Here is a 144,179-nt window from a genome sequence, read left to right on the forward strand (position 1 = left end):
ACAACCCTAGAGCGGGAAGAGAGCTAGCCTTGCCTACTCCTACCTCTAGAACACAGCTCAAGGAGCACCATTGTATCACTTGTGCCTTAGTGATCATGCGGAGACCCCGCAGAGCAGGACTAGGGGTGTTATCTCCTAGGAGAGCCCCGAACCTGGGTAAAGTACGCCGGCGTTCGTGTCTATGCCTCATCACGCTTCCAGGCACCGGCGACGTTCTACTCGCTCCCACCATGATAAGCCATCCCTGGGCATATGTCGCACCCAACCCCCGACATTTTGCGCCCACCGTGGGGCGAGGTGCACCGTCTCCCGGAGATCTGCTCTGGATGAGAACTTTGTTCCCTCCTGGCGAGCGAGTCAGGCGAGCACGACCGATGGCGTCAGCCTCGACACGCTACACGGCGCAGAGATCGCCTGCGCGGGGAGCTGCCTCACCGACCTTGATGGCGAGATTCACCTCTCCGACGAGCCGGCCTCCGACGCAGGCACCGGCTGCCCCGAGAGCCATCTCGTCAGCCTCCTCGACCAGCTCCACGTCACCAGCGAGCCTGCTATGGACCTGGAGTTTGTCGGCTCCACTGACCCGATGATCGTCGACTCCGACATGGCGTCGCTTGACGCATTCACCACCAACGTGGTGGTCTATGACGAGCCGCCTCCTCGCAAGCATAGTGGCAGGAGCACCGTCATGGAGGTGCTCGTCATCAACAGTGGCAAGCGCTCGGGCGGAGGCGCTCGATACTCACTCGATGCGGCGCTGCGAGACCTGACAGCGCCCATCCCAGAAGGCACAGACGCTGAGACGCTGGAAGCACGCCGCGTCCAGCTCCTCGAGAGCGCTGGCCGACTGGCCAGCGTGCGACGCCTCTCAGACACCTATCGGCGCGAGATGGAATGGGCCATTGGCGGCACGCCGGCTCCTGAGGGGCATAACTGCATTGGCTCGATCCGGCAGCGTGGCGCGACCATCGCCAGCATGTTCGGGGAAGAACGCCCCGTCTACGCCACGCCTGCAGAGAACATCCGGGCCACCCAGGCGGTGATGGACGAGCTGGACAAGTACGAGGGCGACGAGCGTCGCCACATGACGGAGCGAGTCCAGCAGCTCCTAGACGCGGCCGCCGCGCAGCACGAAGCCGGCTGCCGCACTGAAGTGCCTGCCCCGCGGAACGATGAACCGCCACTTCGCCAAGATCACGGCACGACATCTCGGACGCCAACTGGCAGCGCCCGCGGAAGATGAGGCAACGAGTCGGCTGCCAGCCACAGCCGGACTCACCTTTCCATCGAGTGTGTCGAAGACGGCCACCCTTGAGCGGTGGAGCGGTGAGACGACCCTCCTCCTTCTCCCACTCCGCCACATGTCACGCACCAGATACTTGGCGACCGCCTTGGCCGCCGAGAGGGAGTCGGAGAGAACGACGCCCGCCATCGGATCGACCACCTCAACCGATCCCTGGCGCTAGAAGAAGAAGATGCACTGGGCCCGCCCTATTTCGGCCCACGAATCCGAGATGAGCCCTTTCCCAAAGGGTTTACCCTCCCACGAGATATGCCCAAGTACACTGGCTCCGTGAAACCAGAGGACTAGCTGGTCGACTACTCCACAGCCGTCAGCATAGCGAACGGCAACAAGCGCGTTGCCGTGAAGTACATCCCGCTCATGCTTCAAGGCACAACCCTGACGTGGCTTAACAGACTGAAGCCCCGCAGCATCAACAGTTGGGTTGATTTCACCGAGGCCTTCATCCACAACTTCACCAGCACATACAAGTGGCCTCCCAAGCCCCGACAGATCTCCTTGTGCGTCCAAGGGCCCAATGAATCGACTCACGCGTTGGGCCGAGCTGCGCAGCTCCTGCGAGGGCGCGCACGAGGTGCAGGCAATCGAGTACTTCACCACCGGGTGCCTAGAGGGCACCCTCCTCAAGCACTGGCTTCTTTACGACGAGCCGGTGACTCTCGACGAACTGTTGATCATTGCCGACAAGCACGCCACGGCCGACTCCTCCATGAAGGCGGAGATCCTAGTTGATGCGTCCGGCAAGGTGGCACCTCAGGCTCCTCAGACTCTAGCTGGTGACACCAGTTGACGACAGCATCCAAGCGACAACAAGTGGAAGGCCACCCAGCTGGCTTCCACCAACCGGCCGGTGGCGACAATCGAGGACCAGCAGCCGGAGGGGCAGCCGACGCCCAAGCGTCAGAAGGGCGGCATGCCCAATTGGTTGCCCGCCTTCTCCTACAAGCAGACCCTGGATGCACCTTGCAAGTTTCATAGCGGCGCGAAGTAGTCCAACCACGCCACTCGGTAGTGTCATTGGCTCATCAGAATCGCCAAAAGAGATGGACTCCTGCCTCCTCCGTCTGCCGGACCGCCGCCTCCTCAGCCAGCCGGCGGCCCAGCCAGTCGGCACCATACAAGACGAGTATCCAGAGGAGCACAGAGCTTATGTTGTGTTCACCAGCATGGCCGATGACAAACGCAGCAGACGGCAGCAACACCAAGAAGTACAAGCAGTGGCCTCAAATGCTCCAGAATTCATGCATTGGTTTGAGAAGTCCATCAGTTGGAGCAGGGCCGACCACCCGGAAGTGATGCCTTTCCCTGGTTCATATGCCCTGGTCCTAGATGCTACTTTTGCAATGGAGAGGCGGGCAACGCGTTTCTCCAAAGTCTTGATAGATGGCCGCAGCAGCATCAATATCCTGTACTGTGACACAATGGAGCAGTTGGGAATCAAGCAGAAGCAGCTCTTTCCCAATCGAACTGTATTCCATGGCATAGTCCCTGGCCTTTCCTGCTCGCCAATCGGCAAGACCGAAATTGATGTTCTCTTCGGAGACAAGAATCATTTCCATCGTGAGCTAGTTTGGTTTGAAGTGGTGGACCTTGAAAGCCCCTACGATCCACTGCTTGGCCGACCTGCTCTGGCCAGGTTCATGGCAGTCCCCCACTATGCTTACCTCAAGATGAAGATGCCGAGTACCAAGGGGATCCTAACTGTAGTCAAAGACTACAAGACATCGACCGCCTGCTCCGCGGATAGCAGCCAGCTGGCCGAGTCCCTCGTGATTGCAGCTGAGAAGCGGCTCCTTGACCGGGTGGTGGCGATGGCAGGCAAGAAGCCGGAAATTTCAACCATCCCCAAGGAGTCGGAGGTTGAGGGCTCGTTCAAGCCGGAAAAGGAAACAAAGAAGATACCCCTGGACTGGGAGCCCCCGGAGACGCATGCTGTCATAGGTGCCAACCTTGACAGCAAATAGCAAAGCGAGCTCATCGACTTCCTCCATGAGAATCGGGACATCTTCGCATGGTCTCCCAAAGACATGCCGGGTGTTCCTGTCGGATTTCGAGTTCCGGCAAACCCTCAAGGTTCGAACTCTGGGGTGCGCACGGATCACACCTACTGCCTACCCATGTCTCGCCGCCTCGCAAGAATCTAAACTACACGAAGAACAACACAAGGGACACAAGATTTATTCTGGTTCAGGCCACCATTGTGGTGTAATACCCTACTCCAGTGTGTGGTGTGGTGGATTTCTTCTAGGGCTGATGATGAATAGTACAAGGGAAGAACAGCCTCGTGAGGGTCTGTTCTTGGTTGGTGCGATGAACTGCTAGGGGGAGTTCAGTCGCCTCTCTCTCTCTCTGTATTAGATGCAGATGTCGATCCCTCTACCCTGTGGGTGGCTAGTCCTATTTATAGGCGGAGGCCCTGTGCCTCTCCCCAAATATTGAGGGGAAGGGCGCCAACAATTGGCCATTTTGAAGGGGAACATCTAGTACACTTATCCTGACTAAAGTTGGTCCCCGCCTGCCAAAGACCCTAATGATGACGCCGGCTTGAGCTCCATGATGACCTCCGTTCTGTCTTCCTGCTGGTCTTGGTCTTGTTGCACCGAAATGGTTGCCTTTGCTTCATACTCTCGCCTGCGCTTGCCCCCTTTGCACCAAAGAGGAAACAAGGAATCTGCACAGGCCGGCGCCCGCCTTGCCTCGGTCGTCATGGCTTGCATCGTGGGCACCTTACGAGGTGCCCCGCCTTGATCTCTCCGCTTCCTCGCGAGCCAACCTGACGAGGATTTGTCCGAGGAAGCCTCCTATCATCCGCCCCGCAAGGCTTGGCCCCTCGTGAGGGTCTTGAGCATGTGTTGATGAAGATGGGCCGCACTGGGCCACTCCTTGAGCCACACCGCAGGCCGCAGGGAGGCAAGTCTAGATACCCCCGTTCCCAGAACACCGACAGTAGCCCCCGGGACCAAGGCACGCCTGGACTTGGCTTAGCAAAGAAACGAAGGGGCAAGTGCGTAGCGCCACGGGCCCCAATAGCCTGCGGCCTTGGGCGCCGCGTGGCGGTTGATTGGACGTGGGCATCCTGGCTCCCCCACGATGCCTCGGTAACTACACGGTTTGACAAGTCCCTGTATGCAAAAAGGGTCATGATTACCTGTGATCGTAGTGGCCGGCGGTTGGCCTCCCTCAGCTATATGTACGGAACGGTGCGAGCCCTTCCAGTTCACCCCTTCTTGCTACTCCCCTTCTCCTTCCTGGCTGCTCGCCATCCCCATGGCCCCGCCGAAGAGGTTCTCAGCCACGGAGAAGGGAAAGGCCCGCCAGGAAGGGCCTGGCTCTCCTCCGGCCAAGCGTGGCCGGGGCCGCCCTTGCAAGCACCCTACAGCCCCCGCCGCGGCCTCCCGTGGCCACGGGAACAACCCTCTGCGCGGCAGTGGCCGTTCGGCCGCCAACGAGAGGTACACTGAGGCTGCGCGACACCCAAGGCCGCGCTTTTGCTCGGCGGAGGTGCTGCCGGAGTTCGTCGTGTGGTCGGCGGACCCGACTGGCACCTGGCTCCAGCTCCCCTGCTTCTTCATAGGTGAACTTCCGGCTGGTGCCCAGGGCGGCCTTTGGCTTCAGGCAGATGGTTGTTGCAGCAGGGCCTCTTCGGCTACTCTGGAGGCCTCCACCGCCAGGGAGGCGACCTTGACCCGCGGCTGGCAGACATTTGCCCGCGCGCGTGGCCTGAGCCGTCGATGCACTCTTCACTTCAAGTTCGACGATGATGCCACCCTCTACGTGAGGGTGTTCGGGGAAGACGGCCGCCGTGCCGGATGCTGCCCCGAAGATGACGACCGCGGCCGTGCGCCCAGCCCCGGCATTGGTCGGGGTGTAGGTGGCGGAGGGCGTGCGGGAAGCGGTGCCCGAGGCCCGCCAAGTCCTGGTGACTCCCCCTCGGATGGCAGCTCATACAGTGGCGGTCGTGACCAGCCCCCTTGTCGTCGCGCTCTCCTGGGAGAGGGCAGTGGGTCGACCTGACGCCATGCTCCGATGAAGCGGGAGGCGGAATCCAGCTGAGCTCCGGAGGCAGTACGAGCCTTCGCTGAGAGTTGGCGCCGGGCAAGTCGTGCCCCCTTTTGCTTTCCTTTCTCTCCTGCGCGAAAAAATGTAATCCGGTGCCCCACGGGGCGTGCTGTACTATCGTTGTTTAATTGGTGCACTGTTTCTACTGTTTATGTGCTATGTTTTTGTTCTACGTGTCTATGCATGGAAATCACTTATCTTGGGGGGAGCTCGTCGCGGTCCTCGCCTCCCGAGGTTAGGGCCTCATCCTGCGCCTTGTGTCCTGCAGAGTTTAGTCAGCAGGGGTAGTCTCTAGCCTCGGTAGCAAGGGCAACCAACTCAAGCCTCGTGACCGTGTCGCGATGCCCGTGGGGTACGAAATGGGAGGGGTGCTCCCGCAGCGGACTCGGACAGGGAAGGTCCAAACCACTGTGCAGAAAAACACTCGCGAGGGCACCCATGCCCCTCCCTTGTGAGACTTCGCGCGAGAGAAAACGAAACAAATAAGTAAAATGGACGAAGGGTCGCGAGCTTGAAATGGCAACAACCTCATAAAAACTTCAAATAGAAACAAACAAGCCAACTGCGGAAAGCAAATGAAAGAAGTCGCGTCCGGCACCTAGTCTAGTCTTCGAAGTCTTCTCACCAGCACGGAGCTAAGTGCTGCCACTGGGCGTGGGCGGGAGCCCCCGAGGCCCGAGGGTGGCTCTCCGGAGACTCCGGGGCGTGTACAACCCCACTCATTATTTCGTGAGAGTGTCACGGGCGGCGAGCTTCATAGGCGTTTGCCTTCTTCACAGGCACCGGGCCTTTTCCAAAACTCGGCTACTTCACAGGCATTCGCCTTCTTCACAGGCACTGGGCCTTTTCGAAAACGCGGCTACTTCACAGGCATTCGCCTTCTTCACAGGCACCAGGCCTTTTTCATGGGTAAAATCTTCGGAGATGTTGGATGTTCCATGCGTTCTGGATGGGCACCCCCTCCTGGGTCTCCAAGCGTGCGGAGCCAGGCCTGGAAACATGAACAACCTTAAATGGGCCCTCCCACATGGGAGAGAGCTTGTGCAGTCCCTCCCTGGAGAGAACCCGTCTGAGCACGAGATCCCCTACCTCAAGAGTCCTGGGGCGGATGTTGCGGCAGTGGTATCGCCGTAGTGCTTGTTGGTACCTTGCTGCCCGCAGTGCGGCTTCTCGGCGATGTTCCTCCCCCAGCACGAGATCCATCCCCCGCATGGCATTCCTGCTGCACTTCGTCGAACGCCAGGACCCGCGCGGAACAACGTCTAACCTCGTGAGGCAGAACGGCTTCAGCTCCATAAACCAGAAAGAACGGGGTCTCGCCAGTCGGCTTGGTTGCGGTCGTGCGGATTGACCATAGTGCAGACTGGAGCTCATCTTGCCAGCCCCTGCCGCAGGCTTCCAGCTTCTTTTTGATGGTCCTGGTTTTGAGGCCCCTCAGGACTTCCGCGTTGGATCGCTCGACCTGACCGTTGCTTCGCGGGTGCGCCACCGAAGCGTAGCATATCTGCATTCCAAGGTTAGCACAGTATGTTTTGAAGAGGTTACTGGTGAACTGCGAACCGTTGTCGGTGATGATGCGGTTCGGCACCCCGAATCGGCTCATGAGGCCATTGATGAATTTGACCACGGAGCCTACGGGGATGGTGCGGACAACTTCCACCTCAGCCCACTTGGTAGTGGTAGCCTCCTGGTGTTGGGTTTCGTAGTAATTTCAAAAAATTTCCTACGCGCACACAGGATCATGTGATGCATAGCAACGAGAGGAGAGTGTTGTCTACATACCCAACGCAGACCGACTGCGGAAGCGATGACACGACGTAGAGGAAGTAGTCGTACGTCTTCACGATCCAACCGATCAAGCACCGAAACTACGGCACCTCCGAGTTCGAGCACACGTTCAGCTCGATGACGATCCCCGGACTCCGATCCAGCAAAGTGTCGGGGAAGAGTTTCGTCAGCACGACGGCGTGGTGACGATCTTGATGAACTACAGCAGCAGGGCTTCGCCTAAACTCCGCTACAGTATTATCGAGGAGTATGGTGGCAGGGGGCACCGCACACGGCTAAGGAATCGATCACGAGGATCAACTTGTGTCAACTTGTGTGTTTAGAGGTGCCCCTGCCTCCGTATATAAAGGAGCCAAGGGGGGGAGGAGGCGCCGGCCAGGAGGAGGTGGCGCAGGAGGAGTCCTACTCCTACCGGGAGTAGGACTCCCCTCCAATCCTATTCCAACTAGGATTCCCAAGGGGGAAAGAGGGAGAGGGGTGGCCGGCCACCTCTCCTAGTCCTAATAGGACTAGGGGAAGGGGGGAGGCGCGCAGCCCCCTTGGGCTGCCCCTTTCTCCTTTCCACTAAGGCCCATGATGGCCCATATGGCTCCCGGGGGGTTCCGGTAACCTTTCGGTAACCCGGTAAAATCCCGGTTTCACCCGGAACACTTCCGATGTCCAAACATAGGCTTCCAATATATCAATCTTTACGTCTCGACCATTTCGAGACTCCTCGTCATGTCCGTGATCACATCCGGGACTCCGAACAACCTTCGGTACATCAAAATGCATAAACTCATAATATAACTGTCATCGTAACCTTAAGCGTGCGGACCCTACGGGTTCGAGAACAATGTAGACATGACCGAGACATGTCTCTGGTCAATAACCAATAGCGGGACCTGGATGCCCATATTGGCTCCTACATATTCTACGAAGATCTTTATCGATCAGACTGCATAACAACATACGTTGTTCACTTTGTCATCGGTATATTACTTGCCCGAGATTCGATCGTCGGTATCCAATACCTAGTTCAATCTCGTTACCGGCAAGTCTCTTTACTCGTTCCGTAATACATCATCTCACAACTAACATATTAGTTGTAATGCTTGCAAGGCTTATGTGATGTGTATTACCGAGAGGGCCCAGAGATACCTCTCCGACAATCGGAGTGACAAATCCTAATCTCGAAATACGCCAACCCAACATCGGCCATTGGAGACACCTGTAGTACTCCTTTATAATCACCCAGTTACGTTGTGACGTTTGGTAGTACCCAAAGTGTTCCTCCGGTAAACGGGAGTTGCATAATCTCATAGTCATAGGAACATGTATAAGTCATGAAGAAAGCAATGGCAACATACTAAACGATCGGGTGCTAAGCTAATGGAATGGGTCATGTCAATCAGATCATTCTACTAATGATGTGACCTCGTTAATCAAATAACAACTCATTGTTCATGGTTAGGAAACATAACCATCTTTGATTAACGAGCTAGTCAAGTAGAGGCATACTAGTGACACTCTGTTTGTCTATGTATTCACACATGTATTATGTTTCCGGTAAATACAATTCTAGCATGAAGAATAAACATTTATCATGATTATAAGGAAATAAATAATAACTTTATTATTGCCTCTAGGGCATATTTCCTTCAGTCTCCCACTTGCACTAGAGTCAATAATCTAGATTACACTGTAATGAATCTAACACCCATGGAGCTTTGGTGCTGATCATGTTTTGCTCGTGGAAGAGGCTTAGTCAACGGGTCTGCAACATTCAGATCCGTATGTATCTTGCAAATCTCTATGTCTCCCACCTGGACTAGATCCCGGATGGAGTTGAAGCGTCTCTTGATGTGTTTGGTCCTTTTGTGAAATCTGGATTCCTTTGCCAAGGCAATTGCACCAGTATTGTCACAAAAGATTTTCATTGGACCCGATGCACTAGGTATGACACCTAGATCGGATATGAACTCCTTCATCCAGACTCCTTCATTTGCTGCTTCCGAAGCAGCTATGTATTCCGCTTCACATGTAGATCCCGCTACGACGCTTTGTTTAGAACTGCACCAACTGACAGCTCCACCGTTTAATGTAAACACGTATCCGGTTTGCGATTTAGAATCGTCCGGATCAGTGTCAAAGCTTGCATCAACGTAACCTTTTACGATGAGCTCTTTGTCACTTCCATATACGAGAAACATATCCTTAGTCCTTTTCAGGTATTTCAGGATGTTCTTGACCGCTGTCCAGTGATCCATTCCTGGATTACTTTGGTACCTCCCTGCTAAACTTATAGCAAGGCACACATCAGGTCTGGTACACAGCATTGCGTACATGATAGAGCCTATGGCTGATGCATAGGGAACATCTTTCATATTCTCTCTATCTTCTGCAGTGGTCGGGCATTGAGTCTTACTCAATTTCACACCTTGTAACACAGGCAAGAACCCTTTCTTCGCTTGATCCATTTTGAACTTCTTCAAAATTTTGTCAAGGTATGTGCTTTATGAAAGTCCAATTAAGCGTCTTGATCTATCTCTATAGATCCTAATGCCTAATATGTAAGCAGCTTCACCGAGGTCTTTCATTGAAAAACTTTTATTCAAGTATCCCTTTATGCTATCCAGAAATTCTATATCATTTCCAATCAGTAATATGTCATCCACATATAATATCAGAAATGCTACAGAGCTCCCACTCACTTTCTTGTAAATACAGGCTTCTCCGAAAGTCTGTATAAAACCAAATGCTTTGATCACACTATCAAAACGTTTATTCCAACTCCGAGAGGCTTGCACCAGTCCATAAATGGATCGCTGGAGCTTGCACACGTTGTTAGCTCCCTTTGGATCGACAAAACCTTCTGGTTGCATCATATACAACTCTTCTTCCAGAAATCCATTCAGGAATGCAGTTTTGACATCCATTTGCCAAATTTCATAATCATAAAATGCGGCAATTGCTAACATGATTCGGACGGACTTAAGCATCGCTACGGGTGAGAAGGTCTCATCGTAGTCAATTCCTTGAACTTTGCGAAAACCTTTTGCGACAAGTCAAGCTTTGTAGACAGTAACATTACCATCAGCGTCAGTCTTCTTAAAAATCCATTTATTCTCAATTGCTTGCCGATCATCGGGCAAGTCAACCAAAGTCCATACTTTGTTCTCATACATGGATCCCATCTCAGATTTCATGGCTTCAAGCCACTTTACGGAATCTGGGCTCACCATCGCTTCTTCATAGTTCGTAGGTTCGTCATGATCTAGTAGCATGACCTCCAGAACAGGATTACCGTACCACTCTGGTGCGGATCTTACTCTGGTTGATCTACGCGGTTCAGTAGTATCTTGATCTGAAGTTTCATGATCATTATCATTGGCTTCCTCACTAACTGGTGTAGGTGTCACTGAAACAGTTTTCTGTGATGAACTACTTTCCAGTAAGGGAGCAGGTACAGTTACCTCATCAAGTTCTACTTTCCTCCCACTCACTTCTTTCGAGAGAAAATCCTTCTCTAGAAATGATCCATTCTTAGCAACGAATGTTTTGCCTTCGGATCTGTGATAGAAGGTGTACCCAACAGTTTCCTTTGGGTATCCTATGAAGACACATTTCTCCGATTTGGGTTCGAGCTTATCAGGTTGAAGCTTTTTCACATAAGCATCGCAGCCCCAAACTTTAAGAAACGACAACTTTGGTTTCTTGCCAAACCACAGTTCATAAGGCGTCGTCTCAACGGATTTTGATGGTGCCCTATTTAACGTGAATGCGGCCGTCTCTAAAGCATATCCCCAAAATGATAGCGGTAAATCAGTAAGAGACATCATAGATCGCACCATATCTAGTAAAGTACGATTACGACGTTCGGACACACCATTACGCTGTGGTGTTCCGGGTGGCGTGAGTTGCGAAACTATTCCACAGTTTTTCAAATGTACACCAAACTCGTAACTCAAATATTCTCCTCCACGATCAGATCGTAGAAACTTTATTTTCTTGTTACGATGATTTTCAACTTCACTCTGAAATTCTTTGAACTTTTCAAATGTTTCAGACTTATGTTTCATTAAGTAAATATACCCATATCTGCTTAAATCATCTGTGAAGGTGAGAAAATAACGATATCCGCCACGAGCCTCAATATTTATCGGGCCACATACATCGGTATGTATGATTTCCAACAAATCTGTTGCTCTCTTCATAGTACCGGAGAACGGTGTTTTAGTCATCTTGCCCATGAGGCACGGTTCGCAAGTACCAAGTGATTCATAATCAAGTGGTTCCAAAATTCCATCGGTATGGAGTTTCTTCATGCGCTTTATACTGATATGACCTAAACGACAGTGCCACAAATAAGTTGCACTTTCATTATCAACTCTGCATCTTTTGGCTTCAACATTATGAATATGTGTATTACTACTATCGAGATTCAATAAAAATAGACCACTCTTCAAGGGTGCATGACCATAAAAGATATTACTCATATAAATAGAACAACCATTATTCTCTGATTTAAATGAATAACCGTCTCGCATTAAACAAGATCCAGATATAATGTTCATGCTCAACGCGGGCACCAAATAACAATTACTTAGGTCTAATATTAATCCCGAAGGTAGATGTAGAGGTAGCATGCCGACTGCGATCACATCGACTTTGGAACCGTTTCCCACGCGCATCGTCACCTCGTCCTTTGCCAGTGCCCTCTTATTCTGTAGTCCCTGTTTCGAGTTGCAAATATTAGCAACAGAACCAGTATCAAATACCCAGGTGCTACTGTGAGCTCTAGTAAGGTACACATCAATAACATGTATATCACATATACCTTTGTTCACCTTGCCATCCTTCTTATCCGCCAAATACTTGGGGCAGTTCCGCTTCCAGTGACCAGTCTGCTTGCAGTAGAAGCACTCAGTTTTAGGCTTAGGTCCAGACTTGGGTTTCTTCTCTTGAGTAGCAACTTTCTTGCCGTTCTTTTTGAAGTTCCCCTTTTTCTTCCCTTTGCCCTTTTTCTTGAAACTAGTGGTCTTGTTAACCATCAACACTTGATGCTCCTTTTTGATTTATACTTCCGCAGCTTTCAGCATTGCGAAGAGCTCGGGAATAGTCTTGTTCATCCCTTGCATATTATAGTTCAGTACGAAGCTCTTGTAGCTTGGTGGCAGTGATTGGAGAATTCTGTCGATGACGCAATCATCCGGAAGATTAACTCCCAATTGAATCAAGTGATTATTATACCCAGACATTTTGAGTATATGCTCACTGACAGAACTGTTCTCCTCCATCTTGCAGCTATAGAACTTATTGGAGACATCATATCTCTCAATCCGGGCATTTGCTTGAAATATTAACTTCAACTCCTGGAACATCTCATATGCTCCATGACGTTCAAAACGTCGTTGAAGTCCCGATTCTAAGCCGTAAAGCATGGCACACTGAACTATCGAGTAGTCATCAGCTTTGCTCTGCCAGACGTTCATAACATCTGGCGTTGCTCCAGCAGCAGGCCTGGCACCCAGCGGTGCTTCCAGGACGTAATTCTTCTGTGCAGCAATGAGGATAATCCTCAAGTTACGGACCCAGTCCGTGTAATTGCTACCATCATCTTTCAACTTTGCTTTCTCAAGGAACGCATTAAAATTCAACGGAACAACAGCACGAGCCATCTATCTACAATCAACATAAACAAGCAAGATACTATCAGGTACTAAGTTCATGATAATATTTAAGTTCAATTAATCATATTATTTAAGAACTCCCACTTAGATAGACATCCCTCTAATCCTCTAAGTGATTACGTGATCCAAATCAACTAAACCATAACCGATCATCACGTGAGATGGAGTAGTTTTCAATGGTGAACATCGTTATGTTGATCATATCTACTATATGATTCACGCTCGACCTTTTGGTCTCCGTGTTCCGGGGCCATATCTGCATATGCTAGGCTCGTCAAGTTTAACCTGAGTATTCTGCGTGTGCAAAAACTGGCTTGCACCCGTTGTAGATGGACGTAGAGCTTATCACACCCGATCATCACGTGGTGTCTGGGCACGACGAACTTTGGCAACGGTGCATACTCAGGGAGAACACTTCTTGATAATTTAATGAGAGATCATCTTATAATGCTACCGTCAATCAAAGCAAGATAAGATGCATAAAAAGATAAACATCACATGCAATCAATATAAGTGATATGATATGGCCATCATCATCTCGTGCTTGTGATCTCCATCTCCGAAGCACCGTCATGATCACCATCGTCACCGGCGCGACACCTTGATCTCCATCGTAGCATCGTTGTCGTCTCGCCAATCTTATGCTTTCACGACTATCACTACCGTTTAGTAATAAAGTTAAGCATTACATCGCGATTGCATTGCATACAATAAAGCGACAACCATATGGCTCCTGCCAGTTGCCGATAACTTGGTTACAAAACATGATCATCTCATACAATAAAATTCCGCATCATGCCTTGACCATATCACATCACAACATGCCCTGCAAAAACAAGTTAGACGTCCTCTACTTTGTTGTTGCATGTTTTACGTGGCTGCTACGGGCTTAAGTAAGAACCAATCTCACCTACGCATCAAAACCACAACGATACTTTGTCAAATAGACTCCGTTTTAACCTTCGCAAGGACCGGGCGTAGGCATACTTGGTTCAACTAAAGTTGGAGAGACAGTCGCCCGCAAGCCATCTCTGTGCAAAGCACGTCGAGGGAACCGGTCTCGCGTAAGCGTACGCGTAAGGTTGGTCTGGGTCGTCTCGTCCAACAATACCGCCGAACCAAAATATGACATGCTGGTAGGCAGTATGACTTGTATCGTCCACAACTCACTTGTGTTCTACTCGTGCATATAACATCAACATCAATAAACTAGGCTCGGATGCCACTGTTGGGTTTCGTAGTAATTTCAAAAATTTTCCTACGCGCACACAGGATCATGTGATGCATAGCAACGAGAGGAGAGTGTTGTCTACGTACCCAACGCAGACCGACTGCGGAAGCGATGACACGACATAGAGGAAGTAGTCGTACGTCTTCACGATCCAACCGATCAAGCACCGAAACTACGGCACCTCCGAGTTCGAGCACACGTTCAGCTCGATGATGATCCCCGGACTCCGATCCAGCAAAGTGTCGGGGAAGAGTTTCGTCAGCACGACGACGTGGTGACGATCTTGATGAACTACAGCAGCAGGGCTTCGCCTAAACTCCGCTACAGTATTATCGAGGAATATGTTGGCAGGGGGCACCGCACACGGCTAAGGAATCGATCACGAGGATCAACTTGTGTCAACTTGTGTGTTTAGAGGTGCCCCTGCCTCCGTATATAAAGGAGCCAAGGGGGGAGGAGGCGCCGGCCAGGAGGAGGTGGCGCAGGAGGAGTCCTACTCCTACCGGGAGTAGGACTCCCCTCCAATCCTATTCCAACTAGGATTCCCAAGGGGGAAAGAGGGAGAGGGGTGGCCGGCCACCTCTCCTAGTCCTAATAGGACTAGGGGAAGGGGGGAGGCGTGCAGCCCCATTGGGCTGCCCCTTTCTCCTTTCCACTAAGGCCCATGATGGCCCATATGGCTCCCGGGGGGTTCCGGTAACCTCCCGGTAACCCGGTAAAATCCCGGTTTCACCCGGAACACTTCCGATGTCCAAACATAGGCTTCCAATATATCAATCTTTACGTCTCGACCATTTCGAGACTCCTCGTCATGTCCGTGATCACATCCGGGACTCCGAACAACCTTCGGTACATCAAAATGCATAAACTCATAATATAACTATCATCGTAACCTTAAGCGTGCGGACCCTACGGGTTCGAGAACAATGTAGACATGACCGAGACATGTCTCTGGTCAATAGCCAATAGCGGGACCTGGATGCCCATATTGGCTCCTACATATTCTACGAAGATCTTTATCGGTCAGACCGCATAACAACATACGTTGTTCCCTTTGTCATCGGTATGTTACTTGCCCGAGATTCGATCGTCGGTATCCAATACCTAGTTCAATCTCGTTACCGGCAAGTCTCTTTACTCGTTCCGTAATACATCATCTCACAACTAACATATTAGTTGTAATGCTTGCAAGGCTTATGTGATGTGTATTACCGAGAGGGCCCAGAGATACCTCTCCGACAATCGGAGTGACAAATCCTAATCTCGAAATACGCCAACCCAACATCGACCATTGGAGACACCTGTAGTACTCCTTTATAATCACCCAGTTACGTTGTGACGTTTGGTAGTACCCAAAGTGTTCCTCCGGTAAACGGGAGTTGCATAATCTCATAGTCATAGGAACATGTATAAGTCATGAAGAAAGCAACATACTAAACGATCGGGTGCTAAGCTAATGGAATGGGTCATGTCAATCAGATCATTCTACTAATGATGTGACCTCGTTAATCAAATAACAACTCTTTGTTCATGGTTAGGAAACATAACCATCTTTGATTAACGAGCTAGTCAAGTAGAGGCATACTAGTGACACTATGTTTGTCTATGTATTCACACATGTATTATGTTTCCGGTAAATACAATTCTAGCATGAATAATAAACATTTATCATGATTATAAGGAAATAAATAATAACTTTATTATTGCCTCTAGGGCATATTTCCTTCAGTCTCCCACTTGCACTAGAGTCAATAATCTAGATTATACTGTAATGATTCTAACACCCATGGAGCCTTGGTGCTGATCATGTTTTGCTCGTGGAAGAGGCTTAGTCAACGGGTCTGCAACATTCAGATCCGTATGTATCTTGCAAATCTCTATGTCTCCCACCTGGACTAGATCCCGGATGGAGTTGAAGCGTCTCTTGATGTGTTTGGTCCTTTTGTGAAATCTGGATTCCTTTGCCAAGGCAATTGCACCAGTATTGTCACAAAAGATTTTCATTGGACCCGATGCACTAGGTATGACACCTAGATCGGATATGAACTCCTTCATCCAGACTCCTTCATTTGCTGCTTCCGAAGCAGCTATGTATTCCGCTTCACATGTAGATCCCGCTACGATGCTTTGTTTAGAACTGCACCAACTGACAGCTCCACCGTTTAATGTAAACACGTATCCGGTTTGCGATTTAGAATCATCCGGATCAGTGTCAAAGCTTGCATCAACGTAACCTTTTACGATGAGCTCTTTGTCACTTCCATATACGAGAAACATATCCTTAGTCCTTTTCAGGTATTTCAGGATGTTTTTGACCGCTGTCCAGTGATCCATTCCTGGATTACTTTGGTACCTCCCTGCTAAACTTATAGCAAGGCACACATCAGGTCTGGTACACAGCATTGCATACATGATAGAGCCTATGGCTGATGCATAGGGAACATCTTTCATATTCTCTCTTTCTTCTGCAGTGGTCGGGCATTGAGTCTTACTCAATTTCACACCTTGTAACACAGGCAAGAACCCTTTCTTTGCTTGATCCATTTTGAACTTCTTCAAAATTTTGTCAAGGTATGTGCTTTGTGAAAGTCCAATTAAGCGTCTTGATCTATCTCTATAGATCTTAATGCCTAATATGTAAGCAGCTTCACCGAGGTCTTTCATTGAAAAACTTTTATTCAAGTATCCCTTTATGCTATCCAGAAATTCTATATCATTTCCAGAGATACCTCTCCGACAATCGGAGTGACAAATCCTAATCTCGAAATACGCCAACCCAACATCGACCATTGGAGACACCTGTAGTACTCCTTTATAATCACCCAGTTACGTTGTGACGTTTGGTAGTACCCAAAGTGTTCCTCCGGTAAACGGGAGTTGCATAATCTCATAGTCATAGGAACATGTATAAGTCATGAAGAAAGCAATAGCAACATACTAAACGATCGGGTGCTAAGCTAATGGAATGGGTCATGTCAATCAGATCATTCTACTAATGATGTGACCTCGTTAATCAAATAACAACTCATTGTTCATGGTTAGGAAACATAACCATCTTTGATTAACGAGCTAGTCAAGTAGAGGCATACTAGTGACACTCTGTTTGTCTATGTATTCACACATGTATTATGTTTCCGGTAAATACAATTCTAGCATGAATAATAAACATTTATCATGATTATAAGGAAATAAATAATAACTTTATTATTGCCTCTAAGGCATATTTCCTTCGCCTGGCGCCCGAGGGAACGGACCCAGGATATCCAGCCCCCAGACTGCGAATGGCCACGAGAGGGGTATAGTCTGCAGACCCCCCGCCGGCTGATGGATCTGCTTGGCATGGAACTGACAGGCCTCGCAAGCTTTCACCAGTTCCACAGCGTCATTGCGTGTTGTGGGCCAATAGAACCCGTTGCGGAACGCCTTGCCAACGGGAGTTTGTGACGACGAGTGATGCCCACCGTCCCCACCGTGTATATCTGTCAGTAGCTCCTTCCCTTGCTCCCTGGAAATGCAACGTAGGGACACACCATTCGGTCATCTTCGGTAGAGCTCTCCATCCTTAAGGCAGTATGTCGTGGCCTGCCATGCCACACGTTCCGCTTCCTCCTCCTTTTCCGGCAATGTGCCTCGTGTCAAGTAACTCCTGAGCTCTGTCATCTAGCACCCCTCCTGATGCTCCAGCGCCAGGAGCAGGCGCGCTCCTGAGGTCGGGCCGCAGACCGGGGCTACCGAGGCAGGGGGCTAGGGGAGCTCCCCCCGAGGTTGCGCCGTGCATGACAGTGATGGCATTGCCGAGGGCTTGAAGAGCCGCTCCTCGAAGACGCCGGGCTCCTGAGGCAGCCGCCTGGATGCTCTTTTGGCGATGTCATTAGCCTCTTGATTGGTGCCGCGAGGCACATGCTGCAACTCTAGCCCCCAGAACTGGTTCTCCATCCTGCGGACTTCCGCGAGGTAGGCTTCCATGTGCTCATCCTTCGGCTCGTACACTTTGTTGGAGAAGTTGACGAGGAGCTGCGAATCGCCCTTGATGGTGAGGTGCTTCACCCCGAGGGCGACTGCGGCTTTCAGGCCTGCTATCAGGCCTTCGTATTCTGTTATGTTGTTGGAGACCTTTTCTCCGTGCTAGAAACAGAGTTGCACGGCGTAGTAGAGTTTGTCTTGAGTGGGAGATACGAGCACCGCACCAGCCCCCGCGTCGTGTCGGGAGAACGCCCCATCGAAGTACATGACCCATCCGTCCGGTGCCTCGCTTCCTAGGGAGAGTGATCTATCCCCACCAGCCTCGGGGCCTGGCGCTTCCGCCCATTCCATCACGAAGTCCGCAAGCGCGCCACCCTTGATGACTGGTTGTGCTGAACTCTATCTGAAACGCTTGTAGCTTGATGTTCCACTCAGCGACTCTTCCGGCTGAGTTGGGGCTTCTGAGCACCCTTTCCAAGGGATATGCCGAGACAACCTTGATGGAATGGCCTTGGAAATAGTGTCGTAGCTTGCGCGAGGCTACGAACAGCGCAAGGAGGAGTTTCTAAGGCATGGGGTACCGCGCCCTCGCATCCCGCAACACCGTTCTGACGAACTATACAGGGTGCTCGACAAGGTGGGGAGTGCTGGCGGCCTCCGGAGGTTGGGCGCCTCCCGAGACAATGGAGCCCACGGCGGCAGGTCGCTTAGATGAGGGGCCTCTTTTTTCCTGGGTGTGCTTCCCTGCTGTGGCTGGTCCTTCTCGGCTGCAGCCGCGGTCTCTGTGAGGCCCTCTTGGTCCTGCTTTGCTTTAACCCGGACGGTTGCTTTGGTCTTGGTCCTACGCTCCTCCCTAATAGCCACCAGGGCTGCGCTAGCAGAGTAGGGGGTGGCCGCAAGGTAGAGCACCAGGGGCTCTTAAGGATGCGGAGCCACCATCACCGGAGGGCTGGTTAAGTACCTTTTGAGATCCTGGAACACCTTGTCGGGCTCTTCAGTCCATGCAAAGGGGCCCTTCTTCTTCATCAGCTTGAAGAAGGGCATCGCTCGTTCCCCCAGCTTGGAGATAAAACGCCCTAGTGCAGTCACGCGCCCGGTGAGCTTCTGCATCTCCCTGAGGGTCTTCGGCGGGCTCATGTCATCGACTGCTTTTACCTTTTCTGGGTTGGCCTCAATGCCCCGGTGGGATACGAGGAAACCCTGGAGCTTGCCCGAGGGGACTCCAAACACACACTTCTCCAGGTTGAGCCGCAGCTCCACTTCGTTAAGGCTCGCGAAGGTTTCCTCCAAGTCCTGTATCAGGGTTTTTGCCTCCCGAGACTTCACCACACTGTCATCAACATAAGCCTCAGCATTCCTCCCGAGCTGCCGACCCAAGGCGATGTGCATCAGACATTGAAAGGTCGCACCGGCATTGCGCAACCCGAACAACATGCACGTATAGCAGTACACTCCGCACGGGGTCAGGAAAGCCGTCTTTTCTACATCTTCTACTGCCATCTTGATCTGGTGGTAGCCGGAGAAGGCATCCAGGAAGCACAACAGGTCGCACTCAGCGGTGGAGTTGACGATCTGGTCGACGCGAGGGAGCGAGAATGAATCCTGCGGGCAGGCCTTGTTGAGGTTGGTGAAGTCGAAACACATGTGTTCCTTTCCCCCCTTCTTCGCCACGACAACTGGGTGAGCCATCCAATCTGGGTAGCGGACCTCGCGAATGACCCCTGCCGCCTCTAACTTGCGGCTCTCTTGGACGATGAAAGCTTGCTTCTCAGTGGACTGCCGCATCGCCTTCTGCTTCACGGGGCCCACGTTGGGGCACACGTTGAGGTGATGCTCGATTACGCCCCTCGGGACCCCCGCTAGCTGATCAGGTTCCCACGCGAATACCTTCTTGTTCGCACATAGGAACTTCACCAAGGCTTCCTCCTATTCGAGCTCGAGGTTGGCGCCTATGGTGAAGGTGGCGCTGGTAGATCCGTCCTCGTCGACCAGTACCTGCTTGGTTTCCCCCTTGTCCTGAGTGAATAGCTGCTTCTTCTTGGCCGGTGCTGAAGGAAATATGCCCTAGAGGCAATAATAAAGTTATTATTTATTTCCTTATAATCATGATAAATGTTTATTATTCATGCTAGAATTGTATTTACCGGAAACATAATACATGTGTGAATACATAGACAAACAGAGTGTCACTAGTATGCCTCTACTTGACTAGCTCGTTAATCAAAGATGGTTATGTTTCCTAACCATGAACAATGAGTTGTTATTTGATTAGCGAGGTCACATCATTAGTAGAATGATCTGATTGACATGACCCATTCCATTAGCTTAGCACCCGATCGTTTAGTATGTTGCTATTGCTTTCTTCATGACTTATACATGTTCCTATGACTATGAGATTATGCAACTCCTGTTTACCGGAGGAACACTTTGGGTACTACCAAACGTCACAACGTAACTGGGTGATTATAAAGGAGTACTACAGGTGTCTCCAATGGTCGATGTTGGGTTGGCGTATTTCGAGATTATGATTTGTCACTCCGATTGTCGGAGAGGTATCTCTGGGCCCTCTCGGTAATACACATCACATAAGCCTTGCAAGCATTACAACTAATATGTTAGTTGTGAGATGATGTATTACGGAACGAGTAAGGAGACTTGCCGGTAACGAGATTGAACTAGGTATTGGATACCGACGATCGAATCTCGGGCAAGTAACATACCGATGACAAAGGGAACAACGTATGTTGTTATGCGGTCTGACCGATAAAGATCTTCGTAGAATATGTAGGAGCCAATATGGGCATCCAGGTCCCGCTATTGGTTATTGACCAGAGACATGTCTCGATCATGTCTACATTGTTCTCGAACCCGTAGGGTCCGCACGCTTAAGGTTACGATGACAGTTATATTATGAGTTTATGCATTTTGATGTACCGAAGGTTGTTCGGAGTCCCGGATGTGATCACGGACATGACGAGGAGTCTCGAAATGGTCGAGACGTAAAGATTGATATATTGGAAGCCTATGTTTGGACATCGGAAGTGTTCCGGGTGAAATCGGGATTTTACCGGGTTACCGGGAGGTTACCGGAACCCCCCGGGAGCCATATGGGCGATCATGGGCCTTACTGGAAAGGAGAAAGGGGTAGCCCAAGGGGGCTGCGCGCCTCCCCCCTTCCCCTAGTCCTATTAGGACTAGGAGAGGTGGCCGGCCACCCCTCTCCCTCTTTCCCCCTTGGGAATCCTAGTTGGAATAGGATTGGAGGGGAGTCCTACTCCCGGTAGGAGTAGGACTCCTCCTGCGCCACCTCCTCCTGGCCGGCGCCTCCTCCCCCCTTGGCTCCTTTATATACGGAGGCAGGGGCACCTCTAAACACACAAGTTGACACAAGTTGATCCTCGTGATCGATTCCTTAGCCGTGTGCGGTGCCCCCTGCCACCATATTCCTCGATAATACTGTAGCGGAGTTTAGGCGAAGCCCTGCTGCTGTAGTTCATCAAGATCGTCACCACGCCGTCGTGCTGACGAAACTCTTCCCCGACACTTTGCTGGATCGGAGTCCGGCGATCGTCATCGAGCTGAACGTGTGCTCGAACTCGGAGGTGCCGTAGTTTCGGTGCTTGATCGGTTGGATCGTGAAGACGTACGACTACTTCCTCTACGTCGTGTCATCGCTTCCGCAGTCGGTCTGCGTTGGGTACGTAGACAACACTCTCCTCTCGTTGCTATGCATCACATGATCCTGTGTGCGCGTAGGAAATTTTTTGAAATTACTACGAATCCCAACAGTGGCATCCGAGCCAGGTTATTGATGTTGATGTTATATGCACGAGTAGAACACAAGTGAGTTGTGGACGATACAAGTCATACTGCCTACCAGCATGTCATATTTTGGTTCGGCGGTATTGTTGGACGAGACGACCCAGACCAACCTTACGCGTACGCTTACGCGAGACCCGTTCCCTCGACGTGCTTTGCACAGAGATGGCTTGCGGGCGACTGTCTCTCCAACTTTAGTTGAACCAAGTATGGCTACGCCCGGTCCTTGCGAAGGTTAAAATGGAGTCTATTTGACAAACTATCGTTGTGGTTTTGATGCGTAGGTGAGATTGGTTCTTACTTAAGCCCGTAGCAGCCACGTAAAACATGCAACAACAAAGTAGAGGACGTCTAACTTGTTTTTGCAGGGCATGTTGTGATGTGATATGGTCAAGGCATGATGATGAATTTTATTGTATGAGATGATCATGTTTTGTAACCAAGTTATCGGCAACTGGCAGGAGCCATATGGTTGTCGCTTTATTGTATGCAATGCAATCGCGATGTAATGCTTAACTTTATTACTAAACGGTAGTGATAGTCGTGAAAGCATAAGATTGGCGAGACGACAACGATGCTACGATGGAGATCGAGGTGTCGCGCCGGTGACGATGGTGATCATGACGGTGCTTCGGAGATGGAGATCACAAGCACGAGATGATGATGGCCATATCATATCACTTATATTGATTGCATGTGATGTTTATCTTTTTATGCATCTTATCTTGCTTTGATTGACGATAGCATTATAAGAAGATCTCTCATTAAATTATCAAGAAGTGTTCTCCCTGAGTATGCACCGTTGCCAAAGTTCGTCATGCCCAGACACCACGTGATGATCGGGTGTGATAAGCTCTACGTCCATCTACAACGGGTGCAAGCCAGTTTTTGCACACGCAGAATACTCAGGTTAAACTTGACGAGCCTAGCATATGCAGATATGGCCTCGGAACACGGAGACCGAAAGGTCGAGCGTGAATCATATAGTAGATATGATCAACATAACGATGTTCACCATTGAAAACTACTCCATCTCACGTGATGATCGGTTATGGTTTAGTTGATTTGGATCACGTAATCACTTAGAGGATTAGAGGGATGTCTATCTAAGTGGGAGTTCTTAAATAATATGATTAATTGAACTTAAAAATTATCATGAACTTAGTACCTGATAGTATCTTGCTTGTTTATGTTGATTGTAGATAGATGGCTCGTGCTGTTGTTCCGTTGAATTTTAATGCGTTCCTTGAGAAAGCAAAGTTGAAAGATGATGGTAGCAATTACACGGACTGGGTCCGTAACTTGAGGATTATCCTCATTGCTGCACAGAAGAATTACGTCCTGGAAGCACCGCTGGGTGCCAGGCCTGCTGCTGGAGCAACGCCAGATGTTATGAACGTCTGGCAGAGCAAAGCTGATGACTACTCGATAGTTCAGTGTGCCATGCTTTACGGCTTAGAATCGGGACTTCAACGACATTTTGAACGTCATGGAGCATATGAGATGTTCCAGGAGTTGAAGTTAATATTTCAAGCAAATACCCGGATTGAGAGATATGAAGTCTCCAATAAGTTCTATAGCTGCAAGATGGAGGAGAACAGTTCTGTCAGTGAGCATATACTCAAAATGTCTGGGTATAATAATCACTTGATTCAATTGGGAGTTAATCTTCCGGATGATTGCGTCATCGACAGAATTCTCCAATCACTGCCACCAAGCTACAAGAGCTTCGTAATGAACTATAATATGCAAGGGATGAACAAGACTATTCCCGAGCTCTTCGCAATGCTGAAAGCTGTGGAGGTAGAAATCAAAAAGGAGCATCAAGTGTTGATGGTTAACAAGACCACTAGTTTCAAGAAAAAGGGCAAAGGGAAGAAAAAGGGGAACTTCAAGAAGAACGGCAAGCAAGTTGCTGCTCAAGAGAAGAAACCCAAGTCTGGACCTAAGCCTGAAACTGAGTGCTTCTACTGCAAGCAGACTGGTCACTGGAAGCGGAACTGCCCCAAGTATTTGGCGGATAAGAAGGATGGCAAGGTGAACAAAGGTATATGTGATATACATGTTATTGATGTGTACCTTACTAGAGCTCGCTGTAGCACCTGGGTATTTGATACTGGTTCTGTTGCTAATATTTGCAACTCGAAACAGGGACTACAGAATAAGCGGGCACTAGCAAAGGACGAGGTGACGATGCGCGTGGGAAACGGTTCCAAAGTCGATGTGATTGCAGTCGGCACGGTACCTCTACATCTACCTTCGGGATTAATATTAGACCTAAGTAATTGTTATTTGGTGCCAGCGTTGAGCATGAACATTATATCTGGATCTTGTTTAATGCAAGACGGTTATTCATTTAAATCAGAGAATAATGGTTGTTCTATTTATATGAGTAATATCTTTTATGGTCATGCACCCTTGAAGAGTGGTCTATTTTTATTGGATCTCGATAGTAGTAATACACATATTCATAATGTTGAAGCCAAAAGATGCAGAGTTGATAATGAAAGTGCAACTTATTTGTGGCACTGTCGTTTAGGTCATATCGGTATAAAGCGCATGAAGAAACTCCATACCGATGGACTTTTGGAACCACTTGATTATGAATCACTTGGTACTTGCGAACCGTGCCTCATGGGCAAAATGACTAAAACACCGTTCTCCGGTACTATGGAGAGAGCAACAGATTTGTTGGAAATCATACATACCGATGTATGTGGCCCGATGAATATTGAGGCTCGTGGCGGATATCGTTATTTTCTCACCTTCACAGATGATTTAAGCAGATATGGGTATATTTACTTAATGAAACATAAGTCTGAAACATTTGAAAAGTTCAAAGAATTTCAGAGTGAAGTTGAAAATCATCGTAACAAGAAAATAAAGTTTCTACGATCTGATCGTGGAGGAGAATATTTGAGTTACGAGTTTGGTGTACATTTGAAAAACTGTGGAATAGTTTCGCAACTCACGCCACCCGGAACACCACAGCGTAATGGTGTGTCCGAATGTCGTAATCGTACTTTACTAGATATGGTGCGATCTATGATGTCTCTTACTGATTTACCGCTATCATTTTGGGGATATGCTTTAGAGACGGCCGCATTCACGTTAAATAGGGCACCATCAAAATCCCTTGAGACGACGCCTTATGAACTGTGGTTTGGCAAGAAACCAAAGTTGTCGTTTCTTAAAGTTTGGGGCTGCGATGCTTATGTGAAAAAGCTTCAACCTGATAAGCTCGAACCCAAATCGGAAAAATGTGTCTTCATAGGATACCCAAAGGAAACTGTTGGGTACACCTTCTATCACAGATCCGAAGGCAAAACATTCGTTGCTAAGAATGGATCATTTCTAGAGAAGGATTTTCTCTCGAAAGAAGTGAGTGGGAGGAAAGTAGAACTTGACGAGGTAACTGTACCTGCTCCCTTACTGGAAAGTAGTTCATCACAGAAAACTGTTTCAGTGACACCTACACCAGTTAGTGAGGAAGCCAATGATAATGATCATGAAACTTCAGATCAAGATACTACTGAACCTCGTAGATCAACCAGAGTAAGATCCGCACCAGAGTGGTACGGTAATCCTGTTCTGGAGGTCATGCTACTAGATCATGATGAACCTACGAACTATGAAGAAGCGATGGTGATCCCAGATTCCGTAAAGTGGCTAGAAGCCATGAAATCTGAGATGGGATCCATGTATGAGAACAAAGTATGGACTTTGGTTGACTTGCCCGATGATCGGCAAGCGATTGAGAATAAATGGATCTTTAAGAAGAAGACTGACGCTGATGGTAATGTTACTGTCTACAAAGCTCGACTTGTCGCAAAAGGTTTTCGGCAAGTTCAAGGAATTGACTACGATGAGACCTTCTCACCCGTAGCGATGCTTAAGTCCGTCCGAATCATGTTAGCAATTGCCGCATTTTATGATTATGAAATTTGGCAAATGGATGTCAAAACTGCATTCCTGAATGGATTTCTGGAAGAAGAGTTGTATATGATGCAACCAGAAGGTTTTGTCGATCCAAAGGGAGCTAACAAAGTGTGCAAGCTCCAGCGATCCATTTATGGACTGGTGCAAGCCTCTCGGAGTTGGAATAAACGTTTTGATAGTGTGATCAAAGCATTTGGTTTTTTACAAACTTTCGGAGAAGCCTGTATTTACAAGAAAGTGAGTGGGAGCTCTGTAGCATTTCTGATATTATATGTGGATGACATATTACTGATTGGAAATGATATAGAATTTCTGGATAGCATAAAGGGATACTTGAATAAAAGTTTTTCAATGAAAGACCTCGGTGAAGCTGCTTACATATTAGGCATTAAGATCTATAGAGATAGATCAAGACGCTTAATTGGACTTTCACAAAGCACATACCTTGACAAAATTTTGAAGAAGTTCAAAATGGATCAAGCGAAGAAAGGGTTCTTGCCTGTGTTACACGGTGTGAAATTGAGTAAGACTCAATGCCCGACCACTGCAGAAGATAGAGAGAATATGAAAGATGTTCCCTATGCATCAGCCATAGGCTCTATCATGTATGCAATGCTGTGTACCAGACCTGATGTGTGCCTTGCTATAAGTTTAGCAGGGAGGTACCAAAGTAATCCAGGAATGGATCACTGGACAGCGGTCAAGAACATCCTGAAATACCTGAAAAGGACTAAGGATATGTTTCTCGTATATGGAAGTGACAAAGAGCTCATCGTAAAAGGTTACGTTGATGCAAGCTTTGACACTGATCTGGACGATTCTAAATCGCAAACCGGATACGTGTTTACATTAAACGGTGGAGCTGTCAGTTGGTGCAGTTCTAAACAAAGCGTCGTAGCGGGATCTACATGTGAAGCGGAATACATAGCTGCTTCGGAAGCAGCAAATTAAGGAGTCTGGATGAAGGAGTTCATATCCGATCTAGGTGTCATACCTAGTGCATCGGGTCCAATGAAAATCTTTTGTGACAATACTGGTGCAATTGCCTTGGCAAAGGAATCCAGATTTCACAAAAGGACCAAACACATCAAGAGACACTTCAACTCCATCCGGGATCTAGTCCAGGTGGGAGACATAGAGATTTGCAAGATACATACGGATCTGAATGTTGCAGACCCGTTGACTAAGCCTCTTCCACGAGCAAAACATGATCAGCACCAAAGCTCCATGGGTGTTAGATTCATTACAGTGTAATCTAGATTATTGACTCTAGTGCAAGTGGGAGACTGAAGGAAATATGCCCTAGAGGCAATAATAAAGTTATTATTTATTTCCTTATAATCATGATAAATGTTTATTATTCATGCTAGAATTGTATTTACCGGAAACATAATACATGTGTGAATACATAGACAAACAGAGTGTCACTAGTATGCCTCTACTTGACTAGCTCGTTAATCAAAGATGGTTATGTTTCCTAACCATGAACAATGAGTTGTTATTTGATTAACGAGGTCACATCATTAGTAGAATGATCTGATTGACATGACCCATTCCATTAGCTTAGCACCCGATCGTTTAGTATGTTGCTATTGCTTTCTTCATGACTTATACATGTTCCTATGACTATGAGATTATGCAACTCCCGTTTATCGGAGGAACACTTTGGGTACTACCAAACGTCACAACGTAACTGGGTGATTATAAAGGAGTACTACAGGTGTCTCCAATGGTCAATGTTGGGTTGGCGTATTTCGAGATTAGGATTTGTCACTCCGATTGTCGGAGAGGTATCTCTGGGCCCTCTCGGTAATACACATCACATAAGCCTTGCAAGCATTACAACTAATATGTTAGTTGTGAGATGATGTATTACGGAACGAGTAAAGAGACTTGCCGGTAACGAGATTGAACTAGGTATTGGATACCGACGATCGAATCTCGGGCAAGTAACATACCGATGACAAAGGGAACAACGTATGTTGTTATGCGGTCTGACCGATAAAGATCTTCGTAGAATATGTAGGAGCCAATATGGGCATCCAGGTCCCGCTATTGGTTATTGACCAGAGACATGTCTCGGTCATGTCTACATTGTTCTCGAACCCGTAGGGTCCGCACGCTTAAGGTTACGATGACAGTTATATTATGAGTTTATGCATTTTGATGTACCGAAGGTTGTTCGGAGTCCCGGATGTGATCACGGACATGACAAGGAGTCTCGAAATGGTCGAGACGTAAAGATTGATATATTGGAAGCCTATGTTTGGACATCGGAAGTGTTCCGGGTGAAATCGGGATTTTACCGGGTTACCGGGAGGTTACCAGAATCCCCCGGGAGCCATATGGGCCATCATGGGCCTTAGTGGAAAGGAGAAAGGGGCAGCCCAAGGGGGCTGCGCGCCTCCCCCCTTCCCCTAGTCCTATTAGGACTAGGAGAGGTGGCCGGCCACCCCTCTCCCTCTTTCCCCCTTGGGAATCCTAGTTGGAATAGGATTGGAGGGGAGTCCTACTCCCGGTAGGAGTAGGACTCCTCCTGCGCCACCTCCTCCTGGCCGGCGCCTCCTCCCCCCCTTGGCTCCTTTATATACGGAGGCAGGGGCACCTCTAAACACACAAGTTGACACAAGTTGATCCTCGTGATCGATTCCTTAGCCGTGTGCGGTGCCCCCTGCCACCATATTCCTCGATAATACTGTAGCGGAGTTTAGGCGAAGCCCTGCTGCTGTAGTTCATCAAGATCGTCACCACGCCGTCGTGCTGACGAAACTCTTCCCCGACACTTTGCTGGATCGGAGTCCGGGGATCGTCATCGAGCTGAACGTGTGCTCGAACTCGGAGGTGCCGTAGTTTCGGTGCTTGATCGGTTGGATCGTGAAGACGTACGACTACTTCCTCTACGTCGTGTCATCGCTTCCGCAGTCGGTCTGCGTTGGGTACGTAGACAACACTCTCCTCTCGTTGCTATGCATCACATGATCCTGTGTGCGCGTAGGAAATTTTTTGAAATTACTACGAATCCCAACAGGTGCAGCCCCCTTCGGCTTTGGGACGTCTGAGCCGGCGGGCTGCGCCACCGCCACAGCCTTGAAGGTAAGCTTGAGCGCTTGCAACGCATCCCCTGTGTCTCCAGACACGGCGAGGACGCCGCTACTCCCAGACATCTTCATGAGGTTGTACGCTGGGTCAGTTGCGGCCATGAACCGGGCTAGTGCCGGGTAGCCAAGGATGGCGTTGTATGGGAGGCCGATGGGGGCAATGTCGAAGTCGATTAGCTCCGTGCGGAAGTTGTCTTAGGTGCCGAAGGTCATTGGAAGGCGGATCTGCCCCAGGGAGCCGGTGGAGCCGCCTCCGACGCCCGAGAAGGGCTCGCTAGGCTGCAGCCGCTCCGGCGGCACGTGGAGGAGGCTAAAGGCCTCCACTGAGAGCACGCTGAGGCCAGCACCGCCGTCAATGAGTGTCCTGGTGACGGCTACCTGACAGATGATGGGGGTACATAGCATTGGGAGCGCGCCCGAGAAGGCCGAGTTGGAGGGGTGATCCTCCGAGCTGAAGGCCAGATCGGCTTTAGGTACCGCCCATCCCAGAGGCGCCCACGCGGTGCGGAAGCGGCGCCGATCTGGCGGACGAATGACTTGATGTGGCGGCCTGAAGGTGGCGCCTGCGAGCCGCCTAGGAGAGCTGCGACGATCGGGTGCGCCGGTGCAGCGTACTGGGTGAGGAAGAGGCCGCGCAGCTCCCCCAGGAGGCCACGGAAGCCGTCGGCAGGTGGAGGATCCACATGCGCGGGACGCGAGTGAGGGCCATGGGAAACCAGTTAGCCATGACCCTGTCGTCGCCCCCGGCCTCGAGGACGGCCTCCTCGTATGCCAGCAGAAAGGCCAGCGGATCGGCCGTGCCGTCGTAGCGCGGTGGCATCTCCGGCTTGAACTTGCTCGGCCATCGCACCCGTCGCAGGGCGGGGGCCAAGGCTCGGAGCACCCCGGCCCCCATGCTGGCGCTGGCGACCGGAGCGGGTGGCGCATTGCCCATCATGAGGGCGAACCGCGGTGTTGGCGGAGAGCGGGTCGGTGGAAGGGAAAGCTCTGGCGCACCCCTACCTGGCGCACCAAATGTCAGATTTTGGGTTCCGGTGGACCCTCAAGGTTCGAACTCTAGGGTGCGCACAGAAATCACACCTACTGCCTAACCGTCTCACGTCGCCTGGCCAGAATCTAAACTACACGAAGAACAACACAAGGGACACGAGATTTATACTGGTTCAGGCCACCATTGTGGTGTAATACCCTACTCAAGTGTGTGGTGTGGTGGATTTCTTCTGGGGCTAATGATGAATAGTACAAGGGAAGAACCGCCTCGCAAGGGTCTGTTCTTGGTTGGTGCGATGAACTGCTAGGGGCAGTTCAGTCGCCTTTCTCTCTCTCTGTATCAGATGCAGATGTCGATCCCTCTACCCTGTGGGTGGCTAGTCCTATTTATAGGCAGAGGCCCTGGGCCTCTCCCCAAATATTGAGCGGGAAGGGCGCCAACAATTGGCCATTTTGAAGGGGAACATCTAGTACACTTATCCTGACTAAAGTTGGTCCTCGCCTAGCAAAGACCCTGACAATGACGCCGGCTTGGGCTCCAAGATGACCTCCGTTCTGCCGTCCTGCTGGTCTTGGTCTTGTTGCACCGAAATGGTTGCCTTTGCTTGATACTCTCGCATGCGCTTGCCCCCTTTTCACCAAAGAGGAAACAAGGACTCTGCGCAGGCCGGCGCCCGTCTGGGTCATGGGCACCTTGCGAGGTACCCCGCCTTGATCTCTTCGCCTCCTAGCGAGCCAACTTGACGAGGCTATGTCTGAGGAAGCCTCCTATCGTCCGCCCCGTGAGGCTTGGCCCCTCGCGAGGGTCTTGAGCATGTGTTGATGAAGATGGGCCGCACTGGGCCACTCCTTCAGCCACGCCGCAGGCCGCAGGCAGGCAAGTGTGGGTACCCCCGTTCCCAGAATGCCGACAATTCCGACAGATTTCGCCGAGCTCAAGTTACACATCCGACCTAATGGCACGCCGGTCAGGCAGCCCTTGCGCCGCCTGTCAAAAGAGAAGAGAAGAGTTGTCGGAGAAGTGATAGCCTCGCTTCTAGTAGCCGGATTCATCATGGAAGTGTTCTTCCTAGAGTGGCTGGCCAACCCAGTCCTTGTGTTGAAGAAGAATAAGCAGTGGCGCATGTGTATTGACTATACCAGCCTCAACAAAGCCAGCCCCAAAGATCCCTTTGCCCTGCCGAGAATAGACCAAGTGATAGACTCCACAGCCGGATGCGAGCTTTTGAGTTTCTTGGATGCATACTAAGGGTACCATTAGATAAAGTTAAACCCGGCCGACAGGCTGAAGACCACCTTCATCACGCCATTTGGAGCCTTCTGCTACCTGACCATGACGTTCGTCTTGCGAAACACCAGCGCCACGTTTCAGCGTTGCATGCAGAAGTGTCTCCTCGAGCAACATGGCAGAAATGCCCATGTCTATGTGGATGATGTGGTGGTGAAGACGGAGAAGCGTGGCACGCTTCTAGAAGACCTCAAGGAATCCTTTGAGAACCTGCGCCGATTCCAGATCAAGCTCAACCCGGAGAAATGCGTCTTTGGAGTACCAGCCGGTAGCTTCTCGGCTTTCTGGTCTCAGAGCGCGGCATAGAGTGCAACCCTACAAAGATCAAGGCCATTGAGAAGATGGAGGTGCCCACCCGACAGTTGGACGTGCAGAAATTCACCGGCTGCCTGGCATCAATCAGCCGTTTCATCAGTCGGATGGGCGAAAAGGCTCTTCCCCTGTACCAACTTATGAAGAAGACCACTTTTTTCGAGTGGAACGATAAGGCGGACGCAGCTTTTCTCCAACTCAAGAAGATGTTGACAACCCCGCCTATCTTGGCGGCTCCGACTGAAAAAAGAGCCCATGCTCCTCTACATCGCTGCCACCAGTCGGGTTGTCAGCACAGTCATAGTGGTAGAACACAAAGAGGAGGGGAAAGCATTGCCGGTCCAGAGACCGGTATATTACTTTAGTGAAGTATTGTCCGCCTCCAAGCAAAACTACCCACATTATCAGAAGATGTGCTATGGTGTGCACTCTCGACGAACTGTTGATCATCGCCGACAAGCAAGCCACGGCCGACTCCTCCATGAAGGCAAAGATCCTAGTTGATGCGTCCGGCAAGGTGGCACCTCAGGCTCCTCGGACTCCGGCTAGTGACACCAGTCGGCGATAGCATCCAAGCGACAACAAATGGAAGCACACCCAGCCGGCTTCCACCAACCGGCAGGTGGCGACATTCGAGGACCAGCAGCCGGAGGGGCAGCCGGCATCCAAGCGTAAGAAGGGCGGAAAGCCCAATTGGTTGCCCGCCTTCTCCTACGAGCAGACCCTAGATGCACCCTACAAGTTTTATAGCGGCGCGAAGCCGTCCAATCACACCACTCGGAAGTGTCATTGGCTCGCCAGAGTTGCCAAAGGAGATGGACTCCTGCCTCCTCCGCCTACCGGACCGCCGCCTCCTCAGCCCCAGTAGCCGGCGGCCCAGCCAGTCGGCGCCATACAAGACGAGTATCCAGAGGAGCACAGATCTTATGTTGTGTTCACCAGCGTGGCCTATGACAGACGCAGCAGATGGCAGCAACAGCAAGAAGTACAAGCAGTGGCCTCAAATGCTCCAGAATTCATGCATTGGTCTGAGAAGCCCATCAGTTAGAGTAGGGCCGACCACCCGGAAGTGATGCCTTCCCCTGGTTCATATGCCCTGGTCCTAGATGCTACCTTTGCAACAGAGAGGCGGGCAACATGTTTCTCCAGAGTCTTGATAGATGGCGGCAGCAACGTCAATATCCTATACTGTGACACAATGGAGAAGTTGGGAATCAAGCAGAAGCAGCTGCTTCCCAGTCGGACTATATTCCATGGCATAGTCCCTGGCCTTTCCTGCTCGCCAACCGGGAAGACCCAAATTGATGTTCTCTTCGGAGACAAGAATCATTTCCGCCGTGAGCTAGTTTGGTTTGAAGTGGTGGACCTTGAAAGCCCCTACCATGCACTACTTGGCTGACTTGCTCTGGCCAGGTTCATGGCGGTCCCCCACTATGCTTACCGCAAGATGAAGATGCCGAGTACCAAGGGGATCCTGACTGTAGCCAGAGACTACAAGAAGTCGACCGCCTGCACCGCGGATAGCAGCCGGCTGGCCGAGTCCCTCGTGATTGCAGCTCAGAAGCGGCTCCTTGAACGGGTGGTGGCGATGGCAGGCAAGAAGCCGGAAATGTCACCCATCGCCAAGGAGTCAGAGGTTGAGGGCTCGTTCAAGCCGGCAAAGGAAACAAAGAAGATACCCGTGGACCCGGAGCACCCGGAGAGGAACGCTGTCATAGGTGCCAACCTTGACAGCAAATAGGAAAGCGAGCTTGTCGACTTCCTCCGTGAGAATCGGGACATCTTCGCATGGTCTCCCAAAGACATGCCGGGTGTTCTGACGGATTTCGCCAAGCACAAGTTACACGTCTGACCTGACGCCAAGCCGGTCAGGCAGCCCTTGCACCGCCTGTCAGAAGAGAAGAGAAGAGTTGTTGGAGAAGAGATAGCGTGGCTCCTAGCATCCGGATTCATCATGGAAGTGTTTCTCCAGAGTGGCTAGCCAACCCAGTCCTTGTGTTGAAGAAGAATCAGCAGTGGCGCATGTGTATTGACTATACCAGACTCAACAGAGCCTGCCCCAAAGATCCCTTTGCCCTGTCGAGAATAGACCAAGTGATAGACTCCACACCCGGATGCCAACTGTTGAGTTTCTTGGATGCATACTCAGGGCACCATCAGATAAAGTTGAACCCGGCCGACAGGCTAAAGACCGCCTTCATCACGCCATTTGGAGCCTTCTGCTACCTGACCATGACGTTCGGCTTGCGAAACATTTCAACGTTGCATGCAGAAGTGTCCCCTCAAGCAACTCGGTAGAAATGCCCATGTCTATGTGGATGATGTGGTGGTGAAGACGGAGAAGCATGGCACGCTGCTAGAAGACCTCAAGGAAACCTTTGAGAACCTGCGCCGATTCCAGATCAAGCTCAACCCGGAGAAATGCTTCTTTGGCGTACCAGCCGGCCAGCTTCTCGGCTTTTTGGTCTCAGAGCGCGACATAGAGTGCAACCCTGTGAAGATCAAGGCCATTGAGAAGATGGAGGTGCCCACCCGACTGCTGGACGTGCAGAAATTCACCGACTGTCTGGCATCAATCAGCCGTTTCAGCAGTCAGCTGGGCGAAAAGGCTCTTCCCCTATACCAACTTATGAAGAAGACCACTTTTTTCGAGTGGAACAATAAGGCGGACGAAGCTTTTCTCCAACTCAAGAAGATGTTGACAACCCCGCCTATCTTGGCGCCTCCGATCTCCATGCTCCTCTACATCGCTGCCACCAGTCGGGTTGTCAGCACAGTCATAGTGGTAGAACGCAAAGAGGAGGGCAGAGCATTGCTGGTCCAGAGACCGGTATATTACTTGAGTGAAGTATTGTCCGCCTCCAAGCAAAACTACCCACATTATCAGAAGATGTGCTTGTGTGTGCACTTTGCTACCAAGAAGCTGAAGCCTTACTTTCAAGAGCACCCAATAACTGTTGTCTGCACGGCACCCACATTATCGCTGCACTTTGTCGCTTGCTGAGATCATTGGAAGCTGAGATGCTTTTGGCCGAGTGGCCAAGTGGGCTATTGATCTAGCCCCTCATACCATATACTACCAGCATCGCACCGCCATCAATTCACAAGTGTTGGCTGACTTCCTCGTCGACTGGGCCGAGACCCAGTACTTACCGCCTGCGCCAGACTCCACCCATTGGCGAATGCATTTTGATGGTTCCAAAATGTGCACCAGTCTGGGAGCCGGCATCGTCCTCACCTCTCCCAAAGGAGACAAGCTCGGATAAGTGTTGCAAGTCCATTTTGCCGCCTACAACAATGTCGCAGAGTAAGAGGCACTCATACATGGACTCCGGCTTGCCAAGGAACTCGGCATTCGCCGGATCCTATGCTATGGTGACTTCGACTTGGTGGTCCAGTAGTCCTCAGGCGACTAGGACGCCAAGGACGCGAATATGGCAAACTACCACTTCCTTGTGCAGCAACTCAGTGGATACTTTGACGGGTGCGAGTTCCTCCATGGGCCAAGAAATGATAATGAGCCGATGTCGCCTTGCAGCGCCTCCTCAAGCCGTCTGTCAAGCCATCACCAGAGTCCGACTCCATCTTCATGCGGGCCCCTCCTGAAGCAGTTGGATCCGACTTAAGGATACCAGAAGCTGGTGCGGGGACTTTGGCAGGCGGCCCGGGGACTGCAACCGTCGCACCCGGCCCGAGGACTTCGGAGCCCGGCCCAGGGACTGCAGCAGTCGGCCCGGGGACTTCTTCAAGACAGTAGGCGGCAGTCGACTCCAACCCACCGCCTCCCAGCCCAACCGCCCTTGTACAAGTTGCTATCGTGGCACTCGGAGAGATAGCAGCACCCTCATAGGCTCAACCCACGAGTCACCATGTACACCGAGGCGGACGCCAAGGAGGCACGAGAAGACGGCGTCGACCTGCTGGAGGAGAGCCGGCTGTTGGCACTCAGCCGGTCCGCCATCTACCAGCAGAGTCTGCACCGATACTACAACCGCAAGGTGAAACCAAGATCGTTTCAAGAGGGAGACCTTGTGTTGTGGCTGATCCAACAAACAGCCGGTCAGCACAAGCTCTCGGCACCTTGGGAAGGACCTTTCATCATCAGCAGGGTGCTGGGCAACGACTCCTACTATCTAATCGATGCTCAGAAGCCCAGAGCATGCAAAAGAGATGATTTAGGCAAGGAGATGGAGAGGCCGTGGAATGCAAACCTCCTCAAGAGATTTTACTGTTGAAAGCAGTATGTATCATGCTACCTTTTGTATTATGTACGAAGACTCCGGGTCCCCCGAGAAGAACTCAGGGACTACCCTCCTTTTATCTATATGATAAGTGTTATGCTTATGAGTGTGTATTGTTTTATTATTTCCGCCTGGCACCGGGTTCGACCAGTCGGCCCGGAGGTTTGCCGCCTTCTACTATATGGCGCCTCCTACAGCCGGACAAGTAGTGTGTTGGCACCTAAAACTTCCCCTGTCAGAAGCTGCAGCTCGCAGAGCGACTGAATGATGGGCAGGGGTTGAAAAATAGTGCCCACATGAAAAATGGCGAAGGAAAAAATGCATATAGTTGAGGCCGGCACCGCACGTGTTCGGCCTGCTGCCGAGCAGGCGGCCGGCCGGCTTCTGCTTGCCTTACCAACACTCTAAACGGCTAAGTACTTGCCCTCCCGCAAAAAGCTAAGTACTCAAACCATCCGTAGTCCGTAGAGTGGCTGCTTGGCTGGCAAGAGGATATCCAAGGGAGGGCGGCAAAGGAAAAAAAGGAGTATAAAGCAAGAAAAGTTAGAAGTCGGCAAAGCAAAGCATAAATTACGATAAGATATTTACAAAGATAAAGGCCTATTGGCCGACATTCAACAAAGTTTGATATAGACCCCACGGGTGGAATTGCGCAAATTTAATCAAGTTGTCCAGACTAGCAAGCAGGAAAAGAAAAAGATAAAACATCCTAAGGAGCAGCAGAAGACTCCGACTAGACGTTGGGGTCGGCGGTGCTGGTTGGTGCAGAAGAGGGCTCCGGCTGATTGATGGAGTCGGCAGTGCCAGTTGGTGCAGCAGGCGGCTCTGGCTGGGTAATGGAGTTGGCGGCACTAGTCGGGATGGTGGATGGCTGGATGCAAGAGTCGGTGGCGTCCGTCGGAGGAACGGGCGGCTAGTCGATCTCCGCCTGGCCGCCTCCAGCAGCAGTCGGGGCTTTGGAGCGCGGATCGTGGCTTGAGGCCCGGTCAGGTTTGGGCTGACCATCCGCTCCAACCTCTGGCACATCGTCTTCTCTCTCCTCCTCCTCCTCCTCCCCTTCATCGGTGGAGTCGATGACTTCAGCTGAATCCTCGCTGTCATCCGGGTTCAGCCCCAGCCACTCCAGTGGCGCTTCGGCACCTTCCTCGACTACCTCCGGGACGAAGACGCTTGTGTCGGTGAAGTCGGCGATCGCCGCAGCCCTGTTGATAAGCTCGGCTCCCACCGCCACCAGCTCCTCCTGCGCCTCCAGCCGAAACGTGGCCAACTGGGCTAGATCTAGCCCAAGGTACCACGCCTTGATGAACTCCAGGGCTCGGCGTGCTCCTGCCCGGGCTGCAGAGCCCTTCCAGGCCTCCACGCGGCCGGCCGCCACCTCCAGCCAGTCGGCAGTCCGACTTGGGGTGCGCGGAGCATGCACGCCTGGCAAGAGGGTGGAATTTTCCTGGGCACCGACGCGCTGAAGACGGCGCAACATTTGATGGGTGGGCCAAAGACAGGCTTGGATGCTGAAGATTTGCTCGTTGAGGGTCCGGGGGCGTCAGCGGCAATCTGCACGCCTTCCTCCCTTCGCTCCTCGCGCTGGGCCTTGATGATCTGGTTCGCGGCAAAGGAGAGGCCCGGGAAGAAGTCTGCTCGGACAGAAGGCAAGAAAAGCCAAAGTCAGAAACTAGCAGTCGGCCTAAAAAAGGGCCGGCAGCTCAAAGCAAGAAAAAAAAGAAAATGAATCTCACCATCAATCAAGTCTTCGATACTGCTGATGCAGGCCATCATCTGCGCCTCCTTGTCGGCCCAGGCGGAGCGCTCGATCTCGAACTAGGCAAGGAGATCGGTCTCCTTCGCCTTCGCCTTCCTCTGAGCCGGCTTGAGGGCCTCCGCTTGCTCCGCGAGCTGAGTGACCAGCCGGTCTCGCTCCTCGGCTAGCTTGCTGCACTCTGCCTCCTTGCCGCGTGGGGCGGTGTTCGCTTCACCCAGCTGCTATTGCAAGGTGGCATTGGCCTCCGTAAAAAGAAAAGAAGAAAGAATATCAGTCAAACAACAAAGGGGGATGAAGTTGCCGGGGAGATCTGGCCTGACTGCTGAGCAGTCGGCCCGAATCTTGGGGACTACAGCCCGCAAGTGCATTATCCACCCCCGCAGAGAAGAAGTAGCTAGCAAAAATAAAGTCACTGGGAATATTCGGCCCGACTGCTCAGCATTCGGCCCGAACCTCAGGGACTACAGCCCGCGGGTGCGCCAGCGCACCCCCGCGAAGAAAGGAAATCGAAGCTTACTCCGGCTCTCGGGCAGATGGGCGGTCTACGTCTCCAGCTCCCGGACCCTAGAGTTGAAGGTGACCACGCGAAGATTGTGGTAGTCCTGCAGAAGGGATATCAGATGAAGTCAGCATTTGACACCTGCAAGTTAAAGTTCCGGACCACCTGGTCGGCAGCCAGCCCCAAACTTGGTGACTACACCCAGTGGGTGCACTTGCGTGTCGGCGTTCTGGGAACGGGGGTCCCCAGACTTGCCTACCTGCGGCCTGCGGCGTGGCTCGAGTGGTGGCTCAGTACGGACCATCTTCATCAGCGCAAGACTCAAGACCCTCACGAGGGGCCCAGCCTCACAAGGCGGACGGCACACGACTTCCGCAGGAACGGCCTCGGCAGGTAGGCTCGCGAGGAGGCGGAGAGGTCAATGCTGGGTACCTCGCGAGGTGCTCATGACGCAAGCCATTACGATCGAGACCAGGCGGGCGCTGGCCTGCGTAGTGTCCTTGTTTCCTCTTTGGTGCAAAGGGGGGAAGCACAGGCGTGGAGTACCGAGGCATCAAGCAAAGGTTGCCATTTCAGTGCAACGATACCAAGACCAGCAGAGCGGCACGATGGAGGTCACCGTGGAGCCCAGGACGGCGTCATCACCAGTTCCTTTGGCAGCCGAAGACCAACTTTAGTGAGGATAACTTGTAATAGATGTTCCCCTTCAAAATGGCCGGTGTTGGCGCCCTTCCTGCTCAATATTTAGGAAGAGGACCAGGGCCTATATATATATAGGGATAGCCACCACAGTAGGGGGCATCTGATCGGCATCCAAGAGGCGATCGAACTCACCGGAGCACTTCATCGCACCAGCTCAAGAACACCTCTCGCGAGTCTGTTCATCCTTTGTACTGTTCATCATCAGCCCCTAAGGCAATCCACCACACGACACACTAGAGTAGGGTATTACACCACAACGGTGGCCCGAACCAGTATAAATCTTGTGTCCCTCGTGTTGTTCATTGTTTTAGCTTAGGTTCTCGTGAGGCGATCAGACGTGGAGTGGTAGGTGGAAGATCTTCGTTCGCACCCCAGAGTTCGAACCTTAAGGGTATGCCGGAACCCAACATCCGACATTTGGCGCTCCCGGTAGGGGTGTGCCAGAATCTTCCTTCTTCCGTCCTGCGTTCTGCCGCTTCAGCGCCTCCATGTCCGGCGACCCGACGGCCAACTCCGACCGTGTGTTGTGCTGCCTGCCCTAGGTGACCTCAACCCCGCACCTCAGGCAGCCCGCACCCTGAAAGGTGCTATGGTGCGCGGGCGACACTGTCAGGCGTAGCCTGCCCTCACTCCGCGGCAGGTACGGTCGGTAGCGAGAGCTTCAAGCCATGCTGCGGCCACGGCACCGCACACCAGACGGGAGCAGGCGAACATGAAGGTCGTGCTTACTGTGGCGCGAGAACTGCTGCGGTGTAGACTGCAAGAAAGCGGCCACGACGTGCTGCTGGAGCACGTCGCCGAGCTCCTGGATGCCGCTGCGCCAGGAGCTCCCCCATTCTACGTCCAGCTTCCACCCTAGGCCTCGGGCGGGTCACGAGGCGGACCAATCCGTGCCCACGCGCCCCCGGGAGCACCTCAAGGCTTCATCAACACCGGCATGGCCATCAGCGCCGCGCAGCAAGCTACGCTGGCACCGCCCCTGGTAAGCGAGGGCATGCGCATCACTGCCTATGGTCCTAGCAGGCCGCGGCCCTACCATCCCCAAGATGGAGCTTCAAGTCACACTGCATGGCGCGCGGAGCACTGCGACGAGGCCTTTGGGGTGGTGACCTCGGAGGCCTATGTGCTCCACATGGTGGATCGAGGGTACGCACTGGAGGAAGACCACGGCTCGTTCCTCGGGCCAGGATGGGAGGAAGAGGTGCCAGAAGCCGAGCTCTTTCAGGAGCCTAACGGAAGCCTCGACAACCGGGTCGGCGGCAGCAACTGCCGGGTACCGCTAATTCCTTGGGAGCAAGCTTGTGCTAACCATGGATCGCAGGAGGTTCAGGTCGCTGCACCGGATGGCTGCCCTAGTGCGGCAATCTCCCTCCCCCCAGGAGGAGGGCACTAGTGGCAGCAGGAGAGGGGCCGGAAGCCAGGATCCTCCCCACGGCATGTGGAGCAAGGTGTTCTTTGGAGGTAGGCCCTCTGCCAGGGAGGTGCCCCAGGGCCTGCCCCCGGCAAAGGACCCGTTGTCGTCGGGGGAACCGCTGGCGTCCCCTTTTCCCCATTGGCGTCGTCCTGGTTTCTGGTCACCGTAGATGGTGGTCAAGGATGGAGCCAGGCGGGGCCCTCATTTGGTGATATGAAGCAAGGCCGGTACCTGTGAAGAAGGCCTAGTGCATGTGAAGCTCACCGCCTGTGACACTCTCACGTAATAATGAGTTGGGGCTGTACACGCCCCGGAGTCTCCGGAGAGCCGCGCTCGGGCCTCGGGGGCTCCCTCCCACGCCCAGTGGCCGCACTTAGCTCCGCGCTGGTGACAAGACATCGAAGACGAGACTAGGTGCCTGTCACAGCCCTAGAATATTGTTTGTAAATAGTTGCATTTTCATCCAGGCATCATATTGAAATTTCTGAAATTTGAATTGAGGATTGTTGAAGCCTTAAAACTTTAATTAAAAGCAGGGCAAAGAACCCTGGAAATTGCATTCAGTGTTCCCAAAATGGCCTTAAATAATGTTGGTTATATTTGGCAAAGGTTTTTGCACCAAACAAAAAATAATGTGCATTTTTGAGGAATATTTTGGGCACTGAATTTAAATCATTATTTTATTTGCATTTGGAATTATATCCATAACTTGTATAGAATATATTTCCAAATACCCTGGAACATTTTATGAGCTTTTGGAAAAGTCCATTAAGCAACATAAATATATTTAGGGGAATTTTGTCACTGTTTTGATTTTTTTATTAGAAATAGTGGCAAAAGGAAATAAATTAAACAGAACAGAAGAAAAATTAAAAAAGAGCAGAGGCCTACCTAACTTACCTGTGCAGCCCAACCCTGTAGAAGGCCCAGCCCACCCGGGCGTCCCCTGTCGTCTTCCTCCTCTGCCAGGAGGATGAGGGCGTGTGTTCCCCGCGAGCGCGCACGTGCTGCCGCCACCTCCTCCCTCCCTGCCTGCCTGGTTCCTCTTGGACGGCTCTAGACGAGCGCCACGCAGCCCCTCGACCCTCTCTCACTCTCCCTGGATCCCACCTTCTCCCCTGGCCATTTTCCCCTCTCCCTCCTAGTTCTTCGCCGAACAGAGAGCCCCGCCGGCCACCGCTGCCGCTCGTGTGACCAGCGCCAACCTTTTCTCCATGCTAGCATCCACGCCGAGCTCCGCAGCTTCTCCGAGACGACGCCCGCGTCCCCGAGTGCCCTGCAACACCATCACCATCGTCGTCTTCTTCCTTGGATGCCTAAGATCGCCGTGGTCGATTTTGCCGCGTCCAGTGCCTGCCCGAGCCCTCTAAGACAGTCATCTACCCCGCTGTGAGCTCCTCTTCTTTTCCCCTCTCTCCCCGCACTCATTTGCTCGTTGTAGCTGCAACCATCAGCGCGGCCAAAGCTCACCACCGCCGTCCATGGTGCCACCGTGGTAACCCCGGCCACAACTCGCTTTTGAGCAGTGCCGCAAGCTCAGCGGGTCCCCACGAACCCAACGCCGCCGCTCTTAGCTCTTGACATGCACCACAGCACCCCGTGCCACTCAGGGCCGAACTCCGGCGCCGCTGCGAGCTCCATTCCGGTGAGCTCCGGCCAACCTAGCTCGAGATGTTTCCACCCCTAGATGCGCGCGAAGTGCAGCAACCCATAGCCGCAAACCACGCCCGAAACATCCCTTGTAGCGCTTTCCCGTGGCATTTCCGTCGTCGGATTTGGTCACCGCCGGCGAAACTCCGACGGGCTGACGTGGCAACGTCTTTAGCAGCTAAACACACTAATTAACCCCACTCCCTGGACACTAACAGTGGGCCCTACTGCCTAATTAAACCGCTATTAGTTTTAAGTTAGTTTAGTTAACAAAACCAATGGACCCATGCGTCAGGGTTGACTGGCTGACGTGGTAGTTGACCGGACCCACCTGTCTGTGGGAATAACAAGCCCGAGTCACTGACATGCAGGACCCACGCGTCAGGTTTGACCTGGACCGGGTCTGCTGACCTGTTGAGGTCAGCATGACGCAATGGTGACGCAGTAAATGATTTTCTGGATTAAAAATTAATCAGAAAATCCAGAAAATATCCTAAACTTCTAAAAATCATAGAAATTCAACCGTAACTCCAAATGAAATAAGTTATATATGAAAAATGATCATAAAAATCCAATCTATCCATCTGTGCTGGTTTCATGCATGATAAAGCAACTTAAACCTGCTGTTTATATCAAAACATGATAGGGCACTATTTAAATTCATAATTTGAGTTTGGGATTGAACCTTTGGTTCAAAATGACCCAAATCCATCTGGTTGTAGTTGCATTAGGCCAACACACTCATATTTTGTCACGACCGGGTTTTCCGGGTAATAAATTTCCAGAAAAGACCGTCGTGCTCATCAGCCCCAGGATTACTGTTAGCTGATGAGGCTCCAACTTGATACAGAAATTCCAAGAAGAAAACAAAATATGTAGTACAAGGCCATTCTGGCCTGTGAGTACAACAAATGGTTTCTAGTGGTTGATGGCGGAAGCGGGTTGTGAAACATCAGTGTCTATGGGACTCCATTTCCCACGGGAACAGCTGACCAGGTTAACTCCTATCTTCGCGAGGCTGCTATCTCCATTACTTAGTTTCCGGGGCTGTCATCACGTTGGTCCTCTTCGTGCAAGAAAATCTAGCCAAGACAATAGCCAGGGACAAGCCAGTGAGTACTTTGAATGTACTCGCAAACATTATGAACACAGGTATAATATAACAATGATGTGCTGAAAATATTTTATGCTCATGACGTCAGTCACGAAAGATAAATAAATCTCTGATGTGTGCAAGCAAATTATTTATAAAATTGCAAGAACATAGTAGTATTAAAATTTATGAAATAAATAACAAGCAAAACCGCAGTCGGGCGTCTTATCGACACCACATAAAGGGCTTTAAAAAAGAAATGCCACAGTCGAGCGTCTGAGCGACACCACATAAAGGGCTTTAAAAGAAATGCCACAGTCGGGCGTCTGAGCGACACCACATAAAGGGCTTTAAAAGAAATGCCACAGTCGGGCGTCTGAGCGACACCACATAAAGGGCTTTAAAAGAAATGCCACAGTCGGGCGTCTGAGCGACACCACATAAAGGGCTTTAAAAGAAATGCCACAGTCGGGCGTCTGAGCGACACCACATAAAGGGCTTTAAAAGAAATGCCACAGTCGGGCGTCTGAGCGACACCACACAAAGGGCTTTAAAATAAACAATCATAGTGAATATCCCGGAGGTAGAACCATCCCAGAGATACTCGATAATAACAATAATATCACGGGTTAGCCAACAATAATAATAATCACAACTATCACAAGTCACAGGTAGTAGTTCTAGTTTTGGTTAACAGTTTCACCTCCGAAGACCGACACTAAGACCGACACTTGACCCATCCCAGACTGTAATCCTTAACCATGGACACGGCTATTCGAATAGGTTTAATCTCTGCAGAGGGTGTACTCTTTACCCACGAGTAACGGATTTCTTTAGTCCATCGGGACTAATTCCGTCTACGGTCTTTTTGTTGAAAACACACCTAACTTGCACACACCAGCTTAACTCACACGTGTCTGGAATCACCCACGACACCTGTCAAGCAAACTCTAAGTGGGGAGGCTACAACCTCGCGTAGCATGGGATCAAATTTATATCGCGCGCTCTAAGGGGTGGCCTCCCCTCTTGGTCCCAACCGGAAACACCCATGCCCCCGGACCAGGTGGACTGCCTACCAGCTACAACCGGTATCTTCCACCATGGCCTCTCTGTACGGTGTGTGCTAGAAAGAGGTTGACAACTTACTGAACCGTACTCTACTTGCTGTAGAGACGAGTGGTAGTACGAAACAAGTATGGGGGTTACTGGAACAAGACTCGATCTATGGTCGACTCAGGAGGTTTAAGTATTCCCTGCATGATTAGTATAACGAATATATTTCATCCAACAGAGTCACCGCTCATATCACCTTACCATGCCATACCAGACATAACCGTCCCGACGGAGACCGGCGACAAACTCATGCCTACCCAAGGCAGAGGTTTTCCCGGGTTCCTGCCGGTATGCATGCAAGGCACATGAGGGTGATTATCATCACAAGTGTGTTCATTTCCAACAGCATGGAAATCACTAATATGCACTCATGCATATGATCATACTACATGAAATAACAAGTCCTTCGAAATGCGGTGGTCTTATAAATGTATCAACGATCACACCAAAAATATTATGCCGGGATTCAGAATGCTTGCCTTCAATGTGCGGAAAGGCAGGGTACACTCCAAAACTTGAAACCTTTGTCCTCTCTTCAAAAATCCTATTTTAGCAATATAAAAGAATTAACACACAAAATAAAAACAGCACCAAAAGTTGTTCTGAAATTTTTTCCAATAAATCTTAAAATAAACTAGGTGAAATTTGAGAGAGGTAGGAAAATGAATCATTTCATTTGGAGTTGTATTTGAAAAGATATAGTCAGTCAAAGTTTTGGTCAAATTCTATTTTTTAAAAATAAAACAAAAGAAAACGTTTCAGCCACGAATACGCTTTCTAAGAAGGGGTTACGTACTCGCGAGTTTTATGCTTCCACTTACTCCGCGTGGACCGAGCGAGGGTCACTGACAGTGGGTCCTAGGTGGCCCACTAGTCAGGTTTGCCTATTTCTTTCCCCCCCTTCTTTCTCTGCCCCGAGCGGAGGCGGAGCTCCGGCGATCGTCGCCGGCGACTGGAGGCTCCTCGCGGGGCCCCGAGGGTGGGGATGGATCCGCCACTCCAGGGCGGTCCTCCCGGTGGTCGCCAGGCCGATGGGGACGGAGGGAGTTGCCGGCGGCGAGCTTCGCGGCGGAGGAGGCTTCGGTGGCAGAGTGGTTTTGGGGCGAATGTGGTTCCCGATCAAAATCGAGTAGGGGGTTGGGTTCCTGGAAGGAAGGAGGTGTTCTTGGTGAAGAGAAATGGGAGGGAGAGGCCCTGGTGGCGCTGGAAGGGCTGGGGCCATGGCGGCGGTCGCTGCTGCCGGAGGTGGGGAAGATGACCTCCCCGGGTCGATTGGCTGCCCCAAGGGGTCCTAGGGGATGGCTTAAGAGTCGCCTGCATGCTCGGAAGGTTTCGGGGCGTCCTTTTATAGCGCGACAAGGTCGGTTCCGCGGCGGTGGATGAGGACGCCGGCGAACCACCCCTCTGTAGCTTGCATGGCGTCGTGGCGGTGACGAACGCTAGCGGACACGCTTGCAGATGAGTTCGGGCTGTGCCAGGGGCCAGGTGGCGAGCCGGGGTGGCTTGGGCGGTGCTGAACGGAGCAGAGGCTGTCGGCCGACGCCGGCGTGCCGCCAAAAGTGCTCTGGCGGTGGCGCTGTAGGGTGCCAGGGCGGGCTGGCGTGTAGTGGTGAGGCGGGGAGTGCGTGGCAGCTAGCTGCAGGTCGTCACGAGTCGGAACGGGTGCGGGGTGAGACGCGACGGCTCGGTTGCACGCGTGCGCCAAACGCACGCTCTGCTCGCGCTCTGGGCGTGCACGGAACGTGCTTGAAGAAATGCCAGTGCATGCTGCAGAGCTTAGGTTAGGCTGGAACTTAACAGATACAGGCCAGGCGGCACTGGGAGTCTAGTGGACATGTTAGTTCTATTAGGGGTGCAAGCTCCCAGTGCAATGTCAAAAGTCATGTCAAAACAGATCATGCCCATAAGGTGTTTGACAAAATGCTAAGGGCACTTAGGCATTTCTTGGGGTGGCCAAATCCTCCAGATCAGGGTCTCTTTGGATGCACAAGAGGGTGGTGAGGTTAGTTGGTGAAAAGCTCAAACTTGTTAGTGCAATTCTTGCAAAACTACAATTCTGGACAGAAAATAAATGACATTATTTCATGAACCAAAATTAATCCAATGGGTGCATGCTCTTGGATTTAGGGGTTTGGTAGGGCTGTCTACAAGTAGGAGAAAACACAAGATCTTTGGAGAAAAAATAAATAGGGTTGCAGTAGAAATCACAAGGCTGGACCAGAATGAAAAAGAAGTTGATTGACTCAAAATTTTCAAAGAACAGCACTAGGTTTTTGCATAATGTTGAATCATATGCTACTACCAATATCCCATAATTTTGGTGGAGGCTAGAAAGAATTATTTAAAAGGGTTGTAGTGCAAAATGCACTCTGGACCAGAGAAGGAAAAATTGATGCAGAGCTCAAATTTATTACATAAATAAAAGATATTTTTGTATAAAAGTGATTTAAAAACATCACTTGACATCTCCAATTTTTGGTTAGAATTTTAGGTGAATTTATCCAATGGTTATAGTTCAAATATGGCCATATAACCTTGAAAAACCATTTCCAAGAAAGTAAAGATCAAGCAACTTAATTATTTAATTTGTTATATTAAATAAGGGAAAGTTTCTCTTGACAGATTAAATAAGTCCAATGACATATTCGGAAAGTTTTCTCTCTGGGAAAAACTCATCATCACAGGGAAGGAAATGATTTAAAAAATAAAAATGGAGCTCAGAAATTCAAAGTTTTAATTCCTTGCAAAAATTTTAATAACTAAAACCTGGTTAAATTTTTGGGGTGTTACTATTTCCATGTCATGAGCATGCATCATATTGTGCATTGCATTGATTGTGTTTCCTCTTTGTTTGTCGATGTGTATCCCCTCTTAGTAGACGTGTACCGACGATGTGATCGATGACACCGATGAAGAGCTATATTATCTTCAGAAGTGCCAGGCAAGCAAAACCCCCTTGTTCATTCCGATACAATCCCACTCTCTCGCTCCTGCTCTATTTTACTGCATTAGGACAACAACGATACAACCATTATTAGCTGTCGTAGTTGAACCCCTTTATCCTCTACATGACCTGTCATTGCCACAGTAAATAGATGAAACCCACTAGCATGAGTAGGAGTTGTTTGAGCCCTGATGTGCCTACTCATTCATGTTTGTTTATCATGCATGCTATTGCTTAGAGTTGTGTCAGGTCTGATTCATCAGGGATGAATTGGAATGTGGTGAACATGTCCTACTGTTGAGAGCTAAGTGTGTGAACACGATTTGGTAAAGGTAGCGGTGAGAGGCCATGTAGGAGTGCATGGTGGGTTGTCTCATTGCAGCCGTCCTCAGGAACTGAGTTCTGTGTTTGTGATCCATGAACAGCTACTACCACACATTGGGATCCTTAATTGACTCTCTCGACTTATTAATCAACTCGATCTCTGTCCAGGAGTTGCAACTAGTTTCTGGTGTTTGTAGGTAGTGTTAGTAGTCTACCAAGTGGCACCCGGTACAGGTGGGCTTGGGACAGACTAGGCACAGTGGCCCGGTGTACCAAGTGGCACCCGGATGGTGGACTTGGGAACCCTGTACACATCGTTTGGGGCCGTGAGTGACACCCCGGCCGGATCTTCTTGCGGATGGAACCCGAATAGGCGATAAACCTGGACGAGAGACTTGTGTGGTTAGTCAGGTCATGGCCGACTCCCTCGCCAGGCTTCCGCTTGAAGGTTGCCGAGATACACGAGGTGTACATGGCGGTAAGTGGTGAGAGGGTGTGTGAAGAAGTACACCCCTACAGGGTTAATATGATCTATTCGAATAGCCGTGTCTGCGGTAAAGGACTTCTGGGTTGCCTGTACAGTTCATAGACAAGTGAAAGTGGATACTCTAAAATGTGCAAGATAAGCGTGAGTGCTATGGATGGCGTTCTCGTAGGGAGACGGGAGCGGATCCATAGTGGTGTATTGATATGGTGAATATGTGGACTCGTGTGCGCTACGTCAAAAGAGTTACTTGCAGTCATAGTTCAGGATAGCCAGCGAGTCAAAGCTGGCTTGCTGCAGTTAAACCCCACCATCCCCTTTGTTGATAATGATGCATATGTAGTTAGTCTGATGTAAGTCTTTCTGGGTACATTTGTACTCACGTTTGCCTATTTTATCTTTTTGCAGAGACTTCCGTCTCACTAGTAATTTCGTGTGGAGTTCGACGTTTAGCTTGTTACCTCAGCTACGATCTTGTACCCTCGGCAGGATCTGGTAGATAGTCAGGCTTCGCAGCCTTTTTCATTTTTTAGATGCCTGTACTCAAACATGTTAAGCTTCCGCTTGTGCTTTGACTTGTATGCTCTGAATGTTGGGTTGTGAGACCCATGTTTGTAATATCTCGCTCCTTGGAGCCTATTGAATAAAATACTTGAGTTGTAGAGTCATGTTGTGATGCCATGTTGTATTTGCACATATCGAGCATATTGTGTGTATGTTATTGAAATGCTTGGTATGTGTGGGATCTGACTATCTAGTTGTTTATCCTTAGTAGCCTCTCTTACCGAGAAATGTCTCCTAGTGCTTCCACTGAGCCATGGTAGCTTGCTACTGCTCTGGAACACTTAGGCTGGCCGGCATATGTCCTTCTTTGTTCCTGTGTCTGTCCCTTCGGGGAAATGTCACGCGATGAATACCGGAGTCCTGTTAGCCCGCTACAGCCCGGTTCACCGGAGTCCTGCTAGCCTTGTGCTACAGCCTGGATTCACTCGCTGATGACCGACACATTCGATGCTGGGTCATGGATGCCTGTCCCTGTAAGTGTGTGCCACTTTGGGTTTACGACTAGCCATGTCAGCCCGGGCTCCTTATCATATGGATGCTAGCGACACTATCATAAACGTGTGCCAAAAGGCGCAAACGATCCCGGGCAAAGGTAAGGCGACACCCGTGGGGACACCGTGCGTGAGGCCGCAAAGTGATATGAGGTGTTACATGCTAGATCGATGTGGCATTGAGTCGGGGTCCTGACAGTTTTGGTATCAGAGCCTGACTGCTTGTAGGATTACCAAGCCAAACTGGTCGAAGTTGAGTCCAGAAATTCTTTAGTTATATAAGGGAATTGATTGTGGGATGGAACGTAAGGCTATTTTTACTCCTTTACCTTATGCCCTTCTGATCCGAGTCATACTATCTTTCCTACGGGGTTAAGAACTAGGATTTCTCTTCTCTCTATCAGGATAACGTGTTACTAATCCGTAGACTTATAAGATTGTTGGATTTAAGCCTCAATTCAGTTTCTACTATCTCGGTGTGTTCATAGTTGACCTCGGAACCTTGATATTGTGATGATCGAGTGGTTATGCCACCAGTTTTGTAGCATGTCTCAATTCTTTTCGAGCATTTACAGCCGTTATGCTGTCCGAGTCATCCCAGGTTTCTAAATAATCTGATGTAATTGCAAAATCCTTTCCCTCTGTTTTCGATGACCTTTCTGGCCAGGTTAACGACACTAAACGGTGAGTTGAGGTACTCTATTGCCTCGACGTATATGTTGGAGCTATTATTATGACCCTAGATGTCTAGAGTATCACCTAGTAATCTAGCCATGTTTTGTGTTCTAGTGTGATGATCCTGGCCATCATTCTCGAAAGCATCCCGTGATGCCATTTAGTTGGTAGTTTTTCTATTTCTGGGCTTCTGACCCGAGATTCACTCTACCTACTTCATGTTGTTAGTGTTTGCTAGTTCCTTTAGGAAATTAGTAACCTTTGCAATAGTCCTCAAAGTTCGTGGTATTTCCTTCTTATAAATACCATGAACTGCTTATGGCAGAAGTTTTTTTCAAACCAAAAGATCACAACCAGAGTGCTCTTGATGAGTTCTCCATTCGTAGTTGTGACTCTGCCAGTTCTACCTTTCTGCATGGGTTATCCGGAAGAAATATGTTGAACTCGTTCGACATGCAAATCCATGCATCCACAACTCAGTAAATCGTATGTTCTTTCGAGTTGTCCCTCTTTAGTTTTCTTCTGACCTTCGTCTATCAATTGATAGTCAAGAGTATGCATGCACTCGTTCATCGATGCCTATTACCCTTGTGGTCCGTCAAGCCATTCTATCCAGAATGACTAGGAGAAACAAACTCCAGTACCTCTTCCATATCCACGATTGGGTCAAGTCATTGTAATCTGCAAATCAAAATGCCAACCCGGCTTTTGATTCGGTTCTACCCTGAAGTATTACCCACTTTATGTCAGGAATGTCATGAGGGTTGCACCTTCTCTTATGGATTCTCGACATAGTGATATTTCTCACCATCATTTTCATTCCTCGGTGTCGTGTTGTCACAACCGGAATTCCGACAAGTGAACTATGATGTGTGAAATCAATACTCCTAGCAACCTTGTTCCTTGGTAGTTAAAGGACAATAATTTCATTCTTAGTGTGTTGGTTCTTGAATCATCATTCTAAGACTGATCGTGCTACCTAGTCCTTATTTCCGGTGCACTCCTCGATCAATGAGTTAGGATTGTGCCAATCCCTCGCTCTTGTGATCATATCGTCTTTCCCTGAAAAGCAAGATTGTTCGCGAGCTTAGTAACATATCGGCGGTTCGTGATTATCTGAATGTCTTCTCGGAGGTATCACCGGGTTGTTCCCTAACCGCTATGTTGAGCTCGTGATCAAGTTGGTTTCTTGTAACCACCCCTTCTCCAAGAATCTCTGTTGGATACCCCTGAGCTAGTTGGTTAAGCTGGACAACAACTTGGAGAGTTGGAAGATAAAATCTTGTCCGACTTAGTTCATTTTAAGGGATATCTTGTATGTATGTTGAAGAAAGATGATATGTTCATCGATTGGTCCCTGTGATCAGTTGTTGGACCTATTGTCTTATCAAAACTTTGATTTGAGTGTGGGCTATCGTCAAATCAAATCAGAACCAACAATACTCGTAATGTTGTCTTACTCGTGGTTGTTTCCTCGAGCATACACCATTATATTATTTGGTTCTGACCAATGCTATCACCTTGTTCACATAATTGTGGTATTCCACTTATATGGAAACCTAGATGAATTGTTGTTGAGCCCATCAGCAACATTTTATCTCCTCCATAATTCATGATGAACATCAGGCTAGTGTTGGAAACTTGTGTAAGCATTATCTTCGTGTTCCGTTCATGAAGGATATGCTTGGATGAAAGAAGTGACTTCCTCTAATTCATGTGCAGTTGGTGCAAGTTGCCGCCGTGAATTCGAGAAAGTTAGTTTTGCTTCCTCCGGAATCATCCCAAGTCAGTCATGCACGTGTGAAGAATTCTGTGGTCTGTTAGACTGATCATCTTCGTTCCATATGAATTCCGTAGCACACCTAGCCACTGACTGATTTGTTCAAGGAAAAGGAGTTGCTATGCAAATACTAGTTCATGCACAATACTTTGATATCCTCGATGATGATTCCCAACCTGAACTCGGTAGTGTTTTATTGTAAGACTACCATGTGATCATGTTTGTCTGGGACAACGTGTTCACATGTTGTAGAAGAACCAGCTCATGTTTTCGAGCTTGCTATTGTAGTTCATTCCCCGAGAATCTCGCAACGTCATCTCGTCGATTTATGTTGCAAACTTTCATTTTTTTCTTCCTAGACTCGATGAGTCTGGATTATTCTGACACCAACCAGATCTGAATCTCAGGCAAATATGACCGTTGGAACATTTCCCAAGAATTACAATATTGGTCTCTCTATAACTGGTAAAGTGGATGTCGTGGCCAACACACCGAGCCGGAAGACCTATTATTATAATATCTTGATTGAAAAAGTTGGCCACCTCCCCATAAGGATTTCGTAGGATTTACTTCCGTAGTTATTCCTTATGGATTTTTGAGCTCCCGAAGTCCGGCCTATACTTGATGGCCACGTTAATGCTTTAAGTACGATTGTGGTATGTAGAACATCAAGGAGAACATTAGAAGCGGAGTGCTAAATGTCTCTCGGTCGATTATCCAGATTTTGTCCCCTTGGCCTCGCTAAGGTGAAATCTGAGAGGATATTATGTTCTTTTGCATCTGCATTGTCCATCACTATTCATTATGGTAGTACATTGTGTTGCCGGGATCCCTGTCATGGATGTTGGTAAAACCTTGATGAATATGGAAATGCTCAAGTTCTTGAGAGCACGCTCAAGCGCTAGGTGTTTTCGTCGGCACTAATTGGGATTGCTCCCAGTTTCCTTGGTTATGCTATAACTTTTCAACAGTGGACTCACTCTCTACTGTTGGGCTTCCCCAGTTACTAAAATCATCCCTTGTGTTGTTTTCAACAAGGTAATCCACATCATCCATTCTAGTCCGGGTATGCCATTCTACCGACCCCTCCAAACGATCGTTTGAGAATTGCCTTAGCCTGGTATGGAGAGTTTCAATGGTCCTTTCCGATAGAGTTTCCTTCTGACTTCATCGAGTTGGATGAAGATCTCGAAAGCAAAGACGTCAATATCAATATGAAGCAATGAATCAACATCTTTGATAAGGACAGTTGGATCGTGTTAGCTTTGTGTCCCCTCTGTCTTCTTACCTCACGTCTTGAATCTCGGGACGAGATTCTTGTTTAGTGGCGGTGAGTTGTCACATCCCTAGAATATTGTTTGTAAATAGTTGCGCTTTCATCCAGGCATCATATTTAAATTTCTGAAATTTGAATTGAGGATTGTTGAAGCCTCAAAACTTTAATTAAAAGCAGGGCAAAGAACCCTGGAAATTGCATTCATTGTGTCACATCCCTAGTTCTGGTATGCTCGAGGCTAGCTAGTCATTTGTGCATCATGTTTAAATTCCATTTAATTTTGAAATGGGGATTTGTGAAACCCTCAGAATCATTTTTGGAAATGACCCAAATAAAAATTGCTCCAAAAAGGTCCAAGAAAATGCTCATGTAGCTCTCTGAAAATATTGGACAGAGATAAAAATCAAACCAATATTTTTAAGAGCCCATAAGAATTTATTTTGGGCATTTGGAATTAATGCATAATTATTTGCATTGGATATATATTGGTTATATATATAATATATGTCCAAAAATTATGCCATTTGTTGAGGAGCTCTGGAATAATACCACTAGTTCCTACAAAAATTGGTATAAGTTAATAAAATGATTTAATATTATTATTAAATCAAAACAAATGTCAGACAAATAGAAAAGAAAAAGAAATGGAAAACCTACTTGGACTTACCTGCAGCCCTGTGCAGCCCAGCGGCCTAGCAGGCCGGCCCAGCCCGCCTCCTCCTCTGTCGTCTTCTCCCCCTCGCCCAAGCAGCTGCGTGCCCGCGCCACAGCCGGCCGCGGCCACGCGCCCGGCCTCCTCCTGCTTCTCCCTCTCGTCGCCCTGGACGCCCCGGACGACGCCACGCGATGCCCCGCACCTCACTCCCTCTCTCCTGTGCCTCTTCCCTCCTCTGGCTCCCTCTCCCTCTCTTCACCGAGCGCACCGAAGAGCGCCGCTACTCGCCGCCGTGGCCACCGGCCACCCCTCGCCCTGCCGCTGCGCCCAGAAGCACCGCCGCATCGTCATCGTCTGCCCCTCCAAGCCACGCGAGCGGAAGCGCCCTGCAGCATCGTCCCCGACCCCTTCTTCCTCCTCGGGCCGCCGGAGATCCCGTTCGCCGCTACGACCTCTTCGGTTCCTCCCCGACCTCGCCGACCCGTTCGTCGTGACCGCTGTGAGCTACTGGCCGCTTTTCCCCTCTCCGTTCTCCTCCTCGCACACCGTAGTGACTGCACCTAGCTCGACCGCACCCGCCGCCGCCTGCGCTCGCTGCCGACGCGCCTCCGGCGACCATTTGGTCCATCGGACGTGTCCATCGCCCTCGCCGCATCGTGCACGCACACACCAGCACTCCAACTCTCCCGCACGCGCACCACAGCGCAGCTCGCGCCTCACCCAAGCTCCGGCCGCCGCGGCCGAGCTCCTCGCTGTTGCCTCCGGCCACCCCAGGACCGGCTGGTACCACCGCCTGACGCGCGCTGGTTTGGGCTCTCGAACGAGCCCAGCCACGCTGCGAACGGGGCATCGTAGCCCGTTTCCGCGGCGCTCCGCCGTTTCGGGCCTCGCCGGTGGCTTAACGCCGGTGGGGTTGACCGCTTGACCGCGCCGGCCTGTCAGGTGGGTCCGGCTCGTCAGGTGATTAGCTTAAGCTAATCACCACCTAATCTAACTCCCTGACACTGACAGTGGGCCGCAGTGCCACTAATGTTTTAATTAGGATTAAACTAACCCCTGTTTAACCCCCTGTCACTGACGTGTGGACCCCACATGTCAGGTTTGACCTGGTCAGCACCGTTGACTTGCTGACGCAGGCATGACGCAGTGCTGACGCAATTATTTATTTTCTGGAATTATTTTAATTCAGGAAATTCCAGAAAATTAGCAAAACTTCAAAAAATCATAGAAATTCAATCGTAGCTCAGATTGAAATAATTTATATATGAAAAATTATCAGAAAAATGCAATCTATCCATCTGTACTAGTTTCATGCATGACAAACCAACTTATACCTACTGTATAAGCGAAACACTAAAAAGGGCATTTATAAAGAGCTTACTTGGAATTGCATTTGAATCCTTGATTCAAATGGACTTCATCCAAATATAATGCTAGCTGCATTAGCACAATCAGCATCACATCTTCATGCCATGTTCATGCATCATATTGTTGCATATGCTTGTGTATTGATTGTTATCACCGTTCCTTCTCGATAGGTCCTGCTCCGGAGACCGTTCCAGAGTACCTGTCTGTGAAGCAGTGCCTCCCTTATTGATCTACCAGGCAAGCAAACCCCCTTGTTCATTCCGATACAATCCTACTCTCTCGCTCCTACTCTCAGTTATTGCATTAGGACAACAACGATTCAAATGCTAGTTTGTGCTGCGGTAGTTGAACCCATTCCTCTGCATGACCTGTCATTGCCACAGTAAATAGTTGAAACCCACTAGCATGTGTAGGAGTTGATTGAGCCATGTTGTGTTCCTACCATGCTATGCCTGCTATTGCTTAGAGTTGCGTCAGGTCTGATTCATTGGGAATGAACTGGAGTGGAGTTCTATGTTCTGATGCTAAGAGTGAAGTGTGTGAACACGATTTGGTAAAGGTAGCGGTGAGAGGCCATGTAGGAGTACATGGTGGGTTGTCTCACTGGAACCGTCCTTAAGCACTGAGTTCTGTGTATGTTGTCCAATGACTAAATACTACCACACATTGGGTTCCGGTAACTCGGCCCCTCTCGACTTATTAACCTACTTGATCTCTGTTCAGGAGTCGCAACTAGTTTCTGGTGTTTGTAGGTAGTGTTAGTAGTCTACCAAGTGGCACCCGGCCAGGTGGGCTTGGGACAGACTAGGCACAAGTGGCACGGTGTACCAAGCGTAGATCCATCCAGCAAGGTGGGCTTGGGAACCCTGCACACATCGTTTGGGGCCGTGAGTGAAACCCCGGCCGGATCTCCTTGCGGATGGAACCCGAATAGGCGATAAACCTGGACTAGAGTCTTGTGTGGTTAGTCAGGTCATGGCCGACACCCTCGCCAGGCTTCCGCTTGAAGGTTGCCGAGATACATGACGTGTACATGGCGGTAAGTGGCGAGAGCGTGTGTGAAGAAGTACACCCCTGCAGGGTTAACATGATCTATTCGAATAGCCGGGTCCGCGGTTATGGACTTCTTGGATGCTTACATGGTACATAGACAACTTGAAGTGGATACTATAAAATGCTCAAGACAAGTGTGAGTGCTATGGATGGCCTTCTCGTAGGGAGACGGGGATGAATCCATAGTAGTGTATTGTGTGGTGATTAGTGGACTCGTGTGCGCCATATCACCTCAAAGAAGTTCTGGTAGTCGTAGAACAGGATAGCCACAGAGTCAAAGCTGGCTTGCTGCAACTAAACCCCACATTACCCTCTTGATACAAATGCATGTATGATAGGATCTGATGTAAGTCTTGCTGAGTACCTTTGTACTCATGTTGCTTTATTTATGTTTTTGCAGCGGAGACTTCGGTCTTACTAGTGTTCTCGTGGACTTCGACAAGTAGCTTGTACCTCAGCTACGATCTTGATCGGATGTTGTAGATAGTCAGGCTCTTCAGCCTTTTTCATTTGTAGATGTCTGTACCCAGACATGTAATGCTTCCGCTTGTTGCTTGTATGCTCTGTATGATGGGTCTGTGACCCCTGTTTGCAATAAATGCTATGTGGCTCTTTGAGCCTTATCTATATGAGTTGTTGAGTTATGTGTGATGCCATGTTGTACAACACATACTTGCATGTTATGCGTACGTGTAATGTGTATTGCTATGTGTGGGATCTGACTATCTAGTTGTTTATCCTTAGTAGCCTCTCTTACCGGGAAATGTCTCCTAGTGCTTCCACTGAGCCCTGGTAGCTTGCTACTGCTCCGGAACACTTAGGCTGGCCGGCATGTGTCCTTCTTCGTTCCTGTGTCTGTCCCTTCGGGGAAATGTCACGCGGTGTCTACCGGAGTCCTGTTAGCCTACTACAGCCCGGTTTACCGGAGTCCTGCTAGCCCAGTTGCTACAGCCCGGATTCACTCACTGATGACCGACACGTTCGTTGCTGGGTCATGTATGCCTGTCCCTGTAAGTTAGTGCCACTTTGGGTTCACGACTAGCCATGTCAGCCCGGGTTCTTTGTCATATGGATGCTAGCGGCACTATCATATACGTGTGCCAAAAGGCGCAAACGGTGCCGGGCATGGTAAGGCGACACCTGTGGGAATACCGTGCGTGAGGCCGCAAAGTGATATGAGGTGTTACATGCTAGATCGGTGTGGCATAGAATCGGGGTCCTAACAGCTTTGGTATCAGAGCCTGACTGCCTGTAGGATTACCAAGCCAAACTGGTCGAAGTTGAGTCTAGAAATTCTTTAGTTATGTAAGGGAATTGATTGTGGGAAGGAACGTAAGGCTCTTTTTACTCCTTATACCTCATGGCCTTCTGATCTGAGTCATCCTATCTTTCCTGCGGGGTTAAGGAACTAGGCTTTCTCTTCCGTCTATTAGGATCACGTGTTACTACTCCGTAGTCCCATAGGATTGGTTGATCAGAGTCATACCCTAGTTTCGAGTACTTACGGTGTAGTCTGTTTAGTACTATCTCAGAACCTTGAGTGATGATGTTGAGTATGTTACTACCTCATTTTAGCAGGATGTCTCATTCTGAGCATTTTACTGCCGTTATGCTGCCAGAATTGCCCTAGGAATTCAAGAGATAGTATTTTTCCTTGTACTACATTCTATAGCCTATAGTTGATGCTGATTCCGTCCTTGGTCTCGTTTCTCAGGATGTCATCAGATACACGAAGTTCTATTGCTCGTAGCTAGAACCACGGAGATGGTAGGGATGAGGATCCTCCCGACCAGCCTTCGTTGGCAGAGTTCATGTTAGAAATGGAGAGGAACAAGCGTGAGTCTAACCGCTTGTTGGCACGTATCGAGGAGAATACCGCACATTAGTTCAAAGGGTCTGCAACCATTCATGACTTCATTTGCTTGCACCCACCTACCTTTCATCATTCCATCGAGCCACTCGATGCAGATGACTGGCTCCGTAGCATCACTCATAAGCTGTATTCCGTGAACGTAGCTGAAGATGACAAGGTCACCTATGCCACAAACCACCTGGAAGGTCCTGCTAGTCTTTGGTGGTAGAACTATGAGGCTATGCTTCCAGCTGGCCAGATTCCTACCTGGAAGGATTTCACTGAGGCTTTTCGTGAGCATTACATTCCTGAGGCCCTCATCGATCGCAAGAGAGAAGAGTTCTGTAGTTTCACCCAAAGTAAGATGGCTGTTGATGCCTACAGTAGAGAGTTTGAGAACCTTGCCCGCTATGCTTCAGAAGAGGTGTCCACGGACGCCAAGAAGCAAGCTAGGTTCCGGAAGGGTCTCAACCCCAAGTTGCGTCGTGATCTCCACCTACAGCATTGTCATACATTCCAAGCTCTTGTGAACAAGGCCATTAATGCAGAGACAGCTCAGCTCACTTACGAGGAGTCTCGTAAGCACACCCGTGATTTGGGATCTTCCTCCGGTTCTAGTGCTCAAAAGCGCTGGATTTGGGTTCCAAACTCCGCTCTTCCATCCGGATATGTACCGAGACCATCTTATGTGGCACCTCATCTAGTTCAGCAGTATGCTCCACCCAGGCCTATTGGTGGACCGCCTGCCAATGCGGGTCCACATCCTACCTCCAAGATTTGTTACAAGTGCGGAGAGCCAGGCCACATTGCCCGTATTTGCACTCAGACCAGAGTTGCTCCACCCCAGCCCGAGAAGTCTGTTGATCGTGGCAATCCATCACGCAAGATGATCAGTGCCAAGTCAGCTCCCATTAAACATGGACGTGTGCATCACGTCTCAGCTAAAGACGCTCATGATGATCCAGATGTCGTTCTTGGTACACTCCTTGTCAGATGTCACCTAGCATCGGTTCTATTCGATACCGGAGCATCCCATTCCTTCATTTCTGAAGGCTATGCTCGTTTGCACGACATGTCATTTTGTGACATGCCAACTCCGCTTGAAATCCAAACCCCAGGGTCTAGATGGCAGACCACTAGAATCAGCCATGGTAATGAAATCCTTGTTGATAGACTTGTATTCCTTGCATCACTTGTAGCCCTCAAGTCTACGGATATTAACATAATCTTGGGTATGGACTGGATGAAAGCTCATTATGCCAAGATTGATTGTTACACTAGGTCTGTTCAGCTTACACACCCATCTGGCAAGATAGTCACTGTCTCCACCAGAGTTGCAAAGCGTCAGCTCTATTCTCTTAATGCCAGCCCTCTTCCAGACCTTGAAGATATCCCGGTAGTCCGTGACTTTCCGGATGTCTTTCCAGAGGAACTGCCAGGTGTTCCACCTGACAGAGATGTAGAGTTCGTCATAGATCTTATCCCAGGGACTGCTCCAATCTCTAGGAGACCTTACAAGATGGCACCCCTAGAACTAGCCGAGCTTAAGAAACAACTTGATGAGTCCTTGCAAAAGGGTTTCATCCGTCCTAGTTCTTCTCCTTGGGCTTGCCCCGTCCTCTTCGTCAAGAAGAAGGATGGTACGGACCGGATGGTTGTAGACTATCGTCCCGTTAATTTGGTCACGATAAAGAACAAGTATCCGCTCCCCAGGATCAACGGCATGTATGATCAGCTCGCTGGATCCTCAGTCTTCTCCAAGATGGATTTGAGGTTAGGCTACCACCAAATCAAGATCAGAAATGGGGACATTCCTAAGATGGCTTTTGTCACTCATTATGGTCAGTACGAGTACACCATCATGTCCTTTGGTCTAACCAATGCTCCAGCCACATTCTCCCGCTTGATGAACTCGATCTTCATGGAGTACTTAGATAAATTCGTCGTGGTTTATCTCGATGATATTCTTATTTACTCGAAGAACGAGGAAGAGCATGCCGAACATCTTAGACTTGTGTTAGAAAAACTCAGAGAGCACCGCCTTTATGCCAAGTTCTCCAAGTGTGAATTTTGGTTGCCAGAAGTGACCTACCTAGGCCACGTAATCTCTGGTAAGGGCATTGCTGTCAATCCCGAGAGAGTTAAGGCCGTTCTTGATTGGACTCCACCTGAAACCGTTAAACAAGTTAGGAGTTTCCTTGGTCTAGCCAGCTATTGTCGCCCTTTGTTGAAAACTTCTCCAAAGTAGCCAAACCCCTCACGGAACTTCTCAAGAAAGATAAAAAGTTTGAGTGGTCCCCATAGTGTGAGTACAGTTTTCAGGAACTGAAAAGACGCCTGACTTCTGCTCCCATACTTGTGCCACCGGATTTCACTAAAGACTTTGTTATCTACTGCGATGCCTCACGACAGGGACTAGGTTGCATTCTTACGCAAGATCGTCATGTGATTGCCTATGCATATCGACAGTTGCATCCACATGAGGAGAATTATCCTACACATGATCTAGAGCTTGCAGCCGTAGTCTATGCACTCAAGACCTGGCGACATTACCTCCTTGGTAAATGTTGCGAGATCTACACCGATCACCAGAGTCTCAAGTATATCTTCACCCAACCAGACTTGAATCTTAGGCAAAGATGTTGGTTGGAGTTAATCACAGATTATGATCTAGGGATTACCTACACTCCAGGCAAAGCTAATGTCATGGCTCATGCGCTAAGTCGTAAATCCTATTACAGCAATCTCATGTTGCAGCAGGGCCAACCACTTCTCCATGAGGAATTCTGTAAGCTTAACCTTCACATTGCTCCTCACGGATTCCTTTCTACCTTGGTGGCGAAACCTACCCTCGAGGATCAGATCATTACTGACCAGAAGTTTGATAGGGGTGTTATCCGCATCAAGAGAAACATTAAGAAGGGAGTTGGTGGATGTTTCTCTATGGACGATCGAGGTGTTGTCTTCTTTGAGAATCGTTTGGTGGTTCCCAAGAGTCAACATCTGCGACAATTGATTCTTAAGGAGGCGCATGAATCTCCTCTCACAATTCATCCCGGTAGTACTAAGATGTATCAGGACCTACGCCAGAGGTTCTGGTGGACTAGGATGAAGAGAGAAATCGTTGAGTTCATTGCTAATTGTGATGTTTGTCGTCACGTTAAGGAAGAGCATCAGAGACCTGCTAGCACTCTTCAGCCTTTAGCTATTCCTGAGTGGAAATGGGATAAAGTTGGTATGGACTTCATGACCGGCTTTCCCAGGACCAAGAAAGGGAATAACGCTATCTTCGTGTCATTGATCATCTTTCTAAAGTGGCTCACTTCCTTCCTATTCGAGAGAGTATCACTGCTAGTCAGCTCGCTGACTTATATATTTCTCGAATAGTATCACTTCATGGTGTTCCACTAGAGATCAATTCAGACCGTGGTAGTCTTTTCACTTCTCATTTCTGGGAGTGTTTCCAAACTGCCATGGGAACCCATCTTTCCTTCAGTACCGCTTTCCACCCTCAGTCGAGTGGTCAGGTGGAAAGGGTCAACCAAATTCTTGAAGACATGCTTAGAGCTTGCGTTATCTCATTCGGTATGGATTGGGAGAAATGTCTTCCTTTTGCCGAGTTTGCTTATAACAATAGCTATCAATCTAGTCTCAAGAAAGCTCCTTTTGAGGTTCTCTACGGACGAAGATGTCGAACACCTTTGAACTGGTCAGAAACCGGTGAAAGACAATTCTTTGGACCGGACATGATCCAGGAGGCAGAAGAGCAAGTTCGCATCATTCGTGAGAATTTGAAAACAGCCCAGTCTCGTCAAAAGAGCCAGTATGATCGTCATCATAAGGATATGACCTATGAAATTGGCGACAAAGCTTACCTTCGGGTTACTCCTTTGAAGGGTACCCATCGCTTCGGTATCAAGGGCAAGTTGGCTCCTCGTTACGTTGGTCCTTTTCGCATTCTCGCTAAACGAGGAGAGGTTGCCTACCAGTTGGAACTACCCCCACATCTTTCTTGAGTTCATGATGTCTTCCACGTCTCTCAACTCAGGCGTTGCTTCTCGGATCCTATCCGCGGAGTGGACCACGAAACGCTTGATATCCAAGATAACCTCACATACTGAGAGTACCCGGTTCGCATTCTTGATCAAGCAGAGCGTGTCACTCGATGTCAGAATATCAAGTTTCTCAAGGTTCAGTGGTCTCATCATTCCGAGAGAGAAGCTACTTAGGAGCGAGAAGATCGTCTTCGACTGGAGTACCCCACTTTCTTTCCGTCGACCCCTGAATCTCGGGACGAGATTCTTTCAAGTGGGAGCGAGTTGTCACATCCCTAGTTCTGGTATGCTCGAGGCTAGCTAGTCATTTGTGCATCATGTTTAAATTCCATTTAATTTTGAAATGGGGATTTGTGAAACCCTCAGAATCATTTTTGGAAATGACCCAAATAAAAATTGCTCCAAAAAGGTCCAAGAAAATCCTCATGTTGCTCTCTGAAAATATTGGACAGAGATAAAAATCAAACCAATATTTTTAAGAGCCCATAAGCATTTATTTTGGCCATTTGGAATTAATGCATAATTATTTGCATTGGATATATATTGGTTATATATATAATATATATATCCAAAAATTATGCCATTTGTTGAGGAGCTCTGGAATAATACCACTAGTTCCTACAAAAATTGGTATAAGTTAATAAAATGATTTAATATTATTATTAAATCAAAACAAATGTCAGACAAATAGAAAAGAATAAGAAATGGAAAACCTACCTGGACTTACCTGCAGCCCTGTGCAGCCCAGCGTCCTAGCAGGCCGGCCCAGCCAGCAGGCGGCCTAGCCCGCCTCCTCCTCTGTCGTCTTCTCCCCCTCGCCCAAGCAGTTGCGTGCCCGCACCACAGCCGGCCGCGGCCATGCGCCCGGCCACCTCCTGCTTCTCCCTCTCGTCGCCCTGGAGCCCCGGACGATGCCATGCGATGCCCCGCACCTCACTCCCTCTCTCCTGTGCCTCTTCCCTCCTCTGGCTCCCTCTCCCTCTCTTCACCGAGCGCACGGAGAGCGCCGCTGATCTCCGCTGCTCGCCGCGGTGGCCATCGGCCAACCCTCGCCCTGCCGCTGCGCCCAGAAGCACCGCCGCATCGTCATCGTCCTCCCCGCCAAGCCACGCGAGCGGAAGCGCCCTGCAGCATCGTCCCTGACCCCTTCTTCCTCCTCGGGCCGCCAGAGATCCCCTTCGCCACTACGACCGCTTCGGTTCCTCCCCGACCTCGCCAACCCGTTCGTCGTGGCCGCTGTGAGCTACTGGCCGCTTTTCCCCTCTCCGTTCTCCTCCTCGCACGCCGTAGTGACTGCACCTAGCTCGACCGCACCCGCCGCCGCCAGCGCTCGCCGCCGACGCACCTCCGGCGACCATTTGGTCCATCGGACGTGTCCATCGCCCTCGCCGCATCGCGCACGCACACACCAGCACTCCAACTCTCCCGCACGCGCACCACTGCGCAGCTCGCGCCTCATCCGAGCTCCGGCCGCCGCGGCCGAGCTCCTCGCTGTCGCCTCCGGCCACCCCAGGGCCGGCTGGCACCACCGCCTCATGCGCGCTGGTCTGGGCTCTCAAACGAGCCCAGCCACGCTGCGAACGGGGCACCGTAGCCCGTTTCCGCGGCGCTCCGCCGTTTTGGGCCTCGCCGGCGGCTTAACGCCGGTGGGGTTGACCGCTTGACCGCGCCAGCCTGTCAGGTGGGTCCGGCTCGTCAGGTGATTAGCTTCAGCTAATCACCACCTAATCTAACTCCCTGACATTGACAGTGGGCCCCAGCGCCACTAATCTTTTAATTAGGATTAAACTAACCCCTGTTTAACCCCCTGTCACTGACGTGTGGACCCCACACGTCAGGTTTGACCTGGTCAGCACCGTTGACTTGCTGACGCAGGCATGACACAGTGCTGACGCAATTATTTATTTTCTGGAATTATTTTAATTCAGGAAATTCCAAAAAATTAGCAAAACTTCAAAAATCATAGAAATTCGACCGTAGCTCAGATTGAAATAATTTATATATGAAAAATTATCAGAAAAATGCAATCTATCCATCTGTACTAGTTTCATGCATGACAAACCAACTTATATCTACTGTATCAGTGAAACACTAAAAAGGGCATTTATAAAGAGCTTACTTGGAATTGCATTTGAATCCTTGATTCAAATGGACTTCATCCAAATATAATGCTAGCTGCATTAGCACAATCAGCATCACATCTTCATGCCATGTTCATGAATCATATTGTTGCATATGCTTGTGTATTGATTGTTGGCACCGTTCCTTCTCGATAGGTCCTGCTCCGGAGACCGTTCCAGAGTACCTGTCTGTGAAGCAGTGCCTCCCTTATTGATCTACCAGGCAAGCAAACCCCCTTGTTCATTCCGATACAATCCTACTCTCTCGCTCCTGCTCTCAGTTATTGCATTAGGACAACAATGATTCAACTGCTACTTTGTGCTGTGGTAGTTGAACCCATTCTTCTGCATGACCTGTCATTGCCATAGTAAATAGTTGAAACCCACTAGCATGTGTAGGAGTTGATCGAGCCATGTTGTGTTCCTACCATGCTATGCGTGCTATTGCTTAGAGTTGTGTCAGGTCTGATTCATTGGGAATGAATTGGAGTGCAGTTCTATGTTCTGATGCTAAGAGTGAAGTGTGTGAACACGATTTGGTAAAGGTAGCGGTGAGAGGCCATGTAGGAGTACATGGTGGGTTGTCTCACTTGAACCGTCCTTAAGCACAGAGTTCTGTGTATGTTGACCAATGACTCGATACTACCACACATTGGGTTCTGGTAACTCGACCCCTCTGGACTTATTAACCTACTTGATCTCTGTCCAGGAGTCGCAACTAGTTTCTGGTGTTTGTAGGTAGTGTTAGTAGTCTACCAAGTGGCACCCGGCCAGGTGGGCTTGGGACAGACTAGGCACAAGTGGCATGGTGTACCAAGTGTAGATCCATCCGGCGAGGGGGGCTTGGGAACCCTGCACACATCGTTTGGGGCCGTGAGTGAAACCCCGGCCGGATCTCCTTGCGGACGGAACCCGAATAGGCGATAAACCTGGACTAGAGTCTTGTGTGGTTAGTCAGGTCGTGGCCGACACCCTCGCCAGGCTTCCGCTTGAAGGTTGCCGCTTGAAGTGGATACTATAAAATGCTCAAGACAAGTGTGAGTACTATGGATGGCCTTCTCGTAGGGAGATGGGGATGAATCCATAGTAGTGTATTGTGTGGTGATTAGTGGACTCGTGTGCGCCATATCACCTCAAAGAAGTTCTGGTAGTCGTAGAATAGGATAGCCACAGAGTCAAAGCTGGCTTGCTGCAACTAAACCCCACATTACCCTCTTGATACAAATGCCTGTATGATAGGATCTGATGTAAGTCTTGCTGAGTACCTTTGTACTCATGTTGCTTTATTTATGTTTTTGCAGCAGAGACTTCGGTCTTACTAGTGTCTTGTGCACTTCGACGAGTAGCTTGTACCTCAGCTACGATCTTGATCAGATGTTGTAGATAGTCAGGCTCTTCAGCCTTTTTCATTTGTAGATGTCTGTACCCAGACATGTAATGCTTCCGCTTGTTGCTTGTATGCTCTGTATGATGGGTCCTGTGACCCTTGTCTGCAATAAATGCTATGTTGGCTCTTTGAGCCTTTATCTATATGAGTTGTTGAGTTATGTTGTGATGCCATGTTGTACAACACATATTGCATGTTATGCGTACGTGTAATGTGTATTGTTATGTGTGGGATCTGACTATATAGTTGTTTATCCTTAGTAGCCTATCTTACCGGGAAATGTCTCCTAGTGCTTCCACTGAGCCCTGGTAGCTTGCTACTGCTCCAGAACACTTAGGCTGGCCGGCATGTGTCCTTCTTCGTTCCTGTGTCTGTCCCTTCGGGGAAATGTCACGCGGTGTCTACCGGAGTCCTGTTAGCCTGCTATAGCCCGGTTTATCGGAGTCCTGCTAGCCCAGTTGCTACAGCCCGGATTCACTCGCTGATGACTGACACGTTCGTTGCTGGGTCATGTATGCCTGTCCCTGTAAGTTAGTGCCACTTTGGGTTCACGACTAGCCATGTCAGCCCAGGTTCTTTGTCATATGGATGCTAGCGACACTATCATATACGTGTGCCAAAAGGCGCAAACGGTCCCGGGCATGGTAAGGCGACACCCGTGGGAATACCGTGCGTGAGGCCGCAGAGTGATATGAGGTGTTACATGCTAGATCGGTGTGGCATAGAATCGGGGTCCTGACACAGTGTTCCCAAAATTGCCTTAAATAATGTTGGTTATATTTGGCAAAGGTTTTTGCACCAAACAAAAAATAATGAGCATTTTTGAGGAATATTTTGGGCACTGAATTTAAATCATTATTTTATTTGCATTTGGAATTATATCCATAACTTGTATAGAATATATTTCCAAATACCCTGGAACATTTTATGAGCTTTTGGAAAAGTCCATTAAGCAACATAAATATATTCAAGGGAATTTTGTCACTGTTTTTGATTTTTTTATTAGAAAAAGTGGCAAAAGGAAGTAAATTAAACAAAACAGAAGAAAAATTAAAAAAGAGCAGAGGCCTACCTAACTTACCTGTGCAGCCCAAACCTGTAGAAGGCCCAGCCCACCCGGGGCGTCCCCTGTCTTCTTCCTCCTCTGCCAGGAGGACAAGGGCGTGTGTTCCCCGCGAGCGCACACATGCTACTGCCACCTCCTCCCTCCCTGCCTGCCTGGTTACTCTTGGACGGCTCTAGACGAGCACCACGCAGCCCCTCGACCCTCTCTCACTCTCCCTGGATCCCACCTTCTCCCCTGGCCATTTTCCACTCTCCCTCCTCGTTCTTCGCCGAATAGAGAGCCCCGCCGGCCACCACTGCCGCTCGTGTGGCCAGCGCCAACCTTTTCTCTGTGCTAGCATCCACGCCAAGCTCTGCAGCTTCTCCGAGACGACGCCCGCGTCCCTGAGTGCCCTGCAACACCATCACCATCGTCGTCTTCTTCCTCGGATGCCTGAGATCGCCGTCGTCGATTTTGCCGCGTCCAGCGCCTCCCCGAGCCCTCTGAGACGGTCATCTACCCCGCTGTGAGCTCCTCTTCTTTTCCCCTCTCTCCCCGCACTCATTTGCTCACTATGCTTGCAACCCTCAGCGCGGCCGAAGCTCACCGCCGCCGTCCATGGCGCCACCGTGGTAACCACGGCCACAACTCGCTTTTGAGCAGTGCCGCAAGCTCAGCGGGTCCCCACGAACCCAACGCCGCCGCTCTTAGCTCTTGACTTGCACCACAGCACCCCGTGCCACTCGGGGCCGAACTCCGGCGCCGCCGTGAGCTCTGGCCACCCCAGCTCAAGATGTTGCCACCCCTGGATGCGCGCGAAGCGCAGCAACCCATAGCCGCAAACCACGCCCGAAACCATCCCCTGTAGTGCTTTCTCGTGGCGTTTCTGTTGTCGGATTTGGTCACCGCCGGCGAAACTCCGACGGGCTGACGTGGCAACGTCCTTGGCAGCTAAACACGCTAATTAACCCCACTCCCTGGACACTGATAGTGGGCCCTGCTGCCTAATTAAACCGCTATTAGTTTTAAGTTAGTTTAGTTAACAAAACCAGCGGACCCACGCGTGAGGGTTGACTGGCTAACGTGGTAGTTGACCGGACCCACCTGTCTGTGGGAATAACAAGCCCGAGTCAATGACATGCAGGACCCACGCGTTAGGTTTGACCTGGACCGGGTATGTTGAACTGTTGAGGTCAGCATGACGCAATGCTGACATAGTAAATGATTTTCCGGATTTAAAATTAATCAGAAAATCCAGAAAATGTCCTAAACTTCTAAAAATCATAGAAATTCAACCGTAACTCCAAATGAAATAAGTTATATATGAAAAATGATCATAAAAATCCAATCTATCCATCTGTACTGGTTTCATGCATGATAAAGCAACTTAAACCTGCTGTTTATATCAAAACATGATAGGGCACTATTTAAATTCATAATTTGAGTTTGGGATTGAACCTTTGGTTCAAAATGACCCAAATCCATCTGGTTGTAGTTGCATTAGGCCAACATACTCATATTTCCATGTCATGAGCATGCATCATATTGTGCATTGCATTGATTGTGTTTCCTCTTTGTTTGTCGGTGCGTGTCCCCTCTCAGTAGACGTGTACCAACGATGTGATCGATGACACCGATGAAGAGCTATATTATCTTCAGAAGTGCCAGGCAAGCAAAACCCCCTTGTTCATTCCGATACAATCCCACTCTCTCGCTCCTGCTCTATTTTACTGCATTAGGACAACAATGATATGACTGTTATTTGCTGCGGTAGTTGAACCCCTTTATCCTCTGCATGACCTGTCATTGCCACAGTAAATAGATGAAACCCACTAGCATGAGTAGGAGTTGTTTGAGCCCTGATGTGCCTACTCATTCATGTTTGTTTGTCATGCCTGCTATTGCTTAGAGTTGTGTCAGGTCTGATTCATCAGGGATGAATTGGAATGTGGTGAACATGTCCTACTGTTGAGAGCTAAGTGTGTGAACACGATTTGGTAAAGGTAGCGGTGAGAGGAAATGTAGGAGTACATGGTGGGTTGTCTCATTGCAGCCGTCCTCAGGAACTGAGTTCTGTGTTTGTGATCCATGAACAACCACTACCACACATTGGGATCCTTAATTGACTCTCTCGACTTATTAATCAACTCGATCTCTGTCCAGGAGTTGCAACTAGTTTCTGGTGTTTGTAGGTAGTGTTAGTAGTCTACCAAGTGGCACCCGGTACAGGTGGGCTTGGGACAGACTAGGCATAGTGGCCCGGTGTACCAAGTGGCACCCGGATGGTGGACTTGGGAACCCTGCACACATCGTTTGGGGCCGTGAGTGACACCCCGGCCGGATCTTCTTGCAGATGGAACCCGAATAGGCGATAAACCTGGATGAGAGACTTGTGTGGTTAGTCAGGTCGTGGCCGACTCCCTCGCCAGGCTTCCGCTTGAAGGTTGCCGAGATACACGAGGTGTACATGGAGGTAAGTGGCGAGAGCGTGTGTGAAGAAGTACACCCCTGCAAGGTTAATATGATCTATTCGAATAGCCGTGTCTGCGGTAAAGGACTTCTGGGTTGCCTGTACAGTTCATAGACAAGTGAAAGTGGATACTCTAAAATGCGCAGGATAAGCATGAGTGCTATGGATGGCGTTTTCGTAGGGAGGAGGAGCGGATCCATAGTGGTGTATTGATATGGTGAATATGTGGACTCGTGTGCGCTACCTCAAAAGAGTTACTTGCAGTCGTAGTTCAGGATAGCCACCGAGTCAAAGCTGGCTTACTGCAGTTAAACCCCACCATCCCCTTTGTTGATAATGATGCATATGTTGTTAGTCTGATGTAAGTCTTGCTGGGTACATTTGTACTCACGTTTGCCTATTTTATGTTTTTGCAGAGACTTCCGTCTCACTAGTAATTCCGTGTGGACTTCGACGTTTAGCTTGTTACCTCAGCTACGATCTTGTGCCCTCGGTAGGATCTGGTAGATAGTCAGGCTTCGCAGCCTTTTTCATTTTTAGATGTCTGTACTCAGACATGTTAAGCTTCCGCTTGTGCTTTGACTTGTATGCTCTGAATGTTGGGTTGTGAGACCCATGTTTGTAATATCTCCCTCCTTGGAGCCTATTGAATAAAATACTTGAGTGTAGAGTCATGTTGTGATGCCATGTTGTATTTGCACATATCGAGCATATTGTGTCTATGTTATTGAAATGCTTGGTATGTGTGGGATCTGACTATCTAATTGTTTATCCTTAGTAGCCTCTCTTACCGGGAAATGTCTCCTAGTGCTTCCACTGAGCCATGGTAGCTTGCTACTTCTCTAGAACACTTAGGCTGGCCGGCATATGTCCTTCTTCATTCCTGTGTCTGTCCCTTCGGGGAAATGTCACGCGATGAATACCGGAGTCCTGTTAGCCCGCTACAGCCCGGTTCACCGGAGTCCTGCTAGCCCAGTGCTACAGCCTGGATTCACACGATGATGACCGACACATTCGATGCTGGGTCATGGATGCCTGTCCCTGTAAGTTTGTGCCACTCTGGGTTTACGACTAGCCATGTCAGCCCGAACTCCTTATCATATGGATGCTAGCGACACTATCATAAACGTGTGCCAAAAGACGCAAACAGTCTCGGGCAAAGGTAAGGCGACACCCGTGGGGATACCGTGCATGAGGCCACAAAGTGGTATGAGGTGTTACATGCTAGATCAATGTGGCATTGAGTCGGGGTCCTGACAGTGCCGGACGCAGCCTTTTGCTCCTGCTCCTTTTCATTGGAACAAGCTTTCTCGTTTCGGATCTAAGTGGAAGTCGAATTTGTGTTTGTGTGTGCGGGGAGGGGCGTCCTGTCTTATTCGTGTGCTTTCTCGTGCTCCGATTTCTGTTCAAGTTGGAATTCACACTAGCTGCCTCCCTCTCGCGGGCCCCTTGCGAGTAGGGAAGGGCCCAGCATGTGCGCTCGCCGTCCCGCGGACATTGTTCGCTCCAGCCAGGCTCTCACCGCATGTTTAAACATGACCCTCATGAGGCCCTCGGATGGACACTGCGAGCCCACTCTAGGCTCGCCAAGACGAAGGTAAAACCACGACAACCTAATCATCACGAAAATCATGGCATCATGAAGGCGCCGATCCGGCGACGATCTCAACAACACGTAGGAAACAATGTTTTTACATGTGGGGCTTCCCCTCCCAAAATGTCTCACAACTTTTTGGGCCATGCCCGAGTCTCTTCCTGCGCAGGACAAAGAACATGGGGAAGCGCGGAATCAGTCGGACATGTCGCTCACTACATCCCCAGGGCATCGCCTGAGGCGTCGCTAGCACCGCCGTCATCGTCGCCGGCCTCCCCGTCACCGTTATTGGCACCGACTTCAGCACCGTTCACCATGTCGCCTTCGTCAGCAGCAACGATCACCCTGTCGTCATCTTAAGTGAAGGCCCGAACGAGCGCATCTACATTGTCCTCCACCCACCGCGCTAGGTCGCCTCGGACGGCCTCAGGCACCAGGGGGATGCCGGCATCGAAGTCGAAGAGGGGGTCGATGTTTTGGAGATAACTGAAGACGCGGGAGAATGCTCGTGCGAGCAGCCCGCGGCTCCGTTCCTCCACCAGCTGGCGAGACCTCTCAGAGCGGTTCTCTAGATGCGTCACCACGTCAGTGAAGAACCAAAGATTGCCGGCGTAGTTGGTCACATGCGGCTCCTCAACGACTGCCTCACAGATGTTGCCCAATGCCGCGTTAGCCCTTTCCCTGAGCGTCCGGAGCATGGGGCCATGCATGTGTTCCAACGTCTGCCACTGGCGGATCTCGTCCGCATTCCGCTGTGCAATGGCCTCGGCATCATCAACCCACCATTGAAGAAGAAGCAGTTCGGCGCGGGAGGAGGCCAGCTCAGTCTGCGCTGAGCTAAGTGTGACAGCGGTGGCCTCAGCTCGCTGAGTGGCTTCAGTCAGTCTGGTCCTGAGGGCAGTAGTCCTGCCCGTGGCTTCAGCCTTGATCAACTCCATTTGCTCTTCATACCCGCGCTTAAGGCCGGCGCGAGCCTCCGCCACACTGCGGTTGATCTCCTCCTGGATCCGGGCCTCCCGTGCATCGACGTCGTCCTCCGCTTGGGTGACCTGGCGCTCCCTCGTCTCCAACCGCTCCAGATCAAGGTTGCGCTTGGTAGCCTCGAATGTAAGCGCTTCCTTGCGCCTTCGGAGCTCCCCCTCTTCAGCGAGCCCCCCTTTCAGCAACGCAACGGCAGTTCGGCGCAACTCCGCTTGCTGCTCGAAGGAGTTGCACCAGTCTTGGAGCTCCCATGCACACTCTTCCGTGGCTTCACGTTGCCGATCTGCTTCCTGAGCTTCCTCGATGGCTCGGGTGCAGGCCTCCCGAGAAGCCACCAGAGATACCTCGGCCTTGGCATTGTCGAGATCACGCTGGTGGCGTGCGAGACCAATAGCCGCCTTCAGCTTGTGCCGCTCCTGACCAGCCTCAAGCCTTCAGCTTCGAGACGCGCGTCTTCACTCGCCAGCTCTGTGCCAAGCTGGCTCACTGCATTGGGCACCCTCTGGAAGAACTCTTGGTGGACAGTGTTGCGCTCCCGCGCACGCTTGAGCACGTCGTCAACGTCATTCTCCGCCATCGACGCTGGCGGAGGGCCCTGGAGTTGCCACTCCCCCCTGACGTCATTCTGGACAGCCGGAGCCCTGTTCCCCGCGATGACCTGTCGATACGACCTGCATGTTGCGGGACCTATCAGGTAGTGACACCTCGGAAGACGGCGGATGCTGAACCAGTCGGACCTGGGGTAGGCCGTCCTCCAGCAGGCGGCCGTTACTTCCCTCGAAGCAAGTGCACCATTAACCTAATGAGACCAGGTGTGGCTACAGTGATCTCCCGCTAGGCGGCGGGACAGTAGCCACACTGAGCTGACCAAGCCCCAGTCATTAGCTGCACGGCTACAGTGAGAAGCCACCAACCAGACCTGCCAGCGGCAGGAGCGGCCTGTCGGCTCCGTACCAGACCAGCCGGCAGGGCCCACCAGGCAGCGGGCCCCAGTAGTCGGCAGAGAAGCCGGAGGCCGGAGACACTGACAGCCGGGCCCAGCACCCAACCGGATGACCATTGTACCCCTGGGGGTCGGCCTATATAAACCCCCAGGGCGCCATGCAAAGGGTTCCCACCCCATTAGAACTAGCCACAACCCTAGAGCAGGAAGAGAGCTAGCCTTGCCTCCTCCTACCTCTAGAAGACAGCTCAAGGAGCACCATTGTATCACTTGTGCCTTAGTGATCATGCGGAGACCCCGCAGAGCAGGACTAGGGGTGTTATCTCCTAGGAGAGCCCCGAACCTGGGTAAAGTACGCCGGCGTTCGTGTCTACGCCTCATCCCGCTTCCAGGCACCGGCGATGTTCTACTCGCTCCCACCATGATAAGCCATCCCTTGGCATATGTCGCACCCAACCATCAACACAACCGCAGCAAGAAGAAATGGTGAAACAAGGCCACAGGGGGAGTGATGCCTATCATGGCCTAGCAGAGGAAGGCAAAGACGGCGAGGAGGATGATGGAACAGGGGTCGAGATGCAGCAGATCGACCTGGTAATGCGACATCACAGCGTTGAAGAAAGGGGAGAAAGGAGGAATCAACCCACCAAGGATAGCGTGGAGATAGATAGGGATCTCGGTGGCACTCATCTCTCTCGTTCGCCAAGATGCAGGACGAACGACCATCACCCTCCCCTCATTGGAATCGGCGGCGAGTGCATGGGGAACCTTGTCCAGCCCCTCCTCATTGGTCACTGTCGACTGCTCAAGGGCTGGCTCCAGGGCCGGTGGAGGACCGGCCAGGGCGAGCGGCTTCCCCTTCTTCTTCCTCGGCTTGGGGGCCATGGTGAGTACTAAAAAAGGGCAAGGCGCCGACGCTGGATTTATGGATGCGGTGGTGGGATTGCGAAGGAGGAAACAAGAGCCAAGCACGGTAAATTGCGAAGGGCGAGCTGCACTGACAATGGGTCATTGCTGGGTCTACTGGATATGGTGGCGTGGGGAAGTGGAGAAGCCCACGTCCCATCAACCGCCACGTGTCTTCAAGGCTGCAGGCTGATGGGGCCTGCGGCACTCCACCCTTGCCCTTTGGCTTCGCCTGGAAGCCAGGTCCGAGTGCGCCTTGGGCCCGGGGGCTACTGTCGGTGTCCTGGATTTGAGGGTATCCAGCCCTGCCTGCTTGCGGCCCACCACGTGGCTTCATCGGCGGCTTGGTACGGCCCAGCTTCAACACCAACACCGTAAGGCCCTCGCGAGGGGCCAAGCTTCGCGAGGCGGGCAACGCCAAGACCCCCGAAGGAATTGGCCTCCTCAGGAGGGCTCTTGAGGGGCGGAGAGTTTTATGCAAGCTACCTCATGAGGCTCAGCTGATGTGAGCCATGACAACCAAAGCCAGGCGGGCGACAGCCGGGCGCAGAGCGTAGGTTTCTTCTTCGGTGCAAGGGACGCAAGCCACAGGCGCTGAGTCCCGAGGAATCAGCCAAAGGTTTCCATTTCAGTGCAACGAGACCAAGACCGCCAGAACAACAGGACGGAGGTCATCGATGAGCCCACCGCAGCATCACGACCAGGGGCTTTTCGCAAGCGAAGACTACTTTTGTCAGGATAGACTGTACTACTTGTCCCCTTTCAAATCTGGTCGTTGTGGGATCCCTTCCCGCTCATATTTGGGCAGAGCACCAAGGCCACTATAAATAGGACTAGCCACCACCATAGAAATGGACGACAGGAGGAGACGAGATCAAAACAAGTAGAGCTAGCATACACCACACCAGATCAAGAACACGTCACCTGCTGAGGCTTGTTCATCCACTGTACTAGATCATCCTCAGCCCTTCGAGGCAATCCACCACACCACACTGGATTAGGGTATTACACCACAAGCGGTGGCCCGAACCATTATAAATTGATGTGTCTTTGTGTCTCTTTGAGCTCGACGTGCTGGGCTTAGGAGGATCATGAGTAGGCATGCTGTGCAGGTTGAGATCTCCGCACACACTCCAGAGTTTGAACCTCTCAAGTGTTTGTGCATCCCTAAATCCGATAGACAGCCCCTTGCTGGTTCGGCAGGGGGGAGTGTGTTGCACAAAGAGCATACCAACATGGGGCAGCGCGGCAGAGATCACATGGGCAGTTTTACCCAGGTTCGGGCCGCCGTGAGGCATAAAACCCTACTCCTTCTTTGGTGGATTGATGGTGGAAAGGTGGTGGTGGAGCGTAGTACACTTGCCTGGCAAGGGTTGCCTTGGGGCGGCAGCGACTACGCGCGTACGGGAGGTGTGAGTGGCCTAGCTTTCAAACCTCGCGAACCCTTCTACGGTTGCCATGGGCCTCCTTTTATAGGTTAAGGGTTCACCATTGATATGATAACAAATAGTGCTATCATACCTAACTCTGCAGGCTGACAGTGTGCATTTAGTGCGCTGCTTAGTGTCACATCATTGGTTGCCCGGCAAGGCTTGCCGGGATATTCCGCCTGCTCCACGCCTGCTCGTTCGACATGTCACTGGATGGGTGTCATTTGTGGGTTTCCTTGGTAGGAAGTGGCCAACATGTGGCGAATTGTTGCCACTTAATCATCTCACGGCTTGACACCGCACTGATCGACAACGTGGGTCAAGGTAGAGTAGTCGGTGAAGTAATCTGGTCTCCGCGAGTCCCGGTAGGCCCTGCCGGGATGCCTTGGTCATCTTCTTCTCGGGGTGGCCTCGCCCCTTGTCGGGCTCGCCTCCCCGACATGGGAGGCTTCTCTCTTGATAATACATGGCTCCTCTAACTTGGCCTTGGATCCTTTCGACCTGCTAATTGATGTTTTGAATCTCTTGGTCTTTGGTCCACCTTGATCTGATCTTGGTTCATCCGTGCACGAGTCAAGGGAAAACATGTACCCTTGTATATTTTCCTCGACATAAGCCCTCGGGCCTGAGCCATATGTGTCGCTGGGCATGTTGGGTTAGGCCCCAAACCGTGCGCGAACATGTGGCAGGAGAGGGCCGCTCGTGCCGGTTTCTCCATGATGACTGGTCAATCCAACGTCCACTTCGCGTGATTATTGCGCATCGTCGGGTTGTGGGACTGTAGCAGTTAAGATAAAACAGTAACTTTCTAAAGCGTTGCGCCCCTGTTTCCGTGTCCCCCCTTAAGAAGAGGGAAAAGTGGAGTGGCCCGATTCATCTATCCTCTGTTCCGCTCGCTCATCTTCTTCATCTGCAAGCCAAGCAACAGTTCTCCTCCTCTCCCTTCCGCCGTAGCCCGCCCCACCGGCATTGCTGGAATGGGGAAGAAACCCATGGACAATAAGAAGCAGACGGCCGCGATGAAGGAGGCCACCACCGAGGGGAGCAAAAGAGGGGCGGACACTACTGCAGGGTGCTGCTAACTCAACACTACGATCAGAGACCCTTCGAGAAATTGTGTGCGATGCAATAATCGCAAACAGTGGTGTAAGAGAACCGTCTAAAATGTGCAAAATGTTTGCGATGATGGATTCATCAAACACGGTTCAGATTTTAGTTGCGTGTGCGATGAAGGGCATACGGTTGATCCAGCAGAACAGTTTGCGATGAGGAAGAACAACAGAAATGGGCAACCATATCAATGTGTGTGCGATATACGGAATACAGTTCCCTCCGATGAACTGTGTGCTATTAGAGAATGCAACAGAAACGGTCAGCCAGAACAAGGTGTGTGTGATATATGACATACAGTTCACTCGGACAAACTGTTTTTGATTAGGCAAGAGAACAGAAACGGTTCATCTTAACAAGATGTGTGTGATATGCGGCATTTGCGATCAGCCAAAAGAACACAAACGATTCGTGTAAACAGGCTGTGTGTGATATGTAGCAAACAGCCCACTCGAATGAACTGTTTGGGACGAGAAATTATAACACAGACGATTACTATTGTAAGTTCGTATGTGATTCTGTTTGTTCAAGAAACTTTGAAAAATGCAAACTAGTTGCTTGCGGTGTCTAGGAGTACCGCACACGATGCATCTGCGAGTACTCGTGTGCGATGATTAGTAAGTTACACATAATGAACGACCTTAAGGGTGATATGCTGATCATGGAGTCCGGGAAGACCATCCTCAAAAGGCCGTCGGCTCATCTTTTTAACCTATATTTTATTATAATTGTATGAATAAGTAGGTCGCGAGTGTTTTGTGCCTTGCCGCATGTGGCATTTTAAATTATCCTGAATATGTAAGACAAATATTAACCGTTGCCATTGTAAATTTGCCTCAACGGCGAGCAGAGCGCGCGCAGAGACGCCACAGACCCGCAAAAAAAGAAAAAAAGCAGGGACGCCACGGCGAGAAACCACGTGGTCAGCCTTTTGGCACCCCGTGGGAGACGCGACAACGCATCCATAGGACACGATTGTGATATCATGACTGTGTGTGATAGTGGGAAGACACGTACATGTAGATCCGAGAACAATGGCCCGCATTTTGGGCTTCCGATGCATGGCATATGGTTGATCCAAAAGAACTGTTTGCGATGAGATAAAACAACAAAACGAGGCTTTGTGGGCCCGGAACCTCAATAAATTTTGACTTTGTTTCTCCTCACATTGCAGATTACAACGCAATAAGTAATTGCAAATCTGTTCATATAGATCAAACTAATATGTGTTCATGCCGGTTAAACTAATATGTGTTCACACTTAGCACTAGGCTTTAAAAACTACCCACTCAAAATTACTTCACAGTTCCTCTCCTCATCACCTACAAAACTGTTCTTTCCTGTCAAGTCGTTCCACCATGACCCGTAGGAGGAGTTTTTGGTGGGCATATAACTAGGTAGCAAAGACCAAGGCCGCGGAAGCACTAGAGATGTCCCACCGTGAAGTGGCAGCTGCAACAGAGATGTCCCGGCGCAACGCGGAGCCCTCGAACGAGCTCTCACGGGCACGTGAGGGCTCTCACAAGCGCGCTTGCCGTATTAGCAATCGAGATGAGCTGGCGTTGCTGAAGTCCTTGGCCGGCAACGACGACATTCTTGCTGGCCTCATTAAGTAGCAGGAGCTAGTCGATGGCTTGATGAAGCTGCTCGAGATCAGCGATGCCTCGGTTGACAAGGCGATCAGCCTTGTCGAGCAACTCATGGGTGACAATGCGAAGCTCCTCAAGGCGCTCACCGAGAAGGAGGAGGAGGCCGCCGGCTGGAAGATGCTGCATGAGCAGAGCAGTGCCTCGGGGATGACGCTGACAGCGGTCATCGTGGAACTGATGGTTGACTTGAGGAAGATCTGGATCTAGCGCTAGTAGGAGGTGGAGGAATCCGTGGCTGCTTTCAAGCAAAGCCGAGAGGAAATGAGGAAGGAGTTGGAGGATGTGATCGACCGGCGATCCATCGAAGGGTAGATACAGTAGCGATCTAGATCGTTGTCTATGATTTCCTTCTTCTGTTGCCCCCGTGTCTGCCAAACTTTGCCGCATGTGGCATTTAAAATTATCCGGAATATGTAACACAATTATTATCTACTTTGTACTATCTGTTGCCATTTTATTTGTCGTCGTATTATCCGTTGCCCTATGTGGAAATTTAAATTAGGCTAGAATACGAGTTGAAAACACGAACGAAGCAAATGCTGCCATGGAATCACAACCAAACACCCTCCGTCCACCCCTAAAAAAAACCTTTGTCTAGGCTCTTTAATTAACCCATTAATGGTGAAGTTTTGAGCGAGGCGGGCTACGGCTGGTGCATGGAGGTCAAAGACCTTGCTTCCCGGTAAGCATGGGCGGCCTTGCTGCTTGCACGTGTCCCAACGAGCCTGCGAGGTGGATAGCATGCACGTGTCCCATCGAGCCTGCGTGGTGAACTGCTCGCATGCGTCCCGTCGAGCCTGCACGACGGACTTTTCGCGCTCTTCCCGTCTAATCAAACTGATGCACACACACCACTGAGTATGGTTAAATATTGACATGGTTCATATGATACAACCGTTTGTGATATTAACATGTGAATTTATTGTTTCAAAAAGGACTTCATTGGCTACTAATGTATGCGCCTCTTCTCAAACTGGATGATTTTTTTACCACGACATATATGTGCCATGTCATGAAACCATGCGAAGTTTCATATTTTTTTGGGTGAGTTTTTGATTTACTAGGATTTCAAAACCGAAATTCTCAATGTTTCAGGACGACGAAAAGCTTGTAATTCATTCCCATTCCTTAAATGAGACCTAAACATGCACCCAATGACACATGTACGATTTCCAACCCATTTTATGCTTATAGTTCAAATTTAAATTATGGACTACATTTAATGCGTAGAAAACTTAACTAGTAATATATACAATGGCCAAACGAACCCTAAACATGCACCCCAAGGACACATGTACATTTTTTCTAGCCATTTTGGTGCACTGGAACATGTATTTGTAGTTCGGATTTGAATTATGGACATTAAATGCCTAGAAAACTCAAATAATGAATAAAAAGGGTCAAACAAACCCTGAATAATTTCAAAGTTCAGCGCGAATCTCCCGTTGTTTCGTACGTGTTGCGGGTAGAAAAAAATACGAGGCTAGAAGAGGGAGTGATTATCGTTTGGCCCACAAGGGGACACGTTTCCCTATCGAAACCACGAGGGTTCTTGCGACAGGCTCTGGTTTTTAAGAGGTTTGTAGTAAAGCTTGGCCCAAATTGCCAATGTTTTTTCCACGACATATATGTGCCATGACATGACACCATGCCACCTTTAATGACTTCTTGGTTAGTTTTGGATTTACGGGGATTTAAAAACCGAGATTCCAAATGTTTGAGAACGAGCCAAGACGCCGGTCAGGTTGTAATTCGTTCCCATTCCTCGCATGGGACCTAAACATGCACCCAAGGACACATGCACGTATAATTTTTCTAGCCATTTTGGTGAACTGGAGCGCGTATTTGTACTTCAGATTTGAATTATGGACATTAAATGCATAGGAAACTCAATTAGTGTATAAAAACGCCAAACAAACCCTGATTAAGTTTAAATTTCAGCATGGATATCATGTCGTTCCATGTTGCCCATAGAAGAAAATACAAGGCGAAAAGAGGGAGCGACTACGTTTCTCCACAAGGGGAATACGTTTCCCGATAGGAACCATCAGGCTTCTTCAAGAGAAGCTCTGGTTTGTAACAGGTTTGTAATAAATCTTGGCCCAAATTGGCAATGTTTTTACCACGACATATATGTGCCATGATGTGACACCATGCCACCTTTGATGACTTTCTGGTGAGTTTTGGATTTTATGGGGATTTAAAACCCGAGATTCCAAATGTGTGACGACGAGCCAGGATGCGAGTAATGTTGTAATTCCTTCCCATTCCTGGCATGGGACCTAATTAAACAAGCACCCAAGGACACATGCATGTACAATTTTTCTAGCCATTTTGGTGAACTTGAGAATGTATTTGTAGTCCAAATTTGAATTTTGGACATTAAATGCCTAGGAAACTCAATTAGTGTATAAAAGGCCGAATGAGCCCTGAATGAGTTTAAATTTCAGCATGGATATCATGTAGTTCCATGTTGCCTATAGAAGAAAATACAAGGAAAAAAGAGGCTAGGATTACATTTCGACAAGGGGAACATGTTTCCCTATTGGAACCACAAGGCTTCTTGTTGAGAGAAGCTCCAGTTTGTAAGAGGTTTGTAATAAAGCATGGCCCAAATTGGCAATGTTTTTACCATGACATATATGTGCCATGACGTGACACCATGCCACCTTTGATGACTTTCTGGTGAGTTTTGGATTTTATGGGGATTTACAACCCGAGATTCCAACTGGTTGAGGACGAGCTAGGACGCCGGTACGGTTGTAATTCGTTCCCGTTCCTATCATGGGACCTAATTAAACATGCACCCAAGGACACATGCATCTAGAATTTTTCTAGCCATTTTGGTGAACATGACCATGTATTTGTAGTTCAGATTTGATTTATCAACATTAAATTCCTAGGAAACTCAATTAATGTATAAAAAGGCCAAACGAACCCTGAATAAGTTTAAATTTCGGCATGGATATCTTGTAGTTCCATGTTGCCCATAGAGGAAAATACAATGCGAAAAGAGGCCATGATTATGTTTCGACAACAAGGGGAACACGTTTCCCTATAGGAAACACAAGGCTTCTTGTTGAGAGAAGCTTTGATTTTTAAGAGGTTCATAATACAGCTTGGCCCAAATTGGACAATGTTTTTACCACGACATATATGTGCCATGACGTGATACCATGTCTTCGAAAGAGATTGTCCATTTTGCACCCGAAGTGCATCCAATTTTTGCGTTAACCCTCTAAACTTATTAGAACATGCTATGCGGGTGAAATGATGATACCATGCCAACTTTCAACCTTTTCAGAGTTCATTTGAAAGTGCTTTTCAATTTTAGGGTCATTTATCTCAAAAAATTAGTAAATGCATGAATAATACAAATGAAGTCAGAAAGGGTTGAAAATTGATGATATGGCTTTGAATGGTGCATTTTGAACACACAAAAAGTTTGGAGTTCAAATAAGTTCAAAAGAGTGAAATCCCTTTGTAACAGATGAGTTTTCGTTCGTAACCATAATACTTCGAAAGAGATTCTCCATTTTGCACACGAAGTGCATCCAGTTTTTGCCGTAACCCTCTCAACTTTTTAGAACATGCTATGTGCGTGAAATCATGATACCATGCTAACTTTCAACCTTTTCAGAGTTCATTTGAGGTTTGTAATAAAGCTTGGCCCAAATTGGACAATGTTTTTACTACGACATATATACGCCATGACGTGACACCATGCCAACTTTCATGACGTGACACCATGCCAACTTTCATGTGTAATTTTTCTAGCCATTTTGGTGGACTTTAGCATGTATTTGAAGTTCAGATTTGAATTATGGACATTAAATGCCTAGGAAACTTAATTAGTGTATAAAAAGGCCAAACGAAAGCCGTGTGCCTACCAAACCGTGGCCAATGCCGCCCGCGATCTGAGTCGTGCGTTCTGATTGGCCAGAACCCAAACCATGTTGTGATCGTACGTCTGCACCATTGGATGCTCCCAGGCTGAACGGCAACCATCAGCCCTTTCGACAGCACATGCAGTATATGTGTAAGCACTGTGCGCATGCGTCGTCTAGCTCATGTTTCCTTCTCTTGTATGTTTTCTAAACAGGCTACCATTTCCCACTAATCCTCTCATCGGTTCCTACCTCTTATCCCATCAGTTTCCCGCTACCAGTGTCGGTGCTCATTGAAGGCTAGGCGGCAACACACCAACCATCGCACACAATTTCTAAAAGAACAAATGTGCGTATAGGAGGAAGTGGGTCCCATAGGGTGACCAGCGTGAGCAAAATGGTGCAGGTACTGGCTTAACCGTGTGCGATGCAAGTGCGTGCTCTAAAATCAGCATGACTGCGCAAATGCGAGCAAATGGTGGAGGTACTGGCTTAACCGTGTGCGATGCAAGTGCGCTGTAAAATCACCACCACTGCGCAAGCGCGAGCAAAATAGTGCAGGTACTGGCTTAACCGTGTGTGATGCAAGTGCGCTGTAAAATCACCATGACTACGCAAGCGTGAGCAAAATCATGCAGGTACTGGTTTAACCGTGTGTGATGCAAGTGCATTGTAAAATCACCACGACTACGCAAGCGCGAGCAAATGGTGGAGGTACTAGTTTAACCATGTGCGATAAAAGTGCGCTGTGAGATCACCACGACTACGCAAGCGCGAGCAAAATGGTGCATGTACTGGCTTAACCGTGTCCGATGCAATTGCGCTATGAAATCACCACGACCGTGGAAGCTCGAGCAAATGGTGGAGGTACTAGTTTAACCGTGTGCGATGCAAGTGCGCTACAAAATCACCACGACTGCGCAAGGGCGAGCAAAATGGTGCAAGTACTAGCTTAACCGTGTGTGATGCAAGTACGTTGTAAAATCATCACGACTGCACAAGCTAAAGGAGGGTGAGTTTATTTAGAAATTAGGACGAACCGTGTGCGGTAGACCAGCTAGCTAGAAATAAATGAAAATACCCGCCTTGAGCGTTGCAAAAATCGGCGGTTCCGCCACTTTTCGTTATTATCATACACGCATATTCTTATTGCACCGTGCGCGATCTTGGCCACTCCCGCTCCGCATCAATTCCTTTACCAAATTTTTAGTAGTCGTCGTACTTCAGTCGTCGCCCACACTCCTCCGGCATCGACGTTATAGTAAAATTACAGTAGCCGAGGCATTTGAACCGTCGCCCTCCCTTGTCCACCACCATCTCCGCCCACCATTACTAAATTTTTCAGTAGCCACGGCGTATCATCAAACACCACAACCCCCCACCATAGTCCCCCACCCGCCCCCTCCTCCCTGGATCCCTAGCTCGCGGCCACCGTCTGCGCCGCCACCAACCCATGTGGGTCTGCCCGTTCCTTCTAGCTTAGATAATAAAGTTTAGATTACCCAATGATTCCCATACCGTTGCCCCACTCCCCTAAGTTTTTAGATGAGGCATGCGGTGTCCCTCCCCGCCAGATCCACATCCCCTGCTCCAGAATGTCGCAGCCTTAGGTCGACCATGTATCCCGAGGAGCTCGACGGGCGTTCGGCCAAGAAGTGGTTTATCATGGCCTCTCCGCAGACGTCGGCAAGGTGGCCGCCGTTCGCCCCGACCTGTCGATCCCGAAGCAACACGTCACCATGGAAGCTGGCGAAGACGTTGACTACATTGGCATGTCGAAGGCTTCATCTCAAAGGGCTTGCGTATTATTGTATCTCGGGAAAGTTGGCTACAAAATCAAGCTCGTCGATAGCAACGGCTTTACGCGGGCCATGTCACAGGTTACGTGGTCCATCCCCAATCCCTTTTGTTCAACCGCCGTTGATCTCTTCGACGGCCCTGCCACTGATCTCCACCGCCAAGGGGTCAAGGATTCGCGATCCTTATACGCCATCGAGCCCATTTTGTCATTTTTGAATGACACATTCTATGGCGGCGGCTTGGAATCCTCAATTGCCAAGTCAGATCTCATCGACCACGACCACGACAATGAGTAGGGCACCCACAAAGGTTCTTCCACGATGGGTCTATGCTCTTCCAACTGGAAGGATCCCATCCATGAAATGTGAGTAAACATTCTATCAGCAAATCTTACCTTTTCAAGCTTGCCAACCTGTACCCTTTGTTGTAGTAGCATTTGCCGTGCGGTGCTATAACTGTGCCGTGTTTAATTGTTTCAGTTATGCAAAAATGTATTTTTCAATAGGGCTATGTAATGTTTAAGTATGAATTGTCCACTTCAGTTTCACGAATGGCTATATTTGGTTGTTTATAGTGAGTAGATGCCTTATTTATCTGTGTTAGGTTGTTAGGTTGGTTGGAGTGAGCGTTTTTCCAGTTATCGAGCCGATGCTTTGTTTATATGTATTTTGTCTTAGTTTGGTTGAAGTGAGCATTTGTCCAGTTATCAAGCAGATGCCTTGTTTATCTATATTTGGTTGTTAGGTTGCTTTTTTTAGCATTTCTCAAGTTTTCAAGTAGATGCCTTGTTTATCTGTATTTGCTTGTGAGTTTGGTTGCAGTGAGCATTTGTATAGTTTTCAACCATATGTCGTGTTTATCTATATTTGCTTGTTAGGTTGGTTCCAGTGAGACTCTGTCCAGTTTTCAATGGCTATATTTCGTTGTTATACTGATCATTTATGCCTTGTTTATTTTAGTCATTCAAAATGTGTTATACATTATGTGCAAGTTGGAACTGTGCCGCTCGACTGCATCAATACCAGTTTGATGACTATATTTGGTTCTAGTTATGCCTGGTGTAGTTAACACATGCCCTTTATTTCTGTTTTACACATTTATCCACTGATGTTTAAGCATTACCTACATTCTATTCATTTTCAACAATACCAGTTTGAATTGCAATATTTGATGGTTGTTAAGTCTGTTGTCGGTAACATTGCCTTCCATTTTATATATGCTTTAACAGCATGCTGAAACCAACACATTCAAGCTATCATTTGGAGATGATATTGTTTACCTTTGCTATATTTGCTTGATGTTAAGCTTGTCGTACTTATCATGCCTTTCCACTACTTATGCAGGACAACAATGGGAGTAGCCACCATTTTCCGCCGAGGTTAGCTTCATCCCTCGGCTTGTACTCCCCCATCGTTCCATAATGTAGTGCATATAGATCCAGGCCCGGACACTTGTTAGCTTCTAATATTGACTTGTTGCTTGTAGGTACATATTCCCTTGGCAAGGATCCACGCAGCGATCCTTTTTGCGTATGGGGTAATGAGATATACATGAACAAGCATCAAGTGAGGAAACTGATAAGGATTATTAGCAAAAAGATACGAATGGTGGCAAGCAAATTATTTGTTTATGCTCTATCCAACACAACAGTGAGCTGTAGGATGGTAACTACAAACTCTGCAACCTTCTCTTTTTACAGCCCATAATGAGTTGTTAGGCAACAATGTCTGAATCTTTTTTGTTCGCAGTGGTTCCCAAAGTAGTTCACTCAAGATTACCTCGCAAAGTACGTGATTGGTGGACACGCAATGAAGGTTAAAGTATTTCATCTAGACTGCAATGAGCATCGAGAATGATGGACGGGCAACCATCACAAGGGGTTGGCCTAGAGTGGTGCACGCGTTATGCATGGAGGATGGCACAATATGGGCATTACACTTCAGCTTCTCCAGAAACCAGAATCTCTTTCGCCTCTCTCTTTACAGTCTTTAGTACAACTGTGGTTCATCATTGTTTACTTGGTGCTTCTGTAGTTCTTCGGTATATGTACATGTGCATCGAATTATGCATTCGTGGTTGAACCTCTATTTGTAATAAACCTGGTTGGATATGAAATAAGTGATTGCCTACTTTCAAATTCGAAAAGGTGATTTTTAAATTAGGGATTAACTAGGGATTACACTGCACACAGTTTGCAAAAGCGAAACATCTGCGATAGATGTGGAGATCATACGCATTTCTAGGATCCACTACATGTGTGATCAATCTCCACCGCACACACGATCAACGAGGAAAAAACGTGTGCGATCAATCTCCACTCCACACACGATCGAACAAGAAAAAATGTGTGCAATTAACAACAACATCACACACAGTTCTTTCTTATTAAATGTTTGCAACAGCCACCTTATCACACACGCTTCTAAATTATTTATTGTTTGTGATGTTGTGTGCATCGCAAACGTTTGGTACTTCTTGGATTAACTGTGTTGGTTGTACATACTAACGAAAAAGTATTCCTTGCTTGGACTGTGTGGAATGTACATACGAACAGAAACATTTAGCGGGGGCTGACTGTGTGGGATATACTTACGACCGGAAATGATTTCACTTGTATAATTTTTTTTGAGCACTACTATACATATAACCGTATTTTCTCGCTCGCCGGTCGCACACGAACTCATTTTGCCAAGCGTTTGTGCCAGGAGGGCATGTGCCCGATGGTTTCTGGGTCGTGTGGGAGGGTCCCCCTATCACCCACACTCAATTGGCGATGGTTCCAAATGCCGTCGCGGAAAGGGGTTTAAAACCGTTTCTATAGCACTGACGCGTACCAATGGTAGTTGAGCAAGAGGTGGAGCAAAGACGTCGTCTTCACTACGTCGAATCTGAGCGGCCCAGTCCTCCAAGAGAGGTATGGATATCTGTGGGGGAGGCGTGTCAAGAAGGGGCACGGGGCGCCGGTGGTCATCGTGGCGGGGAAGGAGGTTCCGCAATATTCTTATCATTTCTTCTGTGCATATTTCATCTGCGGTCTTTGCCATCCTTTATCAGGATTCTTTTAGGTGATCATGAACACCTATGGGTTCCACCTCCTTGATTTCATGCAAACGCAATGGCGACCATGGCCATCTTTGCCCATTTGTGCAAGAACTTCATTGGAGTCAAGCCCAATGTGGATCTATTTCAGCATTATTTTGTCCCGCGAGTGGAGAGCAGAGCCTACTGCTCCGGGGTTATTAGCTGGATACTGCGCGTGTCAAGGAAGGTCTATGATTACCTCCTCTGGTATCAATGGTAAAGGTGGTACGAGTGGAGAGGCGATTGGTGCTGGATTCAAGACAAGGATGCTCCTAATTTCTGTGAGGTTCGGAAGGAAAGTGTCGAGCGCGGCAGGGATTGGAGCACAAAGGGCCTCACTGAACATAGACCACGCCCGGCAATCAATAGGATCACCCGTTTGAGGGCTGCCGGGCTAACCATTGAGCACGTGGGGGCGGATTTTCTTCTCCACTACATCTCGCCATTGCAGGAAAGGGATAGACCTGCATGGTTGTATGGCCATGCGGCAGACAGGATGAGGTTGCTCCATGGGTTGGCCAACAACCAGTCGGTGTATGGCCACGCTTGGTTGTGCGACCAACTATTCGGCCGCTTCGACATGTTTAAACTCCCGACAACCATCATCCCCCTTAACATCAAATCTGCCCAGGACCAGATATTGTCGTGGATGTCGGACTAAAATGCTGAAGGGGTGACGAGCACTTGGAAGATGCACACTCTGGATAACGAGCTCGAGTGGTCGAGCACCCTGGTGGAGGTGGCTACCAAGGTCAAAACTAGGATGTATAAGCTCACTTCCCCTGCGGAAGTGGCATATATTCTGAGGAAGGTCGAGGAGGCCAAGGCGGCCTACCTCATGGAGATTCCGAAAGCCGAAAAGGCCGTGAAGAGCATGGGGAAAACTGGGGACCGAAGTTCTTCCCAAGGCAGCGGCGGGGCGCAAGTCACGGAAGAAGCTGACGGGGAAGAGTCCGCCGGAGGTAACTTTGCCAGGCTAGATGCTCTAGTCACGGCAGCAAAGGAGCTCCAGAAGGTGGTGGAGGAGGTTTGCAAGGTGGTGGAGCCAGAGGAGTGGCTTGTGGCTAGGCCGCAAGCCCCTGAGCCGGACCTTGAGTAGCGTACCCGTAAGTGCGCCACCGCCAGCCCAGCCGCCAAGAAGGTGAAGAAGACGACTACCAAGGCCTCTAAGGCCGAGGCAGCATGCCGCCAATCTCATTGCCTCTCCAAGATCAAGGATCCTTCCACCCGGTGAGAGGTGATTGAGGACGACCTCAACTCCAGCTCGAGCTCAAATTCTCCACAGGACTCGACTTCATCTGACTCTACGGCCCTGCACCGGGCGCCGTTGCTGCCGGAGAGCTCCGTTCCTACACCCCTGAAGAGGAGGAGGGAGCCCTCGCCTCCCGTGGACTTAGACTTGGACTCCATGCTCATCGCGGAAGAGAAAGGAGGATTTTCTTTTGCGAATAGCTCGTGCATATTCAGGTATTTATGCTGACTGGCCTCGTTGTCGTTGCCGGCAGGGAGGTGCAGGAGGAGACCGATAGCCTTATCCATCGCTCCCGGAGGAAGCTCCGGCATCTCGGGTAGTTGGGAGGCACAGAGAGCTCGGCCCTGGTGGGGAGCGAGGTAGAGGATCCCGTGCCGAGCCGCCAGTCCAGCCCTCGTTTTGGGAGCGAGAACTTGGTCCCGCCTGCCGGAGATGACGGAGACAGTCTTCCTATCCCTCCAGGTGGATGAGGCGAGGCGATGCAGGGCGAGCCCCTCCCTGAGGGGCGCACCTCCCCCGCCACTCGAGCTAGAGATAGCTGCGTGGAACCCTTGGCGGGCGAAGCTGCGCTGGAGGCCACCGGGACTGCCATGGCAGAGGGTGAAGCTCGGTGCCTAGCACCAGCTGTTGTCGGGGAGACTGAGGTTCCCATCCTGCTGACTTCTCCAGGTACCATACTTGCTCCTTCCTCGCTTCTTTTAACTCTTTTTCTTCATTTTTTAATATATGTTTTCTCGTTGTCTCCTGTCCCCCCTTTTCCATAGACCACCAAGCCATAGAGCTGGAGCCATTGGAGGTGGCGGTCGACATAGGCAAGGATGTCATGGAGGGGCGGGTTTAGTTGCTAGGGACACATAGGGGTCCCTCATGGTGATGGAGCATCCTCCGGAGATCATCCTCGCAGAGGGAGAGGCCGTAGAGGTGAAGATTCCTCTCCAGACCATGGGCCCACTCCCCGCCGCCAAGTCCGTCATCAAGATTCTGCCGTCCTCCTCGAGCACGCTGGCCATGGTTTTGGCGCCGCCCAGATCTGGAGCCCCCGGCCAGTCCTCGATGATGGACGCCGAGCTTGCCGAAGAGCTTCAATGCATCCTGGCTCCGCTTTATCAAGAAGCTAGGGAGGCCGATGACTCGATCGTTGTTGCAATGGACTTGTCTTTCATGGAATCCATGGTGGCGGGCGTAAAGGAGATGCAGGCCCGACACAGTCAGAAATGGGTGGAGCTCAAGGAACGGCGTGAATCCGTCGACAAGATGACCAGAAGCTGAAGGATAAGGGCCTGGAGCTGCACGAGTGGCATGATGAGCACTTCAAGGTACTCCTGAAGCAGCAAGCGATGCTCCAGGTGACACGAGAGGGAGTCATGGCTCACGAGGCGCGCCTGGCGGACAACAAGGCTTCCCTAGATGTTAGAGAGCAAGAGATTTCTCCTTGGGAGGAGAAGCTTGAGGCCATTCCTCGCGCCAAGGATGATGAATTGGAGGCTCTTGTTTGCCAGCGCACCAAGGACATGGAGGATAAGCATGCAGTGGCTCTGAATGTTGTTGCCATTGATTCTGCTGCTCGACTGAAGAAGCTCGTTGATGATCTGGTTGCCGTATCTGCTGCCAAGACTGATCTTGGCCGGAAGGTGTCTCAGCGGGTGGAAGATCTCGCCAGGAGTGCCAAGGAGTTGGACGCCCTCAAGGAGGATGCACGGAAGGCAAAGACACACTTAACTGATGCGTGGTCGCAACTTTCTTCCAAGACTCAGAGCCTTGAAGCTGCTGACCGTGAAATCTCAGATCTGAAGGTGATAATCGACACATTGGAGAGCTCGGCGGAGTCATTTGAGTCCCGCCAACAGTTGCTGACCAGGGATTTGGAAAACGCCAATCGTCTTCGGCCGGATGCTGACCACAAGCCGAAGAATTAGATCATCCTGAGAAACCTCTGGGTCAAGAGCCTGATTGACATAGCTGAGCGCCTAGGCGCTCGGGCTGCGGAGATGGGCATGGATGGCCCGTGTTTCTCGTTCGGCCAGCACGAGGTTCCAAGAGCCAAATTGGGGGTCTTCTTCGATGAGCTGATCGAGAAGCTGGGGGTGCATGAAGCGGGGAGGGCCCAGCGCTTCGTGACCGAGTCCCAAAAGCTGGCTCGCAACAGCCTCTTCATGGTCTTGAGAAACATCGCCTGCCGCCACCAAGATCTTGATCTCGACGATGGATTCAAGAAGCCCCCGACAGGCGCCAACATTGAAGCTGGCAAGGAGAAGGTTGCACCACGGACCGACAGGGTCCTCTGGGTCTGAACCGCTCCGCCTGGTCGCCAAGCCAAGTATTGGGCCGATGTTGCCCTGTAATGAAACATGTCGCATATTTTGTGTTTAGTCATCCTATCTCTGACATTTGTGTGAAACTAAGATTCTGGGTTGAATCTTAGTTGCACGTTTATCCCTTTGTGCCCCACATGCTTACGTTCGTATGATCTGTTTCCATGTATGTTTTGGATGCCTGCCGGTATCATATTGCCATGATTGTCGTAAGTGTCTGGCCCTTAACAATCATCTTAGCATGGATTCGTCCCGGTAGGTTTTTCCTAGGTAGTTCTCGGTGCAGCCTCTCATCCTTCAAGCATGGCTCTGGATAGGACAATGGAGCAACCAAAGAAGCTAGCCAAGGTTCCATCACATGAGTAATTTCAAGATACGAACACTAGCTAGGGTTAAGGGATAAACGACTGCAAAGAATTATAAAGCATCAACCAAGAAATGGTAACATGAACTTAGCTTTCATTTTGTGCTTCCCTCTCTTATGCTTAGCTAGGCATGCTGAGTGCGTTTGCGGTGTCTGGCAAAGCAAGAGCCAATCAGGTGGTTTCTTTGTATCCGGTAGGGGCCGATACACATTTCGCTTGGATGGTGGACACAGGGCGTAGTGCTGAGCCTATTTGGCCTTCCTCCCTTTTTCTCTTCTTCTTTTGGGTTAGTCCAGTGGCCGCCAGTGAGCGGGCTGTGCTGACGCAGGCAGCCTTGCCGGTATACACTTGCCGTGGCATCAATCGACAGACTCATACCAGCGTTTCGCTTAGGATTGCCCTAAGTAGGGAAAATTCTGGACCGAGCGTCGAATGGTAGTCATCCAAGCCGACGTCGCCCTGGCTAAAGCGATCCGAATACTAACAAAGGGAAGGGTCGGGGAATAGGAGGCTCATGCCTGGAGGCTCTATGTCTTTTCCCTGAGCAGCGCCCGAACGATGGATGCATCGTCCGGGCCGCTGGAATGCTCTCTTGCCATTAGCGGGGACCATCGTCGCAGATGCGACCGTGGCAAGGCGAGGAGACCAGTGACGTGGTGTGGGAAGGGCTCCGCTCTGCTTCTGCATCTTCGCAGGCACCATGGTCGATGGCGTCGCCGAGCATGCAGATGGTGATGAAGATGACATGCTACTTACATCTTCAGGTTCATGCAAGCAATCCCCCTACATGGCGCGCCAAAGATGTCGTGGGAAACCACGGCGACCTATGGGACCAGGATCGTCCCTTGCTGGTTCGGCAGAGGGAGTCACGTTGCACAAAGAGCATACCAATGTGGGGTAGCACGACAGAGATCACACAGGCGGTTTTACCCAGGTTCGGGCCACCATGAGGCGTAAAACCTTACTCCTGCTTTGATGGATTTATGGTGGAAAGGTGGTGGTGGAGCGTAGTACACTTGCCCAACAAGGGTTGCCTCGGGGCGGCAATGACTAGGCGGGTATGGGAGGTGTGAGTGGCCTAGCTTTCCAACCTTGTACGGTTGCCTTGGACCTCCCTCCTTTTATAGGCTAAGGGGTCACCACGATGGCAAATTATTCATTAGACATTGATATGATAGCAAATAGTGCTATCATACCTAACTCTGCAGGCTGACAGTTCTCATTTAGTGCACCGCTTAGTGTCACGTCGTTGTTTGCTTGACAAGGCTTGCCGGGCTATTCCACCAGCTCCACGCCCGCTCCTTCGACATGTCACTGGACGTATGTCATCTGTGGGTTTCCTTGGTAGGAAGTGGCCACCATGTGGCGAATGGTTGCCACTTAATCATCCCACGGCTTGACATCACACTGATGGATGACGTGGGTCAAGGTGGAGTAGTCGGTGACGTAATCTGGTCTCCGCTAGTCCCGGCAAGCCCTGTTGGGACGCCTTGGTCATCTTCTTATGGGGTGGCCTCGCCCCTTACCGGGCTCGCCTACCCGGCAAGAGAGGCTTATCTCTTGATAATAGATGGCTCCTCTGACTTGGCCTTGGATCCTTTAGACATGCTGGTTGATGTTTTGAATCTCTTGGTCTTTCGTCCACCTTGATCTGATCTTGGTCTGTCCGTGCACGAGTCAGGGGAAAACATGTACCCTTGTATATTTTCCCCGACATATGTCAACCGTCCAATGGACAGGAGGCGCCTATGATAGGTTGACATGTGGCACAGCCCACCTGTGGCCCGCTTAGGTTAAAAAGGCTGGCACAATCAAAATTAGTGAGTTGGCCCATTAACTGTCTGCTTCGAGATGACCCATTGATAGTTAAGGCCTGTAGGAATAGTGTCAAATCGGCCCTTCAACGTCCCGTTCTAGATTTCTCATCATTGCGGCCCATGGTCACTTCCGTCCCGTTAATAGTCCGCTAAGTATTTGGGTCAAATTATGATCTAGTGTGTTTCTGGCATGTTAAAGGTCATGCTACATTTGGGCCCATTGATTGCCCGATAAAACTTTTGGCCCATAAAAGACTGCGAAGGAATTGGGCCATTTTTGGCCAAGTCTGACATTCGGCCTGTCGGCCACCCACTGTGGATTTGGACTAGTTCCGTCCTATTTTGTTTTTCGGTCTATTAATGCCGGATGAAATCCATAGGCCATATGTGGCCCAACGGCACATCGGGCATATTAAAGACCCAAATCAAGCCCGCCTGCACTTCTGGTTTGGTAAAGGCCCGTGTAGTAGGTTGGCGCAATTAAGACCCGTCAGACTTTCGGCTTGTTAAAGATCGGCATTGTAAATGGGACGCCATAAGCTAAGATACATTTTGACCTACTAATGACCAGTGGGTTATTTGGCACATTTCAGTCCCAATTGTCGTTCGGCCTCCTAAAATCCCTGGGTATATTTTATCCCAATTAGGGCCCAATCTAACTTTCGACCTATTAAAGGCCCTTTTATTTATGGGCCACATTAGGCCCATGAGATATTTACACATGTTAACAACCTGTTGTTACTAAGGGCCCAAATTATGTTTAGGCCTGTTTACGGTCCACTATGTCCATGGGCCTATCAAAAATTAGAAAGCTTATGCTGACTTAGGCCCATATATTTTTTGTTGGCTACATGCCGATTATGGCCCATAGTCGTTTTTAGCTGAATTGGGATTGTGGGACGGAGGAATGTTGGCCCGGTGGGCTCCTACGATGCTTTCGGCTGAAAGGAGATCGATGATGCCAAATACATTACTAAGATAAACCTACACTATACAAAAATTGCATCATATTTCTACAGCCTTTGGTAGCACGATAAATATTGTATCACAACAAAATAAATTACAGCATACAACAAAAGGAATGTTGGCATAAAAGTTTAGAGTCCTTGCAGATAAATGCACTATCAGATGTATAGAAGCACAGATCATTTGACCTAAGTGCTAATATTTCAGGCTGTAGAATTGGATGGAGCAGTACAACCTTCCCCCTTTTCCACCATTGCTCTTGAACAAAGAAGCAAATGTATGATAGTCTACTTTCAATACCATTCATATCTTGACGACATTTTTCAACCACTATTATTGTTTCAGAAACGACCTCCATTAGGGATTGGACTTGTGTCTGGAGCATAGATATATCACTCTGTCTAGCCAGAAGATTTCATTTAGTTGGCGATTTGGAAGAAGTTACCTTGACAACCAACCCATACGCAGGAAGGTGCTTTTTGCACTGTTAGTGGAGAGATACCGATGCACCGCAGCAAGAGGTGACATTGTGCCTGTGGTAGCCTTGTCACATTTAGGTTGTTGTGGTTGTTCAATCATTTGTTCCATAGCTTAATGAAAGTTTGAATTTGTAGATTAGTGTACCAGATAAGTTACTAATGAGACAAAAACAAACAAAATAGATTTCACGTTTACACATAACTTATTTTGGTGAACTATTATAATACATTAGCATGTATTTTAGTGCTAACTACATAATAAAATCACTTTCAGAACATATGTCCATGTAGCATGCCTATTGTATTGTCTATTTGCTCACATTTATTGACATCTAAGGATAAAGAGACATGGTTTAAAGTAGGATAAACGTAGTATGGCATCATTCATATCACAGGCAAATAGATATCAAACAAACAGGCTATTGTATCATTGTGTGGGCACGTGAACATCACAACTAGATTACTGATCAAGACCAAAAGAATATCCTTCCTCACTTTTAAATCTTGTAAGGTGAAATGATACATTAAGAAAAATGTGTATAAAAGTGAACATAGTAAGTAAAATTGGTTGCAAACCAAGCAGTTAAATGAACACGCACAGTAACAAGCAGTTGAAAGGCATGAGGATTAAGGACTTACAACAGCGGCTCGAACTGGTGTACTCATGCCCTTCATCTTGCTGGTGTGACAATCGTTGAAGATTTGCACTGTGTTCTGTTCAGGTTCTTTTGGTCCGCACGGGCTTTTGATCCTATTGTCTATTGGAATTTCACTTTAGAGTGGTTGTCTTGTTCTTCAAATAGTTAGCCTAGAAGAAGATAAGATTGTAAGGCACATACGTAAATATGAGTTCAATATGTGATCTGATCACATACATATAACCTACCTGATACTTCAGATCAAACTAGTGTTTAACAAGGGCTATCCAGTCTTCATCCTTAATATATTCCACTAGAGTTGTTTGGGCGATTTCATTGTTAGCCTTGCCTTCAAAGTGAGTTTTCTAAGGTGATACAGATACTGTCGGAGAGCGGCTAAAAAACATGAGTGCATGCTTGTTTAGTTGCATCATCTTTTGGATCCAACTTGAACCTCGTCTGTTGAAAAAAGAATGGGAGTCTCATTAGGAGGAAGCTAGAAATTATGGGACAGAGCAAGAAAATATTTCAAATTGTGATGAATAACATTACTTACGGATAAATGGTCAAGAAAGGTGTTAAAATGGGCATCGTCTTTCTCATTCCTGTACTGGATCCATGTTGGGAGGATACATGCATGACACCTAATGGCAACGGCTATCTCTAACACTAACTTGGCTGTCTCGGTAGCATCACGTGGCCTTTTTAAACCTGCCTCAAAATGGATCTCCATTCTTCCTCCTTTTGATTTTGTTAACCTGTCAAGCATTATCCCTGATATCTGTTTTCTCTTGCACCATGGTGCTAGTTCAATAATGAATATGGAAAGTGTTAGTGCACATCGAAATATGAGAATACATATAAAGGAGCATGCAACTGCAACTTGACTCGGTCAGGTACCGTCTTTGTTGATTCTCATGAGGTTCATCTGATCTTGCCAAGTCCTGTATTGTTAGCATTGCTTCAGAAGTAGTGTTAGGTGTGAAGGCATCTTGGGAACATGCTACTTGTGGAGCATTCAAACGTGTAACTTGTTGAGATGTCGATACAGTTGAAGAAGGTGCTACAACTGGTGGAGCATGGGATACTGTGTTTGTAGATTTAGCCGATGGACATGGACCTTCTACCAGCAGTGTCAGGACCCCGACTCAATGCCACATCGATCTAGCATGTAACACCTCATATCACTTTGCGGCCTCACGCACGGTATCCCCGCGGGTGTCGCCTTACCTTTGCCCGGGACCGTTTGCGCCTTTTGGCACACATATATGATAGTGTCGCTAGCATCCATATGATAAGGAGCCCGGGCTGACATGGCTAGTCGTAAACCCAAAGTGGCACAAACTTACAGGGACAGGCATCCATGACCCAGCATCGAACGTGTCGGTCATCAGCGAGTGAATCTAGGCTGTAGCACTGGGCTAGCAGGACTCCGGTGAACCGGGCTGTAGCGGGCTAACAGTACTCCGGTATTCATCGCGTGACATTTCCCCGAAGGGACAGACACAGGAATGAAGAAGGACAGATGCCGTCCAGCCTAAGTGTTCTGGAGCAGTAGCAAGCTACCATGGCTCAGTGGAAGCACTAGGAGACATTTCCCGGTAAGAGAGGCTACTAAGGATAAACAACTAGATAGTCAGATCCCACACATACCAAGCATTTCAATAACATACACACAATATGCTTGATATGTACAAATACAACATGGCATCACAACATGACTCTACAACTAAAGTATTTTATTCAGTAGGCTCCGAGGAGCGAGATATTACAATCATGGGTCTCATGACCCAACATTCAGAGCAAACAAGTCAAGCACAAGCGAAAGCTTAACATGTCTGAGTACAGACATTTATAAATGAAAAAGGCTGAGAAGCCTGACTATCTACCAGATCCTGCCGAGGGCACAAGATCGTAGCTGAGGTAACAAGCTAAACGTCGAAGTCCACGTGGTACTACTAGCGAGTCTAAAGTCTCTCTGCAAAAACATAAATTAAGCAACGTGAGTACAAATGTACCCAGCAAGACTTACATCAGATCTAACTACATATGCATCATTATCAACAAGGGGATGGTGGGGTTTAACTGCAGCAAGCCAGCTTTGACTCGGTGGCTATCCTGAACTACGACTGCAAGTAACTCTTTTGAGGTGGCGCACACGAGTCCACATATTCACCATATCAATACACCACTATGGATCTGCTCCCGTCTCCCTACGAGAACGCCATCCATAGCACTCACGCTTATCTTGCGCATTTTAGAGTATCCACTTTCACTTGTCTATGAACTATACAGGCAACCCAGAAGTCCTTTTCCGCGGACAGGGCTATTCGAATAGATGATGTTAACCCTGCAGGGGTGTACTTCTTCACAAACGCTCTCACCACTTACCGACGTTTATACGACATGTACCGGCAACCTTCAAGCGGAAGCCCAACGAGGGTGTCGGCCACGACCTGACTAACCACACAAGTCTCTCGTCCAGGTTTATCGCCTATTCGGTTTCCATCCGCAAGGAGATCCGGCCGGGGTGTCGCTCACGGCCCCATACGATGTGTGCAGGGTTCCCAAGCCCACCTCGACGGGTGGATCTACGCTTGGTACACCGTGCCACGGTGCCTAGTCTGTCCCAAGCCCACCTGTACCGGATGCCACTTGGTAGACTACTAACACAACCTACAAACACCAGAAACTAGTTGCAACTCCTGGACAGAGATCATGTTGATTAATAAGTCGAGAGGGGTCGAGTTACCGGAACCCAATGTGTGGTAGTAACTGTTCATGGATCACAAACACAGAACTCAGTTCCTGAGGACGGCTGCAATGAGACCACCCACCATGTACTCCTACATGGCCTCTCACCGCTACCTTTACCAAATCATGTTCACACACTTAGCTCACACACAGTAGGACATGTTCACACACCTCCGATTCATCCCCGATGAATCAGACCTGACTCAACTCTAAGCAGTAGCAGGCATGACAAACAAGCATGAATGAGTAGGCACAACATGGCTCAAACAACTCCTACTCATGCTAGTGGGTTTCATCTATTTACTATGGCAATGACAGGTCATGCAAAGGATAAAGGGGTTCAGCTACCGCAGCAAGTAACAGATGAATCGTTGTTGTCCTAATGCAGTAAAAGAGAGCAGGAGCGAGAGAGTGGGATTTTATTGGAATGAACAAGGGGGTTTTGCTTGCCTGGCACTTCTGAAGATAGTATAGTTCTTCATCGGTGTCATCGAACTCATCGTCGGAACAACGTCTACTGAGAGGGGACAAATACCGGCAAACAAGGAAGAACACAATCAATGCTATGCAACAATATGATGCATGATCATGACATGGCAATATGATGTGGTTTGAGGTAATGCAACTAGCAACCAGATTAAATGAAGTTGGTTTGAATACAAGATTCAAATTCAAACTCCATATGTAATTATTCAAATGCCATTTAATTGATTTGACCTAACAGTGAACAAAAGTTGTTCTAACATGCATGAAAATGGTACCGATGGATAGATTGGATTTTTCTGATCATTTTCATATATAAATTATTTCATTCTGAGCTACGGTTGAATTTATATGAATTTTGGAAGTTTGGGATATTTCCTGGAATTTCCTGGATTATTTTTATTCCAGAAAACGATTAATTGCGTCGGTACTACATCACTGTGACGTCAGCGGTCAACGGGCTGGTCCAGGTCAAACCTGACCAATGGGGTCCACTGGTCAGTGACTCAAGGCTAGTTAGAGTCGCTGACATGTGGGCCAGGTCAAAGTCCACGTTATCTTGTTCAAAACTGATGCGTGGGCCTACTATTTTAAATAACTAATCTAGTTATTTTTGTTAAGCAGTAAACTAACAGGTGGGTCCCACTGTCAGCGTCTAGTGTTAGACTAACAGGGTTAGTTAGCCCTAATCTAATGACTGCCATGCGAGCTAACCGGTGATTAGCCGCCGGTGCTAAGCAGGGTGCGGCGGCGCTCCTCGTCCGGCCATCTCCTTCGACTAGAGCTCACGCGGCTGGGCTTTACGGATGCAGTGCATCGAGGCGCATCGGTTGGTGGCCGTGGGTGGTGCCGGGGTGGACTACAGCGGCGACGGCAAGGACGACAACGGCGGCCGGAGCTCGGCTAAGCGCGGGCGCAGTGTTGTAGCTCGTAGGCGAGTGAACGGAGGTGCTAGGCAGCACCTAAAGGCAGCAGGAGCACGTCGGAGCTACTACGCGAGGCGGAGGTGCTCGGGGGCACGGAGCTCGCTGGCCATGGCAGACGGCGGCTTCGGGCGCTCACGGGGCAGCGGCTACGGGGCACGCGCGCGAGAGAGAGGTGAGGGGAAAGGAAAAGGGGCTCACGGCGGACTCGCGGAGCAGCTCAATGGGCTCGGGGAAGCTTTGGTTGCCGCGAATACGATGACGGTGATCCACGGTGGCCGAGGCCTAAGATGACGATGGTGGCGTCGCTTCGCGCGTCCCGCAGGCGCGAGCTTCGTCCTGGGGCTCCTTGGCGTCTAGGTGGAGCCTCTGGACAGCACAGAGAGGCGAGGGAGAGGCGATGGCCGCGGTTGTGCTCGGCGGCGGCGACGACAGCGCTCGGTGGTTGTGTGTGAGAGAGCCAGAGGACGAGAGGGAGAACGGCGAGTGAGAGAGAGGGAACAGGGGCTTCGAGGCGTCTCCGTGGCGTTGCTAGAAGGGGCCGGGGAAGCAGGAGGTGGCTAGAGCAGCGTCGGTGCTCGCGACGCACCTGGTTGTCCTCCTGGCAGAGGAGGAAGATGACAAGGGGGCACTGGTGGGCTGGGCCACCAGCTGGGCTGCCAGCAAGCTACAGTAGCGGGCCGCAGGTGGGTGCATGTAAGTCCTTCTACTCTATTTTATATTTTCTGTTTTGTTTTCTATTTTCTGTAATTTGTTTTTGATTTAGTTTTCAAACTAAATCAGATTTACTGCTTCTAATAAATATTGTGTGGGCTAGTTGAGCTATTCCAGAGCCCCACACAAATTTACAGAATCATTGGACTTATATTAAATACATAGCAAATATAAATCCAATGCAAATAGTTGTTGCATTAACTCCAAATGCCCAAAATAAATATTTATGAGCTCCTAAAAATATTGGTTTGAATTTTACCTCTGGCCAATATTTTCAGGAGAAACATGAACATTTTCTTGGACCTATTTGAAGAAATTTTTATCTTGGTCATTTTCAGAAATAATTTCCGAGGCTTCCACATGTCCCCATTTCAAATTCATTGAAATTTAAACATGATGCACACATGACTAGCTAGTCTAGGTCATACCAGAACTAGGGATGTGACAACTCACCCCCACTAAGCAAGAATCTCGACCCGAGATTCAAGCGTAGGGTAAGACGAAGGGAAAACACAACCTAACACAATATTCACGATCTAGGTTGCCCTTCATAAGAACATTGATTCAATCACCATCTTGTCTCGACATCTTGTTCTGAGAACTCCAGCTAACATGACAAGGAGAGAAGAAGGGGATTTTAGAAGAATCGATCTTCTCGAAGATCAAACAACTCAGGATTAATTCATGGAATGAGACAACAACATCTCTCAAACTGAGACACGTAGCACCCATCTAGAGGGATGGAGTGGAACAGGTGATGAGGGTTCACTAGGTAGGCAACAATTCCACACATAAGAAGGTGGTGAACGGTTGTCAACGTAGCGAGGGGTTGAGTTGGCATGATACCATAACGAGACACCTTAGGGATGGTGACTCGTAGATATATCCCCTTAAGTGGCAAAAAGAATTACCTTTGGAATAGAGATCATTGAGACTCTCTATACCAGCCTAGGGCAAATCTCGACCGGTCGTTTGGAGGAGTTTGGTAGAATGTCATACCCGGATTAGAATGGATGATGTGGATTACCTTGTTGAAAACAACACAAGGGATGATTTTAGTAACTAGGAAGAAGCTCAACAGTAGAGAGTGAGTCCACTGTTTGAAAAGTTATAGCATAACCGAGGAAACTGAGAGCACTATGTAAATAATGCCGACGATAAAACCTAGCACTTGCGTGTGCTCTCAAGAACTTGAGCATTTCCATATTCATCAAGGTTTTACCAATATCCGTGTCAAGGATCCTGGCAACACAACATACTACCATGATGAATGGTGATGGACGATGCAGATGCAAAAAGGAGATAACACTTTCTCAGAGTTCACCTTGGCGGAGCCAAGGGGAAAAATCTGGATGATCGACCGAGAGACATTTAGCACTCCGCTTCTAATGTTCTCCTTGATGTGCTAGCGCAACCCATTTATTAAACTGGGTTGATATCTAGGACATCAAGTAAAGGTCGGACTTCGGGAACACAGAAATCATAAGGAATAACTACGAAAGTAAATCCATAAGAAATCCTGATGGGGAGGTGGCCAACTTCATCAATCAAGATACTACAATAATAGGTCTTCCGGCTGGGTGTGTTGGCCACGACATCCACTTTACCGATTATCGAGGGACCAATATTATAGTTCTTGGGAAATGTTCCAACCATCATATCTGCCTGAGATTCAGATCTAGTTGGTGTCAGGATATTCTAGACTCATCGAGTCTAGAAAGAAAAATGAAAGTTTGCAACACAAATCTATGAAATGACGTTGCGAGATTCTCGGGAAATGGACTATGATAGCAAGCTCCAAAACATGAGCTGGTTCTGCTACACACATGTGAACACGCTGTCCCAGATAAACATGATCACATGGTGGTCTTACAATAAAACACTACCGAATCTTGGTAGGGAACCATCATCGGAATAACAAAGTCTTGTGCATATACCTTTGGGTCCTTAAGGGTTAACACTCAAGAACTTCTTTTCCTTAAACAATTCAATCAGTGGCTTGGTGTGCTAGGGAATACATATGGAGTGGAGGTAATTAATCTACCAAATCATAGAATACATTCGCACATGCATGACTGACTTGGGACGATTCCAGAGGAAACAAAACTAACTTTCTCGAATTCATGGCGACAACTTTCACCAATTGCACATGAATTAGAGGAAGTCACTTCTTTCATCCAAGCATATCCTTCATGAACGGAACACGAAGATAATGCTTACACAAGTTTCCAACACTAGCCTGATATTCATCATGAATTATGGAGGAGATAAAATGCTGCTGATGGGCTCAACAACAATTCATCAGAATTTCCATATCACTAGAATTCCGCCATTATGTGAACAAGGTGATAGCATTGGTCGAACCAAAGAATATAATGGTGTATGCTCGAGGAACAACCACGAGTAAGACAACATTACAAATATCGTTGGTTCTGATTTGATTTGATGATAGCCCATATGCAAATCAAAGGTTTGGTAAGACAATAGATCCAGCAATTGATCACAAGGATCAATCAATGAAGATATCATATTTCTTCAACACTCACGCACAAGGATATCCCTTTGTAATGAACTGAGTCGGACAAGCTTTTATCTTCCAACTCTCCAAGTTGTCATTTAGCTTAGCCAACTAGTTTAGGGTATCCAACACAGATTCTTGGAGACTGGGTGGCTTGGAGGAAAACCAACATGATCGCAAACTCAACATAGAGGTCACGTGACAACCGGGTAATATTTCCGAGAAGATATTCGGAACATCACGAACCATCAATACGTTACTAAGCTTGAGAACAATCTTGCTTTTCAGGGCAAGACGATGTGATCAAAAGAGCGTGGAATTGAATAATCCTAACTCACTGATCGAAGAGTGCACCAGAAATAAGGACTAGATAGCGCGATCAACCTTAGGGTGATGAATCAATAATCAACACACTAAGAATGAGGATATTGTCCATTAACTACCAAGAAACGGAGTTGCTAGAAATATAGATTTCACACATCACGATTCATTTGTCGGTGTTCCGGTTACAACAACACGGGGATCGAGAAACGAATAATGAGTACGAGAAGTATCACTGTATCAAGAGTTCATAGGATGGTGTGCAATTCCCATGACATTCCTGATATAAGATGGTAATACCTCAAGGTAGAACAGACCAGAAGCTGGATTGCATTTTGATCTGCGAGGTACAACTACTTTGACCCAATCCTGGATGTGGATGAGGTACTGGAGTTTGTTTCTCCTAGTCATTCCGGGATAGAATGGCTTGACGGACCACAAGAGTAATAGGCATCGATGAATGAATGCACGCATACTCTTGACTATCAATTGATAGATGAAGGTCACAAGACAACTAAAAGGGACAACTCAAAAGAACATATGATTTTCTGAGTTGCGGATGCATAGATTTAGTATGTCAAACAAAGCTCAATATATTTCTTCCGGATAACCCATGCAGAAAGGTTGAACTGGCAGAGTCACAATATAAAATGAAGAACTCATCGAGAGCACTCCTATTATGATCTTTTGATCCAACAAACTTCTGCCATAAGTGGTTCATAGTATTTGGAAGAAGGAAATACCATGGACCTTGAGGACTATCGCAAAGGTTACTATGATCCTAAAGGGACTAGCAAACACTATCAACATGAAGTAAGTAGGGTGAATCTAGGGTTTGGAGACCCAGGAGTAGAATGCCTACTAACTATGTGGCATCACGGGATGCTTTCGATAATGACGGCCAGAATCATCACACTGGAAACACAGATCCTGGCTAGACCACTAGATGATCCCCTAAAACACCTAGGGTCATAATATTAACTCCAACATATGTGTCGAGGCAATAAAGTACCTCAACTCACTAATTTGTGTGATCAATCTGACCAAAGGGACATCGGGGACGGGAAGAAGGGATTTGCAAATGCATCAGACCGTTTAAAAACCTGGGATGACTCGGACAGCATAACGGCTGTAAATGCTCGAAAAGATTTGAGACATGCTACAAAAATGGTGGCATAACCACTCGATCATCATAAAATCAAGGTTCTGAGATCAACTATGAACACACAGAAGATAGTAGGAGCTGAACTCAAGTTTAGAACCATCACTCCTATAGGTCTACGGATTAGTAACACGTGATCCTGATAGAAAGAAGAGAAAGCCTAGTTCTTAATCCCCGTAGAAGAGAAGAGGTTGACTCAGATCAGAAGGGCATAAGGTATAAGGAGTAAAAAGAGCCTTACGTTCCATCCCACAATCAATTCCCTTATATAACTAAAGAATTTCTAGACTCAACTTCGACCAGTTTGGCTTGGTAATCCTACAGGCAGTCAGGCTCTGATACCAAAGCTGTCAGGACCCCGACTCAATGCCACATCGATCTAGCATGTAACACCTCATATCACTTTGCGGCCTCACGCACGGTATCCCCACGGGTGTCGCCTTACCTTTGCCCGGGACCGTTTGCGCCTTTTGGCACACGTATATGATAGTGTCGCTAGCATCCATATGATAAGCAGCCCGGGCTGACATGGCTAGTCGTAAACCCAAAGTGGCACAAACTTACAGGGATAGGCATCAATGACCCAACATCGAACGTGTCGGTCATCAGCGAGTGAATCCAGGCTGTAGCACTGGGCTAGCAGGACTCCGGTGAACTGGGCTGTAGCGGGCTAACAGGACTCCGGTATTCATCGCGTGACATTTCCCCGAAGGGACAGACACAGGAACGAAGAAGGACACATGCCGGCCAGCCTAAGTGTTCCGGAGCAGTAGCAAGCTACCATGGCTCAGTGGAAGCACTAGGAGACATTTCCCGGTAAGAGAGGCTACTAAGGATAAACAACTAGAGAGTCAGATCCCACACATACCAAGCATTTCAATAACATACACACAATATGCTCAATATGTGCAAATACAACATGGCATCACAACATGACTCTACAACTCAAGTATTTTATTCAGTAGGCTCCGAGGAGCGAGATATTACAATCATGGGTCTCATGACCCAACATTCAGAGGAAACAAGTCAAGCACAAGCGGAAGCTTAACATGTCTGAGTACAGACATCTATAAATGAAAAAGGCTGAGAAGCCTGACTATCTACCAGATCCTGCCGAGGGCACAAGATCGTAGCTGAGGTAGCAAGCTAAACGTCGAAGTCCATGCGGTACTACTAGCAAGTCTGAAGTCTCTCTGCAAAAACATACATTAAGCAACGTGAGTACAGATGTACCCAGCAAGACTTACGTCAGATCTAACTACATATGCATCATTATCAACAAGGGGATGGTGGGGTTTAACTGCAGCAAGCCAGCTTTGACTCGGTGGCTATCCTGAACTACGACTGCAAGTAACTCTTTTGAGGTGGCGCACACAAGTCCACATATTCACCATATCAATACACCACTATGGATCTGCTCCCGTCTCCCTACGAGAACGCCATCCATAGCACTCACGCTTATCTTGCGTATTTTAGAGTATCCACTTTCACTTGTCTATGAACTGTACAGGCAACCCAGAAGTCCTTTACCGCGGACACGGCTATTCGAATAGATCATATTAACCCTGCAGGGGTGTACTTCTTCACACACGCTCTCACCACTTACCGCCGTTTACACGACATGTACTCGGCAACCTTCAAGCGGAAGCCCAGCGAGGGTGTCGGCCACGACCTGACTAACCACACAAGTCTCTCGTCCAGGTTTATCGCCTATTCGGGTTCCATCCGCAAGGAGATCCGGCCGGGGTGTCGCTCACGGCCCCAAACGATGTGTGCAGGGTTCCCAAGCCCACCTCGACGGGTGCATCTACGCTTGGTACACCGTGCCACGGTGCCTAGTCTGTCCCAAGCCCACCTGTACCGGGTGCCACTTGGTAGACTACTAACACTACCTACAAACACCAGAAACTAGTTGCAACTCCTGGACAGAGATCATGTTGATTAATAAGTCGAGAGGGGTCGAGTTACCGGAACCCAATGTGTGGTAGTAACTGTTCCTGGATCACAAACACAGAACTCAGTTCCTGAGGACGGCTACAATGAGACAACCCACCATGTACTCCTACATGGCCTCTCACCGCTACCTTTACCAAATCGTGTTCACACACTTAGCTCACACACAGTAGGACATGTTCACACACCTCCGATTCATCCCCGATGAATCAGACCTGACTCAACTCTAAGCAGTAGCAGGCATGACAAACAAGCATGAATGAGTAGGCACAACATGGCTCAAACAACTCCTACTCATGCTAGTGGGTTTCATCTATTTACTGTGGCAATGACAGGTCATGCAAAGGATAAAGGGGTTCAGCTACCGCAGCAAGTAACAGATGAATCGTTGTTGTCCTAATGCAGTAAAAGAGAGCAGGAGCGAGAGAGTGGGATTTTATCGGAATGAACAAGGGGGTTTTGCTTGCCTGGCACTTCTGAAGATAGTATAGTTCTTCATCAGTGTCATCGAACTCATCGTCGGAACAACATCTACTGAGAGGGGACAAATACCGACAAACAAGGAAGAACACAATCAATGCTATGCAACAATATGATGCATGATCATGACATGGAAATATGATGTGGTTTTAGCTAATGCAACTAGCAACCAGATTAAATGAAGTTGGTTTGAATACAAGATTCAAATTCAAACTCCATATGTGACTATTCAAATGCCATTTAATTGATTTGACCTAACAGTGAACAAAAGATGTTCTAACATGCATGAAAATGGTACAAATGGATAGATTGGATTTTTCTAGTCATTTTTCATATATAAATTATTTCATTCTAAGCTACGGTTGAATTTATATGAATTTTGGAAGTTTGGGATATTTCCTGGAATTTCCTGGATTATTTTTATTCCAGAAAACGATTAATTGCGTCGGCACTACGTCACTGTGACGTCAGTGGTCAACGGGCTGGTCCAGGTCAAACCTGACCAATGAGGTCCACTGGTCAGTGACTCAGGGCTAATTAGAGTCACTGACATGTGGGCCAGGTCAAAGTCCACGTCAGCTTGGTCAAAACTGACGAGTGGGCCTACTGTTTTAAATAACTAATCTAGTTATTTTTGTTAAGCAGTAAACGAACAGGTGGGTCCCACTGTCAGCGTCTAGTGTTAGACTAACAGGGTTAGTTAGCCCTAATCTAATGACTGCCACGCGAGCTAACCAGCGATTATCCGCCGGTGCTAAGCAGGGTGCGGCGGCGCTCCTCGTCTGGCCATCTCTGGCGACTAGAGCTCACGCGGCTGGGCTCTACGGATGCAGCGCATCGAGGCGCATCGGTTGGTGGCTGTGGGTGGTGCCGGGGTGGACTACAGCGGCGACGGCAAGGACAACAACGGCGACCGGAGCTCGGCTAAGCGCGGGCGCGGTGCTGTAGCTCGTAGGCGAGTGAACGGAGGTGCTAGGCAGCACCTAAAGGCAGCAGGAGCACGTCGGAGCTACTACGCGAGGCGGAGGTGCTCGGGGGCACGGAGCTCGCCGGCCATGGCGGACGGCGGCTTCGGGCGCTCGCGGGGCAGCGACTACGGGGCACGCGCGAGAGAGAGAGGTGAGGGGAAAGGAAGAGGGGCTCACGGCGGACTCGCAGAGTAGCTCAATGGGCTCGGGGAAGCTTTGGTTGCCGCGAATACGACGACGGCGATCCATGGCGGCCGAGGCCTAAGACGACGATGGTGGCGTCGCTTCGCGCGTCCCGAGGGCGTGAGCTTCATCTTGGGGCTCCTTGGCGTCTAGGTGGAGCCTCTGGACAGCGCAGAGAGGCGAGGGAGAGGCGATGGCCGCGGTTGTGCTCGGCGGCAGCGACGATAGCGCTCGGTGGTTGCGTGCGAGAGAGCCAGAGGACGAGAGGGAGAACGGCGAGTGAGAGAGAGGGAACAGGGGCTTCGAGGCGTCTCCGTGGCGTTGCTAGAAGGGCCCGGGGAAGCAGGAGGTGGCCAGAGCAGCGTCGGCGCTCGCCACACACCTGGTTGTGCTCCTGGCAGAGGAGGAAGATGACAAGGGGGCGCTGGTGGGCTGGGCCGCCAGCTGGGCTTCCAGCAAGCTACAGTAGCGGGCCGCAGGTGGGTGCAGGTAAGTCCTTCTGCTCTATTTTATATTTTTGTTTTGTTTTCTATTTTCTGTAATTTGTTTTTGATTTAGTTTTCAAACTAAATCAAATTTACTGCTTCTAATAAATATTGTGTGGGCTAGTTGAACTATTCCAGAGCCCCACACAAATTTACAGAATCATTGGACTTATATTAAATATATAGCAAATATAAATCCAATGCAAATAGTTGTTGCATTAACTCCAAATGCCCAAAATAAATATTTATGAGCTCCTAAAAATATTGGTTTGAATTTTACCTCTGGCCAATATTTTCAGGAGAAATACGAACATTTTCTTGGACCTATTTGAAGAAATTTTTATCTTGGTCATTTTCAGAAATTATTTCCGAGGCTTTCACATGTCCCCATTACAAATTCATTGAAATTTAAACATGATGCACACATGACTAGCTAGTCTAGGTCATACCAGAACTAGGGATGTGACAAGTAGAATCTTGAGGGAAGCTCCTTTTACGTTGCACCCTACGAGTAACACCACCCCCTACTATAATCTTTTCTTTGCTCTTTTTGACTTTGCCATATCAGGATGTACCCACAACACAAAAGAATAAAATTTGCTCTTCAGAACTCATTGATGCATGATACAGACGAGAAATACTTTGATGTAAGACAACCATATGAGGAGGATGGAATATGTATGGAAAACATGACAACATGACATATTCACACCTACGATGTTTAAACTAAGCAGAAGGATTTTCAAGAATTAGAAGCAATGCAATCTAGACACCATGTGAAAGATGCAACCAATATCACTGTGCCAAGTTAAAAGTGTCTTGTCATAAGTGGCATTTCAAGAAATTAGAAGCAGTACAAGCTAGATATCAATGCAAGATGCTAGATAGCAATCCAGGATGCAACCAATATCACACTAGCAAGTTAAAGGCATCCCATAATAAGTGATTGATACAGGATACATAACAATAGTACTTTGATGTAAGAACATGATGTGATAGATAGATGCAGTGTATTCTAGAAACAGAAATGCATGTCATATGCAGATGTATAACGTATAAAGTCAGCAGGTGCAATCTAATTAAATTAGAAGAAAATACAAGCTAGACACCATATGCAACATGCAACCAATTATCACAGTGTCAACTTAGAGCAAGCACATGCGATGGTGAATTAGGGGTAATGAACTCCTCATATAGAATTGGAACTTTAACTGCAGTAGCAGTAACAGTGGAAAATCTAGAGAGCCTCCGTTTGCATCGGTCTGGAGGACCGCCAACATCCCCTAATTTACTCTTTTCCTTCCTCTTTTTTGATATTGCCTTCTGAAGTCAAAACCACAAGAAAAATAATAAAATTAGTTCTGCATAACTCGTTGATGCATAATACAAATGAACACTACTTTGATGTAAGGCAACCGCATGATAGGAGGATGAATATATACGAAAAAGGACAACATTGCATATCCACATCTATGGTAGGAGGATGGAATATGTATGAAAAATAGTAAGAAGAAGGCATTTCAACAAAACTAGAAGAAATGAAAGCTAGGCACCATATGAACATGCAACCAATATCACTCAACCAGGTAAAAAGTGTCTCATCATAAGTGTAATTTCAACAAATTAGAAGCAATACAAGCTACAAGACAATGCAAGATGCAACATATCATAGTACCAAGTTAAATGTGTCTTCTGGTAAGTGATTGTTGCAGGATACACAAGAGTACTTTGATGTAATAACATGGTGTGATAGACAGATTTATTATGTTCCAGAAACATGAACACGAGGCATATTCACAGGTATAATGTGTAAGCTAAGCAGATGCAATTCAACAAAATTAGAAGCAATACAAACTAGACATCATACGAAACATGCAACCACATATAACAGTGTTAAGTTAGAGCAAGCACCTATGATGGTGGAGTAGGGGAGATGTGATCATCATCTACACAGCTACATTGACTGTCTAGCCTTGCGTTGTCTTGCAAATCTTGTTGGGAGGATGGCAGAGTAGAATCTAGAGAGACCCTCTGTTTCAGTTGCTCGGAATGACCACCATCATCCACTGCCTTACTAATTTCATTCCGTTGTATTGATTTTGCATTGTGAAGTCAAATCGATATGAAAAAGGAATAAAATTGTCTCTTCAGAACTCATTCATGCATGATACTGATGAATACTACTCTAATGAAAGGCAAATACATGATACGAAGATGGAATATACGAAAAACAGGATGACATGACATATTCACACCTATGACGTGGTAACTAAGCAGAAGACATTTCAACAAATTAGAAGCACTGCAAGCTAGACACCATATGAAAGATGCAACCAATATCACTCTGCGCAGTTAAAACTGCCCGGTGCTTCAACAAATTATAAGCAGTATATGCTAGAAATCACATGCAAGATGCAACCAATATCATAGTGCCAACTTAATCAGGACTCATCATAAGTTATTAATGCGGGATAGGCAAGAACAATAATCTGATTTAAGAACATGGTGTGATCATATATAGTATGTTCTAGAAATAGGAACATGTGTCATATTCATAGGTATAAAGTGTAATGTAAGCAGATGCAATACAACAAATTTAGAAGCAATACAAGATAGACATCATAAGCAACATGCAACCACATACAATAGTTCCATGTTAGAGAAAATACATGTGATGATGGAGTAGGGGAGATGTGATCATCATCTACATAGCTACGTTGACTGTCTAGACTTGCGTTATCTTGCGAATCTTGTTGGGACGATGGCGGAGTAGAATCTATAGAGACCCACCATTTCAGTTGCTCGGAAGGACAACCATCATCCAACGCCTTACTAATTTCATCCTGCTTTATTGATTTTGCATTGTGAAGTCAAACTAATAAGAAAAGGAATAAATTACGCTCTTCAGAACTAATTCATGCATGAAACTGACGAGCACTACTCTGATAAAAGGCAAACTCATGATACGAGGATGGAATATGCATGAAAAACTGGATGTCATGACATATTCACACCTATGATGTGGAAACTAAGCATGTGGCACTTCAACAAATGAGAAGCATAGCAAGCTAGACACCATAGGGAAGATGGAACCAATATCACTGTGCCAAGTTAAAACTATGTCGTCATAGGTGGCATTCAACAAATTAGAGGCGATACATGCTTAAAATCATATGCAAGACACAACCAATATCGCACTGCCAACTTAAATATGTCTCATCATAAGTGACTGATGCAGGATACACAAGAACAATAGTTTGATCTAAGAAAATGGAGTGATAAGCATATATAGTATGTACCAAAAACAGGAAGGGGTGTCTGATACATCTCCAACATATCTATAATTTTTTATTATTCCATGCTATTATATTATCCATCTTGGATGTTTTATATGCATTTATATGCTATTTTATATTATTTTTGGGACTAACCTATTAACCTAGAGCCCAGTGCCAGTTTATGTTTTTTTCCTTGTTTTTGAGTTTTACGGAAAAGGATACCAAACGGAGTCCAAATGACCTGGGAATTTACGGTGAATTTTTATGGACCAGAAGAAGCCCCCGAAGCAAAAGAGTTGGGTCAGAAGAGCCACGAGGCCTCCACAAGGGTGGAAGGCGCACCCCGCTAGGGCGCGCCTTCCAGTCTTCTGGCTCCTTGTTGACCCCCCCCCCCCCTAACTTGTTCTCGACGCCAAAAATTCCTATAAATATAGAAACCCCCAGAAATAAACCTAGATCAGGAGTTCCACTGCCGCAAGCCTATGCAGCCATGAAAAACCTCTCGGGACCCTGTTTCGGCACCCTGCTGGAGGGGTAATCCATCACCGGTGGCCATCTTCATCATCCCAGCGCTCTCCATGATGAGGAGGGAGTAGTTCATCCTCGGGTCTGAGGGTATGTATGAGTAGCTATGTGTTTAATCTCTCTCTCTCTCCCTCTCTCTCTCCCTCTCTCTCTCGTGCTCTTGATATGGCACGATCTTGATGTAGCGCAAGCTTTGCTATTATAGTTGGATCATATGATATTTCTCCCACTCTACCTTCTTATAATGGATTGAGTTTTTCCTTTGAAGTTATCTTATTGTATTAAGTCTTTATGGATTTGAGAACACTTGATGTATGTCTTGCATCTGGTTAATCTGTGTGACAATGGGATATTCACGTGATCCACTTGATGTTTGTTTTGGTGATCAACTTGCGGGTTTTTTGACCTTGTGAACTGATGCATAAGGGTTGGCACACGTTTTTGTCTTGACTCTCTAGTAGAAACTTTGGGGCACTCTTTCAAGTTCTTTGTGTTGGTTTGAATAGATGAACCTGAGATTGTGTGATGCATATTGTATAATCAAACCCCCGGATACTTGTGGTGACATTGGAGTATTTAGGTGACATTAGGGTTTTGGTTGCTGTGTGTCTTAAGGTGTTATTTTAGTACGAACTCTAGGGCTATTTGTGACACTTATAGGAATAGCCCAATAGATCAATCAGAAAGAATAACTTTGAGGTGGTTTCATACCCTACAATAATCTCTTCGTTTGTTCTCCGCTATTAGTGACTCTTTGTTGCACCTTGAGAGATTGTTATATGATCCAATTATGCTATCGTTGTTAAGAGAACTTGCACTAGTGAAAGTATGAACCCTAGGCCTTGTTTCCAAGCATTGCAATACCGTTGTCGCTCACTTTTGTTACTTTCTACCTTGATGTTTTTATATTTTCAGATTACAAAAACATATATCTACCATCCATATTGCACTTGTATCTCCATCACTTGCCGAACTGGTGCACCTATACAATTTACCATTGTATTGGGTGTGTTGGGGACACAAGAGACTTTTTGTTATTTGGTTGCAGGTTTAATTGAGAGAGGCCATCTTCATCCTATGCCTCCCACGGATTGATAAACCTTAGGTCATCCACTTGCGGGAAATTTTCTATTGTCCTACAAAACTCTGTGCTTGGAGGCCCAACACGAGTCTACAAGAAGAAGGTGCATAGTAGACATCAGTGTCATATTCACACGTATAATGTCTAAGATAAGAAAATGCAAATTTACACTAATTAGATGCAATACAAGCTAGACACCATATGCAACAAGCAACCACATATCACACTGCCAAGTTAGAGCAAGCACATGGGATGGTGGAGTAGGTGAGCTGAGACTTGGAACTTGCAATGCACCAACAGTACAAGGAGAATCTGTAGAGATGCTCCATTTAAGTTGCTGCAGAGGACCACCATCATCCCCTTCCTTACTCTTTCCTTCCACTTTTCTTATTTTTCCTTGTCAAGTCAGACCCACAAGAAAAAGGAATAAAATTTGCTATTCAGAACTCATTGATGCGTGATACTGAAGAACAAACTTTGATGTAGGGCAACCGCATGATAGGAGGATGGAATATGTATGAAAAACAAGACAACATGACATATTGACACCTATGATGTGTATAATGTAAAATAAGTAGAAGACATTTCAACTAACTAGAAGCAATGCAAGCTAGACACCATATGAAAGATGAAACAAATATCACTCTCCCAAATAAAAAGGGCGGCCATCATAAGGGTATTTAACCAAATTAGAAGCAATAATAGCAATAGGCTAAAAATCATATGCAATATGCAACGAATAAAGGTGTCTCATCATAAGTGATTGGTGCGGGATACACAAGACTGGTAGTTTCATGTGAGAACACGGTTAATAGATAGGTGTAGTATGTACCCAAAACAGGAAGGCATGTCATATTCATAGGTAAAATGTGTAAACTAAGCAGATGCAATTTACCCTAGTTAGAAGCAATACAATCTAGATACCATATGCAACATGCAACCACATATCACACTGCCAAGTTAGAACAAGCACCTACGACAATGGTGTATAGGAAGAGCTACGTTGAATATCTTCATCTAGACTTGTTGTTTCTTGAGAATCATATGGGAAGGATTTAATTGCACTCTTTACAAGAGTAGCGCATCTAATACTAACCCACGGGCGTGACTGTCTCATTATAAGTGATAGATACAGGATACACAAGAACAATAGTTTGATGTAAGAACATGGTGTGATAAGTAGATGTAGTATGTACCAAAAACAGGAAGGCATGTCATATTCACATGTACAATGTGTAAGCTAAGTAGATGCAATTTAATAAATTAGAAACAATACAAGCTAGGCACCATATGCAATATGCATCCAGATATTGTACTGCCATGTTAGAGCAAAGCACCTGGGGTTGTGGAGTAGGGGAGATGAGATTTGGAACTTGTTCTGCAGTAGGAGTAGCAGGAGAATCTATAGAGATCATCTTTTTCTGTTGCTCTAGAGGACCACCATCATCCCGTTCATTCATCCTTTTAGATTTTTCGATGTCAAGTCAAACGCACAAGAAAAAGGAATGAAATTTCGCTCTTCCAAATACGTTGACGCATGATATAATGAACACTACTTTTATGTAAGGCAACCACATTATAGGAGGATGGAATATGTACAAAAAACGCTAAGCAGAAGACATTTCAACAAATTAGAAACAATGCAAGCTAGAGACGATATGAAATATCCTACCAAAATCACTCTACCAAGTTAAAAGTGTCGCATCATAAGTGGCATTTCAACAAATTAGAGGAAGTACATGCTTGAAATGATATGCAAGATGCAACCAATATCACACTGTGAAGTGAAAGGTGTCTCATCAAAAGTGATTGATGCGGGATACACAAGAAAAGTAGTTTGATGTAAGAGCATGGTTAATAGAAAGACGTAGTATGTACCAAAAACAGGAAGGCATGTCATCTTCACAGGTATAATGTGTTAACTAAGGAGATGTAATTTATCCTAATTAGAAGCAATACAAGGTAGACACCATATGCAACATGCAACCACATATCCCACTGCCAAGCTAGAGCAAGCACCAGCGATGATGGTGTAGGGGAATTGTGGTTATCAACTAGAGAGCTATGTTGACTATCTTCATCTAGCCTTGCTGTTTCTTGAGAATCATGTGGGGAGGATGACACTGCACTCTTTAAAAGAGTAGTGCGTCTCACAGTAACCCACTGGCATGACCCTCACATCATAAGTGATTGATGAGGGATAGACGAGAGCATTAGTTTGATGTAAGAATATGGTTAATAGAAAATTATAGTATGTACCAAAAACAGGAAGGCATGTCATTATCAAAGTTATAATGTGTAAAGGAAGCAGATGTAATTTAACCAAATTGGAAGCATTACAAGCTAGAAACCATATGCATCATGCAACCACAGATGACACCACGAAGTTAACACAAGCACCTGGGATAGTTATATATAGAGCTTGAGATTGTAAACTACAGAGCTACGTTTAATGTGTCCATCTGCTGAAACTACACCCTTTAGAGCGCTGAAACGCTTCAAGCTTATCAACGAATTAGATCGAAGCGACTTCTATCTTTTCTTTTGTGAATTTGACAACACTTCGTGAGAGTCTTAGATACCCATGCATAAAAAAACAATAGTGTGAGTATGGGTGAAGTGTGTGCACAAGTAGTACACTGTAAATGTAGTATATAGTAGGTGGATCAAAAATAAATGAAGGCACACACATGATAGCTCTATAAGTGCATGGTACATGAAATTAGATTCTATGACTTTGAATATGAGCACATGGATGGTTTGGAAGTGAAGGTAATCCTTAGGCAAAGCACCAAGTGTGGTCCTATGAAAATAATAGTCGACTGAAAACAAATAGGCCAGTCCAATTTTTCTGCACCATCCGATGTACAAAGAACGGGAAGGTGGCCTTCATCTACCTTCAGCTAGTCAGTGTTGATGATCTTCCTTGAACCGCCAGGGACCACTAGCCTAGTGCCCTGCCTCCACCCTCCCCTCAACCTCACCCCACCGCCATTCTTGGCCATGCCCCCCGGCCATCTCTTTAAGCCCCACCGACCGCTAGATCGGGCGCAAGCAGCTCCTGCGCCCCATGCCCCTAAGATAGACACTGATGTGTCGCATCCCCGGTGAACAGGTGCACTAGGTGCTCTACGCGCCTCAGCGGGTGCTGCTTCTTTTAATTGGGAATCAACTAACAATTGAAATCCAGGCGGGAACGAACCTCTAGCTAATGTGAAATAGTAATGAATGGGGGGAAATCTTGTGCATGGTGATTTACTTGGGACATTTAGTGTCACAAAGAAGGTGCAGTAAGAAGCGGTCGACTAGTTTCTTTTGTGGGATGAATACTGTGTGAGCAGAGGAGTAAGATTTGCACGAATAAGGGAAGATGAGTACCACTTTTGGCTGGCAGTGATGTTTCCTCCTTTTATTTGTTCGACGATCTTCTTGTGGTTTGCTGGAAACAAGATGTTGTGGAGGATGGTTGAGCCTTGGACGAACTCATGGCCAAGTTGTTGAGTGTGGTGTGGTGGCCGTCTGTCGGCGGCATCGAAGCATATTTGAGGCGATGAATGACGGTGTAGCGGGAACAACTCCGGTGCAGTGGGAAATTGCGACAATGGAGCGACTGCGGTGCGGCGCAGGACAGCATGGTCGAAGTGGTTCGGGTAAGTTGCACGTCGGCGTCGTGGAGGTAGATCTGCCTCGGCTTCAGCTACAAAGTCCTTTAGGGTGTTGCGGTTGTGGTTGCAGTTGATGACAACGTGGGGTACCAGCTCTGGCATGATGGAGGAGGGCGACGGTGGATTCGGCGTGATGGGGTGGAGAATCAAGGTGGCAGGGGTTTCGCGGCTGGTGGAGAGGGTGTTTTGGTGCCCATGGAGTATGAATGTTTTGGTTTGGGACGCGCTTGTTTGAAATTTGGGGAAAGTTACAAACTTCGGCCCCATCTGAAATTTCAGACATATTGTGGGTCGGGGTAGGATGGTAATCTCAGGTGTCCCAAAAACTGGTCGGAAGCGATTTCGGTCGAGCACATGGGTGTTAGGTGCCCACGATGTATGAATGTGTTTCGGAGGCAATTGACTGGCGCCTTGGTGAGGTTACAAACCTACCCCGATTTAGACCATTGAACGTCGGTCCAATAGGCTACACGGGTTAGAGTGAGGATAGTAATTTCCTACCACCAAACATTGGTCTCGCATGGTTTCGGACAACGAGAGGCTTATTTGGTGCTTTGTTCAATATCTGGGAGCAGAAGCATTAACGTTTACAATTCTATTGAATTGAACTACTAGGAGTTGTCAAACTTTAAAAATCTTAACTTTTGAAAATCCTAAAACTACGATTATTTTGGAATGGAGGGGGTAAATTTGAATCTACTTTGTACACAAGTATATATATATATATATATTTGCAGCTTAGCTCAATTCATGCATGGTTGCAAATATAATCTCCTTGGTTGCAAAAAAAAGTCAGACATGCGTATGAATATATAGCATGTTCAAACACGCAATAATGATTGATGTCCCCTTGCCATTATCTCGAATTCAAATAGTTGAATGCACTTCCTATGAATTCAAATCTTCAAAACCACATTTATGTTGAATTCAACATGTTTCTAGTTTGTAGCTAACAATTTGGATTGTATCCATGTGTATGACAAATGTATAAAGTGCTTGACACTGACAACACAGAGTGCACTAATGTTTATATATGAATTGCAAAAGCCATGCGTTGTCTGGATTTGAAACCACTCTCACTCTATGGATCAATAATGTGAAATAAACCCATACACATGCTCGAGTTCAATAGAGTATGTGTGTTTGATAGACCAATGTTTGTTCATACTCAAATTGCAAAATTCATGATCCCATCCAATTTTTTTAATACAATTTATATTTTAATTTAATGCATAGACCGTCTTTTATTCGTTGTAGATGCACTCTGCGTTGGCCTCTCCTCACACACGCGCTATCTTTCTATCTAACGCATCAGCGCACACAGTTTATATACATCAACATTTCTCTCTCACACATGCTCACACTCTCTCCCCTAGGGTGTCTCACGCACACACACTCTCTATATATCTCCCTCTCTCGTACTACCATCTACGACTCTTTTCACTAATCTCAGTCGGAAACACTATTTCTATCACATGCATATGAACGCACGGTCTGTGCTAGCCCTCTCTCTAGACATATATCTGCCTATGTGTTTCTCGCAAGCACACTCTCTTTAGGCCTCTCTCGCACACATTTCGCCCTCTCTTACTAGTTGGCGGATATGATTCTATCAGATCATTCGGTAGGATATCCCTGACTATTAGGCTAGATGGTAATAAGAGGTAAACTTTAACCAAAGTCCAGGACCTTGCGTTCGAGGAAATACCCTACCCCTGGTAGTGTATATTTGTGTTGGGGTGTGTACAAAGTACACGTGAATACCAATGTATTATGTGTGTGTGTATACTATTGTCGAATTATCCCCTGGGCTTATATAACATAATCGGGGCCTAGCGATACAAATCATAGTCGGCTTATAATCACTGGAGATAGAGTACTCCATGACTCTGGTATCTTCTTCTTGTATGTAAAGTCCTTCATGGGTCTTCGTATAACGTGTCTCGATCCTACCTATGCGGCGCAGGATGGAACCGACCTATGAGTCCTCACCTCAACCCACCACACCTAGAAATGATGTGCCCACCACACCTCACACACCAACTACCACTAAGAAAATAAACATATACAATAGTACAGAGTTATACATGAAAGTTAATTGCATGGTACATCCAATGATATTTGTTCCGTATTGTGAATGTTTATATTTTTGCCCTATAAAATTAGTCACAATAAAGATAAACGTAGGGCATATTTCTCTCTCCACCGCACACCCCCCCTCTCTCTCTCTACACCACTTTCACATACGCACACAAACTATCTCTCGGCCCTCTAAAAGTACGCCTCGGGCACATTCGCATGTGATGGTCATTGTATTTCAAGCAAAAGCACAATACATTCACTAGACTTGAGAATATGCGCATTAAAGTTACCCTATGCATTCTTCTCGTGATTATAGGGTCTCTAGTTCACCGTACTCCTCCATATTTTGTTGATGAGACTGACGGTCATTGTATTTGAAGCATGCTCCGAATTTTGGTTTTTTAAACTAACTACTGTGAGGCAAAGCCCCACAACCTTTATTCCAAAATCAAACAAGTAAAAAGTCTGAGTTACAGAAGTTACATCTAAACTAGGGGACTACTTAACTATACTTACCTATTATCTAGATTAAAGAGTTAACCCAAGCCAGGAGCTTATCTCTTGTGGGAGAAGCTAATCTATGAGACAAAAGAGTTACATCATGTACACAATTACATTTCTGAAAAGCAAAGGATGCTCTTTCCCCTTTGAAAGTTCTTCCGTTGCGCAAGATCCAGATGTTCCAAGCAGCTATGAGCATCACCTCAAAGAAGAAAGGATGCCTAAAGGAGTTCCTTGCCTGTGAGATACATTGTTGAATATCATTGCCACTTGTCCAGTCAATCCCCAGCTAATTCCAGACTCTGAAACTGAAATTTGAGCTAAAGAAAAGGTGAAGCCTATCTTCATAAACCTGTGCAGCGCAAATGACACGCAAATTATCATCCTCAGGCAACCTCTAGTGTCGCCTGACCAGCATGTCTTTGGTGTTTAGTCGGTCATAAAATAACAGCCAACCAAAGACCTTCATTTTCATGGTGCACTTGCTTTGCCATAGCCACTTGACAGGAAATATAGTGGGCATGTGGGTGTGCATGATGTTGTAGAAACTCTTTGTAGGGTAAGAGCCTAATTTACCAACCCAAGACCAAATATCAGCTAGAAGGGGTCTCTTTGGAGGTTGAGGATCCATTCCTCCAAAACTCTAAGCTCTTCAGCAGCTTCTTGAGAAATTGGTAGGTAGAACAATTGGAATAGGTCTATGGAGTTTAAAATATCCCTTGTTGAAGATTTATCTACCTTGACAAAGGAGAAAAGCCTTGGCATCTGTCTGTATAATGGCACACTGGAGCCACCAATATGCCAAACATCTAACCAAAAGAGCACCGAGCCACCCATATTAACATGAGCTGAAGCAATTGCTCGATATGAATTAGAGAGTTTGAAAATATCTCTCCACCAGAAAGACCCTGTGAGAATTGTAGCTTGAGGAACCATCCCATCATAATATGAAGTCCATGTCAATGAACCCAAGGAATGTCCACTTATTATAAAAGCGGTGTAGATGTTTAATGAGGAGACCCTGCTTCTGTATGTTTAGATTGAGTATTCCAAGCCCTTCTTTATCCTTGGGTGTGCAAACCATGTCCCATGCAGCAAGGGATTGCTTAGGAGTGTCACTGTTCCCTCTCCATAAACACTGCCTAAAAATGCTGTCAAGTTGCTTGATGATTCCAGGAGGAATGCTCAGAGTGCACAAGTAGTAGATGGGCATCGAGGTCAGGACTGAAGTAAGCAGCTGAAGTCTGGAACCCTGGTTGATCATGTAGGAGCTACAAGAGAGTCTTATTTCCACATGATCAACCAAAGGCATGAGATCTATGATTCTAGGCCGAGTGGTGCCCATTGGCAATCCAAGGTAAGTGAAAGGAGTGGTACCAATTTTGCAACCAAGGATTGCAGCCATCCTTGCAGCCATACTGTCATCCATATTCAGAGGGATCAAAGATGACTTCCCAAAATTCACTTTTATACGAGTTGATTCTTGGAAGGTGATCAACATATTATGCATGGCCACTAATTGCTCCTCAATGGCAGGTAGGATGACAATAGTATCATCAGCGTATTGGATGATAGGAAAGTCTGGGTCATGGGATGGGATGGGGAGTGTGAGTACTCCTGGAGCTAACATATTATTGACCACATATTAAAGGAGATCAACTACCAAAACAAAGAGGAGGGGTGACAGAGGATCCCCTTGTCCGACACCACACTTGCATTTAAACTGCTTTTCGGGAACACCATTTAACAAAATAGAAGAGCTGCCTGAAGAGAGTATTTTCTTTATCCATGAGATCCATCTATCATCAAACCCTTTGCACCTCAACATTTCCAGTATAACAGCATGTTCAGCAGTGTCAAAAGCCTTGGCAAAGTTAAGCTCGAGAATGACAATAGGTCACTCGGACTGCTTACGCTGGTGAATATATTCGAAAGTCCATGCCAAACAATCTTGGATGGAACGACTCTTGAGGAACCCATACTAGTTTTTGTGTATGCATTTGCGGATTACCCCTTGCAAATGATTAGCCAGAAGCTTGGTTAGGAATTTAAGACAAGTATTTTTCAACATGATGGGTCTAAAGTCATTGGGGCCAAGAGGCGATAGCATTTTGGGAATGCGAGTTATGAGAGATCCATTGATATTCTCCAAAGAGATTCTGCCTTCATAGAAATCCTTGATCAGTCTCAAAAAGTCTAATTCGATGATGGGTTAGCAACGCTTAGCAAACATTCCATTAAACCCATGTGCTCGATCAACAGGTAGTTCTCTCAAAATCCTACTTATGTCCTCAGAGGAGAAAGACGTAGACAACTCATCAATGCTCGGGACCTATTGTATTAAAAGCTGCAGATCAAAGCCCATGGTGATACCTTGGGCTTGGCCCGTTCTACTTTTGAAAGATGACAATAAGATTCCCGCCATTTGCTGGTGATCAGACACAAGATCACTCCCCTTAACTATGAGGCTAGATATAGAATTCTTTCTCATCCTCTCAGATGCCGTCGCATGGAAAAATTTAGAATTTTCTCCCCCCACCTTGATATACCGAATCGTACATCTTTGCTTCAAGTAAATGTAATGTATTCTTAGGAGCTCTTCATGGTGAAGCTTGAAAATGTTCCTGAAGTTAAAATCAGGCGTGGTGAGTGGCCTCAGCTCTTCAAGCTAGCCAAATAGGAGGAGGACCTTGCAGCATTCCATTATGAGCATCTTGATATAAGATAGTTGTTTGCTCCATCTCTTAAGATCCAGCCGTAGGCGTTTAAACTTCTTTGATATCACAGTCGTTGCAGAAAGATTATTAAACACCGGTGCTTCCCAAGACAGTGTGACACAATCAAATAAACCAGGCATATCCCCCCTAAAATTCCCAAAGTGAAACACTCTTGCTGTAGGTATGGTTGTATCAGTTTTGACCACAAAAGGCACGTGATCCGATGACGTTTTGGCAAGAGGAATAACCACTGTATTTGGGTAGAAAGAGATCCAATCAGATGTTGTGAAGAACCAATCTAATTGTTCCAACAATGGATTGTCTTGCATATTCAACCAACTGAAACATCTTCACTTCAAAGGAAGTTTCAAAAAAACAAGATGACCAATTATCTCATCAAACAAAAACATGTCATTGATATCCCCTCCTGGTAAATTTCTGTTATCTAGAGATCGAAAGAAATTGAAATCGCCTAGGAAGAGTCAATGTTCGTCGAGGGGGGTATTTAAGTGATATAGCCGATGCACAAAATCATGCCTGAGTTGACCCTCACATGGCCCATAGACAGAAACCAGAGTCCACTGCTCCCCATTGTGAATTGAGGTGAAGGATATAACCACACCAAAACTCTGAATCTGAATTAACTAGCCCTTGAAGATGGAAGAATTCTAGACAACCAAAATACCCCCGGATGCACCAACAGAAGGAGCAAAAGCAAAATTGTCGAACCATCTAGGACAGAATTTGCAAATCGCTCGAATATCAAAATCAGGGCATTTAGTTTCCTGAAGACAAAGAATAGAGCACTGAATCTCCTCAATTTTACCTCTAAGATCACGCTGCATTGCTTCAGAATTGTGCCCCCGCATGTTCCAACATAATACATTCCAGTTATGAAAGGAAGAACTATTCATAAGAAATGAGTGCAAGGAGAAAGTAAAGCCAAACCGCATAACAGTTCAGATAGCAGAACACGTGAAGGTTCACAGCAAACAGTAACCAGACAGACCAAGGTTCAGAAGCTAAAAGGCATGACACGATAAAGTAGCAGCCGATGACAAAAGCGCAACGGCGCGAGAAACTAAACATAAATAAAATCTTCATTTAGTAGGGTCATCGTTAGCAGCTTGCTTGGGAGAGATCGTAAGCTTCTCCACCATCAACTTCTCAGGTGCAATGTCCAACGTGGCGCCCAGTTCCTGCATGACATGAAGAGGCATTGGAGGGGGAACTTGCAGCTCCGTAGTAGCATCTGATTGTGGCTCCACCTGGTCCACCAACTTGATCTTCTTTGCTCATGGGCGATGAAGGGGGAGGTTTTGACATGTACTGAAGACACCGGCTTGAAGCCATTTGCGTTTGCACTGTTGCGAGTCACCCGTGTGGTGCTGAAGTCAGGTGTAGGCACCACCAACGGAGCCTTAGATCGACCACATCCTCGAGTGCGCTTCCCAAGCAGAGGGGAAGGTGTGGAGGTGAATTCAAAAGAATATAGCTCCCCAAGGTCAGATACTTGTTGACTGTCATCATCTGGCATCATGGAGGATTGAAGATCTTCCTCGCCTAGGATCTGATTTTCCTTTGCTGGCAGTTCCTCAATCACAATAGAAGACTTTTGAACAGAATGCTTTACTCCAAGAGGTCCATAGAGTAGAGCAATGAACTGAGCCTCATATTTATAGGGCCAAAACCGAAGTGGCACAACAGATGGCAGAAGAACTGATGTGGTGACAGATGTAGGGATGCAAGACATAAGAAACTCAAGCATCATTATTCTAAAAGATCTTTCCAAGATCATCTCTTGAGGCTGCGTGGGCCATAAACAATTCTGACAATGCCTAGCTGAATCGGGTCCAAAGGAACAACCATATCATTATGCATCATTGGTTGATTGACCTCATGATCCAAATTCATGCCCTGACTGGAATGAAAAGAAGTGTTGAGTACCATGGAGTTCTGGTCTTGGACTTGTGCGGCTGGCTCCTCTTGATGCTTAGGCAGCTAAGACTTATCATTCCATTGATCCCATCCATCTACTTATTGCATGTCATTGCCCTAAGCATTGCCGTGGGCACCATTATGGGATTACGATCCTGGGGCACTGCATTCCAACCCAAAGCGGGGTACGGGGGCATAGCCCAAAATGGCTACGGTGCATTAACGCTAGGAATATGGTGTGCGTTGCCATCCAAAGGCATTGGATCTTCGTCTGTAGGGATCATGGCTTCAGCAAACTCAGCGATGAGAATATAACAACCAGCAGTCCATGAAACAACCGATCCTCCCCAGTTTGCAAACTCTCTGAACAACACACTACGTAGAACCAGAGCATTATCAGGAAAAGAAGCACGAACGAGAGAATGGACCCTGCGGCGATCAGTGCTATTCCAATAGTGAAACTATCCAAAGGCCCCCACTACATCAGCTAAAAACTATGTGTTGCGATAATCCAATGGCACGCCAATAAACATCAACCAACAAGTGCGGTGACAATGGATAGCACGAAATCCTTCACCCTCATTGTGGGGGATGAATCTAACAAAGAAACCATTCCCATCCTCATCTAGACCTAGAGGGAAGGGGGTGCTGTGTAAATGATCCCGGACCACTGGATCCTCCATCTCAAAGAGACCAATGCCTTGAAACCAAGTTTGAGCAGAAATCGTAGGAACATGCAAGGTCTGAACCAAATAACTAAAGAACCTGCTCGCGACAGATGCCCACGAGATGAGCTGGTGGGATGGGCTCGACGATGGCCACCATAAACTGCTCATGACGGCGGGGAGGCGGTATTGCCAGCGTGTAGAAGGTCTGGGGCAATCTATCAGTGCCTCCATTGACAATGTCATATCCCGCAGGTAGGAACCGATGCGGGTCAATGGTGTAGGCTGCCATTGAGGGAGTAGCAGCAGAGCACGATGGTGGTGAAGCTGAAGTAGAACCTGAAGTTGGTGGACGAGTAGGGCTTGCTGGATACAGCCGGGGTGGCGGCGCTGGATTGATCTGAGAAGGAGATTGGGGTTTCTTGGTGGCCTGCATATTAGAAGCTGGAGAGGCAGGGGAGAACTCCGGTTTGGCGCGTATTCCAAAGGCAGGTGATGGGACTTTGGGCACCCATACTGACTAGACGGGAGGCTGGCCAATACAACTCTTCTTAATGTGGCCCGGATGAAAACAATTACGGCATATCACCCTATGTGTACACGTCTGTGACTGGTGGCCCATCCCCAAACAATTTTGGCAGTCCCAAAAACATGCAGCCCAATGCTCAATTAAATTATCAAACTTTTTAGATCCTCAATAATATCCTCAGGAGAAGGAAGCATAGGAGGCGAGGTAGTCGGAGTATCAATTTCATCCACCGTAGGACTGTCCCCCTCATTGTCAGATAGCTCAATGGGCTGCATTGCAGAGCCCAACTGGCGAGGTGGTAGGCTTGAGCAGGCCTTAGATGGCGAGGAGGGGATTTCCAGAAAAACAGGCCCAACAAAAGATTTGAAACCACCGGAAGATCCGAGGTTGCCGCTTGCCGAAAACGATCTCTCTCGAGATGGAGGAAAAGATCCAAACTAAATGGCCGGAGCAGAAATCATCGTCGGAGTCAGCGACACCGGCGACGAGGCCGTGTAGCTCTCATGAGAATCAAGATCATAACCAGCCTCAGAAACGGTGCGGATGTCCTCGGAAGAGGCATTGAAATGATAACCCGTACAAGCATCATAGTTAATGAACGTGGCAAAACATAGCTTCTTCCTGGATTTGTGCGAAGTGGAAGATTTAATGGCTGGCTTTGGTGGTTATTTTTGAAAAGTAGAAAGCCATAGAGCAGCTCTATGTTTGGATGGACTAACCAACATGCACTCCTCCTGACATTCCTTTTGCCAAACCCGAAACTCCTTTTCACAATCAAGGCCACCATGGCCCCAGAGATGGAAGAAGTACTTGAATTGGGGAGAAACAAAACTCCTTTGATGTAGGATAAAGAACCCAACCTCCTTGCATGAAACATTGAAAGAATAGACACAATCATGGAGCTGAGATACCTTAAGGGCTGAACAATGCCTGCCGATGGCCGATTCAAGGGCCAAGCCAACATTATTGTCGGTGTTCTGGGTATGGGGGTACCCAGACTTGCTTGCCTGCAGCCCGCGGCGTGGCTCAGGGAGTGGCCCATCTTCATCAACGCGTACTCAAGACCCTCATGAGGGGCCAAGCCTCGCGGGGCGGACGATAGGAGGCTTCCTCGGGCACAGCCTCGTCAGGCTGGTTCACGAGGAGGCGGAGAGAGCAAGGCGGGGTACCTCACGAGGTGCCCATGACGCAAGCCATGACGACCAAAGCCAGGCGGGCGCCGGCCTGTGCAGAGTCCTTGTTCCTCTTTGGTGCAAAGGGGGAAAGCTCAGTCGAGAGAATCAAGCAAAGGCAACCATTTCGGTGCAACAAGACCAAGACCAGCAGGACGGCAGGATGGAGGTCATCGTGGAGCACAAGTCGGCGTCATTGTCAGGGTCTTTGGTAGGCGAGGACCAACTTTGGTCAGGATAAGTGTGCTAGATGTTCCCCTTCAAAATGGCTAATTGTTGGCGCCCTTCCCGCTCAATATTTGGGGAGAGGCCCAGGGCCTCCGCCTATAAATAGGACTAGCCACCCACGGGGTAGAGGCATCTAGAGAGAGAGGGAGAGAGGTGACTGAACTCCCCTAGTAGTTCGCACCAGCCAAGAACAGACCCTCGCGAGGCTATTCTTCCTTGTACTGTTCATCATCAGCCCCTGAGGCAATTCACAAACCAGAAACTGGAGTAGGGTATTACACCACAATGGTGGCCTGAACCAGTATAAATCTCGTGTCCCTTGCGTTGTTCTTCGTGTAGTTTTAGATCCTTGCGAGGCGACGAGACGTGGGTAGGCAGGAGGTGTGATCTCCGCGTGCACCCCAGAGTTCGAACCTAGAGGGTCCGCCGGAACCCGAAATCCGACATTTGGCGCGCCAGGTAGGGGTGCGCCGGAATCCGCCCTCCATCGCCTCGTGTTTCACTGCCCGTCGCATCAACGTCGTCATGTCCGGCCACCCAACGGGCAATCCCGATCCCTAGGTGACCTAGCCTGCCCGCACAGAGCTGCTTGCCTAGGGAGACCTCAACCATGTGCCCCAGGCCGCCCGCGGTCCACAGGGTGCTGCAGGCCACGGGCGACGCGGCCAGGCGGTGCCAACTCTCACACCGCGGCAGGTGCGGTCGGCAGCAAGGGCCTCAAGCCACGCCGCGGCCACGGCGCCGTACACCCGGCGGGAGCAGGCAAACTCAAGGGCCGCGCTCACGGTGGCCCGAGAGCTACTGCGATGCAGGCTGCTGGAGGGCGGCTGCGACGTGCTACTGGAGCGGGTGGCGGAACTCCTGGGCTCCGCCGCCTTGGGGGCTCACCCCTTTGGTGCCCAACCACCGCCTCAGGCCCAAGGCGGACCGCACGGAGGCCCCACGCGCACCCGCACAGCTCCGAGCGGATTCCAGGGCCACTCCAACGCCAACCTGGCCGTCGGCGCCTGGCTGCCGGTAGTGCCGCCTCTGCCTCCAACCAGTGAAGGGGGGGTCCACTGCAGCCCACGGTCCGGGTGGGCCACCACACTACCACTCCCAGGTGGCCACCTCGAGCGGGACTGCATGGCACACGGGGCACTACGGCGAGGCATTCGGGCGGCGGCCCCGGAAGCGTATGTGCCCCACATGGTGGATCAAGGACATACGCAAGAGGAAGATCATGGCTCGTTCCTTTGCCCAGGCTGGGGAAAGAGACACCCGAAGCTGAACTCTTTCAGGAGCCCAGGGAAGGCCTCGTCGACCGTGCTGGAGGCAGCGACTATCAGGTGCCGCTAATCCCTCAGGAACAGGCATATGCTAACCATGGATCGCAGGAGGTATAGGTCGTCGCGACGGATGGCCGCACCAATCCAGCAGCTTCCTACCCCTCAGAAGGAGGGCACTGGGGATGCAGGAGGGGGGCCGAGATCCGGCCTCGCCCCCGCGGTGCTCGAAGCAAGGCGTCCTCAGGAGGTAGGCCCTCTATCGGGGAGGTGCCTCAGGGCCTACCCCCGACTTAGGACATGTGGTCGTCGGGGGAATCGCTGGCGACCGCTCTATCCCATCGGTGGCATCCTCGGTCTTCGGCCGTCATCGATGGTAATAGAGTGTGGCGCAAGGCAGGGCCCTCGTCTCGCGATATGAAGCAAGGCCGGTACCTGTGAAGAAGGCCCAAAGCCTGTGAAGCTCGCCGCCCCGTGACACTCTCACGTAAAAATGAGTGGGGTTGTACACGCTCCGGAGTCTCCGAAGAGCCGCCCTCGGGCCTCGAGGGCTCCCGCCCACGCCTAGTGGCAGCACTTAGCTCCGCGGTGGTGAGAAGATGTCAAAGACTAGACTAGGTTCCGGACGCAGCCTTTCTGCTTTTTTGCCTTTCCTTTGGTTGTTGTTTTTTCCCTGTTTGGATTTAAGTTGGATTTGAGCCTGAGACTTGTGTCTGTTCGGGGAAGGGTTGTTTAGTCTCGTTCGAGCAATCTCTCGTGTTCTCGCTATCGCTTTGCGTCCATCTAGCCTCAGCTGCCTCACCTTGTGAGCCCCTCGCAAGCCGGGCTAGGCCCAGCATGCGCGCAGCCCAGACTGCCATCGCCACACCCTCTCAGGAGGTTCGCATTGCAGGTTCAATAGGGTCGTTCAGGAGGCACTCAGGACACCACGGCCCTCCGCAGGCTAGCTTGGGCCCACATGGGTCAAAGGTAAACAAGCCAATCGACTCGTCACCAGACCAGCCACTTGGCGTAGGCATACGGGTGATATCATGTCTACAAATACGCTAACTGCAAGTGTTTACACAAGGGGCTCCCCCTCCCAAAATGCTCTTACAACCCTCAGGGCCAAGCCCGAACTCTCTCCGCGTAGGGTAAAAAACAGGAACAGTGTGCGGTCAATCGGATAATTCCCCCAATGCATCCTCAGGGGCACCTCCGGAGTCACCACTGGCATCGCTGGCCTCGCCGTCGCCTTCTACGCCGCCGTCATCAGCACCTGGGCCATTCACCACTCCGCCCTCATCGGCAGCTACGACCACACCATCGTTATCGGTGGTGAAGGCCCTAACAAGGGCGTCCACGCTGTCTTTCACCCAATGCGTCAGGTCGCCCCAGATTGCCAGGGGCACCGATGCGATGGCAGCATCAAAGTCGAAATGGGGGTCCATGCTCTGAAGATGACTGAAGACGCGAGAAAAAGCACGCCCAAGCAGGGCACGGCTCCTCTCCTCCACCAACCTGTCGGCTCTGCCCGACCGAGTCTCCAGCTGCGTCACCACGTCGGTGAAGAACTGAAGATTACCAGCATAGTTAACCACATGAGGCTCCCCAACGCTGCCTCGCAGATGTTGCCCAAGGCCATGTTAGCTCTTTCCCGGAGCGCGCGGAGCATGGGGCCATGCATGTGCTCCAAGGTCTATCGCTTGCGTATCTCATCCTCGCTCCACCACATGACGGCCTCAGCCGCGTCCACCCTTTGATGGAGAAGAAGCACCTCAGCGCGGGAGGAAGCCAGTTCCACCTGTGTCGCGCCAAGGGCGGCCCCGGCAGCCTCCGCACGCCGCGTCACTTCATCCAGCTTGGCCTTCAGGGCGGCGGTCCTGCCCTCTACTTCGACCTTGATCAACTCCAGCCTCTCCTCGAACTCGTGCTCGAGGTTCGAGCGGGCCGCCGCCACCCGGCGATCAACCTCTTCTGAGGCTCGGGCTTCCCTCGTGGAAACGTCATCCTCCGCCTGCGCCACCAGGCGCTCCCTCGTCTCCAATCGCTCGAAGTCCAGGGTGCACTCGGTGGCCTCCAGCGTCAGTGCCTCCTCACGTCTCTGAAGCTCCGCCCGGTCGATCGAGCCCCCCTTCATTGACGCAAGGGCCGCCTCATGCAATTCCACCTGTTGCTCCAGGGGCTACTCCAGGCCCGGAGCTCGCACGCCCGCTCTTCTGCGGCCCTGTGCCGCTGGTCAGCCTCCTGAGCCTCCTCGATGGCCCGGGAGCAGGCCTCCCGAGAAGCCGCCAGCGACACCTCGGCTTTCTCATTGTCGAGGTCACGCTGGTGGCGCGCAAGGGCAACGGCCACCTTCAGCTTGCGCCTCTCCTCATCTAGGCATAGGCCCTCGCCCTCAAGGCGCGCTTCCTCGTCAGCAAGCTCTACACCAAGCTGGCTCATTGCGTTAGCCGCCCTCCGGAGGAACCCTTGGCGAAGGGCGCGGCGCTCCCGAGCACGCTCGAGCATGTCTTCCGCTTCATCCTCCGCCCCAGGCGCGCGCGGAGGGCCACGAACTAGCACTCCCCCTCTGGGCAGGGGGCTGGGGGCTGGCGCCCTCGCGATGGCCGGGCGCACCTTGCTAGAAGCCTGGCCTAGAGCCGGTTCATCCTCCAAGGAAGAACGCAAGACCGACCTCAGACAGTCGCCGTCCACGACCAATCGAAAGCCCAGGGCAGGCTGGCTATACCTCGGAAGGGCTCATGAAGGATGGTCGCGAGGCGCGCAGCATCTTGATGCATCACAAGATGGCTCACCTCTCCAACCAGCCTCACCACAAGGGCATTGCTTGAGCTCGGGGCGCTTGGGGACAGTGGAGAGGGAGAGGCCTGGAGGGATGGCTCCTCAGCCATCTCCATGAACTCGGCAGGAAGGGCCCTGCAGGGCAATGATCAGCTAAAGCAGCGGGAGAGTAAGGGACTAAGAAAGGGGAAGGCTTACTCATCAGTGGCGAAGTACTTCCTGCGCTTCAAAAAGCGGCAAGGGTAATCATCGCCCAAGGCCTCCCTTCTCTTTCGGAGAGCCTCGAAGTCCACGCGGAAGCGTTCCAGGAGCCGGCGCAAGGGTCAGCCTACGACGAGGAAGAAGCTGCAGTGTGACCGGTGTTGGGGGCATCGCACTGGCGCGCGCCGCCAGACGCCGCACCACGAAGGGTGGCCGGGGCCTCAGGAGCCTCTGCCGTGGGAGCTGCGGGCCGCGGCTCAACACCTTCAGCTGCCGCAGGGCAGGCCTTAGGGGCTGCCGCCTCAGGAGTTCCGCATGGCGCCATCGTCCCGACGGTGGGCCCCTCAGCCTCCGGCGGCCCTTGCCTCCCAGCTCCACCACTTGAGGAAGGACCGTCGCGGGCAACCAGAAGGGCAACCACCACAACTGGGTTCTCGCAAGGTCCCATGAGGCCTATGGGGCGCAGCCCCCATTCGTCGAAGTTGGGCATCTGCTTCACAAAATCAGCCCTGTTTGAGCAAAGGTATAGCAGGGCACCCCCGTGCCGAAGGCTGCCAGGAGAAGGGTCCCCAGTCAGAATCATGAGAACCTTCCTCAACACTTCAGGCGTCAGATCTTCCTCCTGGAACCTCATGCAGTCTTCACGCCCCCCGAAGGCCCACATTCGGCGGGAATGGCGCTGGAGAGGGGCAATGCGGCACAGGAGGAACTCCTTCACCACCTTGGGTGCCATCACACCGAGTGCCCTGAAGTTCGCAAAGCGATGCCAGACGAAGACGAGCCGGGGGCTCGTGAGCGTCTCCTGGCCCCAGCCCGAATTGGGGATAGCAGGCAAGGTTGGCTCCGAGAGCAGGGGGCTAGGTACTCCGACATCTACGTACAGCCACCGCTCTCGGAACCCAGTCACAGGCGGAGGAAGGCTGAAATCAATTCCCGAAGCCGTTGTTTCTGCTACGGCGAGGAAGCTCATGCACCCCAAGCATTGGGTGGGGTTGCTGAGGCGCAAAGAGAAGAAGTGGCGCAGGGCCTCCGCCTATAAATGGGTCTTTGGCAGGCGAGGACCAACTTTAGTCAGGATAAGTGTACTAGATGTTCCCCTTCAAAATGGCCAATTGTTGGCGCCCTTCCCGCTCAATATTTGGGGAGAGGCCCAGGGCCTCCGCCTATAAATAGGACTAGCCACCCACGGGGTAGAGGCATCTAGAGAGAGACGGAGAGAGGTGACTGAACTCCCCTAGCAGTTCATTGCAGTAGCCAAGAACAGACCCTCGCGAGGCTATTCTTCCTTGTACTGTTCATCATCAGCCCATGAGGCAATCCACACACCACAAACTGGAGTAGGGTATTACACCACAATGGTGGCCTGAACCAGTATAAATCTCGTGTCCCTGAACCAGTATAAATCTCGTGTCCCTTGCGAGGCGACGAGACGTGGGTAGGCAGGAGGTGTGATCTCCACGTGCACCCCCGAGTTCGAACCTAGAGGGTCTGCCGGAACCCGAAATCCGACAATTATCCTCATCCGAATGAAAAGAATGCCTCGCAAAAGAAGCCACCATGAAAGTGACCAGAACGATCCGTAGGATCTACCGTACGATGAAATAAACGCCTGATCTCCTGTGCCATGCCCTCCCCCCCCCCCCCCCCCCCCGCAGAAAAGTCCAAGCCGAGGGTGATGGAAGTATGGACTTCCATGGACATGCCCACTAGGAGAGAGAGGAGATGACGCCAGACACGATGGCCGGATCAGATGCAAGAGTCCACGGTCAGACGTGGAGGCTAGGGTTTACGGTGCGGCGGGCGGGTGGGTCGGGGGAGCGCCATTGGTATATGCTCCTGTCGGATATCGGGTTCCGGCAAAACCCTTAAGGTTCGAACTCTGGGGTGCGTGCGAAGATCTTTCCCTACCGATCCACGTCCGAACGGCTCGCTGAGAATCTAAGCTAAACAATGAACACCACAAGGGACACAAGATTTATACTGGTTCGGGCCACCGTTGTGGTGTAATACCCTACTGCTGTGTGTGGTGTGGTGGATTGCCTCAGGGGCTGAAGATGAATAGTACAGGGGAAGAATAGCCTCGTGAGAGGTGTTCTTGCGTGGTGGCTTGCTTGAGTAGGATTTGATCCACTCTCGATGGCTCTCGATGAGATCCAGATGAGATGATCCTCTACTGTGGTGGCTAGCCCTATTTATAGAGGCCCTGGTCCTCTTCCCAAATATTGAGCGGGAAGGGCGCCAACAATGGACATTTTGAAGGGGAACATCTAGTACAAGTTATCCTGACTAAAGGTGGTCTTCGACTGCTAAAGGAAATAGCAATGACGTCATCTTGGGCTCCACGGTGACCTCCGTCCTGCCGCTCTGCTGGTCCTAGTCTCGTTGCACCGAAATGGTAACCTTTGCTTGATGCCTCGGTACTCCGCGCCTGTGCTTGCCCCCTTTGCACCAAAGAGGAAACAAGGACGCTGTGCAGGCCGGCGCCCGCCTGGCGCCCGCCTGGTCTCGGTCGTCATGGCTTGCGTCACGGGTACCTTGTGAGGTACCCCTGCCTTGATCTCTCCGCCTCCTCGCGAGCCTGCCTAGTAAGGCCGCTCCTGAGTAAGCCTCGTGTCGTCCGCCCCGCGAGGCATGGCCCCTCGCGAGGGTCTTGAGCTTGAGTTGATGAAGATGGGCCGTACTGGGCCACCACTTGAGCCACGCCGCAGGCCGCAGGCAGGCAAGTCTAGGGACCCCCGTTCCCAGAACGCCGACAGTAGCCCCCAGGCCCAAGGTGCGCTCGGACTTGGCTTAGCAGAGAAGCAAAGGGGCAAGTGCGGAGCGCCGCGGGCCCCAACAGCATGTGGCCTTGGGCGCAGCGTGGCGGTTTATTGGACGTGGGCATCTCCGCTTCCCCATGCTGCCTCGGCAACTGCCCGTCTAACAAAAGGCTGGTCCGGGTTAGGCTTACCTTCATTGCTCTCGTTCGCCTTGCTTCAGATCCCCTTTATTGCTCTTGCCTTCCTGCTTCTGAAATCTCCAGATCTGACTCAACCTTTCACCTCCAGCGAGCAATGGCGCCCTGCAAGACCGCAACTGGGGCTCCATCGGCCTGGTACTTGCCGGCTTTGGATCCCCCGAACATGACGGAGAAGAATCTCTCCCTCCCGCGCCTAATGACGCGCAAGGCAGCGAGATGGGGGGGACTGTGCTCCAGCCCAGCTCCGCCCAGCCGGAGGACAAGGGGTGCACCTTCTATCCCTTCTTCATGAGTGCCGTCATTGCTGGCTTGGTGCCTCCTTTCTTTGAGTTCTTCTTTGCTGTCCTCCGCCAGTATAAGCTGCATGCTCTGCATCTCCACCCCAACTTTGTTCTCCTCGTGTCGATCTTTGCCTACTACTGAGAGGCGCACGTCGGGGTGATGCCCTCCGTGGCCTTGCCGCACCACTTCTTCTCCCTCCGAGTCACTGGTGCCAATATCTCGGCGTGCGCAAGCTTTGTTGCATACTCCAAAGCCAACGCAATCTCGAAGGCCGGGAAGAGAGCCGACGGCTTCCAGAGCAAGTGTGTCATGATGGATGCCGGATGCGTCAACTCCCGGCTGGTGCTGTCCACGGGGCTGCCCCGGACCGTCGAGGCATGGTCTCATGCGAAGCTTGACGACTGGCGGGCGAAGCTGGTGCTGGAGAAGATGAACGCTGACCTGAGGCAGGGCAACTTGAAGGCGGCGAAGCTGACCGGGGCCACGCTCATGAGGGATTTCTTGGTGCACCGGGTGGCTCCACTTCAGGCGCACTCGCGCCCGCTGTCGAGACTCGAGGATGCGGACGCCGTCCTCCACCTGATCTCGGAGGCCCTGACTAACGAGGATCTGACCGCAGCTCTCCGCTTCCTGGTTGGAGAGGACGTGGCAAGCCCAGAGGGTGCTACGGTCCCCTTGTTCCTCCACGACGACTGGGGGCGAGTAGTGGACGCCATGCCCACCTTTGATGGGGACGGTCTGGTGCCGGCGGAGCCTCCTGAGGGTCCGATGGTGACAGCGATGATGGACTTGTCCTCCGATGATTCCAGCGGGGGAGAGGAGGACTATGAGGAGGAGGAGGAAGAGCGCGACTCGGAGGCGACCATCGAGGGGACGGGGGAGACTTCCCCCTGGCGCAGGTCTAGCGCCCTCCACTCCATGTCGGACGACGACGAGGCTGGCGCCAGGCGAGGGGGAGAGGACCCGCCCGTGATCCCGAAGAAGGACAGGTCGGGGCTGATCTCCCGAGGGTCTACTCCGGCCCTGGTGCTGCCCGAAGCCAGCTCCAGCCCTACCGGTGCACCTTCCTCTGCTGCCGGACCTCCCAAGGCTGAGCCCCACAGGAGGCTCTCGGGCTTCAAGCTCGGCTGGAGGCCGTTGGAACCCGCGGCAGCCGACCAGTAAGTACTCGAACTCTGCTTTGCTCTTGTTTTTGCCGTCGAGGCCTGACATCCTCCATTTTTTGGGTAGGATGCCACCTGCGGCAAAGAGGCTGAAGGGGGAAACGGCGGCCCTACTGAGGGCAGACTCGTCTGCTGTGGCCGCGCCTTCACCTACGGGAAAGGGAGGCAGCGGGGCTCGCACCTCCCCAGCCCGATCATCCTCGCGAGGCTAGGAGGGACGCTCTAGCGGGGAGCCAGCCCCTATGGCCCCGCTGACTCTGGAGGCGCCTGCGCTTGATATTGTCACTGAGGTTGCCAAGGATCAGGAGGTCCCGGCCTCTCAAGTCATGATCACGCTGCCGTCTTCTCCTCCTACTCCGCCGGTTCCCATCTCCTCTGCCTCCTCTGCCACCTTGGACCGTGCTGCTGATGACTTGAGTCGGCTGCGAGAAAATCTCCAGGGTGCCAATCCCCGCCTAGTGGTCGGGCGCCTGGAGCTGGTCTCTGGCTGGGTTCGCTCTAACGCTTCCGTCCGAGCGGTGTAGAGCCAGGTTGTGACGGCCTCCGAGGAGGAGAAGCAAGTCACCTCCCAGGCCATAACCGCTTGCGACGTGGCATTCAAGGATGCTTCAACTGTCCGGGGCCACTGCAAGGTGCTGGAGGACGAGCTACAAGGCTTGCGTGATGAGCTCGCCAAGGAGGTTCGCGACCGTCAGGCAAAGGAGGAGGATGTGAAGGCTCGGGACGCTGCCATCAGGGACCGCGACGCCAAACCCTCAGCTGATCGCGGCCGGCTGAAGACGCTAGAGCAGACACTGAAGGCGGAGAGGGTTGAGCTGGACGCCAAGGCAAAAGTCTTGGCCGAGGACCGCGCAGCCTTCACGTACTATGAGGTGAGGTCTCGCAAGGCACTGAAGACGCTCTATGAAGAGGTCTGGAGAAGCCGCTGGCCGGAGCCACGGAAGGCCCCGCCAAGCTGCTTCCCTTCCTTGTCGAGGCGCTTGAGGAGGTCGTGACCGACATCGGCCCCATGGCCGAGGTCGAAGCTCGCGTCCTTTCATCCGCAGCGCTGACGTGGATCCTCAGCCACGTCTACCTCTGCAACCCCGATGCCAACCTTGATGACCTGCTGGAACATGTGGATGCCGAGCGCTCCTCTGCTGCTGCTGAGGCCGTGAAGGGCCGAGCGGAGGCCTTGCTGGCGAAGTTCCGTGCCTTCAATGCTGCGCCCAGGCGAGGTGCTTCTGGCTCCGCGGCCTCGGGGGGTGGAGCTCACAAGCGCAACTCTACCACGAGCGGCGACGCTGCCCAAGGGTGATCTTCTTGCGGCTTCTTTCCTGCTCCAATTCCTGCAATATGTGCGGTGCCTCGTGGAAGCATTTAAACTTGTGTTTGGTATCCTGAGAACAATTTATGGTCTGTAATATTTGCTTCTGAATTTCCAAGATTTTGCGGTTTCCTTCCTATTTGCTTTGTGTTCTACGTCGGCAGGGCCCGGCCCCGCGGATTCCTCAGCCGCCGTTAGCCCCGACTGGATCACTAGGACGGGACTAAGGAGTGAGGGGCTACATGGCAAGTTAGGCTCCTGAGTCGCGATGCTCAGGAGTCCCCCTTGACGCGCAAACAACAAATTGGGAGGGGGTGTAGGAGTGGATCTGTCGTTCTACATCGGTAGGGCCCGGCCCCGCGCATACCTCAACCACCGTTAGCCTTTCGGAACTAAGGAGTGAGGGGCTACGTGACCAGTTAGGCTCCTGAGTCTCGATGCTCAGGAGTCCCCCTTGACGCTCAAATGGTCCTCATACATTGGCTCCGCTCGAGGAGGGGCGCGCGACGACCAGGTCCGAGGGACCTGGATGGGTGGCGGTGCTCGTGCGTGATCCGAGCGTAGCCCCCGTGTCCAGCCCCCTCGCGTGGCGCTCCCGAGGGGAGGCATTGCGATGAGGCCAGACACTGAGTTCTGGGCTCCCTGAGATTGATACAGGCGTGGGTTGCCCTCAGTTGTTTATCACCAGCGCGGAGCATAGCGCTTCCGTATGTGTACGGGCATAGCCGCTCCTCGGCAGTGTCATCAGCCATCGCGGAGCATGGTGCTTCCACTGGTACGTGGGAGGGGGGCCCCTCCGAGAGGAGACCCCAAGGCGTGTACAGCCCCGCCCTGACACGTGGCCGGCATGGTAGGACTAGACAAGGTGTATCTGGGCACTCGTGAGCCAGCGAGGGACTCACGAGGCCCTACCTCAAGGCGGGTTGCGACTGATCTTGAGCCTTGGGCGGCTGGGTGTTCCTGCAAGGCGGTTAGATGTAAACACTCTACGTCTTCAAGTTTCGGCCCTTCAGCTAACTCAGCCGCCGCTGGTATGCTAGGTCACGATGCCATGGACAAGGCCATGGGTGCGGGCTGGAGAGCCAGTTAGAGCTCTTGAGTCGCGATGCTCAGGCGCCCCCCTTAAACATGCAAGCGATTTGCATGAGGGAGAAAAAGGGGCCGCGATGGGCGAGAGATGATAATCATAAGCAGGTTAACTTCAAAGAGCAAATTAGCTTAGATAGATGCAGGAAAGATACACGCCGCTGGGTCAGGCCCGAGCGGCTTGGGGATGATGCAGCCCGAGGGGCGCCCCCATCAAGGTAAGCTAAAGATATAAGCAAAACGGATACATGCCACAGGGATAGACCCACGCGACCTAGGAATGATGCAGTCCTGAGGGCGCTCCCAGCTGGAATGAAACTTGAAAGATGTCACCTGATATCATTGCAGAGCGAGTGTTGGAGTAGCTGACAACGCGCGATGAAGAAGCCAATCCTCATGAGCCTTCGGAGCCCTGAGCCTCGGGAGGCTCTGGAGGTCCGGGCGGCTCCTCAAGGTCCATCTCCATCTCCTCCAGGAATGCGCGGTGTCTAGCCACCTGAGCTTCCAGAATGCTCCTTATTAGCCGCTGGTGAGCGGCAGCCGCGTTCGGCAGACCGAACGGCATGCGAACGTAGCTGTGAGGTGGTCCCTCGCAGCGTCCCACGCGTGAAGGCCAGAAGCGCTCCTGAGACGCGACTCGATTGAGCCCTGGGTAGTTGATGCAGACACGCAGCCCGCCATCCTTGCTTGGATGGGGAGCTATGCCGGGTAGCCGGCGGCTGCCGTGCATGACTCTCGACTCCTGATGCTCCTAAGTTACCTTGACGATGAACTCCTGAGGGTTGGGCCCTCCTTGCCTCATGTCTTTCTAAGGGAAACGTGCCGCGAAGCATGCCTCCAAGTGGTGCCAGAGCGCCTCCCTCGTGATCTTGGCAAAGTAATTGGCCCTCTAGGAGAGAGCCCCCGAGCCATTCCCGAAGAGGGCGCTGGGCGCGCCTTCCTATGCGACGGAGGGAGGTGCCCCTTGGATGGGTGCATATCCTGGCGCGGTACCTCTGGAGGTGCCTGCCTCCTGAGGCCTTGAGCTGGGTGATGTCTTCTTCTTCTTGGGAGCTGCCTTAGGAAGGTTCCCACTCTTGTTGTCTGGGTCCTCGATTGATGCGGCTTGGAAGGCATGCTCGAGAGAGCACACCGCATCCTTCTCTTCACAGGGTACTGTGATGACTCCGCCGCTTCCCGGCATCTTAAGGACATTGTAACCATGGTGAGTCACTGCCATGAACTTGGCCAGGTCTGGATACCCGAGGATGCCATTGTACGACAGGCGAATGTGGGCAACGTCGAAGTCGATGAGCTCGGTACGGTAGTTCTTGCGCTGTCCAAAGGTGATAGGGAGACAGACCTGCCCTATCGGGGTGGTGGAACCATCAGTGACTCCTAAGAAAGGATTGGTCGGCTAAAGCTGGTCATACAAAACTTAGAGATTGTTGAACGTCTCGACCGACAGAATGTTGAGTCCTGCGCCGCCATCGATGAGGGTCCTGGTAACTTGCACATTGCTGATGATTGGGGAACAGAGCATTGGGAGGACACCGACTATTGCCGCACACATGAGGTGATCCGTTGAGCTGAATGTGATGGCGCACGTGGACCACATGAGAGGGTGCGTGGCTTCAAGCATGGGGAGGACTTCATTCACCCCGCGAGCAAACTGCTTGAAGATGCGCTGGGAGGCTCGGGCCTATGCACCGCCCAAGATACAAGCGATAGAGCACGGCTCCTGGAAGCCCCCAGCCCCCTCGTCCTGATGATGGTCGTCAATCCTTCTTGGCAGTGGTGGCAGAGGAGGAAGGCTTGCGTTGCCTTGCGGGTGATCCTCATGAGGCTGATCACTCCAAGCCCCCTCCTAAGGCTGGTCCTGCCAGTGGTCCTCGCGAGGCCGGTCACCCCACCCTTGGCGAGGGCCAGGGTCGTCCCATCGTTCTCCACCTCTTCCTCCGCCTCGGCCGTAGCCCCGATCTTTGCGCTCGGGGCATCGACCGACGCGTCCTTCTCGCACGGCCCTAAGCTCTTGGCATTCGTTCGTGTTGTGGGTGTAGAGGTCGTGGTACACGTAGTACCGTCTGCCCTTGGACGACTCCGGCTGGTCCCTGCCACGCTTCATGTCTGGCTCTGCCGCGAGCACAGATGCCCCTTTGCGCTTCACTTCCTTGGCCTTGGCTTTCTTCTCTTCGGGATCAACAGCTGGGACCTCGAGAAGGGAGAGGCGTCCCTCCTCAGCCCTTACGCACTTGGTTGCCAGGTTGAACAGCTCCAGAGATGTGCACAGATCCTCATGGATAGCCAGCTCCTCCTTCATCTTGATGTCACGGACGCCATCACAGAACACTGAGATGATGGCCTCCTCGGTCACCTTGGGAATCTTGAGGCGAGCGCTATTGAAGCGCTAGATGTACTTCTACAGGGTCTCTCCAGGTTGCTGCTTGATGTGGCGCAGGTCGCCGACGACCGGATGATGGTCGTGAGTGCCCTGGAAGTTGGCGATAAAGCGGGTGTGCATCTCGTCGTAGGAGTAGATCGTGTCGGGGGGCAGGTTCAGGAGCCAGGTGCGGGCACCGTCTTTGAGCGCCATGCGAAACCAATTCGCCATGACCTTTTCGTCTCCGTTGGCCGCTTCGATGCCTAGCTCGTAGAGCTGCAGGAACTCCGTGGGGTTGGCAGTGCCGTCGTAGCAAGGAGGCAGATCCGGCTTGAACTTGCCCGGCCAGGCGACACTGCGTACCTCAGTGGTGAAGGTGCGGCAGCCTGCAATGGCCACTGGAGCTCTTTGCTGATGTGGGACTTGCTCCTGGGGATTCCCGCGCGCCACCGCCAGAGGCAGCGTGGGGTCTTGATGTGCTGGCATAGGGATGTGGTCATGGCGTGCCGGTGCTGGGAGCACGCGAGCACCTTCTTGAGGACGAGGGATTTCTTGGTAGCTCCTTTATTGTCGCGCGGGCGCTGGACACGGTGGATCTCGTCCAGGGCGCCTTCTTAGGGAGGAGGTGGCGGAGGCACCTCCTGGGCTGCATCACCCATGCAGGATGGAGGGCGAGGCAGCGAGAGGGATGGCGCAGGGGAGCCCCCTGCGGCACTGACGAGCTAAGTGATGCGAGCGAGCCACTCCTCGTAGAGGTCGTCGACGGGATGGTAGTGCAGGAGCTCATGTGCCAGGAGCAACATGGCATGCGCGTCTGTGGGAGCACGACGAGCGTGCGACGACCATGGAGTTAGCGACGGGGTGATACGTCTCCAACGTGTCTATAATTTTTGATTGTTCCGTGCTATTATATTACCCCTTTTGGATGTTTATGGGCTTTGTTTTACACATTTATATCATTTTTGGGACTAACCTACTAACCGGAGGCCCAGCCCGTATTGCTGTTTTTTTGCCTATTTCAGTATTACGAAGAAAAGGAATATCAAACGGAGTCCAAACGGAATGAAACCTTCCGGAGCGTGATTTTTGGAACGAACGTGATCTGGACAACTTGGAGTGCAAGTCAAGAAGCAAACGAGGTGGTCAGGAGACAGGAGGGTGCGCCCACCCCTCCAGGGCGCGCCCCCTGTCTCCTGGGCCCCTTGAGCGGCCACCGATGTACTTCTTCCTCCTATATATACCCACGTACCCTGAAAACATATAGGGAGCCAACGAAAAACAATTTCCACCGCCGTAACCTTTTGTATCCATGAGATCCCATCTTGGAGCCTTCGTTGGTGCTCCGCCGGATGGGGAATCAACCACGGATGGCTTCTACATCAACACCATAGCCCCTACAATGAGTTGTGAGTAGTTTACCACAAACCCTCGGGTCCATAGTTATTAGCTAGATGGCTTCTTCTCTCTTTTTGGATCTCAATAGAATGTTCGCCCCCTCTCTTGTGGAGATCCATTCGATGTAAACTCTTTTTGCGGTGTGTTTGTCGAGATCTGTTGAATTTTGGGTTTATGATCAAGTTTATCTATGAGAAATATTTGAATCTCCTTTGAATTCTTTTATGTATGATTGAGTTATCTTTGCAAGTCTCTTCGAATTATCAGTTTGGTTTGGCCTACTAGATTGATCTTTCTTGCCATGGGAGAAGTGCTTAGCTTTGGGTTCAATCTTGCAGTGTCCTTACCCAGTGACAGAAAGGGTTGCAAGGCACGTATTGTATTGTTTCCATCAAGGATAAAAAGATGGGGTTTATATCATATTGCTTGAGTTTATCCCTCTACATCATGTCATCTTTCTTCATGCGTTACTCTGTTCTTATGAACTTAATACTCTAGATGCATGCTGGATAGCAGTCGATGTGTGGAGTAATAGTAGTAGATGCAGGCAGGAGTCGGTCTACTTGTCATGGACGTGATGCCTATATACATGATCATGCCTAGACAATCTCATAATTATTCGCTTTTCTATCAATTGCTCGACAGTAATTTTTTCACCCACTGTAATACTTATGCTATCTTGAGAGAAGCCACTAGTGAAACCTATGGCCCCGGGTCTATCTTTTATCATTTAAGCTTTCAATCTACTTTTATTTGCATCTTTACTTTCTGCATCTATATTATAAAATACCAATAATATATTTATCTTATCATACTATCTCTATTAGATCTCACTTTCGAAAGTGGCCATGAAGGGATTAACAACCCCTTTATTGTGTTGGTTGCAAGTTCTTTGTTTGTTTGTGTAGGTGCGTGGGACTTTTTAGGAGCCTTCTACTGGATTGATACCTTGGTTCTCAAAAACTGAGGGAAATACTTACGCTACAATTGTTGCATCACCCTTTCCCCTTCAAGGAAAACCAACGCAAGCTCAAGATGTAGCAAGAAGGATTTCTAGCGCCGTTGCCGGGGAGGTCTTGGCTCAAGTCAAGACATACCAAGTACCCATCACAAACTAATCTCCCTCGCATTTATGTTATTTCCCATTTGCCTCTCGTTTTCCTCTCCCCCACTTCACCCTTGCCATTTTATTCGCCCTCTCTTTCCCAATCTTCTCCTCTCTTTTTCGCTTGCCTTTTTCTGTTTGCTTGTGTGTTGGATTACTTGTTGCTATGGCGCAAGATAATACCAAATTGTGTGATTTCTCCAATACCAATAATAATGATTTCCTTAGTACTCCAATTGCTCCTCTTAATGATGTTGAGTCTTGTGAAATCAATATTGCCTTGTTGAATCTTGTTATGAAAGATCAATTCGCCGACCTTCCTAGTGAAGATGCCGCTACTCATCTAAACAACTTTGTTGATTTGTGTGATATGCAAAAGAAGAAAGATACGCATAATGATATCGTTAAATTGAAGTTATTTCCGTTTTCACTTAGAGATCATGCTGAAGTCTGGTTTTCGTCTTTGCCTAAAAATAGTATTGATTCTTGGAACAAGTGCAAAGATGCTTTTATCTCTAATTATTTTCCTCCCGCTAAGATTATCACTCTTAGGAACGACATCATGAATTTTAAACAACTTGATCATGAGCATGTTTCCCAATCTTGGGAAAGAATGAAATTGATGATTCGCAATTGGCCTACTCATGGTTTGAATTTATGGATGATCATGCAAAAATTTTATGCCGGTTTGACTTTGCTTCCAGAAATCTTTGAAAATTGCCAATGGGAAGGATCAATGATGTTCTCATTGTTGCAAATAGAAATTTGGTTCGCGTAGATTTTATCGTTCTTGATATAGATTGCAATCTTTCTTGCCCTATTATTCTTGGTAGACCTTTCCTTAGAACGATTGGTGCGATTATTGATATGAAGGAAGGGAATATTAGTTTCGAATTTCCATTAAAGAAAGGCATGGAGCACTTTCCAATAAAGAAAGTCAAATTACCTTTTGAATCTATCATGCGAGCTACTTATGAATTGAGTGCCAAAGATGGCATCACTTAGATCTATCTTCGCTTTTATGCCTAGCTATGGGCGTTAAACGATAGCGCTAGTTGGGAGGCAACCCAATTTTATTTGTTTTTTTGTTTTTGTTCCTGTTTAGTAATAAATTTTGCATCTACCTTCTGTTTAGATGTGTTTTTATCTTTTAATTAATGTTTGTGCCAAGTAGAACCTATAGGATAACCTATGATGATAGTTGATTTGATTCTGCTGAAAAACAGAAACTTTGCACGCACGAAATTAGTTTTGTTAAATCACAGCAACGTGCTTTTGCGTTCATTCTTTTTTATGATGATCAATAGCCAAATTTTCCAGGACTTCCTAGTTTGGTAGGATTTTTAGAGTTCCATCAGTTTGCGTTAGTTACAGATTGATACAGACTGTTCTGTTTTTGACAGATTCTGTTTTTCGTGTGTTGTTTGCTTATTTTGATGCATCTATGGCTAGTATTAACTGGTATGAACCATAGAGAACTTGGAATACAGTAGGTTTAACACCAAAATAAATAAAGAATGACTTCATTACAGTACCTTATGTGGTGGTTTTGTTTTCTTTCACTAACGGAGCTTATGAGATTTCCTGTTGAGTTTTGTGTTGTGAAGTTTTCAAGTTTTGGGTAAAGTTTTGATGGACTATGGAATAAGGAGTGGAAAGAGCCTAAGCTTGGGGATGCCCATGGAACCCCAAGATATTCAAGGATAGCCAAAACCCTAAGCTTGGGGATGCCCAGGGAAGGCATCCCCTCTTTCGTCTTCGTTCATTGGTAACTTTACTTGGAGCTATATTTTTATTCACCACATGATATGTGTTTTGCTTGGAGTGCCGTGTATTATATTAGTCTTTGCTTTTTAGTTTTCCACAATCATCCTTTCTGTATACACCTTTTTGGAGAAGCCTACTTGATTAGAATTTATTAGAATACTCTATGTGCTTCACTTATATCTTTTGAGCTTGATAGTTTTTGCTCTAGTTCTTCACTTATATCTTTTAGAGCACGGCGGTGGCTTAATTTTGAAGAAATTGTTAGTCTCTCGTGATTCACTTATATTATTTTGAGAGTCTCTTAGAACAGCATGGTATTTGCTATGGTTATAAAATTGGTCCTAGAATGGTAGGCATCCAAGTTGGGTATAATAAAAACTATCATCGGAAGTGAATTGGATGCTATGATCAATTTGATACTTGATAATTGTTTTGAGATATGGAGGTAGTGATATTAAAGTCTTGCTAGTTGGGTGATTATGAATTTAAAGAATGCTTGTGTTGAAGTTTGTGATTCCCATAGCATGAACACATGGTGAACCGCTTTGTGATGAAGTTGAAGCACAATTTTATTTATTGATTGTCTTCCTTATGATTGGCGGTCAGGGACGAGCGATGGTCTTTTCCTACAAATCTATCACCATAGGAGCATGCATGTAATACTTTGTTTTTGATGACTTGTAGATTTTTGCAATAACTATATGAGTTCTTTTGACTAATGCTGAGTCCATGGATTATACGCACTCTCACCCTTCGACCATTGCTAGCCTCTCTTGTACCATGCAACTTTCGTCGGTACCATACACCCACCATATAACTTCCTCAAAACACCCACCATACCTGCCTATTATGGCATTTCCATAGCCATTCCGAGATATATTGCTGTGCAACTTTCCACCATTCCGTTTATATGACATGCATCATCATTGTCATATTGCTCTTTGCATGATCATGTAGTTGACATCGTATTTGTGGCAAGGCCACCTTCCTAATTTTCATACATGTCGCTCTTGATTCATTGCATATCCCGGTACACCGCCGGAGTCATTCATATAGAGTCATATCTTGTTCTAAGTTTTGACTTGTAATTCTTGAGTTGTAAGTAAATAAAAGTGTGATGATCTTCATTATTAGAGCATTGTCCCAGTGAGGAAAGGATGATGGAGACTATGATTCCCCCACAAGTCGGGATGAAACTTCGGACTTTAAAAAAAAGGCCAAAGAAAAAAAAGAAAAAAAAAGAAAGAAAAAAAGAGAAAGAAAAAAAGAGAAAAAAAAGAAAAAAAATAAAATGAGAGAAAAAGAGAGAAGGGACAATGCTACTATCCTTTTACCACACTCGTGCTTCAAAGTAGCACCATGATCTTCATGATAGAGAGTCTCCTATGATTGTCACTTTCATATACTAGTGGGAATTTTTCATTATAGAACTTGGCTTGTATATTCCAATGATGGGCTTCCTCAAAATGCCCTAGGTCTTTGTGAGCAAGCGAGTTGGATGCACACCCACATAGTTTCTT

Source organism: Triticum aestivum, chromosome 1B (genome assembly GCF_018294505.1).
Source record: "Triticum aestivum cultivar Chinese Spring chromosome 1B, IWGSC CS RefSeq v2.1, whole genome shotgun sequence".
NCBI lineage: Eukaryota > Viridiplantae > Streptophyta > Magnoliopsida > Poales > Poaceae > Triticum > Triticum aestivum.